Source organism: Myiozetetes cayanensis, unplaced genomic scaffold (assembly GCF_022539395.1).
Source record: "Myiozetetes cayanensis isolate MyiCay16 unplaced genomic scaffold, myiCay2020 scf21, whole genome shotgun sequence".
NCBI lineage: Eukaryota > Metazoa > Chordata > Aves > Passeriformes > Tyrannidae > Myiozetetes > Myiozetetes cayanensis.
In genome coordinates this window covers 14112323-14255615 of record NW_026087423.1, presented here as the reverse complement: position 1 = coordinate 14255615, position 143293 = coordinate 14112323, and the positions used below count along the sequence as shown (strand labels likewise).

General features: G+C 41.4%; 3 protein-coding genes and 1 long non-coding RNA gene across 8 annotated transcripts; all 4 read left to right on the top strand.

Moving 5' to 3' along the window:
* Positions 1 to 35856: 35856 nt before the first annotated feature.
* TOP3B (DNA topoisomerase III beta) lies at positions 35857 to 50598 on the top strand. Its single transcript, XM_050318774.1, has 17 exons — positions 35857 to 36068; positions 36761 to 36892; positions 37933 to 38039; positions 38872 to 38946; positions 39833 to 40029; positions 41052 to 41208; positions 42322 to 42435; positions 43320 to 43410; positions 44243 to 44397; positions 44580 to 44685; positions 45849 to 45995; positions 46716 to 46889; positions 47697 to 47825; positions 48051 to 48200; positions 48646 to 48746; positions 48988 to 49189; positions 50082 to 50598. The coding sequence occupies exons 1-17, from the start codon at positions 35999 to 36001 to the stop codon at positions 50561 to 50563; spliced, it is 2589 nt and encodes an 862-aa protein (XP_050174731.1). The 5' UTR covers positions 35857 to 35998; the 3' UTR covers positions 50564 to 50598.
* Positions 50599 to 52900: 2302 nt separating this feature from the next.
* PPM1F (protein phosphatase, Mg2+/Mn2+ dependent 1F) lies at positions 52901 to 81231 on the top strand. Of its 3 annotated transcripts, XM_050318419.1 has the most exons (8): positions 52901 to 53097; positions 63547 to 63680; positions 67645 to 67844; positions 69149 to 69337; positions 70436 to 70579; positions 71493 to 71586; positions 72686 to 72810; positions 80139 to 81231. In XM_050318419.1, the coding sequence occupies exons 1-8, from the start codon at positions 52922 to 52924 to the stop codon at positions 80139 to 80141; spliced, it is 1065 nt and encodes a 354-aa protein (XP_050174376.1). In that variant the 5' UTR covers positions 52901 to 52921; the 3' UTR covers positions 80142 to 81231. The 3 variants fall into 3 exon arrangements, with proteins under 3 accessions (XP_050174376.1, XP_050174375.1, XP_050174373.1); XM_050318418.1 differs by having other exon boundaries at positions 63550 to 63680; positions 72686 to 81231; XM_050318416.1 differs by having other exon boundaries at positions 72686 to 81231.
* Positions 81232 to 84072: 2841 nt separating this feature from the next.
* On the top strand, positions 84073 to 99778 carry LOC126641564 (uncharacterized). Its single transcript, XR_007629273.1, has 5 exons — positions 84073 to 84868; positions 85784 to 86131; positions 92321 to 92393; positions 93321 to 93466; positions 94880 to 99778. It is a non-coding gene; the product is annotated as an uncharacterized LOC126641564 (long non-coding RNA).
* A 2838-nt stretch (positions 99779 to 102616) lies between these two features.
* On the top strand, positions 102617 to 142773 carry MAPK1 (mitogen-activated protein kinase 1). Of its 3 annotated transcripts, none has more exons than XM_050318883.1 (9): positions 102617 to 102987; positions 118799 to 118981; positions 120660 to 120849; positions 126508 to 126624; positions 127751 to 127865; positions 128417 to 128548; positions 130503 to 130612; positions 131339 to 131462; positions 133741 to 142773. In XM_050318883.1, exons 1-8 carry the CDS (start codon positions 102845 to 102847, stop codon positions 131453 to 131455), a joined length of 1107 nt encoding a protein of 368 aa, XP_050174840.1. In that variant the 5' UTR covers positions 102617 to 102844; the 3' UTR covers positions 131456 to 131462; positions 133741 to 142773. The 3 variants fall into 3 exon arrangements, with proteins under 3 accessions (XP_050174840.1, XP_050174838.1, XP_050174839.1); XM_050318881.1 differs by having other exon boundaries at positions 131339 to 131466; XM_050318882.1 differs by having other exon boundaries at positions 131339 to 131472.
* Positions 142774 to 143293: the final 520 nt, after the last annotated feature.

Genomic DNA, 143293 nt, shown 5'->3' with positions numbered 1-143293 from the left:
TTAAGGTGTAAAAGACCCTTTAGAAAATTTTCAGTCAACGCTGCTGGCTCTTGAGCATGTTTATGTTTGCCTTTCATGTCAATAGGGGAAAAATAACAATGAAATTTTGGTGTTTATACACCTTGGAGCTGGGAAGTCCTGGTTAAACATACCAATCTGTAGCTGGGAACATTTATGCAAGAACGAGAGCTTCTTCGTGCTAATTGAAATCTGTACCTGGAAAATAATAACCCACAAAAAGAACTAGTTTTTCAATCGGAGCTCAAACCTGTGAGCTCAAAACGGGAGCCTGTGACCAAACCCAAGTCAAATTTTGATATAGTTCTCTATGAACACTCTCTCACAAAATAAGAGCTTTTTCTGTTAGTGAAGATGGAATTCAGATTGTAGAACTCATCTGTTAATATCAAACAGATAACAGTGTCTTTGCAAAATGTTTTAAAATATTCCTTATCCACAATGTTATTTTTGTGACTAAATGATTTTAGTAAATGTTTCAGGAAACATGACATTAGTTAACAGAGTGCAAAGGGTCCCTGTTTGCTTCAATCTTCTGAGTATTCCTTGTAGTGGACTGGGTTCACATTTAAAACATTCAAATGCTTTTCCCCAAATTACATCAAAGACTGTTTAAAACAATATTTGGATGGTCCGGGAGCAAATGTTTGAATTTGGGAAGGAAGGGGCAAATATAACCTGTGCATGGCCACTGTAGCACATCACACACGTTCTGAGGTGGGCAAAGGTTGTCACAGGGCAGAGCTGATGCAGGAAGGGGAAAAAAGGGCAGCAGATTCAAATAGTCAGAGGGTGTTGGAAGGATTTTTTGACTAGGCAGAAAAAAATTGGGAGGCATTAGCACTACATTCAAGGAAGGTTTGATTTTTGTACGGACAATATTAAAAGGGAACCAGAAATTCTGCAGGACAGAATCAGTTCACCAGTACTTCCATATACTTGGTTTAATGTCACCTGTAAAGAGGTGAGTTTGCAGAAACCAGAGACAACATCTTCTTTGGACCTAAGGTTAGAAGGAAACTAAAACTACCCTGATGCTGTGAACACCACTAGTATCTTTTAAAAGTCCAGAATTTAAGAGAGAATTTTCTCTGTTAAGACTTGACAGTGGAAACTTCTGTCATCATTATGTTTCAGCTCAGACAGTTTTTCTCTTTGCCATTTAAGATAATAAAGGTGTAGATCAGCTGTGATTAAAAAAAAAAAAAATGAACCACCAACAACAAAACCAAAAACCCACCACTATAGGAACACCTTGATACTATTTTAAAAGAGACTATTAAGGTTTCTTCCAAGTGTACATGTGTACTTTTCTCTGTACACACGTAAACTTTGTTCTAGGAGGGGTAGACTTTAGTTTGCTACTTTTACCTGGCTCTTGGCAGACCTACCTTGGCTTCAGTACAACTTTCAGAAGTCAATGGCATCCTAAATTTACTATTTATTAGCCTGCTGGAAAAAAAGTAACCTACTTTCTCTGCTGCTCATATAGAGGACGTGCACTCTTTCCTTTACTATTTCTCATTTGAATTAAACATTTCATTAAAAGATGTCATCAAAAGAAATCCCTAAAAACTTCGGGGTCATTATATGACAGGGTATTCATTTTTATTAAGAGTATGTTAAATTTCTCTGATCCAAATAACAATCAAGATAACATCTCTTTAAGCTACATTAATTCAGACTCTTAAATTCCAATATGTCTATGGCAAAGTGTGTAAGTTAATAGCTAAAGGATGTTGTGCACTTAAACCACACTTTGAAAAAACAGACCATTCCAAAGAGATCACATACTCTCTTCCCATTTATCTGAAATTAATCAAAATTAAACAAATTTTCAAAATGTCAGAAGTGATTGTAAAAAAACAATGCACTGCAAACCTCACCACCTAAACAGCCATTATGTTTAAAGGAAATCTGTGATCTGCAACTAATTAGGAGCAAAATGGTTGTAAAATATTTAATTTGTGAGTAGCATTTTAAATTCAGTAACAGCTATAACAAAATGGGTAAGTAAATGACATTAATCACCTCTGCTACTAAATTATCGCTATTTTGATTCTAGAACAGGACTCAGGCTGGGTGATGTTTTCTATTAGTTAAACATCCATAACCCAATGAAAGCCTAGGAGGCCATTTAGCTAACAGGGATTCCAGCATCCTTGTTGTTCCTTTATTTTGGGTACTTTTTAGAGTCGCATAACTTTTAAAGTCACTCCTTGATTTTTCAGCAGAGGTAGTCAGCATTATTTTCTCTATAAGAGCTATTTCAGATGGGTATAATGATATTTCCTGCAGTGAAGACTAAACACCTAGCTCAACTAAAATTATTTCAACAACTTCATAGGCTAAAGGAAAATACTGCTCCCCATCTTGCAATACCCTTTTTCTTCCTTTTTGGTTTTGTCTCAAAGAAGAATAATTTTTGGAGGTTGTACTAAATAAAACAAGTGGTTATTTTCCACACTGAAGTTACTGTTTCACTTAAAGTGTGGTATCTTGTTTGGTTTTAATAAATTACGGCGAGTGCAAGTGCTCAGCTCCTGCATTCCAAAACACTCCTGTGTGGTGTCTCTTGCATGATCTAACAGCCAGAGACATATGGTCTTGCTCTCACCTGTTTTCCAGTTTTTTATGCCCTCTGGCTGAGTATTCTCATTTCTCATTTTATGAATAGCAAAATTGTATTTGTATGTATTTTTTAAAAAGAAAATAGACTCATTTTAAAAGCCCTTTTTAATTCATGAACATCTCAGATTAGATTCAGCTTCTCAAGATGAATTATTTCCTGCTTTTCTTTCTTGTAAATATCTTCTGCCACCAACCACCTTCTGCAGATAAAACTTTACCAATTAGTCATTTACAGACATAAACTCACAAGGCAAAAAACAGCCTTTGCAGTTCTAGGCCCCTTTGATGATGATGATGATGTTTACAAATGCTTTCACTGCTGGGCTAGTAATGTGCACTTTGCCATTAGCTCTCTGAAACTGTTCAGCATACAAAATGTGCCTTTCAGCAAGGCAGATGGTAAGAAAGATTGTTCCTTTCATTATAAGCAGGACACTTATAAAATAAATAGTGGCTGGGGTGAATGTACCAATTTCTTCAGACTGAAAAAAGCTGTCTTATTGTTCAAAACGATTTCGCTGGTTGAACAGGTCACTCATAAATATCTATCCTGGTGAGATTCCCACTATTCCTGCACTGCCACTATGCCTCCCAGCAGTGGATGAGGAGGGGGGGTTTGCTGCCAGGTGCTTCACATTGTCATTGTAAGGCAACCCTTGTATATGAGATGTGACTGAAATCCTTTTTTTCTCCACTGTGGTTTCTTCAGTTCCTATGAAAATTTGCAGTTCCGTCCTTATTTAGATGTCAAGTGCATCAGGACATGTTGGTTCCAAACAACACTGTCATACACAACAGAACAAAAGTTCTACATTTGATGATGATACAAGAGCTGAAAAGCGTTGTCAGACAACAGAGATGTGAATAATCTGCACTGCCTGAACAGAAGCAGAAGTGGGCTCCTGAACTTTGTGGCTTGCAGGAAGGTTAAGTGAAAGAAATGTCAGAACCCAAACAACTTGCACTGATTGAGGACAGGAATATCTGTCTCAATAAAGGAGAGAGTGGGTAAAGTTTATCCTGGGCAAGCACCACTGGGTTTAGAGTCCTTTTATTGTGGCAGATAGCCTTGGCTGAACAGCTGAGTGTCTATTTGGAGTCAGGCAGAAGAGAACATGAGGTAGGGTTGGCTCAGCTCTTCTGTGAAACAGTGCACACTTTGCAGTCTAGTTTTCCTTCAGTTCTTGGCTGGGGCCAACCATTCCCATTCCTGTGACTGTTTTAAAACTCAGGCAAGGAATTTATCCCAACACCACCAGTTTTTGTTTTACAGATGACCAGGACAGCACATCAATAGCAGGCAGCATGTTTTGCTTCTCCTCTCAGTACCAGACACTTATAGAAATGTGGAGATTAGAAAGACAAATTGGCTACCCTCTCCTTTCGTTTCGCCACCATGCTCTCCAGTGGTCCACAGGATTACCTAAGCACCACTTCAGTTTCAAGTTTGCTTGAATAGCTACCAAAATATTTTAATAACTAACTTTTCTGTTTCAAGAAAGAGAAAGTAGCTAGAATGAGTGAAATTAAGTCTTTGACCCCATGGTGCAAAAGCCTCTCTGTTAGAGTTCTGATCAGTAAATTAAAATGAAAGTCAGAGATATAGTGATCAATTGTAAGACCAGAACTAAAACTAGGGGAGGTAAATAGAAGCAAACAAATTTTCAGGAAGGAGGAATGAGAGCATTTTTCAGACCAGCCTAAAAACTTTCATACAATGACATGGAAAATAAGGACTGCAGATGTCTCCACAGAAGGAAAGAGCAGGTTTTTAAAATTGTTCTCCTAAGAAAGCGAAAGAATTTGGGTACTCCTTGGAGAGAAGTTTTGTTTTCCTTTTCCTGTGCTGGACAGCCATCCCTGGCACCTTGGACCTGGCTAGAGAGGTTCTGAGGAGGATGTTTCCACATCTTTCCTCCTGTTCCTCGATCCATCTCCCCATGGTAGAACATCCCTCTTGTTAGATGAGTACATCTTGGTTGTGCATGTTCATGTGGATTTAGATGCAAGAAGGGAAAATGCTCAGAGTAATACCAGGCTCCTGTGGGTCTGTCACTAGGACACTCTTCCTTCTCAGAAGAAAAAGCCACAGACAAGTCTTCCCCTGATCTGTTTTGTACTTACATGTTCCTGGGAAAAGCAAACATCTCAATCCCTACTCCTCATGACCATGTCATCTGGTTAGCTGTGTGTGGGGTATACAACTCTCCACTCCAGAGAGAAAATGAGTGAGGGAGCTGAAGTTTTGATCATGAATCTTATAACTGTTTCTTGGTCAACAGAAAAATAAATGAGAGAATTCTCAGACATGGATCTGCTTAAATACCTGTTCTTGGCACTTAACATTGAGATTGCTAATGATCACAGTACTCTGATGCTTTCATAATCTGGCATGTCTGTGGTCCAGGCTTCTTGGTGTTCAGTTATATCCTTTTGTCTCATGTTTGCAGCCAATGCAGACCAGGAGTCCTGTGGCTGAATTCCCAGAGAAACTTATCACTAGAATTTGACTGAGACCTGTCTCCTGTAAAAGTGGAAAGTCAATGTGGGATTCTGGGTTCAGCCTAGGGTTGGACAAGAACATGGTCCAGTCTATTTACATAATTTCCAAAAACCTCATAGAAATTAAACAATAAAACAATAAAACATTTCATTGCGATGTAGAGTCTGATACTATCTCCACTGATGCACATCTGTCCAGTGGGACTCTGGATCAGCCCTGGAATGACACATATTTGCTACTCCTTGGGAGGATCCAAGGAAACTCCTACATGACTTCTGTGATATCTTGTTATCAGAGGAACATGGGCACGGCCATAGTACACCAAAAGATTGATCTACTTACTGTCCCAAAACAAAATACTGATCTAATTTGATGTACTCATAGAAACTAGGGATGTGGACTCTCTTAGTCCCTGTAGTCAAACTCCAGCTGTTACTGGGGCATCCTCTGCACTGAGAGGTGGTGATTGCTTTTCAGGAGTCTCTCAGCAACAGATGGGAATTCTGAATGGAAAATGAGGACTGCAGAAGCAAAGTTTCATTTCCCATACTCTGCATAGACTGTCAGTAAGGTCAGATCTGGGAGCTGACCAGATTTAGCAGTACTGCCAAATGTAAAGGAGTTTCTATTTTGCTGCCTGGGTACCAGCTCAGTGCTTTTCTGTACATGTTTGGTTTATACACTGTGTTTAAAATGGTTCATTTGTCATATTTTGAGAAGACACAGAGTATCACTCTTTCCAACTCTTTGAACATGGAAGGCTGATTAATTTCTATTTTGGACACTTAATTAAGATTAAGAGCTTGGAACAGTTTCCATCTAAAAGTAGTGAGACCTTTTCTGCTGGTTTTGAATGTAGGTAGAAATATGCTGTCAGTCTGCGTTGGTGTGGTATGACACGTGCACCAGAGTACTAAAGAAACACACTTTCTGCTAAAGTCCAGAACTGAGGTCTGGAGAGCTTCCAGTTCCTATCCAGCCAACAGTATCTCCTGTTGAAATCACTGGTGTGGATCAGTGTGAGGATTGAAAGTCTGCTTCTGGATGCAATGGTTTTCATCGTGGAGATTGCATGTGTGTCTCAAAGGAGAATATCAATTCAAGTCTCAGGACAATGTCCTCAGTGCTTGCTACAGGGCGATTCCTTTTTTTGTGGTAAGACAGAAGACCAAGATATTGGTATCCTATTACAGCTGGCCAGGGAAGGGCTCCCCAGGAAGGAAAACAAGGATAAAGAGAGTTAGAATATGCCTTGCCAACAGAAAGATGGCACTCACCAGCTGCAGACTATGGCCACATTTCAGAGCAGTGTCTTGCTGTTCCCTGTGCGCTCAAGCAGAGAAGAGATGCCTTCCTCCCATCCTCCTGCAGAAGATGTCCACTTTTTTTCTCTGCCATAGCTACCCCTTCAGGCCAGAAGTTATTTCAGTTGAGGGTTTTTTCAACTGGGAACAGTGAGGGAAACCCCTGTGCATTCATCATATGCACAGCTCACAGAATTCAGTGTGGGGAGGGGCCAGCAGTGGGGCAGCCAGGGCTGTGCTCAGGGAAGGGAGGAACTGAAGTGGCCCCTTGGCCCTGCCCTTACAGAGCTGCCTAGCCAAGCGGGAGCTTCCTATGGCAGAGACCATTAACACAGCCCAGCCCGGGAGCGAGTACATAAAGATCAAATAAATTGATTGGTCAGGGATTCCTTATATTGTCTCTTCTCTTTCCGGTAAACAATGTTGCACCCTATCTTGCCCATGCTTTAGGATCACCTGGTGTTTGTGAGCTACTCATTACAGCAGGCACTTAGCACTTATCCAGCTGCACTGAGGCTCCCATTATAGGGACTTCTTCCCAGAAAGCCCCGCTGTACGGGGGATAGATTTTAAATTTGTTAGTTCTAGGCCACTTTGCTTTATCCTGACTGTTCCTTGCTGCAGGTTCCTCTCTGCTTCTTGGTGAGTGAGTACTTTTAGCCTGTGTTATTTCCCTGTATTTCCTTTTACCTTTGTTAAAGGCAATGTTTAGCACTTCATAAGCTGTTGTGATCCAATGTTCTCAAAACACTCTGCAATAATACGTACTGCAGACACAATGTTGCTGAGAATAGCAGCTTGCAATTGTAAATTTCAAGGCATTTTATGAATGTGATTGTTATATCTGTTTTCCAAGTGTCATTCCTAAAGTAGAGAAGTGAAGTTGCCTGTCCTCGGACACACATCTCTGTGACAGAACAAAGATTCGAGAGTGCTGATCTTAATTGCACTTGCTTTGTTTGCTCCCTTGGCCTTATTGTTGTGCTTATGCTACACAGCACATGAGCAGTGTCCTTGGAGTGAGGTAGGATTTGCAAACACCCTGACACCTAGAGATGAAACTCGAGTTCCTTCTCTTTTAGAGTGTTGATGGGCACACAGTGCAGGTATCTTTGCAAGGAAATCCCTGTGTGTTAGTTTGTGGTAAGGAGTTTTGCTATTTTCTCTGCTTTCCTCAAGCATTCATTCTTGCAGCTCTTAACATCACCATAGACCTTATTGTTGCAATTGTTCTGCTTCTTCCATGTGTTGCTCTAAATTTAGTTTTTGGATGATGGTGTGTATTGGATAAATGAGGAATGGTTGTACATGTCCAAGGTTTTAAAATATCAGATGGAGTAATGGTAATGGTACCCAGCTGAAAACTAAAAGGACTTTATTGTGATTATTTGAGCATTTTCCTTTGAATGGAAGATTTGCTGAGCCCATCAACACTCATGAGCAGCAAGAGAAAATGGTCAAATGACAATGTATGCTCAGTAAAACAGCTGTTCTTGCTATAACCATGACGCGAAGTCTGTTTTACTGCAAAATTTTGTTGGAGTCAACTGGAATTTTACCTGAGTAAGGTGCTTGAGATTTTTCAAGTAACTCTACAGTTACTCAACATGGAGAATTGGGAATCATGTGACATTCCTGACACAATATTATGTTTCCATTCTTGCTGCATGAACATACTTATCTGAATATTAAGTAGATTTTGCACTTACAAAAGTGCGTACTTATGTCGAAGGCAGACAAAGACCTTGGAGCCGTTGTCCTATTGAAACTTCATTTATTTATTCAACTGTCCACCATGGCAGGAGTTTTTCTGTTAAATATGTAACACCCCACTTTTTTTTCTTAAACAAGAGAACCAGAGGGTGAAAGGGTTGAAGATTAAAATGTAAACAGCAAAATTTATTATAATTACAAGAGTGTTTCAAATTATTTCCTTAAACTGCAACATAATTTACCTCTAGTCAAGGTCTCTATTGGTGGTGAAAGAGGAAACTGCTTGACCTTGGGGCGACCTCTGGCCCCCAGGGGTCAGCGCCTGAGGAATGTGCAGATGTCACGGTTCATAAGCAAGGACAGAAACTCTCAGGTTTCCCAGGCAGAGAGGCGCCAGTTCGGGGATGGGGCCAACATGTGCACCTCCCTTTGAACCAGCCACTCATACCTGCAACTACATTGAAAGCAAGCATGAACTGGGCTGGAGCTGGGAAAGGTCCAGGGCTGCCCAGGATGGAGACTTGTGCCAGCAATGGGCAGAAGCAGCAGAATATAATGGAAGGAAACACAAAATTTCCCTAAAGAGGGTCAGCATCTGCACTACTTTTTAGTTGTACTCTAGGAATGCTGCAGGCAAGTGTGATCTGCAGTACAGATCCATGTGCAGTGCTTGGCAAAGAACATTCTGAGGAGTTTTGGCTGTAGCCAGCAGATACAGCTTGTCACTGTATCATTTGCAAAATCAAACTTTCTGGACTCTTTAAAATGCAAAGAAAGAGAGAGAAATGGAAGGATTTATTGCCCATACTGCATTAACAAAAAGGGCATGGGCTGAATTGATGCTGTGCAAATTGCTGCTGGGACTTTGGCAGTTCCAACAAAGATCCTCACTGTAATCCCTCACAAGTCAGTTGTGTGCTGTTGGATGCCTTCTCTCTGCCTCAGAGAAAGCCATTTACACTGCTAACCCATGTTCTTAGTGCAAAATCATGAAAAAAATAAACAATACTTTACATGGCTGAAAAACAAACAAAAAAAAACACAAAAAAACTCCACACAAACCAAACCAAACCAAAAAAAAAAACCAAACCAACAAGAAAAAACCCCACAAACAAAAAACCAAAGCAAAACCACAACACTTTTAGAAAACTGATCTTAATAAAGCAAATAAACAAGGAAAGTAGTTTTAAGCTGAAACAAATTTTGTGGTAAATATTAAGCTCAGGGAGAGAAAATTATACCAACAATAATATTCAATGAATAAATGGGTTGAGGAGGAAAACAAACACAAGATTAATTTTAATATTAAAAAAACCCTTATATATCAAAATAAAATTTATATTCAAGGAAATTGTGAACCCAAGGGTTCCTTTCAACTGTTTGCAGCCTACAAACCACAAGTTTTGCTAAGCATGATCAAAGTACTTCACAATTAGTTTGGGTTTAAATCACTATAATTGTCAGCCCAGGTTGTAATCAGAGAAACATTGTTTTGAAGCAGCAACAAACTTGCCCTGCTTGTAATCTGGGGAAAATCGGAGAAGAACCCTGGAATCTGGTCAGTTAGTGATAGCACAGTGCTCGGGACCAAGTTGTGTTAAAGATGTGAAACATCAGTGAGACTGTCCCAGGATCAGGAGCCATCCATCCTGTGTCCCTTGGTGCAAAGCCCTCTCTCACTGCTGCTGCTCCCTCACCTCCCTGCCTTGGCTTCTCTTTGGGGAAAAGTGGGCATGACATCAGAGAGTCTTTACAAAAGTACATTTCCTGAAGTGTTGTAAAATATGTGCGCTCAAGGTGATCCCAGGAGGTGCTTGGCGTGTTGTGGGGATGGCAAGAAGAGGTAGCTAGTGGAACTAGTGGTGCAGAACACTTGGATAGAGGAGGCTGCAGGAGTGCCAAGAATGACTGCAGTGCAAGTGCGAGCCTGCTTGAGCAGTGCTCTTTTAATAAAGCTGGCAGCGTATTATCTGGAAGCTGGGATGGGTTTCCTAATAGATTCCTTGAAAGTTTCGCGTTGGAGAACTCTTCCAGAGACTTTGCCAAGAACACAACAGAATAGAGCATGAGCTCAAATGCTTTTGTAATTAGGAAGAGAGTATATCTTGCAATTAAAAAGGTCTTTCAGCACTACAGGAAATAAAGCCTGTCCTTGGAGGAATCGTGCTTTCTAGACATTAAAAGGGCAAAGGTAGCTTTAATCTGGACTCTGCTGTGGAGAAACTGAAGGAAACCTCCCCACTGGAAGCCTTGAAGAGAGAATTTGCTCAGCACCACAAATGAATAAAACAACAAGGCTTTGTACTTGAGGATCTCAAAGCATTTTCTGCTCTGCACCAGGAAATGTAATACCTCCTGGGAACTGTGCTAAATTGGAAACAGGGACCTTCTCAAAGCTTGCTCAACTCTGCTCCAGCTGAGTACAGCCATGCTTCTACCAGCGCTGGTGGAAAAGACAAGTGATGTTTTGACAACTTCAGTCTTCAGTCGTGACTTTTCTACAGGGATACAGGAGATTAGAATGCAGTGTAGATTTAGCGAAGAAGCAGTTAGGAGAAGAGAATTAAATTTGCCATCTTGCATGCAACCAAGCCAGAGACTTTTCTTGACCTCAGAATGACAGAAAAATCATCACCTCAGGTTCTTCTTCACAGTGAATCTTAAGGCTTCTAAAAAAATGGGGGTAACATTGGGGTGGCAGTGAGGGAATAAACTGGTTGAGGAGGCTCTGCTTTGACTGGCATTTTCCCCAGCTCTATTTCAAAGAAAAATGCAGAACTGAAGGAAGTTCAACCCCCATTTAGTTTGCATGAATCATCCCCTCTGCTACTGTTCTCTTCTAGTCACCAAAGTGACTATTAGGGAAGTATTAGGGAAGAGAAGAATGGTAGGAAACGGGACTGTGAAAGTGAGGGCAATAATTAGTGGAAGAGATGTGGTTTGTAAGAAGCAGTTGGTACCTCGGCTCTTCCTTGGGGAAGGGAAACCATTTTCCAAGAACCCATTTGGCTTCAAGTGATGCTGGACGGAGAGAGCCCCAGAGGTGACTGCTGGGAAGGAGGTGATTGTAAAAAAAAAGAGGAGCCTATGTAGGAAGGTGTGTTGTGGTCCCCTAGTTGAATGGAAATGGATGTATCTGTCCTGTCTACTTGGCAAAATATCTTCCATGCTCGTGGTCCTGCTGGGACTGGTGACTTGTCATATTGGTTTTTTTATTTAATAGAAAAAAAAATTAGTAGCTGTGTGTAAATTTATTTCTGAGGGAGAGACAGATGTAACAGACTGTAGGATAATTTTCTGAGTGTATGGGAATAGGTATCCTCTCAGACAGAAAAATGGTCTGATATTCACCCTGCAGACACCATGTCTTTCCAATAACCATACTAGTCACTAATATTAAGATTATTGTTGCATCTGAACTAATCCAAGATATACCTGTGATGGGCCACAGGTGAAGACAAAAAGGTACAAATATGAAAGGAGAGATGTGATAGGGTCTCAGTTTAAGGTTGGCCATGGACTGTATATGACATTCTTGTAAGTAAACTGACAGTGTCCAGGTTTATAATAGCTAAACTCCTCAGTTTCCTTTACATAAACATTTCACTCTAATGGAACATTATACCCAGGACCATGCCTCAGCAGACATGCGTGTGTATGAATTGCATGAAGATAGACCAATACATAAATAGATATCTGGATTTAATAAACACTCACATTCTAACACTAATAGGCTGGTGAAATCTTACAGACAGGGAGAGAGAGACTGAAGCAAAATACAAAATACTGTTGAGAGTTTACAGACTTGCACAACTGGAAGCACTCAGCATCAAAAGAATGAGGGGAGGGAAAGGCCAAGATGGATCAGGCATATTCTATGCTTATTAATGTTTTCCCATCTTGTGGCAACGGATGGTGAATGAGTCAGTGGGGTGGGTGTCTGCTGTTTCTTCAGAGGTGAAATCATCATCAACCAAATGAAAGAGTTTAATTTGTGAACCATGGAAGGTTCAGATACATTTTTCCAAAGTCAGAGGATCTCCAGGAGTTTGTATTCCTTGAAAGTCAGGTGAGTGCCTTTGAAAATTTTATTTTTACTTCTCCTGGAGACAAAAATGCTTTTCCAGTAGGGACAGATTTCTTCTGATTGATCGTTTTCCTGTATGCACTTCTTGACATTTTCCCCACTATCTTTCACCAAAAAAGAAGAGGGTGGAAAAAAGTGCCAGACAAAATCCTCCATTCCCTATTCCCTTCCAAACAAATCTCTCTTCCAATTCTTGCTCTGGGAACCAAAATCCTATAACAATGGCAGCTCTCTACTAAACTTGTTGAAATTGTGCCACTTGACAGAATACGGTCCTGATGGCCAGCATGGAGACAGGAGGATTCTGCATCCGAGAGCCTGTGTGGGAGGGCTCAAAATAATCCCCTTCAGTTATTTCCCATGGCTTCAGGATTGAAAGTAACTAGGTGAGGAGTAGGAATAACTTTATCACAGTAAATGAGCAAAAAATCAAACAAAAAAATATTTACTTAAACTGCAAAAAATAATTTCTAAGATCTATCTCACCCACTCTGGTCTGTCTTTTAAATGAGTGTCATCTGTTACCCAAGTAAGGTCAACACAGTGTTGCCTCAGCCCAGATACCCTTTCCCCCTCGTTTTTACAGTGCCTGGGTTTATTTTATTTCCCTCTCTTTGGCTCTATGCCATTTCGTTGGCTAACATTCACCTTGGCTGGATATCCCAGAGAAGGGTTGTTCACTGCTCTCTCTGCGGTGTGCCCAGTGAAACCAGCTCTTCCCAAATGGCTGTTGATTCTTTGTACCAGCATGTCAGTGTTTTGGGGAGCCAATGATTCCAGAAACAAGCCCTCTTTTTAGCTGTTTTTAATTATTATTCTGAGTTAAAGTATTTTCCTTCTTTGCAAGGAAAAAGCCATAAAAAAAGGGGAGTTGCCCTGTGCAAGGCAGGCAGGAGAGGAGTACAAGTGGAGCTCCCACATGCACTGGCACCGTGTACTCTCCCACCAGGGATCTGGAAATCTTGCATGCATGAATTGCCTTGCAGCGGCCACTCGGTTGTCATTCTGTCAGCCCCATTTACAAATCACATAACTGCTTTAATTTTGAAATCTCTCTCTCTTCTCCTCCCCCCTCCTCTTATTTTTGCTGAAATGGATTTACAATGAAAGTATTTGAAAAGGAATAATTATCTATATGAGTAGCAGCAGCATAATGCCTGCAGCCCGCAGCAGTAGGGTGGGCTGCGATCAGAAGAAATGAGCCTTTAGTCTGAAATCTGCTTTTATACATGTGTACATACTTACAAAGTGCTAGGTATTTGTAAATACCTATAAAATATTCTATGGATATGATATGTTTTTAAATTCTGTGTGTATACACCAGACCTCTAAAGCCTGATTCCAGCTTTTGTTTTTGTTGTGCTAAACGCCACATTTTAAAATAAGTCTCCAACCATACCACTGTGTGCATTTTATATTTGAAGGGATATTCATCAAGAAATTGGTTACCAAAACCTTAGAAATGTTTTTCAGAGTATTCCAGCCCAATTTATATTTTTAAAAAGGCAGCCAGCTCACTCTCTGAAAGTGCCGGAGAGCCCATTTTATGCAGTAGTGGACATGAAGCTGAAGCTTTTTCTATAGTCTCTGTCCATTTCTCAGAGTGAATTGAATCCAGTCAAAGGTCAAACTGGCCAGAGGCACTTTTATTGTCATGGTAACCATGACTTAATCAAACAATCCTGAGATTCCAGGTTTGTGGGAACAGGCAAAGATCTGAAGAGACTGGAATGAATCAATCAAAGGGGGCAGGGAAGAAAATCCTAAGATATATGACTTATCCTTCCGAATCTATTACTCTGTCCTTAAATACACAAGAATTATGCCTTGGACAAAGCCTCTTTTCAGACCAAATACCTCTGATTTTTGTTTTCTTGTCCTTTGCATCAAATTTTCTAAAATACCCCTGTCCTACAGCAATCAAACCTCAGCCCAGATTTAACCAACGGAAGAAAAAGAGAGGAAACAACACTTTCAGAATGAGGAAGATTATTTTGTATAAAGCCACTTAAAGAAAAAAAAAAAAAAAAAAAAAGAGAGGAAAACCAAGGAAAAAATGCAATCAACTACCTTTGATTTGGAAACCTGTTTAGGTTTTTCAGCAGTGATCTAATGCGGATCTACAGGCAGTAATTGCATTTTTAAGCTTTTTTTGCTTTCTGGCCAACTGCTGTGTCTTCTGGGGATGCCAAGGCTGTGGGGCTTGCTCATGTCTCAAGCACTGGAGCCATTTAGTGTTCATTTAGCGAGTTCATGTGGCCTCTGCTCTTTGCTGAGAGCCCGGTATCTTAAGGACTGTGTTGAGGCATCTGGAGAGTGCTGAAGGTTGGCTACCCTGGGACTTGGCTGAGGCTAAGACTGCTCTGTTATAAGGCTGTTTTGTGCATCTTTGTTCTTATTTTATGTCTTAACTTCTGTGTATGCCTGTGAGTCTAATGGCTGCATTCCTTGGTTGAAGGAAGAGACAGACCTGTAATCTGTGCTCCACCACCTTGTTAATGGGGGGAGTGTCTTGTGAGTTTTTGGGACCACCTGACTGCAAGCTATGTCCACATACCATTAAACCTCCCCGGTAATTCTTGCTTTGGTTTCTATTAAAGTTAATGTCTTGCTTTGGCTTCCTCTGCCCTAAGAAGTCATAAATAAAATAGTAAAATCATGGGGATGTGAGAGCAGTAGGAAGGCTTTGATGAAGTATTGGTGATAGTAGGTTTGGCTTTTTCTACCTGGTTAAGCGGAGGTATCAGATGTTGTTTCTCAAGATTAGAGAAGAATTACCTAAGAACCTGAAATAAATTTGCCCTTGGAGACTTTGCTGAAATTGGGTGTCCAGGGGTGGGATTGTTTGTATAGTGTGCATGGTCAGTTACACACTCTGTGCTATGCAGTCATGGAAACATGGAAAAGCTGTTGGCTGCTGTGCCATACTGGAAGCCTGATTTTGTAATGGCATTTAGGGATGTTCACCTTCCCACCCTGCTCTCAGATGCAAGGCAGGCTGAGAAGCAGCTGCCTATTTCATGGTGACTACCCTGTCTGAGGGAGATTGCTGCTGAAATTTTGCTGTATTCATGTTAGATAAGGAATGCAGGTAATGGCCTCCAGACCTCAAACCTAACTATATGATTTCACAGCCTGAAACCAAATGATTGATTCTTGTTCTTAATGTAGAGGGATCCTTACGAGAAAATGTATCCTCTCAATGAGCTCAGCAAACAGATTCTGACAGGTGAATCATCTAGAAAACAAGCTCCTTTCTTGCTGCCCGATGAGTGGGCACCCGTAGAGATAGGCACTTGTAGGTAAAATATTCAAAAAACCACTGTGTAAGGGAGCTTGGCAGATGGTCAGAATTCCATGGACACTGGCAGGACAGACAAGAAATTACTGAAGCCTGAGCATCAGACAGGGAAAAGGGAAATGAGTAGTTGAGGAGGTCCAAATAGGAGGAACACAGACCTGTGTCCAGGGAGGATGAGATTTTCAAGTGTAAGAAGAGAAAGGAACCCTTTTGGCTTGGCTGTAAGGAGACCACTGGTACCTCTGGGTGTGCTTGTGGAAAGGAGACATATCAAGCTGCAGAGGGAATGGAAAAGGGATTCAACATGGAAAAACAACAAAGTTTAGAAAACAAGAGAAAAGTGGAGGCAGAAGGCTGATCATGTCTAGAGAGCTTTTTCCAAGGCCTGTATATATAGGAGCAAACAAAGGAAATAGAAAATAATAGTGGAGGTGATATGAGAGAAAAGGACAGGAAAAATCAAAAATGGGTATTAGGGGATTGGATGAGCAACTACATGAGCAGAGAGAAAGTCAGACATCTGACGCGGGCTTTCTTAACAGCAGCAGAAGAGAAAAGTTTAAGAGGAAAAAAGAGCTGTACAGGACCTCTGAGAATAAACAGGGGGTGCAGTTAGAGATATCAGGATCAACAAAATTCAGGAAAGTTTTGATGGTTTTTGATAGGGAAAGGCTTTTCTTCACTTCTTGTCCAGTGCCTCAAGTAACCTTTAAGACCAGGGCAAAGAGCAGCACTGATAAAGATGAATTGCTGCCTCCTGCAGCAGTGCTGAGCACCTTTCTTATCAGAATTACTGGGAGTAGCAGGCACTCAGCACCACTGGGAAAGAAGCCTTAAATCTTCTTTGCTCTTAATCTGTTGATCTCCTCAAGACAAGACTGAGGAAATTGGTGAGACAAGGGACCATGGGCAGGTTATCCATGGAGCCAGCACTGCACATGACCTATGCTGAAATGAAATGCAAGTCTGGGAGGTAAAAGGCCCTGTAAAACTCCTCCCCCTTGGCAAAAATACCCTCCAAGGTTAGCATTAACACTTAAGTACCATGGTTCCTGAATGCTACCTTTAAAGGTTAAAGCATTTAAAGTATAGGAACAGCCAGGGGCAAAAGGAGGCCTGTTTCAATTTGATATGTTGAGGTCCTGCAAAAAGCCAGACTGGGGGGTCTCTGAGCTCTTTGTCCTTTCCTTCCCTCCTGAACCTGAGATGGCCCTGAGGCCCAGGCTGGGCTGTATTTCACTATCCTTCTTTCTTTCCCTATGTTGTAGAAAATTAGCCATTTCCAAAGGGCTCAAGCAGGGGAGGAAATCCTCCAACCCTTGCATGCTGCACAGGGCTGCTTTGAGGAAGGAACTGATAATAGATCAGGAAAGACTGGTGCATGAACAGAAGAGCTGCTCTTCTCCCAAGGGTTCAAAACTTTGTGGAGAGAAGCAACATCCCTCTGCCATCATGGGCACTGTCAGGGATGGGTGAGATTGGTCCCAAGCAGCATCATTTTCTTCTCAGGGGAGCTCATCTGAGTTGCATGGTAGATGACAGGACACCTGGAGGAATCAGAATTTGTCCCAGCACACTGTGATTGACAAGCGCTTTTTCCCCCCCTATTTTCCAACCTTTATCTTTTCGCAGTTCTTTGGGGCAGGCACAGGCCTGACTCTTGCGGTTTTACACCGCATGTAGCAGGGTGAGCCCCATGCCCAGCAGTGTCCCTGCAGCACAAACCATGGGCCTGCCCTGGTGTGTGGGGACTGTTTGGCTTGCAGGGAGAGGAGAACACCCTGCAGACTTTACCCCACACTGTAATCCAGAGAGTACTCCTAGGTTTACGCTGGCCTAAGCCTTTCTGCAGGCTGCTACCTCATACTGTGTTATCTGGTGTGAGAGCCATGGTATCAATAGCAAGAACCTTCCCTGCAAAAAGCCAGTTGCAGCACCAGCATGGCTCCCGTTGTGCTCCTCAGCTGCATTGCTATCTCTCTGTGCAAGAAAACACTTCCAGGTTTACTCCAGGGGTTACAGCTAATGGAGATCACCATTCATTTATCCTGCATCAGCATAAACAGTTCTATCTGTAGGTGGTAGCTGCTGTGAGCTCCCACCCTTTAAAAGGATGCTAGAACTTCCTTGTACTCAGAGATGTGAGTGAAGGTCTCCAAACACTTTCTAATCAAAAGCAAGGCTGAATGTGACTGCTGGGGAACAGAAGTGTAAAATCTTTCTGGGAGCCCTGCCACGGAGAGGTCTTCTACCTCTAAAAGACGGTATTTCCCTCTTTTAAAGAGACGTCTTTGAAAACCTTTACAAGTACATAGAGAGACTTGCAAGTGATCACTTAAGGGATCAGTAAAGCCCAACTACTTGATAAAGTTCTTTCACCTTTAGTAAAACTTGTTGATACTGGAAAGCTGCCGTGTGCTCTCACAGGGTTGTCTTTACAATGAGATGTCTTAGAATAGCTGCTTTTCAGGAAAGAATAGCTGTGTCTGACCAGGAAAGTTTTCTGAGAATCTCTTCCAAGGCTTGCTTTTTACATGGGAGCAGATAAAGCTCCAAGAGTCAGTTCTCTGTTACCATAACGGAGCTCACTTCTACTGTTATAGCTGTGCTTAGCTGCATGGGCAGGCAGCAGTCCTGGGGAGAAGTCTGAATAATGCTGACTATTGAGTGCTTCATAACAGACTTTCTGGAATATATTTTTTGGGGGACAAATGCTACCTGCACCAAGCAAAGCCTGTAAACAGTGCGTGTACCATAAGAAACTTGTCCAAGTACTTGGAAAAGACCGCTCAGAGTCCTACCAGATGAAGTGGGACTCATCATATTCCCTAACAGATACTCATTATCTCTGTTCTGGCTCCAGTGCAGCTGGAGACTGCGGTTGTATGATGGAACTGTGAATTCCACAAGTTTCTGCTTCTCTTATCTCCAGTGTGACACTTTCTAATAGCATCATTCAGAACAAGATTATACTGAGGTATGTTCATTTCTTTGTCAGTCTTCATTTGATTTATAAAATAGTTCTACATCATCACAAGTTCTTATCTATAGCACTGAACTATCTCTCCAAGTAGATCCTATGAAAGTCTATAATAGACTTTTCATCAGGTGTATTAAGGCATAGAAGCAACATGCAAAGATAAAAACTTTGGCATGGAGTCTTTTTTTCCAAAAGGTGGGTGTGCAAAATCTTTTGTTATGAATCTTGAAGTCCATAAGAAAGGACTAAGTGGATATGGCCAAGATGTCTTGCTAATTGATGTAAGGAGAAAGCTCTAAAAATTAGTTGCAAAGCTTTTATGTGTGAAGGTTGGAGTGAGAAGAACCTGAACCACTTCAATTGGAGGAAAATTTCTTATGTCTAAATATCAATTACTCAAAAAAAAACCCCAAAACAAAAAAAAACCCACAACAAACAAACAAACAATAACATCCATTAATGTTTTAGAGAGAAACCTAATTCCCCATTCTGTCTCCCTGCAACTCAAACCCCTAGACTTCACACCCAAAAAACCAAAACCCAAAACCCCCACAACCCTTCCAAGCTCATGAAAATAAAATTGCACTTCTGTACAAAGCCTGTAGTCTTATTCTGACATCACTTTACAGCAGCACATGAATATGAATTTCAGTAGAAGTTGATGAATTTACACCCCTTAGTGTCCACTTGCAGCGTATGCAAGTCTCAAGCCAGAGCCCCAGCAGTGTTAGCCATGTAGGCTGCTTTTGAGGAAATCACACTTTTTGGATAAATATCAGTCAGCTGCAAACATTTTTCTCTCCAGAATGTGTGTGCTTTCCTAATGTTTAGAATAAAAATGTGGTGCTAGGAACTGGGAATATAGTTTTCACATATTTGGTTACTTCGACATTAAAGCAGCGCAATAATATTAGTGGTAGCTTTTAACATGGACTTTGTTCTGTAACTTCCAGGCTTCAAAAAATAATGAGGAGTAAAACTGGGGCAAGGGGAAGAGGGAAACTTTCGACAAGCTGGTCTTCAGCACCTTTTTAATGGATAACAGATTTGCCATCATCACACATCACTTGGAATATATTATGACAAGAAACACAGGCTAATATAATGCACTGTCTTTAACAGGCTACTACGTATTAGTGAATTTTTCTTTAACTTGATACAGGATTATTTGGATCCAGTTACAGAAGCTTGCAAATATATTTATTTGAAGAACCTAAACCCAGTGCAAATACACAATGTAACCAGACAGCATCAGATGCTTTGTTACAGAAGTTGCAAAATTATTTTTTTACTTCCATGAAATTTGGGAAAAGAAGCATGAGAAGTTTCTAACTTTTAGTGATTAGAAACAAGATTTCTGGAAACCCAAGACAGACAGGCAATCAGAAATGCTAGATTTTCATTGTACTGGGTTCCGTTCCCAGAGGTAGTGAGCTGGATGCACCCTAAGCCTGGCTCATTTTCATTTCCAATATTCAGATGTGAATCCTGGAAGGGTGTTTTCAAAACTTTCAGCTGCCTGACTGCTGGATGCTTGCTGCTGTCACAAGTTTGACGAGCAGGGGAGTGCATAGAAAGTGTAAAAGCATCTTATACCCATGAGTGATGAAAGAGATGTAAACTTCAAACTTGAAAAAAAATATATTTTGCTATTAAAAGATGAGTACATGCAATATTTTTTTATATAAAACAAAAGTTTGATCAACAGAGCAGCCCTGGCCACTGTGAGCACATGCCCTTCAAACTTCCCCAGGCAGGTGGATGGATAGTTGAAACTGGAATGACCCAAGAATATTGAGTCATTTGCTGATATTTTCCCCCCTCTCCACTTCTACAAACAATGGTTTGTTTTCTTTCTTCCTCTTGATTAGCTCTATAATACACTCAGGTTATAAAGTGAACTCTATCTTGTACCTCTTATATTATCTGTGGTGTCTCATTAGCTTTAGTACCATTATAACTCTTCTCTGAATCATCATTTGTATATGGATGTTGGACATATCAGCTGACTGTCCCTTTTTCTCTTTTCTTTCCCATCTCTTCTGAAAGCCAGTGAAGTTATTTCTGTTGATACTTAAATATCACAATTCCTCCCACTATCACTAATAGCATAATGGTATTATGAAGAACCTTACTGCAATGCATTTTTGTGTGACGTAATGCAAACAGGATGGAACTCAATGAAAACATCATTAAATGTTACCCTCTTAACATTCATGACCAAGGACTTTGTACCAAGCAAATGCTGTTTTTCAGGAACTAAGCATTGAACAAAGTGTTTCCAGGATAGCTTCAGTTAGGGCAAATTTGACATGGGAGAAGTCACCATCATGTTCATATGATCATAAAGTAGGTTCTAAGACACACAAAAAAATATCTATGTGCCACTGCAGAGCACTGTGTCATATAACTAGTCCTGTTTTCCCCATTCTCACAGAGTGAGGTGAGAATAATTTCTCCAGATATATGCTAAAATGTGATTCAGTGTCTCCTGCTTCTATGCATTGGACAGTCAAAGTAATGCTCCCTCATTTTTCCATGCAGGGATGTGGAAGCAGGTGGTAGACTTAAGGCTGTCCTTGTCCAAATGCAATAATTTTGTCTACGCATTCCCTGGCAAGTGGCTCACTGGGGAGATTTGTGTTCTTACTTGGATAATTAGACATTAAAATGTAAGTGTTACCTTGCACAGAAATTAGAAGGCTCCCTTTCCATCACTTGCTTTATTTTAGCTTTTGGAATGGGTGAGGGTTTGTTTTCCTCCCTGGAGTAGTCATTCTGTTATGATGGAGAAGCTGAAGAGCCCAACTACCCACCCTGTGATGTTGTTTGTAAAACAATTAGAACTGGCAGACTGTGATTAAAACCAAGAAGTTATCACTCTTTTCTTGAGGCAGGGAGGGGTGACTGTTTGCAGGTGAAAACGAACCAAAGAATTTCTTCCCCCAGTATGTGATCTCTACTCTTACTGGCTGTATGTCTACAGCTATATAGGTTTTTGTGCATGAATTAACACTTGCAGCTAATAGCAGTAAACTCACAAATGGACTATTACTTTTTATAGCCTTTAGCAGAGTCAGCCTAATGGAGCAAAATTGTTAACAAATTAAGGTACGTTTGACAGGAATTCAAGCAGGAATCATAACCCAGGAGTCACTGATTGGGACACAAATGCGAAGTTGTCTGTAGAAGTAGGCTGTATCTCAGCTGTTGTATGGTGGCAAATGCTAAACCACAAAATAACAGTTAAGACCGAGAGTCAATCTTGGTGAGATTTTCAGAGCAAGGTCTAGACTTCATTTAATGCTGTCACAACTGTAGTGCTGCAGAATATAAAATAAATCACAGTATACTGTCATAAGTCATATTTGTCTACTTATGGCACTGTATGTATTTTAGACATATGATGATTAGGCCACAGGAACATCTTATCTTCTGAGGGGAATTTCTTTGACCATGGACAGAATATATTTGGCAATGCAGATGCAGAGCTTGTGCTGTTGGTTGCTTGAACGTAATCCAGACTGGAGTAAGAATGGCTCTGAGAGCCATCAAGTCTGTTCAAAACAAGTCACCTTTTCCGGCAGACACCCTCCTATAGCCTAACAGGGTGTGGAGTTTCTGGAGGAGGTGTGTACCTTCAGTTCCATTGTTTTGCTTTTTTTTTCAAGTGAAGAGGTGGAGATGGCTGGACTGAGACTGTGTTTGCAGAGCACGTGGATGTGCACTGGCTCCTCTGGTGTGTGGGAGTTGTAGCTGCCCACCAGAGAGCTTTCTGCCTCTCCTTGTCTGTGGCTATCAACCCTGTCACTCTGCTTTTTATTAGAGATTTCACAAAGTATGTAATTTCTTTAACCTCATCAAATCCCATCTCAAAGACAATCTTTTAGTCAACTTCAACTTTTTCCTTATTTTGGAGCTAGCTGATGAGGCTCTTGCATCTGACATTGATTCCTTTCCTGCCTCATCCTCTAGAGCTCAACACTGCATTTGATAAGATAGAGATGTAGCATATGTCTTGAAGCCCCAGCCTAAGCTGTACCCTAATAAGGGCTCTTCTCCCATGCATTCATATTACTGGAGTTTGTTGACTCTATGCAGCATTGCCTCATGCACCTGTGTGTTCTCCTGTTGGGGAGTACAGGAGAGTTCAGTCTGTCACCAGCTCCCCAATGGCTATGCTTATTATTAATTCAAAGCCCAAACTTAGACACATTCAGGTTGATTTTATTCCTCTATCTTGAACCTTTGCTCCCCACTAGGCTTGCTAAAACTTCATTCAACATAACCTGAAGACTTTTCTCCTCTTAATACCTTGTGATATTCTGCTAAGAACATCCAGTGTTACAGTTCCAGCATAATTATATTTCCCCACAGGTGTAAAATGTGTCTGCATCAATTATTAAAAGAGTGTAATAAAAATGTTGACCCCACAATTCTGCAATTAATATAGCAATTCCAAGCCAAGAAAGCTCCCTGATCCTTCTTACATGCCTGCTGTAACATGGTACAAGACCAGAATACTGTAAACCAGTTTAATCCCCTCTTTTCACCCCCTAGCAATATACATTGGCCCAAGAGAGTAACATGAATGGAAAGTTTAATTTATTAATATGCAATACTGATAATGTCAAAAGAACAATATATAAACGCCACACAGAATAGGATTACACAGTACATAGGGGAAACCCTAGAGGTAATATTTAATATAGTAAAACACAGCCAAAAATAACTTTATCCAAAGAGTAAAAGAGGAAGAGTTCTGCAGGTGCTGGAGCAGAGGAGCTGTGAAAGCAGTCTCTGCCTTCAAGTGCACAGCTGGACCCAGCCAGCCTTCCTCTGGTTGAACTTCCTCTCTGCTGGGAACCCACAGAGATTGTGGCACTTTCCACAAGTGCCAACTGTTGGGCAGTGACTGAAGTTCCCAGCTACCACTTTGCCTACTTTAAAGTCTCTCACTGCTCCAGTTGAACAATGCACACAAGAATCAGAGCACCAACAAGCAACGTATGTGGAGAGCAAGCCACTGCAAAATGCAGCAAACAGGGAGTCTCACAGCTCAGAGCATTTTCATAAGCAAAACATGAAACCAACTGCTCACTTCGTCTAAACTGTTCTCTTAAGCTTGGATGAGTAAATTTTCACCGATAGCCAAAGTATCCTGCAGCCTTAGCAGAGATACAGCCTCATTACCATTTCACTGGGTTTACCATAAATGAGCATTTTGCCCGATAGTCTCAAAGTGTGAGTTTCAGCCTCCAAGGGACTGGCAGGTTTCAAACACTTCCTAGAGTTTGCTTCCCTACCCCTTCCTTAAAATGACCAGGGTATGAAAGGACAAAGGTGAAGGAATAAAACTCAGTACTTCCCTGGCATTACTGAGCATTTAATGTACAGGGAAGGACAGCAGGAGTACAAGCAGTGTTTAATGTACAGGCAGAACCCACTCCTAGAGGGCAAGTTGAGAGAGGAGTGAGATGGGAGGTGGATGCCAGACAGGACATGGCTGCCCTGCAGGTTTCCCACTCTGCCATGCATTTCTTGAGCAGTGAGCTGAGGTCCAAGCTGACCATCAACCTGCCTGGTGCTTGGCACTGTCACATCCCTGTACACACACCTAAGGAACTGCAACAGCGAATAAGTATATGGTCAAAATATGGGACATACTTGTCTCCATTGATTGAAGAGTCTGAGTCTGGCAGCTAGGGCTCTCTTAGCTGTTGTGTCTGTAGATTCATCCCCTGTCTGATTCTTCTTCCAGCCTTCCCAAGCTCTAATCTGCTTACTGTCCTTCCCCTTGCTGGAGTTGATTGCTCCCTTCATGGCATAGTCTGATTTAGAAGAGCCAGGTCAGCTCAGCAAAGCTCTGCTGCTCTACGCTAACTCCTCTCCTCTTGAATGCCACACACAAGATGCTCATCTCTCACAAAGCAATAATCTCTAAAAGTCAAGAGGAGAACTGTAGAGATGAGGAATGAGGGCAAACCAGGAGAGCTACCTCTCAGCTGAAACACGAGCAGCTGGGAGAGGGTGTGTGCCCACAGCCTGACTCTGCTGCACCTTGTGGATCAGAGTGCACAAGCACAGTAGAAGATTCAGATTGCCCTTCCAGCTCCTTTCCAAGGAGGGATAAAAGAGGATGTTTGTGACAGCCGTTCTTGTACAAGTTAGCAGTTTTTTCTAAAAATTCTTTTCCTGGAATTTCTCAAGTGCCAGAACCTGGGCAGACTAACACAGGTCACAGCTGCCCTGTGCAGCAGTGTCACATCATACTGCCTAGTTTTATACATGGGGCTCCTATGATTTATTTGCAGCTTCTTTCAAAAGCTTTACTTCTTTCTAGTTGGCTAAATGAATGTATTCGTAGTAGTTCAAAATGGGTGGCTAACTGCAGGCTGGGCCTGTGACTGAACAGAGGAGGGGTGTTTTCTCCCCTTCTGCCAGGAGAGAGGGGTTAGGAAGAGTCATGTCTCTGCCTGGCAACTGCAGCCTTTCAAGGCCTTTGTGGTATTCTTCTGCTTTCCTTCTGTGGTTGCCATTGCTCTTCAATTTCCTGTATTGTGGTCATTTATTTTGATACTCATTAAATCTGTGATTATATTTTGCTCTACTCAAAGCTTCATGTGCTGTGTGCTGGGGTTTTACCAGCAATAATTAGGTAGTTGGACTGGCACTTACCCAAGGGAAAATCAAGGCTGCAAAGAGGCAGTTTTGCCCAGAGGTTTGCATATCAGATGTGGGGCAAGTCCTAGGTCCCTGTACAGCTGTGGGCCAACACTGGACCAAGTCACTTTGGAAATATAGCTGTGAGTGTTTTGTTCATCGTTATACAGTGCATGGCAGGATGAGGGATCAGACAGCAGAGGTATGCCCAACATCAGAACTGTATGGAGTGAAAGTCAATAGATCCCTTGGCCTATGAGCTCAGGGCACTGCAAGGTGACATGCCTAATCCCCCTCCGTGGCTTCTGTGCTGGGTGAAGCAGTTTCTGGTCTGAAGACGGAGCAGTTGTACCTACTCCAGGGCCTCACTGACCAGAGGAACATGAGGCTTCAGCCTCATGACAGATAAGTGAGTCTCACTGGTAAAGTGAGTTTTACACCAGCTGGTTTCTGCTCTGTTGCTAGGTTAAGAAAAAAGTCAATCTGTTTTGCACAGTTTCTGCGGTTTTAAATATCCCATTGTATTGCATGAATTAGATGTGTGGACATAACAGATGGGGTGAAAAAGAAAAATGTGAGAAAGAAAATGAAGAAAAGTGCCATCCTGTTCAGTATAAATGATTCTGCCCTGGGCTGAAGAGGGCAGGAGAGAATGAGAGACAAATGCTCAATGAGAGTTGAAAGGCAAACCTGAACAAGAGCTGTGAGGAAATAGGAGAGAGTGATTCTGCAGTAAAGGAAAAAAAGATTGAGATCTGACCTAGATACAAAAACCATTCCTATCCTGCCCCCCATTTGCTAGGTCAGGAGAGGTAATGAGGAGAGCAAGACACCCCCAGGATTGCTACACGATTCCTCCAAGGTTTTGAGCCTCTGTAAGGAGACTCACCAGGAAACACAAGGTAGCTGTGCTTCACCATGTATGAGCTGGCAACTACCTGGGTACTGGGACCAAGATCAGGGAATATAATCTTGTTCACTGTGTGTCTCAGTTCTTCAGCTCCTCACAACAGCAGGTAGAAGCCTGCAGGTAGAGGACGGTGTGTGTGGAACAACAGGTGAGCATTATGTCAGCCTACAAGGGAGATGCTTTTACTCAGTGCTCGGTTTAACAGCAGCACCTCAGCTCCCAGTGTGTGCAGGATCTGACCTCCTCAATTCTTTTCATGTGCTTTCCCCCTGCCCTGGGAAGGGTCAGGCTCTTGCTGTTGCCCGTCTTAAAATAAGGGTGTATGGCTTAGCTGAAAAATGTCCTCTAATGACAAACTGCAGGGAGATGATGAGTTTAAAAATATCAAGAGATATGATGAGGAAGAGCAGAAGAATAGGAGTAATAAAATCAGGGTGACAAAGGAAGAGTCACCTGAAAAGTCTCCTGGGAGGTGTGCTATGCCAAGACATGGCCTCTTGGATAAATGTGAGCTTTCCTATGAAACTGTTCATAAATTATGTGAACTGTTTGCTTTTGAAAGCCTGGTAGCAGAGACAGCCATCCATATCAAGTCACCTGTTAAGTCTCAATTTTTCCAGCCTCTTTTCTCTGCCTGTTCCTAGTACTCTGGTTACAAGGCTTTCTAACACTGATGAGTTATCCTGTCTTATCTGGCCCAGCAAGGCTTGCTCTCTATGGAGCTTATCCACAAGAAATTAAAAAAAAATTTTTCTTGCTCAAAATTCAAGCTATTTTACTTGGCCTTTGCTATTATGTTTTATATCCTGACTTGAAGGAAAATTTAAAAGGGCTCCAAGGGACTGAAAAATTCTAGTTTCATTTTTAAAAGTTAATTGGGTACCTAATTAATGGAGAATTAAATCCATTCAAATTTGGGTCCATTTAAATTCTAGACAAAGTTTGGATCACATATACTTCCAGGCTTGGGTCCCTGTAAGACCACCCAGACCTTTGTACCTAAACTCTGTAGAGTGAAATGTGAAGGGAAAACATGCATGTAGACTCCGTTGCTAAAACCTTTGGGTACTTGTGTGTGATATATTTAAGTAATGTTAGGGTTTTTTCATGGAAAAACATATTTTACATTTGGGTTTCACTGGTCTTTAGAGACTGACAGTGAACACAAACCCCTCCACGTGTAACCTGAAAATAAATCTTCAATCTGCTGGCTTTTGTAAATATGACACACAATGCACTTTACCACTCCAGAATTAGAGAAAACATTAATTTAATCCATTTAGGTGATGAATGCTCACAAAACAAAACCTTTTCTTTTCTGGAATGACGACCTTGGGCAGATTAGAGCAGCTAGGTAAGAAATCCAGCAAGTATTTATCAAAGGCTTCTAAGACAGTGCAAAACTCTAGTGAGTTCAAAAGCAAGAGACTTTTAGTCTTCATACAACTGACAGGGTCATAACGTTTTAAGAATGCCAGGAATCCATGTGGCTGTTCCATTAAACACCCCTGATTAATGAACGTGCTGATAAACTTAGAGAGTCAGAGGTCAACACTTCGGAGCCAAAGGTACCCCAGGTATCTGAAAATGTCTCCAGAATTCAGTGCCTCTCGCCCAGTTAACCCCTTCCATCACTCCACCCATGGAGGCTTGGAAATGGAAAGAGAGTGTCTCGCACACAATATTTTCCAAACAATCCTGCAGATATGTTGAGTTATTCTGAAAACTACGGAAAAATTACCTCAGGCACCTCCCATGGAAATGTTTGTGACAGCCGGCTGCTCTTTGATTTTGAACACCTTGCACTGGTTTATCCAGCCTCTGTCCCCTCAGCTCCAGGTGATACCATGATGGCAGCAGGCTGTGCATTAAAATACCTCCAGAGCTATCAAATTGCTAACATGACTGTGGTTTCAAAACACTCAGGACCAACCCCAGCAACTCGTCACCACACAGAGCTCTCTGCTCTGTTGAAGTTTTGTTGCCAGAGCTACAGCTCTACTCCCGTCAAGTGCCTGTAGCAGGCAATTGGGAAATCTGTGAAAATATGGGCTGTGTGCCTGAGTATCGCTTTTTAGTTTAACTGCAGCACAATCAGGAGGGTCCTAGGAAGGCTGAATTATCCCAGTAGCTCCCTGAGGTGTCAGCCCATTTTTCAGGCAATTGCCCTAACTGGGCAATTGCCCTAACGTCCCCTTCAGGACGTTTCTTCTCCTGCAATCTCCCAGGCAGCAGCGCAGGCCACAGAGTTTGACTGATCCTGCAGTATATGGCTTTTCATTCCACACTCTGATTATGAGCTGCTGGAGGTACTGAGGATTCGTATCTGCTAAGGGCCACAGCATGACCCCATCAGTTTCTTTGAAAATCAATAGAAAAATGTTGGAGAATGCAAAGGAAGAAGGAACAGTCAAAGTAAAGGCAAGTGACGTCCTGTAATGGCTGTAATGATTCTGAAACACGCAAGGCCGCAGATAATCAGGAATCTAATTCTCCTCTGAAAGAATCTGTCAAGTTACTTCCCCTATCTCAAAAACAACTGCTGATTGATGTTATTTATGGGCTAACAAACTCATTGAAGGTAGTCTGAATGGATGTTGTACAGCCTTTACTATCCAGGTGGAGTTAGGTGGCCTCAGCTGTAGAAAACAAAAAAGCAGGTTTTCATTGTTGTAGTAAAATAGGCTTGATAGGACGTGTTTCACAAAGTGCCAACACTGCTGCAAGCCAGAGCTACAATGTAGCAGTTCTGTTAATCAAACCCTCAACAGTTCAAGTTACAGAGATCTCCTCATTTGGTCCCTTTGCTGTGCGGCAGTTGTTCAGAAGTGAAGTGAGGAGAAAAGGCACAGGAATGATGGAATTGCCTTGGGACCAGAAGCGTGCAGAGAGGTCAGGGCTGGCAGGGAGGCTGAGCAGGCACTCACATGAGCTTTACAGAAGGAACTAAAATTCAGAGTCTCTTTCAGGAGATGTTAAGCTTTGCAGGCTGCATCTGGTCGGATTTTGAAGCCAGTTTGTACAAATGGAGACTGCAATGTGCTGCTGAGAGCTGCAAAACAGGACAGTTAGTAGCTAACACTTCCTCTCTGCTACGTTTCTGCCAGCTGGTTTTGGACTTTGCTTCAAATTGTTAAGAGCAAGGGCAGTGCTGGTGTCTTGTAGCAGAGAAGTAAAAGGTTTTATAATAAGCAATTGAGTCAGCTGAGAAGAGGGGCTCTTTTCCCTAGACTCTGTGTGTACTTGCAGCTGGCAGTGAGGCAGCTACGGCATGGATCCAGATCCAAAGCAACTTCTAAAAAGCAGAGATGCAAGGCAGATTTGGACTTCAGCACAACTGTGGGTGTCAGCTCAAAATGTATAAGGCAAAATTGACTCACAGCTCAAAGGCCAGGGCCACAAGCAGGGAAAAAGCAAACACACAACTCAGAGATTTTGGGATTAAGCAGGATGATAAAGTGAGCCAGCAGAAGGAAGACTCTATATAAGCATCTCACGTAGGTATAATTTAAAATACACTGTAAATGTGAACTGCATTCTGAGAGGTTTCTTTTCATAAAGGGTCTTAGGGTTTGGGGTTTTTTTTAAAAGCTGATTCTTAATTTTTTTCACAGCTACTTCAACTTCACCAAGGTCCTCGACTTGAGGGGAGACAGGTGGTCCTTTCCAAAGAAAGAGCAGCATAGCTACAGTTGTTTGGATTGTTTTAACTTCAAAGATGCGGGATAAGGAAAGGCCATAAGAAAATGTGGTTGCAACAAGAAGGAGAGAACATACAAAAATATGTGATGAGTGAGATGTGAAACTCAAGTAAAGATGAGTTTTTGGCTGGCTTCACCTGGGTTCAGCTGGTAGAGTGCTCTCAACACTGAGGGTTCAATGCAATTCAAAGCAGAAATTCCAAGTTCCAAGCACAATAAAACCTGTTGTTCAAAACTGAGTTATTTCCGCAAAGTGACGGTCAAGAATTTACCTCACCTCTGATTTACACAACTTGGACATTTAGAAAGCAGAGACATGAATAATGAGGTAGACAGTAAACACTGAAATGCTGTCTAAACCTCCATGTATAGTTATGAATTACAAATTATATATTTTCTCACATCCAGGTATTATTTTTGACAATGAGGTTGTTTATGGCATGATATTTTGTTATCTAGTTTTGTATCACTTGAACAAGAACTTTGAAACTGCAAACATAGTCAGTACCCAGTGCAGGCACAGCATGGCCAGAGCACAGGAGTCTGTTCCAACAGAGCAGTGCTGACAGGACAACTGGAGTTGGAACTACAAGGTATTTGTGAGTCCTCCCAGAGAACACAGACCAGATGTGAGCAATTCTATTTGACCCAGCTCAGCTGGGCAGTTTTCAGCCTGGTCTCAGTGCCAGTCTTGCCTAAGCCAGTGTAAGGGAGGGTGGGCAGCAGGAGCTGGTCTTCAGGGTAGGAAATGAGAAGTTCCACAGGGCAGACCAGAACAAAGCCAGTCTTCTCAGGTGACAACCAACCATAGCTGGAGAGGCTTGTACAGGTTGGGGAGCCAGCTCAGCTCTTGGGAGATTTGCATATCAGTGTCCCTGTGCCAGAAATATCTGAAGACAGTGTTTCCTCCCCTGGGAGAATTGGGAGGATGAGCTCTCCCAGTGAAGCTGAGTTTGCTGATGGTTGATGATCTTAAGGCAAGCCCACACTGAAGTGGTGAGGTTGCAACTTATGTAGATCTTTGTACTCAGATAGGCTCCCATGAGGGCTGCACTACTAGGGTCTCAGCTATTTACTTGGAGGTTGGGACCTTGTGTGGCCACGACAAAGTTGCTGTTAATCTGCAGATGATCCCATGAAGGCCTCTGAGGTCTGTGCCTCCTCCAGCCATGTTCACAGGTCTGCAGTGCAGTTACAAACACATGGGATATGACTTTCAGATGGTCACCACAATCTTGGCTTTGGGTTTCTTTCTGTTTTTTATTTTTGCTATTGCAGACCGCACTGGGAGTGACTGTGTCAGCCTACCTGTCTTATTGATTATTGTCAATACCAAAACTAGGCTGGGTTATGCAACAGTTGGTACAAAATCAAACCTGAACATAAGCATGTGTTTTGTTTCTCCTGCTTTATCCCTGTGGATCAACTGCCATTTACAGATTCCTTCTACATCTCTTCTTCAGCTTAGGGTGACCTGTGTGAGAAGTAATGCTGCATATGAAAAATGGGTGCTTTGGTTATTGGTGAAGTTTTGCATTTTCCTTTGAACAAAAGGCTACTACTTCAGGGGAAAACAGTCAAGATTCAATGTCATGTGTTGCGTGTGCATGTCCCAGCAATACCCTGTTTCATCAGCATTCACTCTCTTCTCTCCCTTCTATTACTCAAAGACTTTTTAAAAAATTCTAATAAGGGACACAAGCATAACTTTCACTCCAGTACAAAACACTTCAGGTGCTGTTGTTGCTCTGTATGTGGTAGGCACTATCTTCTTCCCAGCACTGAAGTTTTTGGAGCCCAGATTTGTAGCCAAGAGTTTAGGCACATTTTTGTGGCCTCATAGTTCTTATTTAGTTTTTAAAACAAACAAACAAAAAAAATCCCACCTATTTTAATAATTTGACATGCATTGTCATAGTTTCTATTATCTGTGGCATCCTTCCGGATGTGTTTCTGTCTGCCTGACCCTCCTGCCAATACTTATTAATTTCATGGCAATCTTTTCAAGTGTGTTTGGAAACAAACAGGGAACAGTTACTCTGAGGTCAAGAATGAACCCAGGGAAGTAAAACAGAAATTATCTTGCTCTCTACAGTAGAGAGTAGGGTATTTTTGTAGCTTTTTCTATCTTGCACTTGAAGTGGGCTTTATGCATACAAATCTGTAAAGCAACCCTGAAGAGGGAAGTTGCTACTTGAGCCCTGGAGGAGGCACCAAGGCATAAGTTACCAAAATTAATCAGTGAGTCAGTGGCAGTACAAGGAGGTCCAGGGCTCTAATCCTTGCAGAAGATCTTCTAATGGAGAAGTGAAACATCATTGTCTCAATCAGGCTGAGGGATTTGACTACTTGAATAACCATCCACTGGAATAACCTGGGGGATAAATGGTGTTGAAAAACTTGTGACTCTATGGGCAGCAGGACCAGGGAGAAGGCTGATGTGTCCTCAGCGTGCAAAGTGCTTCCCCAGAACTGTAGCTTTCTTGATTTGATATGATTACCAAGTCGATGTAAACCAAACCTTTTCTAATTATTTATACCTAGAAACAAACTTGATTTTCTTTGTGAAAACCACAGGAGAGGCTGCTTGCTCAGGGGTTTTATTATTCTGTCCCATTTACAGAGCTGGAGAGCTGTGCTTATGGCCTTCAGCTCTTCAAAGGAAAAGTGAAGGAACACTAGCCAGAGCTGGGCAAAGTGAAGGGCGGGGTGTCAGTAGTTCTGGATGACAGGACTGTGAGCAACTGGTGTCTTGGGCAAGCACGGCCTCTTCTCCCTGGAGTTTCTCCTCCTGATTGGAATCAGAAGCCTCCCAGACCCAGGTGCTCGCTACAGGGGGGGTGAAGTCTGGCAAGATGATTTTTGGAGCCTCCTCAGTATGGTGAGAAGTGTTTCTAAAGACGGGGGCCAAGCCTGAGGTGGCCGTTCCACACAGTGAGAGAAGCCTCTGCGAGGAGGTGGCGCCCGGGCTGGTGCAGTGGGAGAGAGCCCCTTCCCGGGGAAAACGCGCTGCATCTCGTAGCGAAGTGAAGGGACAAGGCGCAGAGGCAGTGCTGCGCTGAGAGAGCGGCGGGAGCGATGAGAGCGATGGGAATGAGGAGCGCCGTGACCCACGTACCCGCGCGCCTCAGGGACTGCAGGCGGCTCCTGCGGCGGCAGCGCCCTCCAGCGCCCGCCCGCGCTGCTCTCCTGGTCCTGCTCCCGGTCCCTTCGGCACCGCTGCGACTGATGCAGCTGCACGCCGGAGAATTAGGCTGCAACCTCAGTAGGGTGAGGCTTTTCAGACTGTCAAGGTCTTTCCAAAGCACTTTCAAGCAGTTGTGACCCGCTGTCCCTTGCAGGATCCCCTCATCAGAGTGGGCTGGCGTAGGTGGGTTTCCAGCAGCGGGATCCCTTCGGGCCGGGAAAACCTCTGCTTTGTGGCCTCAAGGAACCAGCCACACACGCGTCTGTACCAGCGCAGGGGTACACGGGGACTCAGAGTGATCGGAGTCCCTCGGCCACGTATGGAAGAGATCTGTCTGCGTTTCCCTGGGTGAGCACGAGTTGGAATTTCATGTTACGTTGTGGATTCAAAGACAAAAGGAAGGTTGGATTTTGTATAGGGCTTTCACTAAAGGAAATTAAAAAATATGTATCTGACATATCTGAAGACTTGGTTTTAACTTGCATTCTGATTGTTCCAGATGTTGTCCAGATGTCAAAGGGAACCAGGCATGGAAACAGCAGAACACAATTGTTTTAAGATGTTCTAACTTCAGTATTGTCAAAGAATTAAAAGCCTTGGGTTTGCTTTAATTTTTCCTTTCACTAATAACTTCAATATCTATTAATTGTCTAGCAATCAAATTGAAGGTGAATTAGTTCCTTTTTATTCCAGACAGCACGAGGTTGATATAAATCCTGATTCTGGCTGCTTCCTAATCCCTTCTCTCTGGGTTTGTATGGTGCTGAGCAGCTCTGAGAAAAGTGCTATAAACATTGGCAGCAACAATTGATGCACCACCACAGGGGTAAAAATAGAGAGCTGAGCTCCTCCACAGTGCTTAGAAAATACATCAGCTTGGGGCTTCCCTCTTTAGCTCTTCCCTTGACAGAAAGATTTTAGGATGTGTGGAAGGGTTGAAGGCTGCAGAAGAGGTTAGAAACTGTTCCAGTCCAGTGAGCAAATCTCCTTAGCAAGGCTCAGCATTCCTGGGAAGTGACAGCCAGGGAACAGGGTCCCTTCAGGATTTGGGGAAAGGGGCTGCAGCCCCTGGAGCAGGACCTGGTTGGGGCAGTCCTCACCTCCTCCTAGGAAAAAGGTGGGCTGAGGGAAGGGTGTGCTTCTTCCCTTCCTCTTCCCCTTCCCCCTACCCTCCTCTCCCCTCGCCTTCCCACTGTCCTTTCCCTTCTTGCTCTTTCTGCCTGTGAGAAATCAACACTCAACTAAAATATAAAGTGGAAATAATTTTTTTTCGAGAATCATTCAAAAAATCAGTATTATTTCCATTAACTCATCTGAGTGCAAGGGTAGCAGGTGCTCCTAATACTTCAAGAGCAAATTCATTTTCGCTGAAAGAGATGCTGTCGGTGTCAGAGACTGTAGTGTTTCATGTGTATGGGAAGTGGAACCTGTGACTAACTCGGCACAGGTGCAACCGCTTAAACAAAACAGACACAATTTGTGTGCTTGTTCTCTTAGAGAAGTTTGACGATACGTGGTTTGCGCACCTGCATAGAAAAGGGAGGGGAGGCAGCTGAGCGCACCCGGCTGTAATATAATGGCCAGTCTTCGTGAGCGAAGATCTGGGGAAGGTCTTTACACCTTCCAGCCTGCGCATTGGATTTTTTAGGTGAGACACAGTGTGCGCAGAACTGAGCCCACCCTTTAATCCTAAGGTTCATCTGCCGGGGCCAAGCGAGCTTGGACGGTGGCAGCGAGGTCCTCAGGATGTAGATGGATTACCTTACAGGGCTAACGAGCTCCATCACCCGGCTGTACCGCGCGGAAAAAGCCCTTCCTGCTGCACAGCGCTGCGCGTGGGCTGTGGAAGTAAGGGGTGGCGGTGCGCTTCGCCCATGTTCTTGTGCCGGGTCCCGCATGTGACACCAGCTCTGGCCGTGCCCAGCTCCGGGCTCAGAGCGGACTGAGGGTCGCGCCCTCCATCTCCACCCCGCGCCGCCAGAGGGCGCTAGAGCCAGAGGGGGTTGTATGTGGAGGGAGAGGTGTGTGTGTATGGGAGGGGAGCGTATGGGGGAGAGGTGTATGTGTATGGGTGGGTGGGTGGGGGGTGGGGGTGTATGTGGGGGGAGTGTGTGTGTGTAGTGGGGGTGCGTGTGTGTATGTATCTGTCTGTATGTGTCTGTGTGTCTGTCTGCATATGTATCTCCGTGTGTGTATGTATGTCTATACGTGTCCGTGTGTCTGTCCGCATACGTATCTCCGTGTGTGTATGTATGTCTGTACGTGTCCGTGTGTCTGTCCGCATACGTATCTCCGTGTGTGTGTGTATGTCTGTACGTGTCCGTGTGTCTGTCCGCATACGTATCTCCGTGTGTGTATGTATGTCTGTACGTGTCCGTGTGTCTGTCCGCATACGTATCTCCGTGTGTGTATGTATGTCTGTACGTGTCCGTGTGTCTGTCCGCATACGTGTCTCCGTGTGTGTATGTATGTCTGTACGTGTCCGTGTGTCTGTCCGCATACGTGTCTCCGTGTGTGTATGTATGTCTGTACGTGTCCGTGTGTGTGTCCGCATACGTGTCTCCGTGTGTGTGTGTATGTCTGTACGTGTCCGTGTGTGTGTCCGCATACGTGTCTCCGTGTGTGTATGTATGTCTGTACGTGTCCGTGTGTCTGTCCGCATACGTATCTCCGTGTGTGTGTGTCTGTGCGTGCCCGCCCGCCCCGCCACGGACCCGCCCGCCCGCGCCTTCCGGCTCCGTGACCCGGCAGTGAAGCGGCCATGGCCACCCGCTGAAGCGCGGGGTGGGCCGGGCCCGGAGCGGAGCGCGGCGGGGCGGTGGCGGCTCCTCGGCCGCGCTCTGTTCTCAGAGTTCAGGTGGGAAAGGGTCCGGTCCCGCGAGTGCGGGTCTGTGGGTGCCCACCCGCCGCAGTGCCCGCGCTGATGCTCTGTGCCCTCGGGCTCGGGAGCTGCCGCGGCCCCGCGCCCCCGGCCCGGCCCCGCGGGTCACCCATCCCAAGATGAAGACCGTGCTGATGGTGGCGGAGAAGCCGTCCCTGGCGCAGTCCATCGCCAAGATCCTCTCGAGAGGTAGGACGGGTGCGGCTATGCCTGTTGCTGTGCCAGCGGCAGTGGGAGCGCTCCGGAGGCACAGCCCCGCCGGGAGAGGTGTGGGAGCCGCCGGGAGGCGTCTGCGGGGGTTCCCAGGTTTGCTGTCCTTGCAGCGAGGTTGAGAATTACCCTGCTCAGCGACTTCGTTGTCTCGGGGCAGATGCCACCTGGGTTAGGTTGCAGTTCATAAAAAAGCTGGGTGTCCCGTCATATTCTGTTTATTTTTATAGGCTGATGCCTGTTCAAGAATAAAGGAACGTGGTTTCAATATGTAGCTGTAGTGTGTGTTAGTGCATATGGTTTCTGGAAAGTGCCAATCGAGTAGCAAGTTACTGTTCTGAGATTTTTGAAGCAATAGTAAAAGGCTTGTAAACCCTGTGGAAAATAAAATTAGTTGATTATAACTATGCAGTGTAGGAAACTTCTGTATTTTTGTAAGGTTTCCTGGTGGGAGGGAAGGATGGAGGAGATAGTGTATAGTTTAACTTGAAAATGAAATATACTTTAAAAAAAGGCATAAAGTGGTAGTTAACTTAAATAAAAACTTGATCCATAAGTAGGATCTAAGGAACAATGATCTAAGAAAAGGGGAATGTAATTTCACACAAAATAACTTATTTCAACAGCTGCTTAATTTAATCTCATTGGTATTTATGGTCTCATTTTCACAGGTAACATGTCTTCTCGCAAGGGCCTGAATGGTGCCTGCTCTGTGCATGAATACACAGGATCCTTTATTGGACAGAGTGCCCATTTCAAGATGACATCTGTATGTGGTCACGTCATGACTTTGGATTTCATAGGTATTTGCTCATAAGATATTTTAACTTCTAATACTTTGTAGAGCTGTCAAGGATTCCTAATAGGAAAATACTGATTGTGGAAATAAATCAGAAAGGATTTTTGGGAGAGAAGTAGCAGAAAAAGGAGAACAAAAAGATTGCTTATGGTCAGCAGTTCTAGATTTTTGTTTCTAGTTCTCTTGCTGACTTTTTGCATGACCTCAGTCATGGCACTTGTCTTTTCTGTGCCTGAATTACATCCCTGGAAAATGAGGGGAGATAAGGCTAAATTTACTTATCTGGAAAAATGTTTTGGTACTTAGGATGGAAGATGAGTAAAGAATGCAGACCCCAAAAGGATATTTTCTTAAGCATTATAGTGTATTACTGCAAAACAGAGATCTGATAAGGATTATGCTCAAAGAATCCTGTCACCAACCTGCTCTGAAACGTTGGACTAGTCGTGTAACTGTTGTAGTTCTTCTAATTACTAATGTTGTAGTTCTTCTAATTAGTTCTTCTAATTCTACTTGCCTCAGAACTTTACTTACACAGTGTTTTAAAGAGGTTCAGTTTTGTGTAATTGCTGAGCAATATTGTTGACATTACTTGAGAGAAATGAAAATGAACAAATGCATTGATACGAGCAGATGGCACAGGGCACTTTAGGGCTGAGACATAACTAGCCATGTGATGAACAGTAAAACAGACTGCAGCAGTCATGTTATATGTATATATAAATGATATAAACAAGGAAACATAGCCATTCCCCTTGGCCTGATCAATTGATTGTACAAGAGAAGGTGTTTTAATAGCCCTTGATAAAATTTCTGAAAGGTGAACAGTATTTTTTTTCCTTCACATTTCATGTTTCTAAATGACAGATGCAATTCACAGAAAAAGCTAAGCGGTCCCTTGATGTGCAGTAAAGCAAGATTTGTTACAGTAGAAAATTTTCCATACAAATTTTGAAAGTCAATTATTTTGCAAAATAAAGTTGTTTGTTGTTTGGTTTTGGGGTTTTTTATATGTCTTTAGAGCCTTATACTTTTGCTTTACAGGAAAATATAACAGCTGGGACAAAGTGGATCCAGCAGAACTTTTTAGCAAAGCTCCCACAGAAAAGAAAGAAGCTAATCCCAAGCTGACCATGGTGAAGTTTTTGCAGGTATTCTTTCTTCTGAGTAGTATTTCAGATATATAATTTTCTATGCTCCTAAAGTAGGACTTTCTTCCCTGCAAGGAGCAGCTTTTTCTCACAGATCTTTTTTTTTTTTTTTTTTTTTCCTTGTTCTTATGCCGTCTGAAATCCTTGCCTTGTTAAATTCACTTTTTTCATTGCCTTCTGAGCTGTTGGACTGTTGATATCTTGCTTCTTAGAATTGGAGCATTAGATGAATGTTTAGTTTCTAACAGCAAGTGCAAGGCAGAGCTTATAAATGCTTCTTTAAAATAAGTGTGTTGGTTATTGTTCATACTTCACACGTCCTGCTGAGAGGAAAGCAGGATTTTGGTTGCTTTTACAAAATAATATGCTGTCTGAAGGGCAAGTGTATGTGGTGAAAAAATTATTTATGTCAGACAAATTTAGACTTAGCAGTGTCTTTATGAACTAGAAAAGTGTTTCTTGGGTTTGTTTGTGTGTTAGAGTTTTTTGGATTTTTTTTTTTTTTTTTTATATTTGGAAATTAAGGCCCAGAGAGGGAAGGGGCTATGCCTGAGGTTGTGCATGCAGACTGGAGCTGTTTTGGGAGACTTCCACTGCTATGGAACTATGCTGATTATTTTCAGAAAAGCATCTTATATGCAGTTTTCTGGCCCCATGGAGCACAGCTTGCTCCTCTCTTCAACCACTGTTTAGGTACCTGGAAACTTCTTGTCACTTCTGGTTTATTCTTCCAATCCTTTTAGCACCGAGTAAATTATCTCCAGTACTTAAAAAGAGAGAGGGGAGGTGGGCTGTTTTTGTTGCTGAAGAACTCTGCTAGTTTTCCTCACAGGTGGAGGGAAGAGGCTGTGATTGTATTGTCTTGTGGTTGGATTGTGATAAAGAAGGAGAAAACATCTGTTTTGAAGTAAGATTTCTCTTTTTAAGACATATAATACCATGATATATTTGTCTGTGACAATACTATCAATGCATTGGTTTATGAGTATACAGTAAAATTCAAACTAAAGTTCAATAAAGTTTTAAAGGCCTTGGTGGAAAAACTCATGTGCTTTGAGCTCTGTAAGATGTCAGTTAAAGAGTAAAAATCAATTTCAGAGATATTGCTCATCTTAGATAACATTCAAGTCTCCTAAATGTTAGAACATTTCAGTGCTTTCAGAGTTGGTCTGTATTACACAGCTGGAGTAGTTATTTTTCTGTCCTTGTAAAACTTCATCTCTGTTATCTGTTGTTTATTAAGCAATTAGATGCTTTACAACACCGAGACTACTTTTAAGCATAGGCCTTCTGCAAGAATTTGGTCTCCACACATAAAAACATAGAACTAAAACTTTCTTAAGATTTTTTTAAAAATCGTGCTATTTCCAGAAGTCTACATGAAGAGTATTTGTTTGGGCTTTTTTCTTTTGTTTAAAGAAGCACATTTTATCAAGTAATTGTTTTAAGTTCTTTACATACCACTTTATCATCGCTTGGCCCTAGCAATACTTAGAATAAACCCAGAGAGAAAGTGGTACATGTTCACCATAAAGCACTGCAGCTGCACTGTTGAATGTCTTTGTACTTGGCCAACAATAGTGATTTGCTTCCAGCGGTTGCTGAATGGTAAATAAATCCTTCAGTTTTGCTAGTTCTTAATGGACTTCCGAGTGGATGGAAAATACTTCTCTGGGTTATCTTGCTGAATTTAGTGTCATATAAGCAAATATTTTGTGGAGAGTGTTGTTTTTTTTTATTTATTTAGAGAGAAAACCTGACTGAAGCCTTTATCTTTCAAATACTTTCATTAGGTTCTTGATGCTGTTCTTCCTGTCATGAACAAACCTCGTGGCACAGAAAGGTCGATTTACAGAGCTAAATTCAGCTCCATCACTGACACAGACATCTGCAATGCCATGAATCACTTGGGAGAACCCAATCGCAACGAGGCTCTATCTGTGGATGCCCGCCAGGAGCTGGATCTGAGGATTGGCTGTGCATTCACAAGGTGACAGCACAGATCGCAGATGGTTTTATGGAAGGCTCAAGAATGGTTCTGTCCACTCATGGGTTAACCCCAGCTGGCAGCCAAGCCCCACACAGCCACTCACTGCTTCCACCCCAGTGGGGTGGTGGGAGAGAATCAGATAGGTAGAAGTGAGAAAACTCACGAGTAGAGAGTAAAAGTAGTTTAATAGGTAAGACAAAAGCTGCACACACAAGCAAAGCAAAATAAGGCATTAATTCACCACTACCCGTGGGCAGGCAGGTGTTCAACCATCCCCAGGACACCCGCAATGGAGACTTGGGAAGACAAACTCCATCACTGTGAACATTCCCCCCCTTCTTCCTTTGCCCAGCTTTATATGCTGAGCGTGGTGTCATATGGTCTGGAATATCCCTTTGGTCAGTTGGGATCAGATGTCCTGGCTGTGTCCTCTCCCAACTCGTTTTGCACCCCCAGTCTGCTCACTGGTTTGGTGGGGTGAGAGGTAGGAGAGGCCTTGACTCGGTGTGAGCCCTACTCAGCAACAGTGAAAACATCCCTGAATTATCAACACTGTTCTCAGCACAAATCCAAAGCACAGCCCTGTACCAGCCTCTGTGAAGATTAACTCTACCCCAGCCTAACCCAGGACACCACAGAATATGTCTCAGAACTCTAGGGGCTGATTCTGTTCAGCACCAAACCGAACAATTTTATGCACAGACAAATAAAAAAAAAGAAAAAGTTGTGTATGGACTTACCTGAACTAGGTAAAGTACTATTGGCCAATGTGGTATGATTTTATGCTCTAATGTTCTCTCACATTTCTTTGGGAATAAACAGGATTCACTGAGGCAAAATGATTGTGACTAAATTAGCTGTAAGAGATGGTGTTTCTCAGAATTCTTTTTTCCTAGTGCCTGAATGCTTTTAGAGATTACTCATGTTTGTGTGTGTATGTTAATGAAAAATTTTTCGTGGAAATGAAGATATTAATGTACTCGTTCCTAGTTTGTTGTTTTTTTTTTTCTCATCTCTCTTAGGTTTCAGACTAAATATTTTCAGGGGAAATATGGGAATTTAGACAGTTCCCTCATCTCCTTTGGGCCATGTCAGACCCCAACACTCGGATTCTGTGTTGAAAGGCATGACAAAATCCAGTCATTTAAGCCTGAGACTTACTGGGTGTTGCAAGCTAAAGTAAGTTTTACAGTACTTGTTTATATATGAGGACGTATATTTTTACCAAAAAAATGTATTTTCATTTCATTCATTCATAAATTTGTAGCTGCGGACAGGAATTCACGATGCCTATAGTTTACTCATATACTCTCATTCTGTTCACATGTGTGTCACCACTCTCAAGAACAGATTCCAGTATGTCAGTTTTGTATTAAAGTGGCTATTGTCTGCTACTTATAAGAATTCTTCGGTGCTGGTCATCTAAACTTAGATTCAGCCAAAAAGACTACTTAAAATGGTTTTCTTTTGTTCCCTGGGGTCCTTGGACTAACTGTTGTTAATTTGAATTCAGGAATTAATTAGGCTGCGAAAAAACATTGGCATTGCGGAGTGTTAGAATTTTAAAGCAAATAAAATACTCATTGTGTTAACTGGTGATTGAATCCTCGGAGTACTTTGGCCGCTTAGGGCAGTTTTACAGCCTTGCTGCTGTCCAAGCTCTGAGAGTAAACCAACAGGGTTTTACAGCTTATGATCACAGGGATTTTTTAAACAAATAAGGGATGCATGGTAAAAAGTTTCCATTTTTAGATTTTAAAGGTAAAAAAAAAAAAAAAATAGAATCGGGTGTCTACTGTCATTTCTTCTGATGTGTCTCATGTGTCATGCTAGGAAATACTTGGTGCCTGTTTTCAGAGAATTTTGTACTCTCTTATATTGGTTGCTTCATATTGATTTTTGTATATGGGACTTAAAACAAGACCTAGTTACAGTAAAATACAAATTATTGATTTCACTAAATGAAAATGGTAAACTTTGAATTCTACCCACTTCAGCCTTTACTGTTCCCTCTAAACAAGGACAGTATTTTAGTTCACTGCAGGAATAGTTACAGTCACTCCCCGGCCCCAAGAAATCCAAGTTCTCTACCTTTCTCAGAAACCCCTGTAAAAAGAAGCAGAACTGTGTGTTTGAATCACTTGTCCTAGTGTAAGTTTGTCCTAAATTTGTCCTAACAAATCTTATATGTCCTAGGATTTGCTTGCTGGATTATTGTTGGGAATACGCATTCTCACACTTCCAGAAGTAGAGTTGGTGGGAATGAATTTTTTTTTTTATTTTGTCCAACAGGTGAACCCTGAAAAAGAAAGTTCTCTCACTTTAGATTGGGATAGAGTGAGAGTGTTTGATCGTGAGGTTGCTCAAATGTTCCTGAATATAACAAAGATGTCAAAAGAAGCAAGGGTAAGAATATTTACTAAGTGTCAGTAGACCCATATTTCACATAAAGCAACCATTAATATTTCGTTTGCTGCATGTTGGGGGTTTTTGTTTGTTTTTGTTACAGAGTGCAGAATATATGTATATTGTTTTTTACTTCATTCAGCTTTGTGTAAATGAGAATAAAAAGCAAGAGATTTTTTATTGTAGTTCATGTACTGGTGTGGTCATCTCAGCAGAAGCCTCTTTTTAATATTGATTTTAGAAATGATCATCACTCCTGATAGGAACTCTTCATTACTAAACCTGCTAGGAAATACTGTTCAGATATTTCGAAGCAGACCTCTTATTTCCCATGAGACATTGTACAAATCAGAGTTCAATTATGTGTAGGGCAATATTCCTGCAGTTAAATTTTTAATCATGTGTATGGTCTTTATAGCAAATTAACTTCTAGCTCTGCTCTATTCAATATTTGTTTGACAGTGTGTTTGGATTTCAGAGCTTATAGACGTCAAGGTTCAAAGACTGCTTGAAGCTTTTAAAACTCTGGATCCTTATAGTTAGGGCCACGAGCACTAAGTCCTTGTAGTTCTGAAAGTATGTACTGCTGAGGTAAATGGGAAGACAGCAATAAGCTGCCTTGCTGCATTCCCAGTTATAGACCTGATCTAGTTAGTCTCTAGCACAAAGGATCTTTAGGACTTTAATTTTGGAACTTGGTAAAATTATCTCAAGTCAGATTTTCTAAAGTAAAAATATATTGGTGGCTTGTGTTTTAAGAAAATAGCACATACAACAAGAGTAGACAATGGTAGGTATGATACTTGTTTATAGGCATGATTGAAATCACACATTTACCAGTTAGGAAACTTCAGAACTTTTACTGGGAAAATGCTGTTTTCTAGGTAGAATCTGTGAGTAAAAAAGAGAAGGTGAAGCAGAGACCACTGGCTCTGAACACGGTAGAAATGCTACGAGTGGCCAGTGCTGCTTTAGGTATGTGCAAAAGTTCAGATTTTCACACTGTTTTAAAGCAAAATATTTTGACTTCACAAATGAAATAATCAAGGACATATCAAATATAGTTTGATACTTTCCTCTCCCTGTAATAGATCATTTAGATCATTACAGATCATTATATTGCTATTATAGATCAGTTCTGGGAAGGATATTAAGGTGCTGAAGCAGGTCCAGAGAAGAGCAATTAGGCTGGTGAAGGGACTGTACACAAGTCCTATGAGGAGAGGCTGAGGGAGCTGGGGTTGTTGAGGCTGGAGAAGAGGAGGCTCAGGGGAGACCTCAGCATCCTCTACAACTACCTGAAAGGAGGTTGTAGCCAGGTGGGGGTTGGTCTCTTCTCCCAGGCAGCTCTCAGTAATACAAGAGGGCATGGTCTTAAGCTCTGCCTGGGGAGGTTTAGGTTAGATATTAGGAAGAAATTCTTTACAGAGAGAATAATCAGGCATTGGAATGGGCTGCCCGGGGAAGTGGTGGATTCTCCATCCCTGGTGGTTTTTAAGATGAGACTGAATGTGGCACTCAGTGCCATGGTCTGGTAACCATGGCAGTGTTGGATCAAGGATTGGACTTGATGATCTCAGAGTTCCTTTCCAACCCAGCTGATTCTATGATTCTATGATTTTGGGAGAAGGATCAAGTTTAGAAAGCTTGTCAAAAGTGAAATGTTTAGGAAGATCAAGGTGACAGAATACATAAAGGACAAACTGTGTTTTATTTGGGTGCTTGGATAAGATATTTTTTCAGATGCAGCAAACCATAATCACAGTGAATGTGTAGATGATTTTTGTTTTGTCCTATCCCGTCTTAGGAATGGGTCCACAACATGCCATGCAAATAGCAGAGCGTCTTTATACTCAGGGTTATATTAGCTACCCTCGAACAGAAACTACTCATTACCCAGAAAACTTTGACTTGAAAGGATGTCTGAGACAGCAAGCCAGTAATCCTTACTGGGCAGAAACTGTGAGTACATGAAGCAAAACTTGTACTAGCATCATTTGCTAGTGTGTGTTTAGAATAGATCTTATTTGGTGTATTAACACCTCTAGGCCTTTGGAAATGATAAATATCTCTAGTTGCTTTTGTTTATGGATGTTGTATTGTTATGGATTGGATCAGAGTAAGCAATTTCTTTCTTCACCCAGGTAAATATATTGCTATCAGAAGGCATTAATCGTCCAAGGAAAGGCCATGATGCAGGAGACCATCCTCCCATCACCCCAATGAGAGCTGCAACAGAAGCAGAATTAGGTACAGGCAAATTCAGTAGTGTTGGGACACTGTGTGAAGAAATTAGTTCCTTGAGGTGTAGGTGCCAGTTTGAAAATCACCGAGTTTCAACAGAAAATACAACTCTTTGAATGGCAGAAATGAAGAGAGCAAACTTGATCCTCTGCGAAACTTCCGGTGACAGTGAAGTTCAGAGCTGCTCTGCATTTTAGTAATTGATCCTCAGGACTATAGTATTGCTAAGAAAAAAACAACTTAATGCCTACTTTTCTAGGAGAAATTTGCCCCAGAATAGTAGCTTCCAAGTACTGAAATATTACTATATTTTTGTGCTTGTAAGCCAAACTTCAACTGCATTTTAATTTAGTCTGTATGGTTTGTAGGTTTTATATTAAAATACAATATTTGACTTTTTGTACACTGTGCTCCCTCAAAAGAGGATTTTAAGGTTCTAAGGGAGTGTAGTGAATGAATTGTATTGTTTATTCAGAATAGCTGAGATTGTTGTAGAAAACAAATACCTATGGTGAAATTATCTGTGTTAAAAAATAAATGCTTTAAAATTTTGGTTAATTGTATGGGCTACTGAGTGGCCATTTTTCTTTATACACAGCAAAACAAAATATGCAAAGCATGGGACTAAGAACTGGGAGCTGTTCATAGCAGTGTAACCTTTCAAATATTCCATTCCTATACAGAGATTGTGAATAATGAAACTTTGTTTTGCAAATTAATGTGCATTAGTGTTAATAAGTATTATTTTAGAGTGATCTCTTTAAGTTGCCCAGAGTGGCAGTTGCCACCAGGATCACATTTTATGATTTAGATTAGAATGTGGTATCCAGGGGCACTAAGCAGTAGATAATTTTGGTTTTGTTCATATGTCTTTATTTTAGCAAAAATAGAAAAGTTTTTCTTACTTTGCCCTCTCATTCAAACACATCGCAAAACTGGGAGAGGACTGGCTAAATTGGCAGTTCTTCTGCAAGTGCATCTGCAGCTCCTGTCTGTGACATAGGCATGAAATTTTAAAGGGGAACTGGACAGACTTTTGAATGTTACTTTCTTTTAGGTACTGTTTTTTCCTGTGATACCAGTGGGAAACTAGTACTTTTTATTTAGAGTAGATTTTACAGAAATCTGCAGGACTGGAGTTCCATGGCTGAGGTGTTGTTAATCCCCAGGTGGAGATGGGTGGCGACTCTATGAGTACATAACTCGGCACTTCATTGCCACTGTCAGCGCTGACTGCAAGTACCTGCAAACCACCATTTCCTTCAGTATTGGCCCTGAACGATTCACCTGTGTTGGAAAGGTGGTAACTTCACCAGGTAAAACTAGTCAGGAGTAAGTAGTTGGCTACAGATGTAATTTTTTTTCCATTAATATGCTGAAAGTATAGAAGAGTGAAGCATTGGGAACAAGTGCAATTTGGAAGACATTTTTTGATCTGTCAAAACCAGAGACAAAATCTTGTCTTTGTTTCCATACTGCAATTATGATAGGAAGAGTCTTATTTTTTATGTAGTAGTCTTAAAGATTTAATGCCAAGATTTACCAGTGTGAAGACCAGTCTTTTTGCAGATAGTAAATGCCTTGTGGGAGATAAATTAGACAAAAGCAGATTTTTTTTCTTGGGCCTCTGTAAAAAGAATGTAGCACTAGTACTGAGATTTTTATGGTAAACTGGCCTAATAGTACTTATTGCATTATTATGACTTCCTATTTGAGTTTCTTTTTAAGAAACTCTGCCCATCATTCTGGCACTGTGCTTTCGTTCATAGAAAGTGTTTGCTTTTTTCAGTCATCAGACTGATTCAAGTCATGCAAAAATTATATCTTATGTGATGTAGTGAGAGATACTGTCTTGAGATTCTGTATTTCCTCAGCATTCCTGGCCTCATGTATTTTCTGCCTGATATGGCAGACATGTCTTAACTTTGATCTGTAAAATGCAGCCCATGTTAAAACTAGAAACATATACCTTGACCTTCTAAAAGCTGTAGAGATAAGCTCTCATTGCTTTTGTTTGTTTCTTTCTTTCCCCCCAGGGTTCACAGAAATTATGCCATGGCACAGCATCCCATTGGAAGAGAGCCTTCCCCGCTGTGAGAAAGGAGATCTTTTTCCAATTGGTGAAATAAAGTTGCTGGAAAAGCAAACCAGTCCCCCTGATTACCTGACAGAAGCAGAACTGATCACTCTGATGGAAAAGCATGGCATTGGTAGGAACTTGTTAGACTTACATATCCTGTAATACATCCACCAAGAGTGCAAAGAGTCTGAATCGCTCCTCTGCACGCTCTCTGTCAGTAATGACCCCTCAGCATGCATTTGGGTAGGTGCAGTGATAATCTCTTCCCCTTCAAACCACAGCTGCCTGTAGCTCCTCTCAACAGATGATAGATTGTTTCTTTCCCCACACTCCTTTTTCTTTTCTTATCCTTATTTTCAGTAGTTTCTGGCCAAAGCAGTATCCTTTCATAACAAATCCTTGTCACTTCTGTGTCAGAAAGAGCTGATGTTTGGAAGGAAGCACCTCCTCATTCTTAGGAATGATTTCTTGTCTTTATAGCTTGCTTCAGCTTTGCTGAATTCAGTAATCCTTCTATATCTTATTATACAATTTACCACAATGCTACTTTTCATTATCAATCTGACTTGTTTCCTTTGAGGTATTTTTATAAAGTTCATCCAGTTAGAGCAAACATAGCCTCTTACTCCAACATGTTTTTCCAGAATAAATGATTGTAAGAATAAGTGTCTTCCCAATGGTAATTCCTTGGAAGAAATGAAAGGATTAAGGTTAAGACATGTGTTTCAGACTTCTAAGAACTGCAAAGGAACATCAGAGTTACTGGAGAGAGAGTAGCTACGCACTGGAAGTTGGGTAACAGTAAGAAGGTATCTGAATTTTAAGCTGTCGTAGGAGCCCTACAGTTTGACATTAAACTGGAGAAGTCAGAAGTGAGTAATTTGATGACAACTCTGTTTTGTTCAAGATGGATCTGTTGTTTTCCTTTGTGTGCCAGGAACTGATGCCAGTATTCCAGTCCACATTAACAACATTTGCCAGAGAAACTATGTCACAGTGGAGAGTGGTCGGAGACTAAAGCCTACAAACCTTGGCATTGTTCTGGTTCATGGTTATTACAAAATAGGTCAGTTAAATGCTCTTCCCTTTCCATCCTCTTGCCTTCTTTTCCCTTCACTATCTCAAGGGCTGTTGTCATTGTGTAAGCAGCATTTCTGTCTCAAAATGATGTCTCTAGGAAAGTATTATTAACCGAAGACTATAATAATTAAAACTTGTGTCTTTATTTTGATGACAGTTTCCTACCTCCATTTTTGACCTTGCATTGCTGCTGTCTCTGGTTTTCTGTTAGATGCAGAATTGGTTCTGCCTACGATCCGCAGTGCTGTAGAGAAGCAACTCAACTTAATAGCTCTGGGTAAAGCAAATTATCATCAGGTCCTGGAGCACACCCTTGACATTTTCAAAAGGAAATTTCACTATTTTGTGGATTCTATTGCAGGTAAAACTTTTTACATGCAGAGTTCCCTACAATTATTTAATTGTTGCATAGAAAATACGTATTATAAATTAGAAATTGTTGCATAGAAAATATGTATTAGGTTCCTTTTAGAGTTTTAGGCTTTCTGAAAAGTCATACCAGGACTGGAAGTTTCAAAGTAAGTTGCCCTCCAAAGGGAAATGGACTGAATCCTGTCTCCAAAACTCTACTGCAAATTTATTTCGCTTCTGTGTAGTGGTGAGTTTTTGAAAACTTGAGACTAACTGAACCTAGTGTTTGTGCATGCTCAGTGCAAAACACTGTGTGTTTAAAATGTCTTCATAAACAAGGAAGGGCATTGTGAATAAAATAATTCTGACTTCTTGACAGGTCTTGTAGATGATTTTGTTCAGGTTTCCTCTTAAGAACTAGAATTCTAACATAAATGTGATTATTTCTTTTGCAGGTATGGATGAACTGATGGAAGTTTCTTTTTCGCCCTTGGCTGCCACGGGAAAACCCCTTTCCCGCTGTGGTAAATGCCATCGTTTCATGAAGTATATTCAGGTAAATTTACTTCATACTTTGAATTTCACTTGCTGGCGGGGGGGGGGCATTGAGTAGAAACTCCTTTTCTATTACTGAATTTGGGTTAAAATGTTGTTCTCAAAGTGCATTTCTGAAACAAAGTACCTGATGGAGTTTTTCCATGGGAAACAAGTTGGAAAGCAGGTCCAGCTGGATGCACTGCAAGTTGTAAACACTATTGACTCTGCAGTTGTTCAGGAGACTTGTGTTCTATTTCCAGGCCAAGCCGAGTCGCCTGCACTGCTCCCACTGTGATGACACCTACAGTCTCCCACAGAATGGTACCATTAAACTCTATAAAGAGCTGCGTTGTCCCCTAGATGACTTTGAGCTGGTGCTGTGGTCATCTGGATCCAGAGGAAAGAGCTATCCACTGTGTCCATATTGTTACAACCATCCTCCTTTCAGGGACATGAAAAAAGGTAGGAATTCTGTAAACATGCAGGTATCACTCTCTGTAAACATGCAGGTATCACTCTCACTTTAAATAAATTAAGTACAGTCCCTGCAATGTGCTTTTTAGGAATTCTGAAACCAGTGTTGTTTCATAAAGAAGTGCTGTTCAAATTAGATTCTAGATACCTAAAATTCACATCAAACTCACCAAAATTTACCAGTTAATTTTTTACAAATTTTTCTTTATAAAAGAAGTAAGAAATTAATTTACCTACATACACTGTAGGTGACCTTCAGAACACTCAGCATGCAGTGAAAGACACTGAGATTCTGACACCTTGCAAATTGGAGTAGGCTTGGGTAGGACTTTAGATGAAGACCTGGTCTCGAGAATGTTATGATGCTGAGATAAATGGTGTGTCAAAAGCTGTTGAAGGATATAAGAAGAGGTAAAAGTTGCAGCTACTTTGGTAGCTGTGAGACGAAAAGTTACTTAAAGTAGTGCATTGAAGCTATGAGTAACAGGAGCTTTTTGGCATATTTTTTATTATCATCTTTTAATTAAAAATGTCTTGGACTAACAGTGAGTAGTTCAAATATAAAGTGGCTGTTAGCTAGGAGCCATGTGTTTAATTGAAAATGTAACTAGGTTTCACTGATTTCATCACTCGTGTCTAAACTGGCTGTATTGTACGGTGGCAGTATCTGGCAACTCTGAAAGCCTAGAGAAATTTTTGAAAAAGGGATTATTCTGAATGTGTGAAGAGGCAAGTTGCTATTTTGGGAGCAGTTTCATTCTTTAGTGATTTTGAAAACATATAATATACTAAGTTTTTCTGTGTCATACTTCCTCCAAACTCTGTAGTGTGAGTAGTGCAATGGGTTCCTTGTGGTATGGTTTTACTCTTTTCCTGCCAGGAATGGGCTGTAATGAATGCACCCACCCCACATGCCAGCATTCCCTTAGCATGCTTGGAATTGGGCAGTGCGTTGAGTGTGAGAATGGGGTCCTGGTGCTGGACTCGACGTCAGGGCCGAAGTGGAAGATGGCCTGCAACAAGTGCAACGTCATTGTGCACTTCTTCGAGAACGCCCACAAGGTGCGGGTGTCGCCGGAGACTTGCGACCTGTGCGAGGCCGCGCTCGTGGATGTGGATTTTAACAAAGCCAAATCTCCTCTACCTGGTGATGAGACCCAGCACTCCGGCTGTGTGTTCTGTGACCCTGTGTTCCAAGATCTGGTGGAGCTGAAACATGCAGCCATGAGACACCCCATGCACCGAGGGGGACAAGGGAAAAGGCAAGGGCGGGGAAGGGGCAAAGGCCGGAGGCCTGGAGGAAGAGTCAACCCAAAGAAACCCAAGGACAAAATGGCAGCTCTGGCTGCTTACTTTGTGTAATGGCCACACAACACTAAATAAACTTCATACAAAAATTTGTTTCCCTTGGAGTTCATTTTTAAGTGTTTTTGATCTTCACTGCTTTCCTGTTCTTAGAACAGTTAAAACACCATAAGTGTTCTATGCCTTGATTTAATTCATAAAACAAATTTTTCTGGGTGATCCATTAGTAACTGAGTAAACCTTTAAGCTTTTGATTGGGATTCATTGATACAAGGAGAGCTCACAAACAATAGGGACACTCAAGGAGTCTAACTGGACTGTTACCTGTGGCTGATAGAAAAGAAATGAAATTTCTCTCTTTTGTCATTTCTGGGGCCTTTGTCAGCAATACAAGTGCCAGGAATATAAGACCTGATTAAGATCAGTGTTATGCTGCTGTAGTCTTTAAGTGTGGCACGAGGGTTGCTTCATCTGACTTTGAGTCTTCAAAAATAATAAATGACTAGTAGTTGTCAGATTTTTAAATTACGTCTTCAATAGCAAGAGCACGTCTTCAAATCTGTCACTCTGCTTCATAAGTGAATAATGCCAAGAGACATACAAAATGGAAATTATAAATGTGAAGGTGAATATCTGCCTTGAGCAGTGATTCCCAAATTACGACCTGTGCAGCCAAGTTTGTGTCTTTTGGTCCATGGGGCCCAGTTAAATGAGACCTCCTGCTGCTGGAGGACAGATTGAGTACCCCTGCACTTCTTTTCCGCTGTAGTCACACAGCAGATCATATGTAATGAAATACAGCTTGTACTGTCTGTTCCCCAAATTGTCATTTCAGTGTTGTCTAGTTCTGTTATCAAAAGGAGGGTATCCTGGTTTTGTGTGGAGCAGCTGTATCTAACCACTGGGACACTGGGTACAACATTGCAAAATCTAATTGTACAAATATATAATTCTCCTTTCCATCCATGTGTACATGGCTGAGCATGTCTGGTTGTCTGGTCAAGTACAGTTTGTGTCATCTATACCCCCAAAACAGTGCCAGCATTAGTTGTGTTTGGATGGGAGTGCAGAGGCTGCTGCATTTGAACACAGAATGTGCAGAGCAACCTGACATGGGATTCACTGGCGACAGAGGAAAGACAAGTCTCCACAAAGTAATCTACAACTCTACTGTGTGTGCTTTAACTGAACCAGAGAACACGGCCCAAACTCCACAGCCCCAAGCCTGTTCCTCTGATCAAATGTTTATGCAGTTACAGCTCAAACATGAACTGTGTTTTAGTAGTGTTGCTTAAAAGATCCAGCCATAGGTAAAAGTTTTTTCAGTAGTGGGTTGGTTTTTTTTTTTCTTCTTTTTGGTGGATTTTTAAGGTTTTTTTTCTGGTAAAAACAGTCTTTCCATGTCCTTTAGGCTGGAGCAAGGAGCTTCTTTTCAGAAAGAACCATGCCTGTTTTAAAAATCATCTTCCTGTAGTGCCTTAGAGTCACAGGTCTTGGACTAAACTATAACGGCTTTCAGGCTCTTGTACTGATTCAGTTCAAGTCCTCTTATTTCCTGTAGCCTGCTCTGGTACACCAGGATACTGCTCTGAATGTCCCTGTGTGCCCAGGTTGCTGCTGCTGCTGCTGGAGCTGTCTGTCAACTGGGATTTCTGGAGATGGTCCTGGAAGTGTGGGGAACCTGTCATTAGTCATTCTTCATGGCTTCTGAGCTGAGTGGGAATGCTTTCCTCTTCCTCCAAGCATGGCTTTTATTTTAGCTATTTGCAGACAAACTTTGGCTCACAAAAATCTCTGCTTAGTGTTATTCCTAGTGGAAATAAAGTGCTGGGAATTTCAAGTGCTTAGGATGAGCCGTTCACAGGATCGGGCAGATTGCAGACCCAAGGGAATGTCATGAAGCTGAGTCAAGGGAAGTTTAGTTTGGATATCAAAAATTGTTTCTTCCCCTGAAGTGTGGTAGTGCACTGGAACAGGTTCCCCAAGGCAGTGGTCACAGCACCAGGCCTGTCTGAGTTCAAGAAGCGTTTGGACAACGCTCTCAGGCACATGGTATGATTCTTGGGGTGTCCTGCAGAGGGCCAGGACTTGGAGTGGATGATCCTGATGGGTCCCTTCCAACTCAGAATAATCTGTAAGCACTGAGCATCAGGAGAGCTCGAGGAAGAGGCGTCCCTGCGAAACACCTTTCTGCTCCCTTCTGCTGCTTTCAGCCCTTCTCTGATGGCAGATGGTGAGGGGAAGAGGGGCACCAGAAGCTGGCCTCAGAGAAATCTCCCATCCGTCCGTGCCGCGCTCCATCCCCACATTCCAGACGAGGTTTCTGGCCCCGCCCCGGAGACCCCGCCCCGGGCGGCCCTGAGGGCCGTCAGCGCTGCCCGTCGGTCCCGCCCCGCCGCCTCAGCGGGCGCCGCCATGGCGCGGGCACCGGAGTTGTCCGCCGCTCCCCTCGACTCCTTCCTCAGGGACTTCCCGGCCCCGCTGGGCCCGGGCGAGCCGCTGCCCTGGAGCTCCGCGGGGAGCGGCGCCCTGAGCAGGGCCGAGGTTCCCGGCGCGCTGGCGGAGCGGGCGAGGAGCCTTTTGGGCGGCAGGTGAGGGGGCGGCGGTGCTGGCGGGAGGTTCCGGCCGTGCTCCCCTGGGGCGCAGCGCCGGCAGCGGGCGGGAGGCAGCGGGGCCGACCCACCGCAGCAGGTGCAGGAGCGGGCGGCGCTTCCTTCTGATGCGGGGCTCGCCTGGGGTTGGGGAGAGCCCCCGGCGTCTCACAGGGAATGTTACCTTTGGGGACTTATTTGTTTATTTATTACTGCCCTCCTTGTTTGCTTTTTGTGACTTTTAACAGCGTGCTTCTGTCACAGGCCTGCCACCCTGGCCCTGTGCCTTTATAACGTTATTTGTGTATGCACTTCAAAACTATTCCTCTCCCGGTGCAGGAGGGATTCAATTTACAAGCCTGCAATTAGCGCGATGGAGCGATTCTTGTAATGGAAGTACCAATAGCTGGAATTCAAGCCCCTAAGGGCACCTGTGTGGGGCTGCTTGAAAGTCTGGGAGGGAGTCTGTGAGCTGCAACCTCGCAGAGCTGTCAAGGGTAAGAAGCAAAGCAGCTGCAAGGCTGTTAAGCTCCCCGGCCCTCCTGAGTCCTGCGGAGTAGGATGTGCTTGTGTGGGTTTCTCGAGTTGATGTTTTCTCAGAACTTCAGATGTGTAGTCATACCACTGCTGGAACAGTCATCTGCTCATCAGTAGTGTCTCTGTTATCCCGTAACTTCAGGAGACACCTCTTATAACCTTCACCCTGAATGGTTTACACTTTACTAGGAATTTGGATGTGACTTACTTTTGGCAAGTTAGTGCTTCATCGAGAACAAGTTGTCTCGCTCCAATCTCGTCTGCTTATACTCTTTACTCTTTCTGAAGCACTTGAGCAGTAGGACCTGTGTATTCCAGGTTTTATAAAGTTCCTACCACAGTCTGCTCCATTAAACTGTTTGTAAGGGTCAATAACGGATTGTGGATGGTCTAAAAGAATCTTAGTGGTGTGGTAATGGAGGTGTGAAGTCAGGGAGCGAAGGGAGACTGGTTTTGGTTAGGTATATGCGAATGTTACCTGGTTACTAGTGGAATTTGATAGATAGAAAACACGGTTTGAATTACTTGTCTCTCTAACTACCACTTGGTGAGTTTATAAACACCATCTGTTATATCAAAATAGATTTGTGTTGTGGAAAGTGTATAGGTGATTTTTAAGTGTTTAAATTGCCTTAATCGAGTTACTCCTTTTCTTTATATTACAGAGATGCTTCTGAACATAATATCACTCAGTTAAATGGTATGCCTAATCCTGGAGATAAGAAATGCATACAAAATATGATTTTTTTAAGCTGTAGTTTAAAAAGACACAGATGATATTGCATTAGTTAGTTGTGCTTTGACTAAATTGCTCTTGAACAAAACACAGCTGTTGCATTCCCCAGTGAAACTGCAAATTCACTGCATGTACTGAATCTTGGAACTCTGTGGAGCAGGAGTAGTTCTGGGTGAGTGTTTTAAAGAACAGGGTAATGCCATCTTGAACAAATACTTATCACATGGCAACCCCTCTGCCACGTGGGCCAGGCTAATGTTTTCTACAGTTCTTTATGAGAGGAGGGTATGAAGCTGTAGAGTTATGGGATATGTTATTCAAACATATGTAGTGATTTAAAAATCAGTATTTCTGAGTTACCTATCTGTTAACATTCTGTTGTTCTCTTAGTGGGCACAGCAACAAGGGGAAACACAAGAGGAGAGCTGGTTTTGCAGTGCTTTCACCTTGCCTCTCACTCCCGGTGTTTACACAGCAGAGCCTGCTAGTGTCAGAAGCTGCATTTTTCACATACCTACCCTGCAGCCAGTTCAGGTTACACAGCCTGTTTTGTGGAGCTGCCCAAGTCCTGAGCTGGCAAAAAAAAAAAGGGAAGGGAAAGATAGCTAAAGAAAGTAAAGCAGGATATAAATTCAGCAATCTTCTTACTTATCATTCTTTTCACAAAATGTATTACAAACAAGAAATAGATATGGAAAGTGGTTTTAGGAATTCTCATGGCTGACTACAGGCAGCTCTGTGTTTGAAGCCATGTGTTTGGGTATAGTGTAGCATACTTGAAGTGTCAAATATAGGGATCCCCACAGAATTATAGCTCAGTTTTGGACTCCTGTGACAAAGAGAAACCCCATTTTGCAGATGCAGAAAGGCTGCATTTTCCTGTTGGGTAGGCTAAATTCTTGTGTGTGCAGCAAAAGACTGGTGCAGCCTAAGGCCAAGACAGAAATCCGGTGTTTTGAAATTGCCAGCCTTCTTCTCATAAACTGTGTAATTAGGAACTAAAACTGAAGTCTGATTGTGTGAGAAATTGCCAAACATTACATTTTCTTTCCCGTGTTCGCTACTGTGGATTAACTGAAAATGCAGTTTTGAAAGTCTATTTAACTTTTTGGTTGATGTGAATCCCCCAAATTCTCAATAAAATAGATGAAGGAATAGTAAGGAAATAAGAGAAAGAAGGATGTTGAAGGTTTTAAGAAATGGGAAAATTAGGGAAGGGATGACACTTAGAAGACATTTAAATGTCTGTATAAAGTTGTTGAAGATGCAGAAGTGGTGCCAGATTAGTGACCTCATGAGAGGTCACTGTAGTTTAGATCCAGTGATCTGCTGTTGCAGCCTGTGACAACAGCATCCCAAACACATGGGTGGCAGCTCACTGGAAAATACCTTCAAATATCACAGTGTCAATCTAAGCAAGTTTAACGCTATGAAGATGTTATTGAATATTCCTCACTAACTGCTGGCATTGATGCTTGTCCTGTATTTCCTCAGTGTATTTCCTTAATTTCTCTAATGCTCCAGCGTCACAGAATGTATTTGACGTGGTGATTAGCAAGGATGAAGGATTTCTCTGTAGATCAAAGTGTTATTGGGAATCAAGTTTAACACACAGTTTTGCTGTTCTGCTTTTCATTTCTGTGTTGTGAAGTACTTCATTCACATGTGCACAGATGTGTGGGTCATGCCTTGAAGGGCCTGAGGCAATATCCTTGGCTCATGAGATAACATATGGTGATGTTTAGCTTGTTCTTCCAGTTCCTTGAAGGCACAAACCTCTGTGTCTTTGCAATGAGGAACATTGTTCCTCCGCTATTGCTCAGGATTGCTGTTGAGAAGAGAATGGGCAAAGGAATAACATCAATGAGATCCAACAAGGAGTTCTGAATGCTGTTGCTTCTCTAAGGCTACACACATCTCTTTACATGGAAGCAGTTGGATACCTCAGACTAACCCTCCTGAATGCCTGTCCTAATCTAAAATTAATTATTTTAACAAACTTCTCCAAACTCAGCTACCATAGCCAAACACCAGCTAATAGAGCAAACCTCTTTTGCTCCCTCGCAGGCCTTGTGCTTAAATCACTAATCTGGTGAAGCTTTGCAGTATTCTACTTTGAATAATTCATTTAAATCAATGGAACTGCCTGCTCCTAACTGCAGTACTTAAATTCTGAAGAATCAGGGCAGGTTTAGTGATCTCGTTTTGCAGAATTTTAATTAACATACACTTTTGGGCAAGAGCTGTGTGTTCCAACAGTCTGTGGAAACAGAGCGATGTGAATGAATAGTCCATTAGTTACTTACAAAGCTTTAGAAATCAACCTGAAACATTCCTGACTTACACTGGAACAGAACATGAGGTAAAATCAGACCCCCAAATATAGAAATTTCTTCTTCCCCTTGACATGACCTGAAACTTGTATGGCCATCCTGTCACATATCCAAGGAACAATGTAAAACTCCTGCAGCCTTCCTGTTTGAGGAGCTTTGCTACAATAACAAACAGTTGGGAAACGAGCTTCCGGTTCTACCCTCTCCCAAAGGATCTGCTGTGTTGCCTCAGCATCCTGTTTTGTGTCAGTTTTACACTGTAGTACTCACACCCAAGGTGTGGTCCTAGCATCTATTTTCAGCATTTCCCTTCTTTTAGAGTAGTTAATTCAGCAATTCTGATATTTTGATGTTTGTATATGATGTAGGCATGAGGAGGGAGAAAAGAAAATCTTGTCTTGCTTCTTATTTACCCAATCTCTTCTTAAAACTCTCTTTAGTCCTTTTGTCTGTGAAAACTACTAATCCCCTGTCTACTGTGACCCCTGCTTTTAATAAATACTTCCTTATTCCTAATTTGTACTATTTAGTGTAGTGTATTAATACTTCTTATTGCTGGGAACATGTTTGCAGTGTCACCGTTCAGTTCAGACAAGACAGTGAATGTCAGGTGTGATTACCTGCAAACAAACTTTCTAGTTTCCATGGAACCAGTTGTGCTCCGTAGCAGAACCAAATGTGGGCTTATCAGAAACAACCTGCTTTGGAACACCAGCACTCTCACTGTTTTGTGATTAACAATGTTAAAGTTTTTTTCTAGCTTTGATAAAGTTAATGTGTAAGAGGAATGTGGCACTTCTACTGTTTATTAGTTAATTGGGCAAATGGTTAACAAACTGACTCTAGTAATTTTGGGTGGTGACCAAAACTAGCTTGTGTTCTGTTGTGTGTGGTTTGTTCACTGCTGCTGCTGAAGCTGATGGCAGGATCATACATAGCTTAGGAGAAATGATGTGAGCTCACATTGTACACGTGTCTCGATAGTAAAGATTTTGGAAGCTCTCTCCTGTCTTTGACAGTACATAGAGGGTGGATAAACTGTTAATTTTGTGATTAATGTGTGTTTCTTAATTCAAAATGCTCAGGGAGCTTTCCCAGTTACAAGATGCTCCCAATAGTAATTTTGTGAAAGAATGACTTTACCTTTAAAAAGAAAGCATGTGTGTAGGGACACCTGCAATACAAGAAAGAAAAGACTTGATGAAATGCTGGGGAAAAAAAAACAAAGATCAAATTTATAACAGTGAGAAAACTTTCAGGGTTGGCTTGCTGGTGTTTAAATCAGTTCCTTTGGTTCTACTGGGAAAACTGAAATTGTCTTCCAAAGCTTTCATATTTTACTCTCATAACATATGTGAAACACCCTTTCTGTTGTTGTTTAAATTGGGCATCAAAATAAGAAATACTCAATTTTGAAAAAATGTTTTTAGGGCTTAATTGAAAAGTGGCTTTTGTGGAATTAAACCTCTCCAGTTCCGCTATGTGGTTTTTCTTCCTGCTGAGAATGAAATGGAAGTAGCAGGTGACTCTGTTGCACATTTTCTATAAAAACTGTCCAGTGATAACTGAAGGGCCTGAACAGATGGATTCTGGATTCTAAAGCTGCTGCTTCTCATAGTTGCATAAGAAAAGCTGGAAAACCCCTGCTTCATGTAAACATAAGAGGTGGAAATTCTCTGTGTGGCATTGTTTATGTATTTGTTTTGATTCCATCTTGTTCATCTCCTTTAAAGACCTAATGTCATTAACACAAGAAACAACCTCCTGTGCATTTTAGGATGTCAGATGTTCTCTCCTCGATGGAGATATATATATATGTGTGTGTGTGTGTATATGTGCATATATATATATATATATATATTTGTACTTTCCTAGTCACCATCACCCTGGGAACTGTGAGTGCTACTCTAATAAATACTAATGCTGCTTAAGTGGAAACATTCTGTAGTTGATTATAAGAATAAAAAGAGAGAGGGAAATAAAAGTAGCAGATTGGGAAGAAAATAGTGAATACAAGCAGCTTTTGTTTATGAGAAACCTTCTGACCTGCTATTATTTTGGCAGTATGAGAGGATCTTTCACTTGCTAGAGAACTGCTGGCATTTGCAGATCTACTGTAAACCCACTGCTGGTAGAGCTGTAACATGCTAGAAACATGCACTGAGTCCAGAGTGACAGACTTTGCTTTACTGGCAAAGTTGTGCCATGTGTGATCTTATGGTGATAGAGTCCCTGTAGCAAATAAGTGCACAAATGTATCATCCTTCAAATATACAGCAGCTGCAGCTGACTTATGTGACAAGCTTGTGCCAGCAGATATAGCACGTCTTTTTCCCCAACATATGCATATATATTTATATGCACACTCTGAGAGGAGCAGATGATCATACAGTGGTGTTCTGGCCTGCAGTACCACTGCTGCCTTGTTACCATGACTTTGGTAATAATATCTAGAAACATCATCATGTAGGTTTTTTTTTTTTTTTTTTTGTAATTTGAAAGGTGACAAGTGGTCAATACTTGGCCAATACAGTTGATAATCTCCTGTGCTTCTCTTTCTATAAACAGATTTCATGACAGTACTGTGGGAGAATGTGTCTGTTTGGGGTGGGAGGATCTAAATTCTTTTCCTTCCCCCCCAAAAAAAAATATGCAGAAGGCTTTCTATAAACACAAGGTGTTTGGCCTGTCCTGGAGAGGCTTGTGCCACCCTCTACCAGGTGACACAGAGCTCAGGTCTCTCCTCCCAGTGCTGAGGAGCAGCTGTTTGGAATCTACCATCTGCTACACTGCTCTGTGTCCTCAAAGCTGCCGCGAGCTTCCAGCAGGGAGCACAGCAGGAGGTCTGTTAACTCTTCTCAAGCCTTTGTAAAAAGTCTAGTTGTAGTTGAGGCTCTGGCCTAGGTGTGGTGGCCTGACTTTTGATGCTCTGGGTGCTTCTACCTTACCCGCAAAACTGTTTTTGCTAGAGGCTTCTGAGTATACCCTCTTAAATTTGAGGGGAAGAAGAGGTGGGAGTACCTTTGAACTGGTGACTTGTTTGCAACACTCACTGCAGGTGTATGGGGGATTGAATGACCCAAATAAAATCAAATGAGAAGTGTTCTTCTTGGGTTTCTGCTTCCCAGAGGAACGTGTTTAAATTCTGTTTTTTCTTTCTCAAGACTGGTATGTAATGGGTCATTAACGGTAACAGTCTTATTATTGACTTGACATACGTGATTACACTGTGGCTGTGATGGCATGACAGCTGGTCTTTTGAAGTGAAATAAAATCGAGAGCTGAATTGTATTGCAGAGGAGAAACAAGGTGAACAAGAAGAGAAGTAAGTTCTGTTCTGTAACTCATGCCCAATATAAAGTATGCAAAATACAGTAATTGCTTTCTACTTCCATATGTAACTTAATTTTGGCCCAAAGGTACGTAAATCAACAGAGCTCTGCATGCTCCTTTTACCAGTACTATGTGTGTCCAGTAGTCTGGAATCTTTGAAAGAGAAGCATGACATATAAGTTTGTGCCCTTTATTAGCATAAAAGCATAAAGCTTTACTCTTTAACTTAGCACTTTTATCTGTATTTGGATTTTTGAAATGAGGCTTGTGTTTTACCGTGAGTGGCTGGAGGATATGAACTCCATGCTCCAGCCCCTGCCTATCTGGCTTCAGCTGCTGGTGAAACTACCATGCCTCATCTGCACTGTTACAACGTGCTTTAATTATTTTTTAATATTTTTTTATTGTGGTCAAAACACACCCTTTTTGGTAGCAAAGAAATCGCCCGTGGCAAAGAAATTCAAAGTCTGTTAACTACTAGCCTGTGCTGGGGCTGGGTAATTAGTGTTGTATGTGCCATAGAAAGGGGGCTGACACATGCTTCTTCTAAGACTCTCTTAAGGTAACATCCTTTGCACATACCAGCTGCCCTCTTCTTCCTAACACAGTTGCCTTCCCACTTAGGAAACAGCTACAGTATTCCTTCTGAATCATGAAGATTAAATTACGCTTGGTTCAGCTCGTCACCAAGGTGTCTTGGGCTTCTTTGAAAGGAAGATTTTAACAATAGGTGACATTCTTTTTTGCTTACAGAAAACGTTTGAAGTCTGTTATGGTAGTTGCAGTGGGCTTCTTCTTTTGCCCTCATTGCCATAGGTACTGTGGCTGCTTCCAGATACTCTCCAACCAAGGGAGACCTAGTAAGTCTCAACTAAAGCAGCAGTTCTTACTCTTTTTTAATCACATACTTTATTAACTCTTGAAGTCTCTGACTTAGAGGATGAAATCAGAACTGGTAAACATTGAACCTGAATGAAAGATGCCATTCCTTGGAGCTCCATTTACCTGAGCTGGAGTAAAAACCAGTCTTACCAACATGGTCATCATGGCTAGGCTTCGAGAACGAAGATTTGAGAAGGGCTCTCCCCACGCTTGCTACAGGCACGCTGATGGCTAAAAAGGCCAATGCGAGATAGACAAGTGAACCAATATGGTAGTGCTGTAATAAAAAGCTTACAAAAAGATCACAAATATGTTTTGTTCAGAATTGAGATTGACAAAAGATAAAAGTCTGAAAAATGGCCCTACCTATTTAGTTCAGTGTGTCAGAATCAACTGTTCCATGTTGTTGCTGACTGCATGGCCAAATCCCAATAAACAAGCATTTTCTTATAGATTTGCAGAACTATGGAGGAGGAGGAAATGCACAGGAAGCAAAGCTGAATGGAGTGTATCAGTACTGACGAATCTCTGAATTTCCTTTTTAGGAACTGGGTGGCAACTGGAAAAAGTTGAAGGATGTGACATAATAACTTGTAAACTTTTTCTTTGTTACAGGCATCCTGTAAACAGAGGTTTATACAGGACTTGTGAATTATAGCACTTAGGAGACTGCCTTTTGTTTAAGCTGCTTTTTATGGACCCGGTTCTACAAATCAGGACTCTGGAAAGCAGAAATCTATGAAGTTTAAAATCAAAATATTAAGCCCTCTTCAGATGCCGAACTGAAAACCCAGACTAGATTTGATTTTGTCAGCTCCAACATAGCAGAGAAATCCTGAAAATGACTGAAGCTGTGGCTCTCACTGTGCATTTACATTCACAGCTGCTTCACTTAATGTTTTTTGTCCATGCTCTTGGAGCTGAAACCTGCTTTGACTAAAGCTTCTGACTTTCAGCAGCGTCAGCTACACATCTGACATTGTTTGTGGCGTTAATTTTTTCATATTCCTTTCTTTTCCCCCTATACAAACAAAAACAGGAAGCAGGATTTTGGGGGAGGGGGGGAGTTGACATATCCTTTTTGGATGTATTTCTTGCCTGACCTTTTAAAAGATTGTCTCTCAGTGTCTGTGGTTATAAGCAGGCATTGTTACTTTAACTAGGCTAGGAAAGGAACTGACTCCCCTACACTTATTAGCGTTTAAAAAGAAATAAAAAGCCACTTTCTGTTTTCCCTTGATGTGACATAACTGCAACCAGCGCTGAAAGGGCTGCAAACACATTGCCATCTATTTGAAGTACTGAAATAACTCATTAAAGGGGGTCGTCAGTGCCACAGAATGGAGCATAAAGCAAGGCTGTGTTAGCAGCCTGCTGACTAACACAATCCTTTCTGTTTGCTGCCACGGGAGGTACAGGGCTGGGAGGATGTGACAAGGCCTCTCTTTCAGAAACACAATGGCAAAATGCGTTTCAGCTTGTCACTGGGGTCTAAAGCCTCGCAGTCTTCCCCTCTCTGCCCTGCTGTACACACACAAACCAGTCTTCGCTGTGCAACATCTGCACACACCAGTTGCTTCCTCCATTTCATCCTCTGCAGCAAAACGGTTTTATGCAGGACTTTCTAACTGTTTCCTGGCAAAACAATATCTTGTCCTTGACTTGCTGCAGGTGCCTTAATGTGATATTTGCTTTGGTTGTATAATTTGATATTTTGTGGGAATCAAACACTTCATGAACAATGGATAAAATGCTTTTTATGGACATTCATTGTGCTCATAGAAAATGGGTGGAATGTGTGTTATGTACCATAGTTGTTAGTGCTTACCATGGGAATATAGTGAATATAAGAGGGTTGTTTTCTAGTAGCCCTCTTTTAAAGTTGGATGGGACTTACTTGTTTACAACTTCAAAGGCATTATAGCAATTGTGTGCTTCCTATAGAACTTGAATAAAGCATTCAGTAAGCAGGAGAGGGTGAGTAGATTGTGTAACATTATTGTCTTCTAGATGCTAACCTAAAAGCTTCATCTGACTCATAAGCCTTGGAGTCTCTTGTCCTGGTCCCTGGTGCTTACTCTTTGCACCTTCCTCCTGGGTGATTTCTTTGGAGAACTTCAGGGAGGAGAGACTGAACAATGAGGGCTGTAGTTTAGGTTAGCACTAAGCAAGACTTCTCTTGTGGAGTCCTGAGTAACCTTTTTGGAGATTTAAATGTACCACAATGCAGAGATCTTGATACTGTGGGACTGCAAACAAGAAATGCCATGTAGTGAGTAAAAATAAAGTGTGTTCAGAGGCTGGAATTGAAGGTAGCAGTTCCCACCTGAGAGCTCAGGAGAAGGAGGTACCATCTGTGACTGGAGTGTGAGGCAACAGTTTGAAAACATGATTCATACACTTCTTCCTCTTTGCATTCTTGAGAAAGCAGTTGCCTAAGTGAGGATCTTACTGAAGATTTGTATGCATAAATATTGAACATATGGTTTCCTCTGCTAGTTTACTAATGAAGTTGGAATTACTATGTGTAACATTCTCTAATTTCTGAAGTCACCAGCCATACACAGTGAGGTTGTAGCTCAGTTTAAACTAATGCACTCTTTTACTTTCCCTTCCTTTTCTTACCAGCAGAGGTGTTTCACCACTTCTTGCAGCATCATTGATCCATGCTGCAGTTGATGAAGTTCTCCAAACAGACTTGACTGAGTTTAAGCTGCAAAATGTGGAAACAGAGGGAGAAAGAGATGAGGAAAGGTTCACCTGTAAGTATACTGTTTCCGTCTGTGGTTTTCCCAGAGGCTGTCTGTCAGAAGACCTCAGTGTTTTGAAATGTTTCTGAGATTATTTGGTTAGGCTGCCTGGTAAGCAGCAGTGAGCAGAACTTTATTTGCTTCTGCTGGGTATCTGAGGGATGAAAGGAAGCTGTGCTAGTTTTGTGGGCAACATGCAAACACGATGTCTGGAGCCCTGGACTGATTGTGTGGGTTCGCTTTCTGGAAAAGGAAGAGTGCCCTTTTCTCATTGGTAGGCTGACTTTAACTAAGACTCCTGTGTTTTGACAGTGGCATCTTCACAGTTGCAGATATGCAGCCACATCAACACCTTAAATTCATCCATGTAAACCATCTTGCTTTTCTCTTGGGAACCAGATTTTGGGACCTCTGACCCCTCCACACCTTGAACATCCTAAAACTTCAGATTTTTCTCTTGGCAAGTTTCTCAGTAGTCACTGTCCTTATTGATGATTTCTTCTCTTGCCACCCTCCCTATAAAGATGGGATGCTGAGGGAAGAAGAACCTGTGTGTTCTACCTGATGCCTGGATTTTCTTCTGTGTGAACTAGAGAGAAAACAGACATCAGTGACTGAGTACTGGGTTTGTGCCTCACGTAACAGATGGTCTTCCTGAATTTACATGCTGAAGTGTTTAACGTTAGACTTCTCCAAACCTTCAGTTCCAGTGCCAAGAATTTAAATGGAGCAGGATGCAGGTAGAGCCAAAACAGAAATGGAGGAGAGATGCCTTAGACAAACTAGTCTGTCCTGAAAGGGGAAATACTGGCCCTTCCATTTCCCTGGAATGGCTTGAAAGGCAGTTCAGTGTACCCCAGAGGATGCTCCAAGCAAAGTGCTGCAATGGCCAGGATACAACACTTTCCAGAGCCTGTTTCAGCATCCATGTCCAAGTCCGAAATGGCAGGAGGGGGAGCACAGTTAAGCAAGCCGTGCTGCACCCTGACTATGCCATCCCTTGCCTTAGTGCTTTTGGTTTTTATGTGCCTGGAGAGACTCAGGATGTTTCCAGCACTTTGCATAGCAAGAGTTGGCTTCTCATCAGGTTGTCTGGGGTCTAAACAGCACACCCTGGCTTTCCTCCTTGGTGTGGGACTGTAAGGGTCCAGGGCTGGAAGGGTTCCCCTGAGCCTGCAAAGGAGAGCTGGCAAATACGAGTTCAGTGTGACCAGATCACTGCAACAGTACAATAATAAAGAAATGCAGGTAGCAGTGCCAGAGCATGGCTTTGTGCAGGGGAGACTGGAGGGGATCAAGGTACTGATCTTCCATAACCAGAAGCTCTATATTATGTTTGTAGCAATGTCCCTAAGCCATGTGGTAAGATACAGCATTGCCAAGAGTGATAGAAAGCACCTACTTACGTCCAAGAGAACTGTATCTTGCTGAGATGTGACTTCATGCTCCAGTAGTGCATCTTTGCTTCCTATTGCTCAACCTCTATAGGAAAATCAGAAACAGCCTATTGTAACCCACATATGATAATCATGCAGGTTTTCACAAAGCAGTTGGAAACTGGTCATCGAAGCATCCTGCAAGTCACTCTGCTGTGGATTCTCTGTTGGCTCCTATGTAATTTTCTTTGAGGTGAACTGTAGCAGTTAAATGACATGAACTGCTACACATTTGTGAGTCTAGGATTGTAATTTCTGAATCTGGATCTTACAAAAATCTTGGGTCTGCAAACCCAAGTGAACCTCATCTGAATGGCAGAGAAATTATAATGTTTAAAAACTGAGTAATTATGAACTTGACAGGACAGGGACATTTTCTCAGTCACAAGCATCTAATGTCTCTGGAATCCTGTATGGTCACCATATACTGGGGACATTAGTAGAATAGTCATGCTGCTCTTTTACTCTGAAGGCCATAAAGATATAGGATTAGAATCTACTCTTAAGATAGCACAGGCAAAGTCAGAAAATCCTTGGCTGAGTTCCATATTCAGCTAGTTCAGGTTCTCTCTCACTATTCATTGTTGACAAATGCCTCAGAACCTTACTTATTCTGATGGTTGAAACCGTCTTTAATTTCCATTTTATGTATTCCTGTCTATTTTATGTTTATTTGTTCCTGTGTCACTATTGCCGTTTAGATCAAATATCTATTCAGCATTCCCCTATTGAACAGGATGGAAATCTGCTCACCGTTTAGGTACTTGCCTAATTCCTCAGCAAGGAACAGCTTCTTTGAAGGTGTTCATGTGTTCATTTCTCTGCATACTTGGACTGTACTTGTTTTCCCTATCCTGTAATTGCTTACATCAGTTTAACTGTACAACTAGGAAGAAAGATGTTCTATGTGCTACACCACAGTATGAGCTCCCTCTTCCTGCACTGCAGTAATAAGTCTGGCAAAAATAGCATTCTTGGAATGAAAGAGAAGTAATTACGTAAAAGGAAGGGGGGGTGTGTGTGGGGGTGGGGGTGTGTGTGTGTGTGTTCTTTTATGGGTACCACTGCTTTTGGTATATTGCAGAAGCATTTCTGCTGTTAAGGTACTAAATTCTTTGTCAGATTTCACAAGCTTAACATTTAAACACTTAAATACTTCTGGTCATTATTAGTCTAGACATTTACAAATAAGCAAACTAATAGCTGTAGACAAGGCTGTCTAAGATGCTGTCCTATTTAGTTATGTTGTGTATGGCATGATTTAATATTTACAAGTTTTAATAACTTACCCATTCACACCTGCATATTAAGCTAATCAAAAGTAATTTTGGTGAATATACAGTGATTGCTAATCAAAAATCTGTGTTAAATTTAAAGCTTTCAGTTCTCCAAGCCCAGAGAGGCACCTGAAGCTGGCCAGCCAGTGTTGCTGAGAAAAAGAAATGCTTGAGAACCAAAAGTAATAAAAGGAATTCTGAGGAAGCTTTAATGCTGACAGGATTAGCAGGAATCAAAGCAACATAGAAATAGGAAAGATAGTTCAGAAACTGCAGTTCTTTAGGAAACACACTAGCGACCAGCAAATTATTTTTGCTCTATAGATGTTCCTTACAATGTATTTTGCAGTTTGTTGATTTAGCACTGAGTCAGGATTCCTACTCAGATAACAAAACTTTAAATTATTACCTGTTTCAAGAGAGACTGCATTGCAAATCTAGACACAATGCAAAACACCAAACCATTCAGTCTGATGAACAATAAGTTTGGAATAGTTGATCTTTGAGATCTATCCAGAATAAGACTTGAGTGTCTGGCTGGAGCTTTTCATGCTGTGCCTACTGAGTGTGTACAGTTCTGCTCTGCAATGACAAAGCTGGAAAGTAGCAGAAGTGTTCTGTCCCTCCAGCTCCTGCAACCATGAGTATTTAAAAATCTAAAGATAACAGCTTAAAATTCTAGTTGTTCAGCTCAACTATGAGTTGAGCTACTGACCTCAGCAAAACATTCTCAGACTTCCGTGTTGTTTCAGTGGAAGTGGTTCAGTAGGAGATAAACCAACCCAAAGCTAGGCTAACGCTTTTTCAACCCTTGTGTCCAAGACAACAGCAATATCATCTTTAAGGCTTTTCTGACCACTTGATTATTTCTTTTTTTTTTTTTTTTTTCCTAAGTAGGGAGGAACTCCTACCACTATATCTTATTAATTTTACTTACATAATGATAATATTTATGTCTAATATACCAGATTGACTTTTGGGTCTCTTTACAATTTTTGTAATGTAATCACCTACTTGATAATCCTCTGTTTTGAAAGAGAACCAGCAAGTAAAGAAGCTGCTATTATCCATGATGTTATACTGGTTTCCATTGCAACTTCCTCTCAGGACCCCATTTTAATTCTTGCAGAGCCTGTACAGGCAGAGTGCTGTATGTGTGTATGTAGCTGTAAGAAAAGAAACTTTAAGGAAAGACAGGCCAAAAGATGGGGTAATGTAGGAACACAGGGCACAGCACTGACTGTTTTGTCTTTGTGCTCTCAGTGCTAGATGGGGAGTCACTGCAGCGCTGCTTCTTTAACAAGCTTTGGGATGTTTGCTCTGAGTGGCAGAAGCAGTTGCCACCACTGAGACCCCTTGAGCGGTTCCTACTTGTTTCCATCCACGCCATTCGTAACACTCGACGGAAAATGGAGGATCGCCATGTTCTGCTCCCAGAGTTCAACCAGCTGTTTGGTTTATCAGTAAGTCTGGACACGGCTGGGGAGGCCAGTTGGGTGGCTTTTCAACATTGCTATAAACACAATGACCTAGTGATGGATGGCCTGTGAAATGGCAAAGATTTGTTGCCACAAGTTACTTATCATGTCTGTCCTGGAGCAGGGACTTAATGACTCACATTGCTGGGGGACAACTACTGCCTTGGTAAAGAAGTGATACAGGGAGGATCTTGTGACTTTGGGTTTCATGTCATAAGTGATACAGGGAGATGGGAAATTCACCTAGTGTTATGTTGCTGGAGTTAAAATGTTCTTGTGACTGACACAACTTATATATTTATTGAGAGCAGCCCTGGGGAGAAGGACCTGGGGATGTTTGATGAGAAGCTCAGTGTGACCCAGTACCTGCAGCTCATAAAGCCAAATGTACCCTGGGCTGCATCCAAAGCAGCATGAGCAGAAGGTCAAGCGAGGGGATTCTACCCCTCTGCTCTGTCTTTGTGACACCCCACCTGAAGTGCTGCATCCAACTCTGGGACCCACAACAAAAAAATTAGATGGACCCACTGGAGTGAGTCCAGAGGAGGCCACAAAGATGATGAGAGTGCAGGAGCACCTCTGCTGTGAAGACAGGTTAAGACAGCTGGAGTTGGTCAGCCTGGAGAAGAGAAGGTTCTGGGGAGACCTTTGAGCACCTTCCAGGGTCTAAAGGGTTATGGGAGAGGGGCTTTTTTTACAAGGCATGTAGTGACAAGAAAAAGGGGAATGGTTTTAAACTGAAAGAGTGCATATTTACTTGAGATGTTAAGAAGAAATTCTTTACTGTGAGGGTGACGAGATTCTGGCACAGGTTGCCCAGAGAAGCTGTGGCTGCCCCATCCCTGGAAGTGTCCAAGGCCAGGTTGGATGGGGCTTAAAGCAACCTGGTCTAGTGGTAGGTGTCCCTGTCCATGGCAGAGGGGCTGGAATGAGACTGTATGGCCCCTTCCAACCCAAACCATTCAATGACATTAAGAACAGAAGAGGGGAAAATAAGTACGATAAGTACCAATTACTGAAACTGCTGTAGGACTACATAACCAGCCATCTGCTCTTTCAATTCCAAGTTATGTTCAAGGACATTAAGTGACTAACAGTAAACTAAGAAAAGTAATTCTCTTGCAAAGTACCCATTTTATCCATTTTGTACATGTGTAAATGGATTTAAATTGCTATTTGTGTGAAAGAAAGCTCAGAATAAAGAATCTTTGCTTGGTGGTACCAGTCTATGAGCTGTATTGTTTTTGAACATGAATGTGTCGCGTCTTCTCTCTTCCTCCCTGCAAAAGGATGATGTTGACCGCGCTTACTTTGCGGTGTTTGATGGCCATGGTGGAGTGGATGCTGCTAATTACTCAGCAACTCATTTACATGTAAACGTTGGGTTACATGAAGAGATTGTTAAGAATCCAGCTGAGGCCTTGAAATGCTCTTTCCAGAAAACAGATGAAATGTTTCTTTTCAAAGCCAAAAGAGAGGTGAGTGGATTAATTCAATTGTATTTAAATAACACTGAGAACTGTTGGACAACATGGTATTATCCAGAAAATTCTGGCCATACAGTGTCTTTGAATCACTGGCTTCTTTATGAAATTATGCTACATATAAAGGGTTTTTTTGATCAAATTATTTCTTATTTTGAGGAAAATCAAAATGACAGTGCTTGAAAGTTCAAGATGAGTAACTGAAAAGAGGTGTTAAAGTGGTTTAAATGTTTCTGACATACCAATTATTTGAAAGAACACTGCTGCCTCTTTGCCTAAATTGGGCAGCCTCTATATGTTCTATTTTTCTACCTCTTACCTAGAAAAGATATTTCTCTCTTCCTTATAATATGGTCACTATCTTCCTCTTTCCTGTGCCACCATTAGTGTCACAGGTGGTTGTAAGTGAAAAAGAGTTCTATTATTTAAATCAAACTCTTCAGTTCATTAAACTTATTGATCAACTTTGAATCAAGTTGGTATGATAAACGTTCTCTCTTCAAATCTATATAATGGAAGGATGGTTTATTATACAGTTTGAGAACTCTTTTATTATGGCAGTATAGGGAAGTATTCGTGGTTAATCTGTCAATTAGGTATAAAAGAGGGACCAACATCTTTGTAAGGTCTGAATCACTTATCCAGGACAGTTAATTCTTTCCTTTGTTGACATTCTTATGAGCAAGGTGTCTGTGGTTTCTAGTGTTAGAGTGGAAGATGTGAAAGGGATTGGAGAGATCTGTGTGTGTTTGTGAAATGTTCATAATACTGAAATTCAGATCCTCTTGCTTTTCTGTGTCTGTGTTTTAAACAAGAGAGCTCTTATTCTCCTAGATCACTTTTGGAATTAATAGCAGAGAAGGAAGAACATAATGGAGGCCGTATTAACCACCTGCGTGCTAGAAAATATGTGTATAAATAATTTATTTCAACTCTGTCTACTATCTTGTACCTTTTTTTCATGTAACTGAATTAAGAATGGCAGGTCTACTCTGTTACGTTTAGTGTGATTAAACCTAAGTTTACAATATTGCCATATATTGTAGTAGGGCATGTTGAATGTTCACCAGACATCCCTGTTACCTTCTGCAGAAGCTGCGGAGCGGCACAACAGGTGTATCTGCGTTGATTGTAGGGAACAAGCTGCACATAGCATGGCTGGGGGACTCACAGGTGATGCTGGTGCAGCAAGGGAAAGCTGTGACACTAATGGAACCCCACAAACCAGAAAGAGAAGTAAGTCTGACTGGTTAATTTTTCTCCTAAGTGTGTGTTGTCACAATCTCTTGTGAAACCTTTTGGAATCAAGCTTTCTTAAGTGTTTGGTGCTTTACATAATTACATATATTGTATGGTACAATCTGGAGAATCAACAATTTTTTTTTTTGCATACACTCCTGTGTCTTGACAGGGTGATTCCTACACCTTGCCTGCTTGAAAGTACTGATGGTACTGGTAGTCCTGACTTCAGTTCCTACTTAGACTGTCTGTTCAAAATTTGTAGTAATAAAAGACTTTTACAGGATTTTTGTGTGTTTGTGTATGCGAATTTAAATCTGCCTATTTCAAAATAATTTACTATTTTGAGATTAATTGCTATTTAAAATGTTATCATAATGCAAGTCTTTCGTAGTATGCAGTACTGTCAATGAAAAGCAAATGCTAATCTACTGGCCTAACTGGCTTAAAGTGTATTGCATTTCCTATCTGTTTTAAATAGCCAGATATTTTATTATATGAAATTGGATGGGAACCTTGCAAGTTTAGCTGGCATTGCATGACCTTTTGCCCTCATTGCATAAATCTTTGTAATAACTGAGTAGTTAAAGAAGTATCAAGGCAAATGCTATTGTTACTTTGCCTAGTTATCTTGTATTTCATTCCAAATATATTTACCCAGTTGCTGTATGGGATGGCAAGAAATGGCAGGAGAGAGTATTCATCCATGGGGGAAAGATCATGACAATACAGAAAATTAAGAATTCTGCTTTTTTGTGGCCAAACTTAGAATAGTTGGGAAGAAGTAGTTTGTTTCCAGTAACCCTAAGTGCATGTTTCTGCAGTAGATTCTGCTTTGTGTGCTTACTATATTCACAGTAGAAATACAGAAGCTGAAACAGCATAAAAAATGTATTCCACTGTTTTTCAGGATGAGAGAGCACGGATTGGTGCTCTGGGTGGCTGTGTAACCTACATGGACTGCTGGCGGGTTAATGGTACCTTGGCTGTTTCCAGAGCAATTGGTAAGATAAACCATCAGAATTAGTAAATGTCAGATTATATTTGATTGAAATACACCACCTGAGATTGCAAATGGTATTTTGCTCAGCATCAACCACATAATAAACAACTCTTACTGTCTTTCCAATAAGGCAAACTGTAGGACTTACATGGCCTGCAGATACATCATGTTATTGGTTTTACCGTAAGCATAGGATATTCTTTTATTTTACATACTAGCCATGATAATCCTAATTCTTTTCTACTTCTGAGTTTTTTGCTTCTTATAAATGCCTTTGATACTGTGGTGTTTTACAGTAGTTTAACAAATGTGTAGCGTTTAATTTGTAAAAGTGGATGAAGCAATAAATGTTTATCTATTCTTCTTTGTGTGCCCGAATATCTGCTTTTTGGGGGATTTTGTTCACTTTAATATGAATGTATCTTTCTCCTTGACTGTGGATCTTTCTCTTTCAAATCACACACACCCAGCAATTTAGGATATTTTAATTTTAGTATTCCAAAATCTTATTAAATAAGCTTACTTTGCTATTAACCGATTAGGACAAAAAGAGAAAAAAACCCTGGGCAATACAGTAGATAACTATGATGTATGAGTGAAAGCAAATTAGTATAAAATTGCATTAATACTATTTGGATAGGTAGCAACCCATATTTACTAAGTATGTCCATATAAAACTGAAGAACTACACACAGATTCTAATGTCATTGTGCTGTATATCTGTATAGCTAAGAAAAATCTTATTTCATAGCATGCTGAAGACTGTACAAGAGGCATACCTGCAAAATGAAGGCCTGACCATCTCCTTGTACAAATATATTTCTGAGAGAAAAAACTTAGTAATAATTTCTTTAGTTTCCCTGCAAAATTAGGAAAGCATAAATTAAAGCAACCCACTGGATTTAGGTAGGTTCCAAGTGTTCTTAAAGAATCAAAGGTCTTCCATGCTTATTCTATAGCTTTTGACTACTCTTATTTGCATCAGGTACCTCTGGAATATGATCTGGCTGTCCTTGAGGACAGTAAAAGCAATTGATGGGTGAAGAAGTACCTGTTTACATTTGAAGTAATAAAGCCTTTATTTTGATCAATTGTCTCAGGTGACATATGCCAGAAGCCCTATATCTCTGGGGATGCAGATGGAGATTCCTTTGAGCTGACTGGTTCAGAAGATTACTTGCTCCTGGCCTGCGATGGATTCTTTGATGCTATCAAGCCCTATGAGGTTGTAGACTTGGTCCTGGACCATTTAATGCAGACCAAAGGAGAGGGGCTCAAAGCAGCAGAAAGACTGGTGGCTGCTGCCAAGGAGAAGGGATCCAGTGACAACATCACTGTTCTAGTGGTGTTCTTGAGGCATCCTCAGGACATCTTGGCAGACTGCCTCAGAGACCTGAAGAGTGTTGGGGCTGATGATGATGCTCAGAGCTCACCCTTTAATTTCCTTGGCTGTGAGGCAGCAGCCACACAGTGACAGAGTCTGTTTAGTCCAGAATGTTCAGATAAATTCACATTAAGGAATTACTTTCCACTGAAGAAGCCTCTAATATAGTAGGCAAAATGTATCAGGAAAAAATAACAAATGGACAAACATGGAACAGAAAGGCAAGGCCCTTTTTACTATGTTCCCATTTGTCTTTTCCTTCCTTCCTTCCTTATTTCCTTCCTTCCCCCTCCCTTCAGAAAACACTGAGCAGATGTGGCAGTTTGTATAGTTATTTCATCTCTGGGAGCAGACACTAAAGTGAGTCCCAGGGCTGCTGGTCATATCCCTCTACCCTGGAAGTGGTAAGAAACCATATTATGTATAAGCTAATGGGTAAGAATACCTGCTTATGAGTTCTGAGTGAAAATTTAAATTAGTGCTTAGAAAGAACACCGTTATGTTGTATTTAATTGTGATGTTACTTTGGAGGTGTGAAGGGAGAAGCCGTTCCCATCATAGAAAACTTCTTCCTGTGTGTGTTCTGTAGGAACAGGCTTGTGTGAGGGACGGGTGACCAGAGTGCTGTGTAAGGTGCTTTTGGTTTGTACCAAAGACGATATTACAAGAATGGTGCAGCCTCTTTATTCAACCAGAAACATTTAATTTTTGTGTGTACAGGGAGCAGAAAATGAAAACTGGATGCTCCTGAAAAAGAACAGTAAAACTAACTAGAAATATCCCAGGGAAAATGATAGAAAATAACTGCTTTCTGCGATGCTCTGGTTTATAAACTGGAATTTGATATTTAACTGTAGTGGATTATTCTCCCTAAAGAAACGTGCTTTATTGGCTATTTGGCAACCTGAAAAGAAAGGACCCCTCGTGTTGTATTTGAGAAAGATCTTTGCAGTATGTGTGCGCAAGCAGGTAAATGTGCTCTTCCTGCCACTATTTTGTGTACTATTACAAAGGAGAATTTTAGTTTTATTGTAAGTGATTTTGTTAATTTTCTGAACTTTACAGTTGGAGGACTGTTTTGCAGTGTTACTTTATTTTGTTGTGGTTTTTATTTAAACTGGAATTTTGAAGTGGCTCTGTCTTTATTATCTGGTATAAAAAACTGACTACCGTTCAGTGCCTTAAATGTTTCACCCAAGGATTGCTGGCTGCCTATCACATGATAAGCCAGCTTTTACTGTTTTTAAAATGTGACTTTTTTATTTCATTAGTGCACTTAAATGTTTCAGCTTTGTGAATTACTGTAGTGGTAACTAGGTTTCAAGAAAATATGTCTTTCACTGTTGCCAAATGTTGTGGCTTGCAGTAAAAGCTTCACTTGAATTACTCCCTGCCCAGTGCAAAAAGCTATTGTGAGTTAATCATAAAGTAACAATCTGAGTCACCATGGCTTTCATTTAAAAACAAGTAACTTCTGACCTTCACAAGAAAATTCAGTAACGCAAACTGGAAATTGTTTAGTTTTTATTAATACTTGGTTAGTTTGGCCTTCCTTACTTCCTGATCCTTTGGAGTCTAGGTAACTTTCTAAGGAACTGTGAAGCTCAGAGGATGAAAGTGTCGTAATGAGTGTGGAAGGTGTTGCACAGCTGTTCCATTCATTCCATCCTAGAGCCTCTGGTTGTGTTTTGTCTTGCCTGGCTTGCAGGACTCAGCAAGATCTGAAGGCTCAATGGTAGATTTGTTATTAATTTCAGTGTCTAAACAGAAAGTGCTTTGCATCTAGCAGCAAGTTTGTAAGCCTAACTTAGAAGCACATCATTGCAACACGTCAGTCCTGTTGATTAAAATATGTTGAACAATAATGTTGCTTAGGGAGGAAATTTAAGTAGAAGGGATGGCTCAGGGGAAGAACAGAGCAGCGCTGGTTGTATCCCCAGTGTCTCTAGATCATTGACTGGTGTGGAACAATGCAGTGACCTGAGTGAGCTGAGGTTTTTGCTGGAATACTACAAATGATCTTATGGTTTGATGTTGGAACTGCTCAGTGAGCTACTCTCTTGTGACACAGCAGCTGAGAGAATGACTGCCTTGTTTTGCTATGCAACAACAGGAGCTTTTCCTCTGAAAAGAATGTAAGCAGTTTTCCATCCTACATTTTGGTGTCCTCAAATATGTGCGATGGCAGCCTAGGAGGGTTGGTATCAGTTTTTGTAGTGAACCTACTTCAGTTAAGAAAGCTCTTTGCAGTAATCCCTTTGGATTTATCATCTCATCTTTCTTTGATTTCTAGCCCAGATATTCAACGTCATGCTAAGTTCTGATGACCACTAGTGCCTCTTGGTGTCTTGGAAATAGTTCTCAGTATTAATATAGTAAGAATCACACAGAATTGTTTGATTTCATTGCTATCTGAGGTTTATCAGAAGAGAGGGAAGCTATTGTATTCATGAAGGGAGGTGTGAAATGTTGGTAAGTTCATGGTATGGTTTAGCAGTTTCTGAAATTTGCCAGTATTCCTCAAAGGTGGAGGGGGCTGAACAAGCCAAATTCTTTGTGGTGATCCTTTTATTTCAACCTCTCCTGGGCAGATTTGCATTACAGAGGAAACAAAGTCTTGAGTGGATGGATACTTACAGATTTGTGGGATTATCCTTGGCTGTTTCAAATTTGATAATTTTTGTTTTATGGGGAGCTAAGTGAAATGGGCCTTTAGAAAGCTGTCTGTAGCAATCAAAAAATCCAATTCTCAAGCTATACCCTAGGGAAGAAATTCTGCATTCTATGAAGCTATTCCTTTATATAGGTGTGTTCATTCTGAATGACTTAATGCCTCATTTCTTTGAGATGTCTTTGGGAACTCATACAGATTGCAGTGTGGATTAAAAGTATTTAATTTTCAGAGACTTCTTACTAGCTTTAAAAAGTCTGGTCAGGTCTGCAGGTGTTGTAATGGGTCAAAAATCCTATCGGTGGAATAAATAAGTCTTTAAGTGTAATTTACAAGAAAATCCCAAATACAGTTTTGGGGGAAATAGATTTTGGTGATGCCTTATCTATTCTTGACAGCCTGATCAAAACCTATGGAAACTTGTTAGGTTTTTTTTTTGTTCTGTTTTAAACAAAAACAAAAAAAAAATCAATTTGATGTTGAAAGTATGACAAGTATGGATGACAAGATGCAAGTATGGATTTTGGAAGTGCACTTCTAAAATGATCATCAGGATGGTCTTATCCTTGGGATGGCAACAATACAAGAAATCCATTTTGGTTTCACTTTTCATTTTGGTATCACTTGTAGAAGCCACAATCTCTAATGCACAATGCTGTTACAAGGAAAACCACTAGTATGGGTGGTGAGGAGAGAGGGGAAGGAGCTCTAGCAGAAGGTATGAAATTAAACTAAATAGTTCAAGATATGGAATGATCCTATGTGTTGAATTTACAGTACTAATCTGCTACGTTAGCTTTTCTTATCTTTTCTCTTGAAACTTCTTGGATTTTTGGTGTTGACTGTTCTGTTTTCCTTTCCTCCTTTAGTTAAAAATAATATCTAATTTTGATGAGAGAATGCTCTGGCCTCTGTGGGCCTTCCCAGTGTCATCTACAATATATTAATACTTGTCCACCAGTGTCAGATCAACTAATGACAAATTGACTAGTTTGTGTGTTTTCATGTTGTCTTTCTGATGGGCCTTCAACAAAAGCAGTTCTTGAGTTTAGCCAAAACCTTTGAGGCTGCAGAATTTAGCTGAAGGATTCAAGACCAATGTTCAATGAAAAATGAAAGTATTTTCATGTCTTGCTAAGCTCAAAATGAACATCTGCTGCTGCATTCTAGCACTCAGCATAAGAAAAATCACTCTTCAAAGGAGCCTGCATTTGTAAAACCAAGCACACTTAAATTCTTATGTTGTTTGATTGGAAACTGGCTTTGTCATTTTTTTTTAGTGGGTATCCAATATCTCTTTAGCTTATGGGTAATTCGTACTTCTACCTTCCCTTCCTTGCCTCGTCTTCTACAAAGACACATACCTAAGGCAGTGAAATATTCTGGCTCTGACATAGACCAGATTAAAATTTTACAAATTACATTTGTTGGGGGGGTTCATTTTGGCTTTTTTTTTTTTCCCTGAGAATATATATGATAGAAATGCAGGCAGATTTTTAGAACAGAGGGAGATTAAGTAAAATCCGCCCTCTGAGTGATGGAGGAGTGAAAGAGAGAGACAGGAATGCATTTAAGTATTATTAATGCCTATTTTAAAAAGGAAGTGGGCTGGAAAATGGAGCTGTCAGTTTTTTAAAGCAAAATACCAGTGCTTGAAAGAATTAGAAACACACCTATTAAAAAGGCAGAACTCAGCTAAGGCAACTCTGTCTTCAAACGGCCAAGGGAGGAATCACACTGAATGTGTCCAAGGTGACTTACTGTGACCCTTCAGCACTGCCTTGGAAGCAAATGCTACTAAATGGATTTTTCCAAGCATCCTCCCATGTGAAGTGATGCTGAGAGGGAGCATCCAGGGTCTGCAGTTCCTGGTCGCTGTGCAAGTGCTGCTGTGAGGAAACACCCTGGGGTGTGTCCATGAGCTTTGGAGGATGAGTAATTGGGCACGGAGTGGTTACAGGAGAGTTGGCAGTTGAGTAGTGTTAATCACAGTGATGACTTTAATAGCATTTAATAGACACTTATTTGAATTTGAAGTCAGATGTAATACTGCTCTTTTAAAAATCACTTCCAATGCCATTAACTTTCTGTCATGAAGAGCCACTAAAATTTCCATTTTTCAGTTGAATGTTGGGAAAAGTGCTTCTCTTGCTTTCTCAGTTCTGGAGATAAGTTGGCTGCCTGCACTGGAAAACCCATTTTCAGTTGGTAGCTTAAAGCAGCTGTTTAGGGTTGAAGATTCCCTCCTGGGCAATCCCTTAAAAACTAACAAAAAGGTGTTTCTGAAAGAGGTGGCTGAGGAACACAGATATTTGTAAATGGCGGTGCACAAAAGGTAACGAGCAAATACCCTCAATCTATAAAGGACATAATCAGTAAAGTCTAAATTAATATTTCAGCTTCACTCTTTGTGTAAGTTTGTCTTCTGTTGGGTGAATTACTCATGTTCTTGTGGATGCAGGTACTGAATGCACAATACCAGCCAGGGTCTATTTCTAGTCTTATAGTACTGAAGTATCAAGCAAATGCTTTAGGGAGAAGGTAGGGGGATGTTAGCCACAACAGAGCAGATTGCAGATGATTCATGGATAATTTAGCTATAGTTAACCCTGAATTAAATTTCCCGGCTTAGTTCTATTACTGTCCCTTTTGCAATTCGGCCTTCAGACAAAATCCTACTAGGAAGAAGTGGTCGATTCCCCTTTTTGAGGAGCAAACCTTCCTCATGAACAAAATGCCATCCAGGAAGGGCTGGAGAAGGAGAAAAATGAGCTTTTAAATGTGTACAAACCTTCCCAATCTACATGAAGTCATGTATTCTGCCTAAACACAAGTTTATAGCAGGTCTGGTTACATTTGAATAGTGCTGAAAAGCAGTGGGGTTTCTGCCAAGCTCATCATAACCTTTCAAACAGCACCAAAACCAAGAGGCTGGTCCTCTCCATGTTAGTAAGTTGAACCTCTAAACCAGCAGCACTGTGGAGTATTTGTTTTGCACCGTTGACAGCTCTGCACTAAGCCATATACTTTCTGCATGTGTTTTGATTGATTTTAATGTATTTCTTGGGTTTTATTTTATCTGAAGCTATTTTTATTGTTATCAGTCATGTCAGCTGAAAAGTAATCAAATGGAAACATGAAAGAGCGACTGGACCTCTGAACACCTGTCTGTCATAGACACTTATTAAAATACTGCCTTAAAATGAGCTGGTAGGTTCTTGTGATAGGTAACCTTATCTCCGCATGGAACAGGAAACCAAAATCTTACAGAGAATCACTTAAGCCTTCATTTTGGTGTGACCCCTCAGAGCCTGAACACTCACAAGTTGTTCAGTGTTCCTGATTTAATGTGTTTTCCAAGTTGCTGCTGGTGCACACAAAAATAAATAAGAGGCAGCTGTGTTGGCCACATAGAAAATTTAGTCAGATGCAACTTTTGTTAAAAAGGACAAAATCAATAGGAAAAGAGATGTTTTCAAGCTTCTTCGAATGCAAACAATGGAATAAAAAAAAGCAGCCTTGAAGAGCTGGCAGTGCACTGTCTGCTGAAAACCCTTGTTTTAAGCAAATTAATTTGGCTGCTTTGTAATGTCTGCTTTATTTTGATAACAAACTCCTCTCAGAGTTTTATGTCTTATTGTGTGATTTTAGTCTGAAGAGAGAAGATACGTTCAACTCCTTAGGAAGTTGAATATATCTGTGCTTTGTGACTAGTTAGATTATGATTATTGATTACTAATTGCCAGGGGACATTAATATATCAAATACTGAACTTGCTAATGATTAAATGGTTCTGAATTTCCATGCACAGGAACTTCATTGGTCCTTCCTGATCTATCGGGTCGCTCCTTAAAGTTAATTATCATTTTTGAGGCAATACATTAGGCATACAGAAGGTTTGGGTTTTTTTTGGCAAATGGAGCTGGAAGGTGTGACCATAGTTCCCTCTAGGAACTATTTATCCTTTTATCTAAGCAATGATGGTTCTTTTTGGATGTCCAGTGATAAAGAGATAACAGCTAGGATATTAGACTGATCCTATGGAGAGCTTTTCAGGGCAATAAAATACTATGATTTCTTTTTTTTCATGCTGCCCTTTTGAACTTTGTTACAAGGCATTCTACTGAATATTGGATGATTAATGCTGCTTTTTTTTAACCTTTTTTTTTTGCTTCACCTTGTTTAATAATAGCAAGATATTTGTTTTACTGGGGGTTAAAACTTTACACTGGCCTCTTTTTTGTCAGTATAAAGTTTTAACTCTTAAGTCCTTTTAACGTAATGACTAACTACTTCCAACTTCCTCTTCTGAAAGTCAGTTCTGCTCTGTCTCCTCCTTATTCTCTCCCAATTGTCCCTCTTCTATCTTTTATGTCCTTTTACATTGTCATACCACACCTCCTCTCCCCAAAATGGTGCTTCTTAGACTGTAAATTCTGTTAGCTGTTAAGTTAGTTTAGTTGCCATTTTATAATTTTAATTTCATCTGTGTCCATAGTGAATGTGGTCCAATCTTTGGAGGCCTGCAACACCAAGAGTGTAAAAAGTGCCATGTCAGCTAGGAAGATGAGACTACAATAGCTGTTGTGTCTTTGGCATGGACCAGTATTGGATGTCTAAGAAGAAAATCCTGTTATTTGCATGTTATTCCATAGGAATACTTTAGCTTATTTCAGGTAACAGTAGCTCTCATCCTGATTACAAGACTTGAGAAACATTCTTGTCTCTGTAGTTCCTTGTTCCTGCAGATTGTTTTCAAACATTTGCACTGTTTAGAGTGGGGGAAAAGCTTTCTGATTTCCTTCACCTCCTCAGCTCTCTCTCTCTCACCCCAGCTGGCCAAGCAGACAGGCTGGTAACGGAGCACATCCTACGGCTCATCGGCCCTTCAGTCAGTGTCATTCTTCAGGGTCTGCTCTGTAAGGTAATGTCAGTCCTGTGCTTATGTAGTGGTAAGTTAGACCTCTGTGACTACTCCTGCTGACTTAAAAAATATGTGTTCTTATCAGTATTAAAATAGTACAAGAGCAGAGCTGTTGCTTTAGGCACATTTCTTGCCACTGTGTTGGCTATTGAACCTTGAATGAAAATAAGAGGGCCAGTGACTCTGAAATAGGAGCTGTTAGCCAAGTGTTGTAGAATCACAGTCCTTATTTATTTTGTATGCTAATCTGCACTTGTGACCATGAGCAGAAAAGCTACAGTACAGCAGGTTTTATAAACTGTGGCTTAACCAGTTATCTAGTCTCTTAAAAGTTATTTAAACTGACTGGTTTTATGCACAGGTCAAAACCCTGTTGTCATTGATCATTAAATGCTATGCATATTGTACTTTCATTTACGTGGATTGTTCTAATAGTGCTCGTGTGTATTATGCTACATTGCCGTATTTTTTTATATATGTATGTATTGCATGAGGTTTAATTGGGGTTTTTTGTATTGTCACTTTTGTATTCACACAGTGCCTCATGTATCTATTTACATATTGCAGGAAATTGTTTCAAAGCAGTGATTGGAAACAGGTGGGGATAAGAACTCACCACTGTAGGATCTGATGTATCTGAAGTATTAATAAAGTATAGTGATTTAAAGCACTGTTTGTTTCTTTCCTTAAATATATTTTTCATTTTAATACTGCAAGTAGCTGGATCCACGATGCTCTTGTTGCACATCTTTGAGTGGTTACCCTGACATCACATCTTACCTTCTTCCATAGGGCTTTTCTGGGAAAAGAGACCAGTGGAAGCACTACAAGCGTGCTTGCTTGAAAAGATGAATGTCACTAAATCTTGTATTGTTTACCTCCAATTCATGGATTTGATCAGTTTTCTTTTGTTCCTTTTACCAGCTGGCCACAGTAACAAAGCAGGTTAAATTGAGCGTACTGTCTATGTCTTACAGTAGTGGGATAATGATCTGAAAGACCATGTTGCAGCAGAGGTTATGACAGTTTTTATTCACTTGCATACTAGTTAAGGAAGTGGACTTTAACTGCTGAAGTGGAAGGATGGAGGATGAATTCTTAGAGTATGTTAGGGCTGACTTACTACAGAACATAGAGGAGGTTCTAAGAAGGATGGTAACTATCAAAATATAAGTATGACTTGGAAGCTAAGCTAATGTGGGATTGTTTCTGAAGTGCAGGTGTTCATGTCCTCAGGAAGACATGTCAGGAAGAGCAGGACAGAGGTGGGAGACTTGACAGAAGGCAACTTTTAACAGTCTTAGCAATCTGCGAGATGCAGTCTTTCAGGCAGTTTGTCTAAATGCTTATTTATTTATTTCAGTGAAGAAGAAAATAAAAGTGTACTAAGAACCCAGGAGGCTGCGTCAAAGGGAAGCAGCTATAGTATTTCTTGAAATTCAAAAGTAAGTATAGCCATAGTGAGTCATCAGGTAGATTCTGGTCAAGATGCTGTGGGCATGCTTGATCGTACTTCAGATCAAACGCCAAATCTCTTGAAAATATCTTTCATTTCATGGTTCTAAATGTTTTGTGGGTTTGTTTTTATTTTTTTAACAGAATTTCAGGGGTGAAAATTCACTTGTAATAATCTGTAAAAAAAGCAGCAAATTCTCAGAAAAGTGTAGTGTGGGGATTTGCTTGACTGGGGTTAGCAGCAGTTTCTGAGCCTGTGATTCACTGAGCTCACCAGGGAGCATAAGCAGCAGCTGCCTGCCAGTGTTCTTTTGTGGTTTTGTAAGGCAGCAATGGGAATCCATCATCTAGGTAACTCCACAGTCCAAAGGCATCTACAGCTAATTTTTGCCAATGACAATACAGAGCTGAACAAAGTCAATCCCATGTCTCATAGGCATCCCGTGCACTTCCTAACAGAGGGTGCTGCCTTTCCATAGCTCTGAGCCCATTCCAGATAAGTTGAGAACAGGACTGGACATCACTATTGTTTCTCCTTTCTGATATCCAACATTGGCTTTAGTGTCTCCTTTTGAATAGTAGAAGGTGAAATCCAGGCACTGGCGATTCTTGGCTGTGCTGTCTTACTCTGACTGTTTTCTTTCTCATCTAGCAGATCTCGAACAGCCCACGTGTTCAACATGGGGCTCAGAGCCAATCCTCTGCTCCTGTTCCCAGTCATGGCAGACTCTGTTGCTGGTGGGTCTGAGCAAGAAGCAATCAATAAGCTTATGGAAGTGAATGTAAACCTTTGATTTAAAGCTATGCAAAGCTAAACTTAGCTGTCATTGACGGGGTTCATGACACAAAAGTATTATCCACCTTGATTGTTTGAGCAAGGAATAACAAATCTTCATGTCCTGTTCAACTACTCTAATTGGATATATGTTTCTTTGTGGAAAATGTGCTGTAAAATCTGTTGCCTCTCATTTCCTAGACTGTAGGAAATACTGAAATAACTGTGGTGATGAGGCACATGTTTCTGTTTCAGCCTGAATTAGTGACTGAGGCAACACAAATGAGGGCTGTTTCATTCTTCTGGAGCTGCTCAGTTTACCTTGACCAGTATTTGCTGATTTCATCCATGCTCTCTACAAACTTTACTGGGGGTTGCTATGCAGAAATAAATTCTTTAGCTTGTCATGGTTTGATCCCAGCTGGCAACTAAGTACTACGCAGCTGCTCCCTCCCTCTTCCCTGCCCAACCCCCAAGCAGGAGGAGAATGGGGGGAAAAATTTATAACTTCTGGGTTGGGATAAGAACAGTTTAATAATTGAAACAAAAGGAAAGATAATAAAAAATATAATCATAATAATTAAAATAGTTTTAATTAAAAGTTAAGAGAGAGAGGAGCATAACCCATGTGAAACAAGTGACGCACAACACAATTGCTCAGCACCCACTGACTGATGCCTGTCTCTGGGCAGAGATCCACCACTCCTGGCCAGCTCCCCTCAGTTTATACACTGGGAGTGATGTTCTGGGGTATGGAACAGCCCTTTGGCCAGTTTGGATCAGCTGTCATGGCCATGCTTCCTCCCAGCTTCTTGTGCACTTCCTCGCTGGCAGAGCCCCAGAGACTGATACAGAGTAAGCACTGCTTAGCAACAACTATAACATCAGTGAGATATCAACAGTATTTTCACACTGAATCCAAAACACACAGCACTGTACCAGCTTCTACAAAAAGAATTAACTCTCCCAGCTGAAACCAGGGCACAGCTCTACCAACAGCCTGTCCTTTCCACCTGGGAAATGGAGTGAGCAAAAGTGTTTCTTCAAGGACTAGGAAAACTTTTAGAAATATGGACTCTCCTCCAGTAATGCAGATTTCACATGTCTCTGCTCTTTGGTGAGGGCCAGTTAAAACACTTTCTGCATCTAGATCAGGTTTGCTATTCAGATAGCACTAATGTAGATTACAGGCTTTCATCTTACTGTCTCAGATTTTTTGGGTTTTTTTGTTTGTTTTTTTTTAAAGAAATCAAGCCTAACCTTGAATGTCATGCAGAAAGTTGCTTGTAAGTGACTGTAATGTGTATTTACCTGTTTCACCAAACTGATAATGCAGTTTTGCACATGTAACTGTGCATGTGTCTTACAGTCAATATCCCTTATATAAACAAACAAACACAAACAAACTGATTTTTTCCGAAGTGTTAACTGTTCTTGCACTTTTCTGGTTTGGATATCTAACAAAATCTGTTGCCTGTTGTGTTACAGCAAATTCTTAATATCTTGTTAGATGCTTTTTGATACTTGTGTTTTGCTTTGTTGGGGGTTTATTTTACTGGAGTCAAAATGTTTTGAAGTTTGGGTTTGCCAATTCTCCTGTTATGTTGAGCTGTTTGGAAAGAATCTTAAGTTCTCATTAGAATGAGAAAATATTTAAATGTTTAAATGCTGCAGCTGTTATCTAGCCTTCAAATAGAAGTAGCTTTTGGAAAGAGCTATTTTGAACATGCCTTGACAAGGATAAGCCTGCTCATTTTATACAAGAGTTCACTGTGTGCTTGAGGCATACAGTAAGGCAAAACCAAGTCTTTTGCATAGACTAAAAGAAAAAATTCTAGCTATCTTGTGCTGAGCCAGAGTAGCTCCAGCACTTCAGTCTGATGATGTTCTGTTTTCCCTGGAAAAGGCTGCATGAGCATGAGAAGAGACTTCCCACATCATATTCCGAGCTGTGGAGTAGGCACTTCCAGGAAAAGCCTGTGATTTCCTTGTACCCAGCCTGATTTTCTGCGTAGACCTTCTGTTCCTGAGCCCTTGTACATGCCAGGTGCCAGGACACTGCATCTGTCTCAAGGTAAGGCAGGAGGGACTCGGCATGGAAAAGGCAAACGTTTTTGCAGGTGCCGAAATGTTCCTCCGGGGCTCCGTGTGCCACCCCTAGAGGGCTCCCTCCTTCCTTTGGCCAAAGGAGAGAACCAAAAAGCTATGGGGAAGGGTTGGGGGTTTTGGCCATGGCCACAGACTCCGCAGAAGAGCCTTCTGCATATTGTGTCATTCCCTTAATATTTTCATCTCACGAGTGGGCACTGGAAAGCTGAGTGGGGAACGTTTCTTTGCATGATAATACCTTCCTTCTTCCCCATGTTTTTTAAGAAGTTGCAGTGTTTCTGGCACTCATTCTGTGGTTTGCTTTTTACTGGTTAAAATTCAAGTAGCTGGTTCAGGCTGGGGCCCAGCTGCTCAATATCGGATCTCTGATAACGGACAGCAGCAGTAATCTGGGGAGAGTGCAAAAAGCCTTTTAAGTGGGAGGCAAGAAATAAATCATTCATGTAAAGAGTGGGACTAAGCAAGTATAGGTTAGAATAATATTCTTTTTAGCATCTCTTAGTTGAGATTAAAAAACTCTGAAGCCTTGTTTCTCTTTATATAAGACATAAAAGGTAGTTCTCTATGTGTTTTTCAGGCTACAAGAGATACCTTTCTTTCAGTTGACAGCAGAGTTCCTTTATGAAACCAAGTTCTGGTAGCAGTGTGGGGAAAGGACAAAAACATTTAACAGTGGATAAGAAGACACTTCAGGCTTTCTGTATAATTAATTATAGTCATTTAAAATCTTGACCAAAGCCTGTGTTTGGAGAAGTTCTAAGTTATAATTAAGCCAAGCTGGTAACGATGGATCTAATTGTTGGGTTACAGGTGGGCACAGGTAACACGAGTTGGGCCACTGGCATCAGATATTTCACTCAGTTGTTTTCTATTGATGCAGCTGATTCCACACAATTGTTCCAGCAGCTGAAATGACCAGCATGGGTTGAAGTGTGGATGCATGTCAAGAGTTTTCCCTGACAGACTTAACTGGCTGAAGGTCATTGGCCTTTAAAGGTACCATGTCCTTAGTGTTGGCTCTCAAAAGATGCCCTGGAGCTGTTCCAGCCCAGCCCTGCTATGAGGAACTTGAGATGGGAGAATGAATCAGGCACTGAAATGGCTTTGCCAATTCCTCTTTTCTATCATATCAGTCACCCAAAGCCTCATATCTTTCAGAAGAACTGGGATGTTGCTGTTGAGACAAAGATCAAATTCAACAGTGCCGGCAGGCTTTGGTGTTGCCCTGGTGAGTCTGCTTTTAAAAACAGAGTCATTCTGCCCTTCTCTCTTCCTACACTCCAATGGATTTCCATCTCTTCAAAATGTTAGAAGTATCAAATCATACATGGACAAACCTTCCTCTTACTACAGATCAAACACTGGTTGCCTGTACAATTTTTAGTGTCCCAATGGATCAGGACACTAAAATGAAGATCAAACCCCCCAGTATTAATGTTACATTCAAAGTCTAAATACAATGTGTTTAGAAATTATCAGCTGAACCACTGGAACAGTGTTCCTGCTGCACAGTGCAGTGATACTAACCAGGAAATTATAAGGAAAGCATTTCAAGTGCTCAGTTTTGTGCTGATGCTAAATCTTTGAAAAATAGTTTAATCTTCCCCACCACTATCTCCCCAGTATGTTTTTCCTCCTGGAAAAATTTATGAGGCTGTTTTTTGCCTTAATTGTAGCATTTCAATTTTTGCCTTGGTTTTGCTTGCTTTCTAAGGTAAAGAGATTATAGATCTGTGTTCTCAGTCTTAACCCCTTTGTAACTGGTGGCTTTTACTTTTTTATTTCTTTGGTAACGCTGGCAAAAGATTGGCATCTGCAGGCTTTTCCGCAGGGTAAAATAGACATCGTGGGGATCCAAGCAACATAGTGGGGGTTTTTTTCAGGTAGTTTAAGGAAAAGTTAATGAAAAAACCCTAATACAAATACTAATGAAAACTGTTGGTTTCTTCGCCCTAATAATAACATAATAGCTAATAACCTTTTGTAATGGGAAGACACATTGCATGCCCCTACCATGAGAAAATTGTCTTCTAATATTTTCTTGTTAATGAAATTTCAAGTCAGTGAGCTATTTTCAATAGCAGTTGGCCAGGCCAGGATGTGCATTAGCAGACTAATGGCAGGAGGCCTGCTGTGCTGAAGGCCATGGCTCATGGCAATCCTCTGGAGTTGACTGCATCCCTTGGAGCACTTAATATTGGCTCTGCTAAAGCACTTTTTGTGCTCCTATCACCTCCTTCGGGAGGCCTCTCCATTGACTAATGGATCTCACTGTCAGGAAGTCTTCCCTCTTCTTCAGTCATAGTGATCTCAGTTCCAAAATATATAACTGTAGCTTCTTTGACAACTCTTTAATGAAAAATTAGGAAAAGAAAGGCAAAAAGTCATCATGCTTGTATTAAAAAGAAAAAAAAATTAAAAATTGAAATTAACCTGTTTTTCAGTCTTCATTGTAAAACTTGGGGGTTTAGTTAAATGCTGCCTGCATACATTTTTAGCTGATGGTGGCAGGATCTGGAAGTTGGCTAGCATAAATCCACTCATAAATAAAACTACTGCGACTTTGGGTCTGTCAGGGGCCGTCGTTTGTGCCTGTGACATGTACAAAAGCTGGCAGCTCATGAAAGCCGTGCTGAGCTGCTCAGGGCTCAAGGGAAGTTTGTGAGGTTACACAATGCACTAGTTAAGATATCACAGGAAAGCTGAGGGCTGGGGTTGTGGAGGGAGGACCACCATTCTGCATTTTGCTAGAAAAAGGGTGTCAGCACAACAGCGGCCTGCAAAGCTCCCATACTGGGGCAGTGGGAGCTGCTTGCAGCCATCGCCAGCTGTGGAGAGGGGCTGGTGTGCAGGAAGTACCCAGAGAGAGGTTTTCACAAGGACCTGTTATTTGGTTGTTCAGATTATATCAGTATTCTGGCTACTGAGAGGGATTTTGCCTATGGGTTTTGCTTTCAGCTTTATTTATTTTTGCCTGTTCTCAATTCTTTTTGTGAATACCAATATTCTGAGTCACCCAGAATGATTTCTGCCTTCATTAAAGATTCTTTCCAGCTCCCCTTGAACTGCCTGTAGGCTGGTGCCTGCCCCTGCCTCCCCCTTTGCACTTTGCTGTGCGAATTTAGCTTTCAGTATTCCACCACTCCTCAAGTCCTGCAGCTCTGGGACTTGAGTACCTTCAACTATATTTGAAGTACCTTTGGTTCTTTGCACAACTTTTGTTCTTCACCTGACCTTCTGCGCTGTCTGCTACTTTGGAAACATGTTTCCAAGCATTTGAGATATAGTGTGAGGCCACAGATTATCCCAGTGCTGCAGCAGCTCTGCTAAGAGCTGATCAAATGAAATAGATAAACAGGGAAACAGGACTTCCAGACCCGTTTGGCTATTTCTGTTACACAGTGTGTGTCATCCTGGGTAAATCCATTTACCTCTTTGTTTCTTTGGTGTTTAAATTGTCTGTGGTATCTATACCAAACAGGGCTACATTTCTAGAAAAGCAAAATTAAAAGATGCATTACAAAAAAGAAGTAATTGTATTTCTTTAATGGGTGTTCCTACATTAATTGCTGAGCTCTGTCACACTCCAAAGCTCATGTGTGAGAAATTCTACAAATCAATAAGGAAAATAACCTGGGAAGGAGGTTGGGTATCTTATTACAGCTCAGTCTCAATACTGTAGATGTCTTAATGCTCATTAATGACTGTTGTTAGTGGTATTCAAACAATGTGCATTTCCTTTAGCTTTTTTCAAAGTCCAGAAGAGCTGCTCAGAGCTCTCTTAATGATGCAAATTATTTAATGCTTATTTGTATGCAGAATGCTCCTGCTTTGAAAGTACTTCACAGAATTGGAGCCAAATTCAGCCCTGCAGCTCCACTGAAGTCAGTACTTGTCTATGCGTCTGTTGGTCCTTTTCTTTTTAGTTTTGCTTGAAGAGTTAACTTCTTGTTATGCTGATTACATTTTTTTTTTAGAGGTAATATCTGCAAAGGCTTTTTCATCACCCTTCTTGTCTCCCAAAAAAGCAACTCTAAGTACAGAAACAGTTCTGCTGATTTTCACATCTCCCTCTTAACCCCTGCAAAAGGAGGACAGGCCAAGCAGAATACAATATTTTGCGTTCTTTTCTTTCCTCTACTTTGCACCTCCTAAGCACAGTTTCAGTGATATCTGACACTTCTCCTGAAGATCATCCTGCAAAGAATCTCTGCCATCTGATGTATGCAAAATACTCTCTTGTGGCCCATTTCTGATTTAACACCACATGAATTGATGGAGGCCCAAATCTTGCACAACTCTGCAGGTTAGTTGGGCTCCATAAAACAATGTCAGGTTGCACTTTTTCATAGTTGAGAGCAATATGGCATGGGAGCCTACCTGATATTTGTAATTAAAAGTAGCTGCCGAAAGGTGGAACAGACATTCTTGGTTCAGGCATATACTCATTTTTCAGTGTTATGACTCCATAACCACAGTATTCTTGAATGTAATTTTTAACTCATCCCAGCTATATTTTTAACACAAAAATTGAAAGAAAATAAAAAATCTTCTGCAATAATATCATTCACTCCCTCTAGGTAATTAATAGGGGCATGATTTTCAGCTTTACATCACAGACCCACAACCATCTATTGCCTGCATGGACAAAGTGGGAGTAATGGAAAGGCATCCTTTCTAGTTGTACATGTCACTAGAATGGGCAGAGATGTTTCTTGTCAGGTGTTAGAGATTTGCTGGCAGCAAAGGGATGAGTGTAGAGAGGTGGGAATAATGGGTTCATTTCCTAGCTACGCAGTGGATAAATCTAGATGCCCTGTTGCCCTCTTTTATATAATATATAATATTGTATTTAATTATATAATATCGTTGCAGTGTATGACTTCTTCCCCACTCCCTTTCCTGCAGCACTGCCCTCCAGTTCCTGCCAATGCTCATTTGGAGGTTCTCTGTAGCTCACTCCTTCCCCTGCTCCCCTCAGCTCCTCCCTTCCCACTGCTTGCCCATCCCTTTAGGCCTGCATCTCTCTTCTCTCTCCCCTGCTGGGGATGGATGTAATCCCTGGAGGAATGTGGCCCACAGGCCCCTGCAGGACTGGGGCATGTGACTCTGGAGAGCCTCTGATGGTGAATACAAAGCAGGAAGAGTGAATCTCCCATCACCTTGCAGCACAGTGAGGGAAGAGCTGGATGTCTGTGGGGTGGTCAGTGTGCCTGGATGTCGAGCCAGCTTATCAGATGAAAAATAGACAATAGACTTCTCAGCTGCACGTGCTGTTTCCTTATTCATTGTGGCTGGGTGGTGTATTCTCTGCCTGCGGTTTGATTAAATGTCTTGCATAGCTACCTTTTGCTTCAGTCCCCTTTGGATAGCTCTTTCCAACTCAGCTGCATCAGTGTGCTGAAGATTTTGATTCCAAGTGTGTGGAACAGAGGGAAGAAGAGACAGAACTTCATGCAGAGCATGCATCTAAGAAAGCTTTAACTTCAATCATATCTGTAAAAGCTTCAACAAGCTAAAACAAGCTTCAACTGAAGTGCAAGTTGCATGAAGCTCTCTCACTTAATCATATTAACTCTTCTTCTCTGTCCTCTTTGTGTTTATATGTCCATAGAACATTCAGAAGTGTTTGCAAAGAGAATCCCAAGCTACTGCTAGGACCAAAATTTGGGATGGTTTTTAATAAGGCTTTGCATTTGGAATGTTGCTGTGTTTTAGAGAGTATCCTGGAAAAGTCGACAGGGATGTAATGTAAGAAAAGAAATATAAAGATCACAGTTCTGTCTGGGGAAACTGAGTTTTGTCTTATGTAGTAAGCACCCATCTTAATCCTGCTAGAGCAGAACAAACCCCCTTCTGTAGCAGAAACCAGAGTTTGTTGTTAATTAACGTCTTGCTGAAAACTAAGTCTTTACCATCTGTTCCACTACCTCACTACGAATGCCAATCTCATGTTGATTATGTAAGTAAAAATGAAAATATATTTTGGTAGAGTGCTGCACGGCACTGTGCTGATTCTTCTCCTGTTCCTATTTACCATTCCCTGCCCCCATCCCAGAAGGAAAGGAAAAGGCGACATTTGTTTGACTCCTTGGCAGCTTTATCCTGAAGCTGCCGTTATGGCTGCCAAGCCCTGTGTGTTGTGGGAGCAGCCACCTCATCCCTGCTGTGTTTGAGCTGGGAGCCCTTTGCAAACCCTGGTTATTAGGCTCATGAAAAATCCGTGTCAGGAAGACGCCCCTTAAACTGCAGCTGCTCTAAATTCTTGTGAGGGTTAACTTGAAATCCAGAAGAAAATTGAAAAGAATGAGGCTGGGTTACTCCATAAGTGATAGCATGACCTCAGAGAGCAGCCGGCTGCTCCTGTTACAAGCATGGCCTCTGTCTGTCTAAGGGTGGAGGAAGAGAGAAAGAGGAGGGGTAGTTTTCCTGTAAGTGGGTTAGAGCAATTACTGAGGTCTCTTACAGCAAATGAAGTTGTCAGCGTGAGTCACATTCCCTTTTTTCTCTCACTACCAAGTTTTAGGCAGTAACCAGACAGAAGGGAGGAAAAAAAAAGGATAAGCAACAATAGGGAAAAGTTGAACTGAAACAACCCTTCATTCGGGGTATTGTTTGACGTTTCAGCTCTGATTGTATGTAGAGATAAAGGATCTATAAATATCCTGCCTGCTGAAATTCCTTATCACAACATCGCCTGTCAGCTGAACAAATAGGTTAGGTTCTCCAAATAATACATAATTACATATGTAAATACAAAACTACTGATTAAATCCCTGCACCACATGCAATGAAGCTTCATCACCAGGGAGGACATTAACCTCTTGTGGTGTTCTGAGAGGTGCCACAGTCCCAGCACAGCAAGTGGCACATGCAGCTGGTACTGGTGAAGCGGCACAAGCTCGGAGACAAGACTTGAATAAGCAGGGAGATATTTATCTGCCTGACTAGACAAGATGAAAGCATCTTCTGACACTTTTTGAAAGTATCTGAGCATTTAGTTCTGTTTAGCAAACGGCTGGAAGCTTTTCTACTCTGCTTTAGAGCTTTTAATGAAGCATTGTGATTCCCATTGTGGTCAATTGTTTGACACTTTTTTTATTACTGGTATGCAGAGCGTTTTTTAATGTTTGATGGCTGGAGAAAGAAGTATTTTGTGCATTCAAAGTTCTAGCACAAAGCTGCTGTTTTCCATTCTGCCTTTGTCTTTTATTCTGGCTGATGCAAATAAATGAAAGACAGAACTGATTAAATTACATTTGTTTACTTCTTCCTTGATGATAATAAGACACAGCCTGCCTCCTATAAAAGACAGAAATAGAGGATGTGACTGTTTCTACAGTATTTCTAGAAAGGCTTTTTTTTTTTTCTTACAATATAAAGGCATTTATTTGTTTCTATTGTCTTGATTTACCAGATAATGTGCACTTCCTAATGTGTGTGGAACAAGAATAGAACAATGAATGACGGTTAGCAATGGATTCCATTTGGTAAGCTTCTATCTTGCTATTTTTATTAATTCAGCAGTATAAATGATCAGACCACATCGCAAAACAAACACAGCAAGATACTTCTGTCCTTCACAGCAGGATGGCTCCTGATCATTGCACAAAGCAGAGTTTTCCATTGTAGGGCTGGGTTTGTACACCCACAGTCCTGACTGGGTTCTGCCTTCAGGGCACTGGTGCTATTGAAGTGCTGAGGGGCAGAAATAGGATCCCCAGGATTGTTCTGGTGAGTAATGCGCATGTCTTGGTGATTGTGTAATACTTTTTTTTTTTTTTTGAACACTTGTCCTGAGAAAGGAGGCCTGCATTTGTAAGATGGTAGGACAAAACCACCAGGAGCAGAGAGAATTACAGCAGAGAGACTTTAGGGTCAATGGCAGAAAAAGGAGAGACAGAGGACGAGCAGAAAGGAGGTGGTGAGGAAGTCACTATAAAACTGCCAACATGATTGCTTTTTCCTGCATTTTTCAAGAACCAAGAAAAGTGCAGCAAAGCATGGCAAAGGCAAGAGAAGTGTCTGAAGGCTTCTCGGCAGTGCAGTCAAACCTCCGTGTTTTACAGCTGAAACTTGTCTTATGGAGTGATATCACCCGGCAGCTGAGCCAAATCCAAAAGACTGCTGGTATCAAAATGATGCTTCTGCTTCCAGCCCTGCCGCTTTCTTTGTACAGGTCTGGTGCTTGTCTGGCTCTTTAATGAGCTCATGCAGCTCAGTAAACTGCAAGAAAATAAATTCAGTAAAAAATATACCAGCCCAGGAAAGGAGAAGAATTGGACACTGTGAGAGTGGAGACTGGAACTGCAATGAGTGAGAGAAGAATGAACATCAAATTTTTTGCTGAAGATTTGGGGTGTTTGGGGGGATGCCTCACTGCTATTTGATGCCTAATCTCCCACCTCACCTCCTAGGTGGGGCTTCCCTCAAAAGGGCACAGGATGAACACAGCCTGACCAGGGAGGGTGACAGGGGAAGGAAGGTCACCCAGCAGCATCAGCCCATACAGCAGAGAAAGGACTGAATGGAACTGCAGGAGCCCTGGAGGATGTTGGCATGGGTAAGAGTCCTGAAGGAGGAATCAGAGAGGAAAGAGGACATGTGCAGAGTAACCACAGAAGGTTGCTGCAACAAGCACTGGAAAAATACTTGAATACAAGATGATGGTCCCATCCTAGCTCTTAAAGGGTTTATGTATCCATGTGGCTGTCCCTGAAGGTGGGATCTTGCTTATGTCCCTTATTTAGACATACATTTCTATAAACTGGGATTTGATAAAAGGACAGCTGCTGCACTTTATTATCTGTGATAAGCAGCAGTAAAAGCTGTTCAGAGTTCATGATGGAAATGTATCCATATATTGGCATTTATCCAACTGCACTTCACAAAGGTAAATGGGACATGAGAGTGGTGCACAGCCCCCTTTTAATCCATTTTCTCTAGATTGGGGTACTTTGCCTCTCTGCAGGAAAGGCCAGCACAGCTCCTGTGCTAATAAACACTCATTTCTCAGTGCAGCATATGCGCTTCCCAGACTCAGAAATCCAAGCAACTTGTAGTTGAATAACAATTAAATATCCACATGCATTTCCATACCACACTCTGGTGCACAAGGCATAGGCTAAGTGGCTGCACATCTGTTGTCTGCTCCCCCACACATACTGTTTGGCAGAGAATAATCACTTAATCTTACTCTGCTGCCGTTAATGGTACATGTAAAATTGGATGCAGAGCATCATCCTGCAGATATTTTGCCATACCCTCCCAAAAGAATGGTTCTCTCTTTTTCTTTTTTTTTTAAACAGTAGGATTTCCAGGCCAGGGATTCAGTTTGGCTGTTAACATAAGTGGGAAATGAGACATCATATTGAAAAGTTAATTGAGATGCAGGATGCTGTTGGATCTCAAAACAATTTTCTGTCACTTGTACAAAACCCAGAGACTCAGTAATGCAGTTAAGATAAATGTAGTGCCTGATTACAATGGATGTGTTGCACTTACAAAAGGCATCTCTTATCATGAGGCTTGTCTTATCTGCTATAATAACCACCATATGTCAGGTAAGACAAAGATAATGTGAGCCAGATAATTTTCCAATTGTTAAAACTTTAAAAATCCAAAAAGCTACAAACGTCTTTATTATTAATTCAGTTTTGCTAGATCTAGTGCTGGTAGTTGGAGGGAACGTTTTTCTGAGGTTCAGTCTTTCCCCTGGTCTAACTGATAACAGTCTGTGTGGCAGAGTTTTAAATGTTATAGTGATTTAAAGGAGTAAGAATTGTTCGTAGTCACTACCTATCTTGAATTTCCGTGCAGCAGGATTTTACCACATGAAACTGCAGTTCAGATGTTTCCATCTTGAACAGACAGGCCTTGTAGTTTGCTCTGAACTTGACAAGCCTCCTACAGTGGTGAAGCTGTAAGAGGCACAAGCCTGTCTTGTGTCTCATTGTACAGCACTGTTTTTGTACAGGTACCTGATAATGACCAGTCTTCGCGAGCGAAGATCCAGGGAAGGTCTTTACACCTTCCAGCCTGCGCATTGGATTTTTTAGGTGAGACACAGTGTGCGCGGAACTGAGCCCACCCTTTAATCCTAAGGTTCATCTGCCGGGGCCAAGCGAGCTTGGACGGTGGCAGCGAGGTCCTTAGGACGTAGGTGGGTTGCCTTTAAGGGCTAACGAGCCCCACCTGCCCGGGAGTGGCCCTGACCGGGAATCGAACCAGGGTCTCCGCGGTGACAGCGCCACGCCTTTACCACTAGACCACCAGGGGCTCCACAGGTACCTACCAAAATGTTTATTACCTGGAGAAGGCAGAAATCTTGAATTCCCTCCCCGACCCCCACCCTGTCAGCTGCAGACCAAGTCCCAGCCACGATCACAAGAACATCCTGAATCAGTGACAATAATTTGCATTTCCTTGCCAAAGATTTTATCTTCTGGGTGTGCAAAGTGCAACACCGAGGCTGCTGGTGTTTAAAAATCTGCCCCCTTTTGCTCCCCAGCTCTACCTTTTCCAGCAAGGTTAATTTATCCAGAAAAATTAATGGAGGCAACAAAGCTGTCAAGTGAGAAAGGCTACACATTGAGACAGGACCACTGTGAACATCTGCACAATTTGTATGTTTGATTGGGTACCTCAGCACTGGCAGATTATTGTTGTTAGAAGCAAATCTTACTCTCGTCATTCTCATACAAGACTCTGTGCTGCAATTCTGCATATGTTCGTTCTCTGTGTCCCCACATTGTTTAAAAAAATGACACATGATGATAGTAAAAATTACATTTGCTCATTCGAACATCTTACTGTTTACATATAAGAAGCGTCATGTGCTGAGGTAGAATGACCTAATGTGAGATGTGGCCTTCAGGAGGAGGTGGATGGGGCCCTCAGAATCTGCGTCTCTCGCACAAATAGTCCCCTGATATATAAAATGAAAACCTTCTTTTGTTTGTAATGACAGATGCCAGGGGGGTTGAATATTTGGAAATTATTTTTTCTCTAGGAGTGTTTATTAACAAATGCTTGAAAGTTTTATGATGTGGTGAAAATTGTATCTCTTGTGATAAACAGGAAGTGCTCAGAGGTATTGCATTACCCTGTAATGCAACACAGATTCCAACAGCTTGGCTCTTTTTTTCAAAATATGGTGACACCACTTCCTTCAGGAAATCGCTCTCCTCTGTACTGCTTTTATCTGCTATAGATATGCAAAAGTGCAAAAGAAATGTTTGTTTTAAAGAATGATGATTCATCAGTTTTGGACTGTAGTAATGGATGTCTGTAATATTTATACTATCTATTAAAAATAAGCAGCACAGACTCTATGGGCTATCAGGTCAGTGGATTGAACAAAGTGCAAGGAAAAGAGACTGATACCTCACACAGGACAGGTGCAGCTTAGAGAGCAAACATCCAGATTTCCCTGCAGGTGCCCTGAAGTATGTCTCAGCCATAAATCTGGAGGTGCCTCTTCTGCAGTTCCATGTCAGCAAGTCCAGGACCTGTCCAGCAGAGGAGAAGAGGGAATCTGCTTCCATGTGATCTGCCAGGAAAACTCAGTAGGACAGTTTATTTTGCGTGTGGAACCTTATATTCACAATCATTGTGCTACAGCCTCCAATCTGCTCCTAAAGGCTGCCACACAGTTGTCGTATGATGTTGTATCAATACTGGCTGAATTTTAAACCCTGGTGACTTTTAGGTGAAAATCTCAGAATGCCATTAGTGCACTGTCCCTTATCACTTGTTTCTGTTCAGCCACTGCCCATTGTTTATACTAAATCTAATCATAGCAGACAGGTAGGACATACGTATGCCATCACAGTCATTAGTCAGCATCACAGTGTACTTGTGATGGATGTCACCCCAGCAGACGACAATGATGTCAGGGAAAGCAAGTCTTGGTGAGCTCTTTTTAGAAGGCCTGGCATCATTCCCCAAACCAGTTCTCCATGAAGGGACTTGTGTGTCTGCCAAGGGCTTCACATACACAAAGCTGGATGCAGTGGGGTCTGAATGTCACCCCTCCAACTATGACCCTTCTACTCCCATTGCTCAGTCCCACTACCTGTTGATTTTAATTTACATTCTTCCCTCCCCATTCCCTTTTACTCTTTCTTGCATCACTGTTTCTTCCCTGTCCTCACATCAGCCAACCTCTTCATCACAAGTGCTCCCTAAATTTTTTAGCTATGAGCAAGAAGTATTAAAAATGGAGCTACTGCAATATCTGAACAACTTAAAACCCTAATAATCCTGTTTCTACATGCTTTGACTTCTGCCTCTGCTGGAGGCATCACTTGTCCTGCCTTACAGCTGAACAGAGAACAAGTGGTGGAAACAGGATGCATGTTTTAGTATTTGTAAATTATTATACTTCTGAGGCTTTGTAACAATTTTATCTCTTTTTTTTTAATTATTTTTTATTTTCCTAGCAATCAATTATACCAGAAATACGGAGATCAGAAGACTGATATTATGCACTAGCTAAATCTTTTTGTAAGAACTTAATAGTCTTTCAGTGCATAAAGCTTCAGCACAAGAAAACAAGGGTCATATGCCAGGACCTCAGTGACGACTCACAAGTCACTGCAACATTCTGTATAAATACTGACTTATATGTATGGTTTGTTTCTTCAGTCCTGTAAAATAACTCTTCATCCGGTGATTCAATTCTCTTATCATCCCCGGCTTGTTTACTGAATTTTAAGTCTTGTGCAAGATGAAGCAAGCTCATGAGGAGTAGCTGGTTTTCAAAAGATACAAGCTTCAGATAACTGAGGACAAGTAAAGCACACACAACAACATTGAAATCACCCAGAGTTTTGTTGCAGCTGACTGAGACAGAGTGTGCTTTGAGGCTGGGAAATTTCCATTACTGAACTGCAGGACAGTGCCTGGATGCTGCTGCTACTGCAGACGAAAACTTAATTTTACACAGCAACAAAATGTCGGTATGTTAATTAAAATTGTTAGAATTATATAATAAGCTTTTAAGGTTGCTGTAAAATGGATCCCTTTTAAGATATTTAAAGTATAATTGTAAACTACATGTTCAAAACTAAGGAACGTAAAAATGACTTAAAATTGCAACTGTGTTTTCAAATTATATTTGTTAAGAGCAAACCTACCCAGAGTATGATAGATAATACAAGACATCTCCTGCAACAGTGACAGGTTCTGACAGTGACAGGGTGATGCCCAGTGCAGGACCAAGGCTGTTACTGACAGCATCATTCTGCAATTAATAATCTTTTGTGCTCCCCTTGGCATGCACAGAACAACAACAGCAAACTGTTTACTAGTTTTAACTTCGTGGTGTCTAAGCCACCATAAGCTCCCTGCAAACTCCATCAGAACGTTGAATGGAGAAGAAAGGAAATACTGGGGGGAAAACTAAATTTGTTCTGGTGTCAAGTGTACAGCAATTTGGGTGAGAGACTGTTTTTAACTTCTCAACAGTGTGCGATTACAGTGAGACCCTCCTTTTCTTTGAGGTCACTTTACCTGTCAGAGCAGTAGTTGACATTCAAATGAAGATCTCTAGGGATTTCAGCTCTGTGTCACCCATTCAATCCAGTCCAGGTCGGTACTGACTGGAAGTTATTAGCATCTGATGCTCTTTCTGAATCTTAGAATAGTTCCCTGTGATCAGAGCTCATATCTGAGCAATTTCAGGAACCATCACCATGGTTCCTGAGTGCCTTAGAAGTTAAAGTATATCTTTATAAAACATATTAACGTGTCTTATTTCTCTCTCTTGTCACCCCCACACAAAGGCTTGAGGTATTTTTAAATAATGCTGGGAAAACTGTATATACTTAATGCCTGTGTTCTACTGGGATGATGGGGAGGTTCAGGGTCATGCTGATTTATTCTGAAAGCAAGTGCCATACTCCTACAGCAGCTACCAAGAAAGCCGTGGCTTCGATGTCCCAGACAAATAATAAAACAAATTGATGATGATTTGGGGACGTGTGGCCTCAGTTTTGAATCAGCACAAAAACCTAAAATCCCTCCCACCCCCACTGAAGAGTGGCACTGTAGATCAGCTCTGTGGTGTTTGTCCTTGGCCCCAGCCCAACAGTGCTGATCCCAGGGCTCACAGGACCTTCATGGAATGATGTTCACTTTTCAAGAGGCCTATTTACAGAACACAAATTAACAGTTAAAGTAGATACATGTAGTACAGGGAATTTCTAGACCCTCATTGTAGGATGAGCTCATCCATGTGACTCCTGAGCATCATACGAAGATAGAGACAATCCAAACTATGGCATGTTTACACAGACTGATTATATGGCTTAGTTGTTTCCTAATATACCTATTAAACTGCAGAGACTGTGTTTCTGCTTTGACAAACTCTTCTTAAAGGTGCTTTGATTTCTGTTTGAAATAAGGGGTTTTTTTCCCTCCTGCTTCTCATTATCTGCCATCATTTTTAGTAAGTATCATCTCTTCTCCCCCGACACAGGCCTTTACTTTAGGCATGGAACTAATAATTTTCTTAAAACACATTTATGTTCTTTCCAGAATTCAGGCTTTAGTGTCACCTTGTTAAGGCAAAAGACTCAGTATTAAGTGCAGGTACTGGCAGTGTGTTTAAGTAGGTTGAAAAGCAACTGATACTACTCCTGTCTGCTCTCAGCAACGGCAGAGCTTCACTGAAATACGTGCACTGAGTTCTGTCATGGGAGGGGTTTTTGGGAAAGCATTCCATAGGTTCTGACTGCTAATTTGGGTTTAATTGGATTAGACATATATTTGAACACAGCACTCAAAGGAGCTGACAGTCTTTACACAATTTCCTGGCCTGCCTGGTTGGTTTCCTTTTTGATCAGGTACATCCCAGTGAAGGTAGAAAATAAGCTAGATACGCACCAGTTTTTAATTAAATTTGCTGTGACAGGCTGTGTTTAAGCTAGATTCTCTACAATAATTTGTTTTGCATTTGCTGATGACAGATTTATTTATGTATGTAATCAGAACTGTAAGCACAATTTCACTTTTAGAGTTAAGAGAACCTTTAAAATAATATTTTACTTGGTTTCAGAAAAATTAAACACTCGTATTTACTGCTGTCTATAATATCTGAGAAAAAACCCACTTTTTCTAAAGTGAAGGGGAACACATCATAAAAAGGAAAACATAAACAAGTAAAAATAAATACATCAGAAGCATTATCCCACTCAAATACACAAAACCATGAGCTGTAGAATTGAATATCTGTTAAATACAGAGAGGAGTTTATTAGATTATGTTGCTCTTCCCTGAGAGCTTTCTTTCCGTCAGCCAAGACTGGGTGGCACCTGGAGGCCTAAGGGAGAGGCCTCAGGGACACCTGGGTGTGCATCCAAAAACAGTGACCTCCCTCATGAGTCCTGGTCAGAAGCCAGCCTGGTGTTCTGGGGAGGGGAGCAAGTGGCAATGAGGGGATTGTGCAGTTAGAAGCAGCTGTGGAAAAACGCGATTGTTCAACCGATGGCAAAGGAAGCTGGATTGGAGAAAGGAGGGACAGCAGAAGGTGGGATGCCAGAAATGACCCTATGAGAGTTGGGAGAAGTAGGATATGGGCACAGACATCAGCAGGGACACTTGCAAGGCAAAGACAAACTTGAAGTAGCAGAGTAGCCAGAAGACATGTCAGTAGTGAAAAACATTAATAGAAAGATGCAGATCTGAGAGAAATGTTAAGGAATAGGGCAAAGGATAACTGGGGAGAACCTGAGAGCAACTGGATAGTCATGGATAGTCAAGTGCTCAGCTTCTGGCTGAGCACTGTTACACCGGAATTAATAATTTAAAAATTAATAACTACTTAAAAGAAAAAAGCCTGGTGGTCTAGGGGTGATGGCTGATCGCAGTGTGCTCTGCTGACAGACTGGGAAGGGTGTGAATGTGGAGACATGGGCACTGCCAGATGTGTGAGACATGTACCTGAACACAGATCCTGCACACCTCGAACAGCCCAGGCAGGGCTGCAGTAGGGGCTCAGATCTGAGTTTAGTGCTTTTTGACAGGATCGTTAGAGAATTGCAGGGAAAAAAAAAAAGAAGCGGCGTTAAGGTCCTTGTGTGTAACTTTTGCAAACAAGAAAAAGCTATTTTAGGAGAACGGAACCTTGAAGGGAAACAGAAAAGATATGTCACCGTGGCAAGGAGTGACCAAGGCATCAGACAAACCATCAACTGCGCTTTCACCTCCGCTGCAGGGTTTATTTACATTTGTACTGGAAGCAGCCAACAGGAAAATGAAGCACCATGTAAAAGCAACGTGTAAAAAGAGGTTACGAGCTCGGGAAATGTCAGAACTAAACTCGCCCTTATCACAGTCACTCGGCTTTCGCGCGAGGAGCCTGTGCTGGGGGACAACAGCGGGTGTGACCTGCGTGCCGAACTCCGTGAGCCCCGTCCTTCCCTCAGCCGGGGCACAGGAGAGAACTGGGATGGCGCGATACCACAGGCAGTGGGTTGGGATGGGCAGTACGCTGGCATGGGCACTGAGATGGCATGGGCAGTGTGGTGAGATGGGCAGTATGCTGGGATGGGCAGTGTGGTGACATGGGCAGTGTGGTGGCATGGGCAGTACGCTGGGATGGGCAGTGTGGTGACATGGGCAGTGTGGTGGCATGGGCAGGCAGTACGCTGGGATGGGCAGTGTGGTGACATGGGCAGTGTGGTGGCATGGGCAGTGTGGTGACATGGGCAGGCAGTACGCTGGGATGGGCAGTGTGGTGACATGGGCAGTGTGGTGGCATGGGCAGTGTGGTGGCATGGGCAGTACGCTGGGATGGGCAGTGTGGTGGCATGGGCAGTGTGGTGACATGGATGGGCAGTGTGGTGGCATGGGCAGTACGCTGGGATGGGCAGTGTGGTGACATGGGCAGTGTGGTGGCATGGGCAGTGTGGTGACATGGGCAGTACGCTGGGATGGGCAGTGTGGTGGCATGGGCAGGCAGTACGCTGGGATGGGCAGTGTGGTGACATGGGCAGTGTGGTGGCATGGGCAGTACGCTGGGATGGGCAGTGTGGTGGCATGGGCAGTGTGGTGACATGGGCAGGCAGTACGCTGGGATGGGCAGTGTGGTGGCATGGGCAGTACGCTGGGATGGGCAGTGTGGTGGCATGGGCAGTGTGGTGACATGGATGGGCAGTGTGGTGGCATGGGCAGTACACTGGGATGGGCAGTGTGGTGACATGGATGGGCAGTGTGGTGGCATGGGCAGTGTGGTGACATGGGCAGGCAGTACGCTGGGATGGGCAGTGTGGTGGCATGGGCAGGCAGTACGCTGGGATGGGCAGTGTGGTGGCATGGGCAGTGTGGTGACATGGGTAGGCAGTACGCTGGGATGGGCAGTGTGGTGGCATGGGCAGTGTGGTGGCATGGGCAGTACGCTGGGATGGGCAGTGTGGTGGCATGGGCAGTACGCTGGGATGGGCACTGGGTGCACTCCCTGCCCGCCTCCATTTCCCGCCATCACCTGACGCCTCTAATGGCGCCGGGCGGTCGCGCACCCGCCCCACGTGATCCGCCGCGCCCCCCACGTGACCAGCGGCGGCCGCGCCCCCTCCCCAGCGGCTGCGGTACCGCAGTCCCGGCCCCGCCCCCGCCGCGCGCGGCTCCGCCCCCGCTGCGCGCGCGGCCCCGCCCCGCGCCGCTCCCTGCGCGCGCCCCGCCCTCCCCTCACCACCCCCCCGGCCCGGGCGATGCGCGCGCGCGCGGCCGGCGGCGCCTCCTTAGTGCGGCCGCGGCGGGATCGGCGCTGACGGGGCGGACGGGCCAGCACAGGCGGAGCGGCCGCGGCTCCCGAGCGGGCGGCTCCTCTTTCTCCCTCCTTCTCCTCCTCCCTTCTCCCTCCTCCCTCCCGCATCCTCCTCGCCCGCTTCCGCCCCTCCCCCCGCACGCAGGCACCGCGGTTCCCGGCACGGACAACATGGCGGCGGTGTCGGGGGCCGGGGCGGCGGGCGGCTCCGCCAGCGCCGGCGGCCCGGAGATGGTGCGAGGACAAGTGTTCGACGTGGGCCCGCGCTACACCAACCTCTCCTACATCGGCGAGGGGGCCTACGGCATGGTGTGGTGAGTGCGGCCGCCGGGGCAGCGCCCTTGCCCCGGACGCCTCCCTCCTTCCCTCCTCCCTCCCGCCGCCCTGCCCGGCTCCGGGCCCTGCCCGCCCTTGCCCTCAGGGAGGGGGAGCAGCTTGGCCTCGCTCTCCTCAGCTCTGCCTCTCCCTCCGTGTTCCCGAGGTTGTCCCTCCGGCATCACCCTTCCTTCCCCTCCCTCCCTGTACACCGCCCCCCCCGCCCCATCCTTTCTTCGGTGGGTGCAGCCCAGCGGCTCGTTTGGTTTCACTCGCGCGTTTATTTTCCGTAATATTTTTTTTCCTCTGGAATGGGCCGCTCTCCTTGCTTCCTCTCGTCTCCGTAGTGCCATTGCGGGCGTTCAGGAAGGCAGGGGAGGTGGTGAGATCCCACGGCTCTCCCCGTGCCCTGCCAGGGCTCACCTGGCTGCAGCAGCCACAGGTCGCAGGGGGGTAGAAAAAGTGAATCTGAGCAGTACGAGTGCCTGCCCCTGGCTGGCTTTGCTCAGGACGTGCTGTCTGTGCTGCAGAGCCGGCCAGATTAGTGCCTGCATTAACGTGTGTGGAGGTGAAAGTTCTCTGCAGCCGTGCTAGCTCTAAGATTATTTTGTGTTATGAAGACTTAATACTAAGTCCCACTAAAAACGATCGTATGTGTTTGCTTTGGGTAGCATCAGTCTTAAAGAGCGAGGTGAACGAACTTCAAAAAGCGTGAACTACTGAAGACGTGAACTAACCGGATTAAGAGTGTGAGGTGGATTTTTTTAGCGATCTAAATGAGTTGCGGTGATGCTATGTGACGGTGTATCTAGTGACTGGGTTAGAAACCTGACATGCTCAGTGACCTTAATAATAAAAGAGGTTTAAAAAACCCCTTACTCCTGAAATAACTTACGGGATGCAGATGAAAAACACTTTTTTTAAATCGTTTTGTCAACTTTCTTCCAACACTGTCTCCGTTTCTTCATTATGGTTTTTGACCAGAGGTACTAAATGAGATTTACAGGCTATGACTTCATGAAAGCTTTATCAGCATTAATTTCTCTCTTTGATCTTCTGTGAACTAGTGCATTTCTCGACAAGGGCTCCTCACAGCCTTCAGCTGTACGTTATAGATTTTTATAGCTGAAGGTTTTTGCACATAGTCATTGAATTGTGCTGGCCTGTCAAGATGAAGTCATCCTATGTTTCAGGGTGGGAGCTTTCATCTAGGCCTGAGCTTAGTTGGGAGATGAACCTCTCTCACAGAGTTTTGTGTTGTGGCCTTCACTTTTTTTTGCTGTGGGAAGAACTTTCAAAATGTAAATCAGAAATCTCGTTTACAGTGTCAAAATATCCTTGTTACTGTTTTAATGTTAGAAATCACTGCAGTATATCCAGTCCAAAACTTGTTGATGTAGCTTCTGGAACGGGCTGTATTTTATTATGGTTATTTTGTCATCTGAGCCAGTGCAAGGAAATGGGCGCAGATAACCTTGATTCTGGCTGCACTGGTTTGCACTTGCAGTCTGATTTGGGAAGGTACTTGGAAATAGTGCTTCCAAGGTGTGTGCTGTGCACAGCCTGGCTCTCGTCAGTGGAATGTTAAATTGCGTTTCACAGACAGCGTGAAAAGCTAGAATATTTCACCATAGATCAGGGATTGCAAGAAGCAGCACGATGGCAGTTGATGCCCTTTTTTGGCATCACTGTGCCAGTGAGCAGATACAGGGGAAACAGGTCCACTTCTGCTGCTCCAAATGGTGTGTTGTAAAGTTCTGCACTGAAACTGTTTCCCCTTCAAATCCAAAAGGTTGTCTTTTATTTAAAAATTTGTTCTAATACTTTTTATCTACTGTGAACGCTACACAAAATTACTAACAAAAATTCCAAATCTCCAGTTCAGTTGAAATATACACTTGGCTCTGGTGTGTTCTAAAATTATTAATGTAAAATCCTAGATTATGTATTTTGTGCTCTTAATTATTGTTCTTCTGCCTTGGGTGTGAAATGAGAGGGAACAAAGTCTCGGTTTGTACCATGTCCTTGATAAGGGAAGTGTTTGATGCACTTGCTGTAGTTAAATGCCATAGCAACTGTACTTTATTGTAGTGACTGATTAAATGCGATTCCTTATCCGTTACAGACGTCCAGGTTACGCAGTTTAGTACTGTGTGTCTTGTGTTTTGCTCTGGTTGCTAATGCAGTGAGGATCTGCAGAAGCCTGTCCCTCGGGGGTGGGGCAGAGGGCAAGCTGTGAGTGTGGAGATGGAGATGTTTCCTGCAAATGCAAAATCCATTTAAATTTGAACACTTTAATAAAGGAAAGCAAAGCAGGGCGTGATGGTTTTGTCTGGGACATCGTTGGAAATTATGGTTATTTACAAATGCATTGTGCCATAAGGCTTGTTATATGGAAACCAAGTATTTTTCACTCCTAAAATCCTTCACTCTTTTTCTTGTTTTTATCCTAATTCTTATGTTTCTGGATTATTGGATTAAGGACTTGAAAAAAAATGCTTTTGATTATATTAATAAAAAGGCAAATTAAGTATTCTTTGCATAGGGCTGTTACTGTCAGTCTTCCATTTTGATTTTGCAGCAAAGAGAATCATGTTTGAGAAATATTGATCAGAACATAAAATAACAGCATGGGAAATAGAGGAAGATGTTGGCTGAATAGACTGTACCCAGCTGTTCTCTCATCTGGATTTGAAAACCCTTAAAGGCTTTTAACTATTTCCCTAGTGCAGCAAATTTTTTACATAATCAGGTTTTGAGTAAAAATAAATTCAGCAGAGTAGTATATTTACTGCTGTGTTGTGGTTGTGCTTTCTCAGCTTCCTAAGCAGAAAAGGCACCTTATCAGGCAAACCCCCATCTTGATGTCCTCCAGCTAAACTGCTGAAAATGTCCGTCCTGTAACACAGGATTGCTCTTACTCAGAAATTTTGTTGCAGAGTGTGAAGTGGGTAGCAAGTGGATCCCTGTCAGTGTCCCTTTCTAACCTATTTTTGTTTCAACAGTTTTGCATGTGAAATTAGGGGATGAGCAGAGAGCAAAGTTTGAGCCAAGATCCTCAGCATTTCCTATGACTGCAGGACATTCTTTGAGCAATTATTTAGTCATACAGTCACATTTGTTACTCTGAATTAATTTATCCAAATAAATTTCTTCCCCTCCACTTTTACTTAAGAGCTGTTAGTTGTTTTGAGGGGTTCTGGTGTAAAGTTTTTTGTGTGACTTTTCCTTTCTTTCAGTGATAGGGGGTTATCAACCTCAGAGTCAGTGGGATCCGCTTCTAGACCAAGTCTGAAAGTTTCAGAAATATCTTTCAGACACAACAAACTGTGGAAGGTTTTTGAGATTGCTTCCTCCTCCCCTAATGTGGGATTGTTTTTTTTAATTATTATTTTTTGCAACAACCTGTTATCAGACCATACTTTAAACATGCTGAAACAGCAATAAAACCATGATAGAGCTGAGCTTTAAATTTCCAGTGGGACTTGTTCTTCATCCAGTTGGTCAGTGGTAATTTGGCAAGGATAATAATTTGACAGTATAAAACAAGTAATTGTTTTGGAAAGAAATGGGGAATGGGAATATGACGGGGATGTTCTGGTTTATATCCTAGTTTTTGGGAGCCTTTTTTGTCATCAGGCTTATGTGAATGTGAAGTAATTCAGTGCTGCAAATAACTGCTTATAAAGAGGCAGCTGAATGCAGATGAATGTAGTTGGAAAACAATCTTGAGGTTCAGATCTTGCATTTCTTGGTCTGATTTTGACTGTGTTATTACGAGGAGATCTTTGTGTTATTGATGTGCAGTGTAAGGGTGATACTGGAAGTTAAGGTAGTCAACAGCTAAATGTTAAAGTAATACTGAAAAGAGTATTTAAAACATTTCGCAGTAGGTTTTCCAAAGTTCTACTTCTCTCTACTGTCTTATGGAAGAACCCTACTTCTGGAGCATAGGAATCCGAGAAGTATATTCATAAAGAAACTAAAACCAGAAGGAAGTCAGGAATAGAGTGATCTGCAAGGCATGGATATTTATATTAAAATATGAAAAGTTGAATGGGATTGATGGTTGTGTAATACTTTCTTTTGAGTTACATGAAAAGGTAGGGTTTGCATCCTCTGTGAGGGTCAGACTGGTGGTCTGGGGTGGACTGCTCAGTGGCAAGGACCAGAAATAGCCTGTGATGTTTTTTGGTTAACTATTGCCTTGATCCAGAGAGAGAGAGAACCCTTTAATGGTAGAGTGAGTGCAGGAATTTTTGTCCCTGTTCGTGTGTGCTTGTAGGCAGCACAGGTAGCTGGTAATTAGCATGTTCTGTCTGTGTGATAAGGAGAACAGGGAGCTGATACAAGTTAGCCAACCCTTCTCTGTTCGAGGATCAGAGGAGGGAATTACGGAGTGTAATTGGTGGCTAGTTACCAGCTTCTTCCCTCTGGGGAGAACACCATGGTGAGCGCTTCGCTTCAGTCACTCAAACTTTTAACCCTTGCCTAACTTGACCTGGGAACTCAGAGGGTCAATTAGAGCTGCTTTTCCTGCTCTCCCCGGTGAGGGACAGATGGTCCGTGGGCAAGCTGTGCAGGAGGGATGGGCAGCAGCCACTGGCTCTGTTTTTGTCAGAGCTCTCTTTAAGGTTTATGGAAGATGAGAAGGAGCAACTTTTCCTGTCAACCCAAAGCAATGGGATACTTGCTTCATGGCTGAAGAGTGCAGCTGATGGACACTTGCATTTTATAAATACACATTTTCTTAACACAGCATGAATCTAGCCCATGGAAACAGGCAGAGATAACTTGTGGGTCTTCTTTTAAGCATGCTTTATTAAGGGAATAAAGCTTTTATGATTGCAGCATCTGGATGAGGTTTCATCTCCTGTAGTCTTATATTTGATTCTTGTATTTGTTGCCTGTCTTCCATCAAATTGGACAGATGGTACAAGTCTTAAAGAAACTTTCTAAAGGAAAGGTTTTCTGCAAGTTCCATAAAAATAAGTATTTTATCTATGTGCTACTCCACTGAGGAAGAAAGTGCATCAGGGGGTCACATATGAGAAATCAGGCTTCCCTGAAGAGATGTGACATGCCCCAGTTTCACAGATGGATTTATTGATTTATGGTACTTTTGAGACCAGAAATGTGTAATTGTAGGACACCAGGCTCTGTTAGTTCAGAGGCTCCTTGTTCAGGGGTGGGAATCTACAGCCCACGGATGAGTTGGTGCTTTACCAACTGAGTAGGTGAGGAGCTCAGCTTGTGTTAAAAACTAGTACTTCACTAGCATAGTAATTTTTTTAATGCTTCTTCTGTTAATGCTTTGTCATGTCTTTCAGCTGTGATCTAGAAATGAAAATAATTGGTGGATTTGATACTTAATCAAAATACTTTATGACATCTTGCTGTGGAATATTTCACAGCATGATGTAAGTTGAAAGTGATGTCCTGAGGTGATGTAGTCCAACCTCCTACTCAAAGCAGGACCGATGTCAAAATTAGACCAAGTTGCTCAATGTGTCCACTCAGTACTTCCAAAATCTCCAGGGCTGGAGATTCCACAACATCTATGGGCAACTTCTGGTTGTAGTGTTAAACCAATTGCCCAGTGAAACTCTTGCCCTTAAAAACATGGGAGTTTCCTTTGCAGTGACTTGCAACTGTCGCCTCGGGTCGCTTTTCTCTGGGATCCCCCTTTATGAAACTTAAAAGAACAGTTGGATCTTTTACACCACCACCCCTTTTTTCCCTCCTAGCCTGTTCAAACCCAGTTTCCTCAGATTTTTTTAATGTCATGTCCTTCAGGCCCCTGTGCATCCTAATGGTTTTCTGCTGGATTTGGTCCAGTACTGGGAGAGAGGAAAACTGGATGCAGTATTCCAGATGTGCCCTCCCAGCAGTAATCATTTCCCTTGACCTGCTGGCCACACACGTAACGCAACCCAGTCCATGGTCAGCCTTCCTTGCTAGGAACCGACGCCGATAATGGATGAAGTTGGATGTTGTTCTGGTAATTTGGAGAGTACTTTCACTTAAAGTGATGTATTTCAGGAACTTTTCAAATAATGTCTGAACAAAACCCCAAACCCTGCAACATGTTATTAAGCAATTTCAATTGTATTTGATTTTGATTTCTGGATCACTCAGATGAAACATGTGGAGCTATAAGCATTATTTTTTTATATAACTTTTATTTTACTGTGTTCAGCAGTGTAGTTTGTTTCAGGTGTTTTATCTGTATAAAATCTACATTCTGTTAATTGCTAGGACAGTTATTAAAGGTGATAGTTAACTTGTGGATAAATTCTCTTTTCAGAAGGGAGTGTATTTTTCTTCGCTCTAATACAACATTTGTGAGTGTAAAGAAGCAATTCTCAAACTCATCTTTTTGCAGGGTACATGAAAAGCCAAATACACTTAATGTCATTGTCAGCTTTGACCAGGTAGATTAATAAGATCCAAGCAGTAAAAAATGTCACTAATTCATATGGGGCTATTTGATGAGCTATTGGTAGATACTTTGGCAAGGTTTCTTGCGCTCCATGGGTGTGCAATGGTTGGTTTCTGTTTCAGAAACATTCCTGTCCCCACCCGTTTCCGCTGAGAAGAGCCAGCACAGGGGCAGCTTCGAGTCCCCTCAGCTCTCTCTGTATCCTGGTCTCCCAGGAGGCTCCTGGTGCTCTGGCTCCCTGCATGTTGCCAAGAGGTTGTGCTGTGCCTCCCCAGTCCAGCTGCCTCTCAGAGGTGGTTTAAATACTGATTTGTACCTAATAGAACGATTAGATTTGGGCAGAATCTTCATGGCAATCAGTTTTAGCAGAGCTGTGCACGTGTTTTTACTATCTTGTTTAGCAGTACCTAAAATTATAACCACCTAGGTTCTGTGAAGGGAAAATCTCTTCGAAGGTCTCCTTTTGTGTTTCAAAAGAATTTTCATAAAATACTGAAATACTCTGTGGTGGGTAGAATGCAAATGAGAGTTTTTGTTACATGGTGGAAAGTAATTCGTCTATGTTGTGGGTATGTTTTAAGTACCAGCAGCTCACAGTTAGGCTTCCAGTTTATAATGTGCAAATACTTCATTTTGCAATTTCTCTTAAAATTAGCAGCTGCCACTGCAGTACCTCACTTCTTGCTTGTTTGGAAGGAAGGCACCAAGTATTGCTGATGTGTCCTGAGTAAAGGTGCAGGTCATTTGAGCACCGCAAATCAATGCTCGCCAAATTGCCTCAGTCTGGAATTTGCCCAATTTTACTGGGATTTGAATGTTGCAAAGTACCCCAAATGACATTCAGGCTGACTTTTATATTGGATTTTTTTCTGAGTGTTTCATAATTGTGAAATAGCTTTCTTTTAGCTACACTAGCCAACATGTCATAACGCTAACACCCCATCTGAACAAAACACCAAACAGTTAGTATGCTGAGGGTTTACTGCTGGCATGTTGTTATTAAAAAGATGGAAAAAACATTCAGAACTTGCCTTATAAGCTGATACTGAAAGGAAGGAACTTCCGATACGGTGAGATGCACACTTGGTGCTGGCAGTTTGGCTGTTTTGTTTTGGTTTGCAAGTGCAATACTGAACTAACCATGGCAGGGTGAACAGTAGCAGTGACCTTGCTTTCATCGGTGTTTTAGGAGAGTTTTCATTTTGCACTGAGGTTTCTGTGGGTTTAGGAAAATCTCTGCTTCTAAGGATGCATGGATGATTTTGTTCTATTTTCTGTTGGAATGAAATACTGTGAACTATCTCTTTTGAAGATTTATATAGTGTGGAATCAATTAAATAAGCTAATTACTAAAAAACAGAGTAATTGTCCGGATCTTGTGTATTTTCCTTTTTCTAAAGCTGATTTTAGGAGGAGTATTTGGGATATAAGGCAGATTAGAATGTTACTAGACAAAAGACTAAACCACACTGAGGGATTCGTTAATACCGTCACTGCTCAGCTCTCTGGTAGTGCTCTCCCTTCTCTCTAGGACAGGGGAAATGTTTCCTGCACAAATTTATGGTGCCTGCTTTGCTGCTGGGAAGGGTGGTGGTTGTTTTCCAGGCTCTGGAGTAACAGTGGTGACATAACTGACCTGCCATCACTGTTTTGGTGGCTTTTTGCTGCCTCTTGAGAAGGCATAAACACAGGAGAAGGAAGTTGGCACTTGACTACCTCGTTTGGAGGCTGAGCTTTCCTGGCCCAGACACCTGAGCTGTGGTTTCCATGACTGACTTGTGCTGATCTCGGGCTGTGCTGCTACTGGAGGGGCAGCCTTTTCCCTCCATGCCTCTGGTCTGTCATTCCTTCTCTGCTCTTGTGCCAGTGCCTACACAGCTGGAGAGTTTGCTGTGTGGGAAAACTGGTTTAGCTGAACAGTTACTTCATAAAAAATAAAATTTAAGGGTGATAAGTTGAAGTGATGGACACAAAGCCCTGTGAGTGCTGGTGCTGACACAATAAGGGAAAGGCTTCTTTGCTGGTCCTGCTTCGACTCTGAGCTGGCACAAAGGAAGGCACTGCTCCAACCAAAGAAGTGAGAAAGGGCAGGGATGTGAGGCACAAAAATGAGAGTGAACCACAACCACTCCTTTTAATTCCCCGAGCCCTTGGGTTGTCTCGGATGTTGTTGAGCTCTTAAAATTTTAGCCTGAAATTCATTCCCACAGGAATTACATTTATATAGGGAGAAGAAAGATAGTGATATTTAATATCACATTTTATCAAAAGCAATGGGTGCCTTTGAAATGAGGAGTTTATTTCACAGATAGCCAAAGAGCCTTTAAGCGTAGCAGTGAAGTTATTTAAATTTGGCACAGATGCTATCAAAGGAAATATTGGCAGTGGAGAATCAGTAAACCTTGAAAATGGGGAGGGTAAGTGGGAAGGGAAGAAGTAGATAAAATAAGTGTAAGAGTTTTCTATTTTTTGATGACCAACTTGAAGTGGCATAAAAAAAAGTGGGCATATATGGTGGTTTGAAGTCACAGTGCTTCACAACTAAAGGTATGGAAATTAAAATACACATTAGAACAGATTGAGAGAAGTGATCTTTTTTTTCAAACAACTAAGATTGATCAAAACACCATAAAGTTAAATAACATCTTTAGCCAGACAATACAGAATCTTGTGTGAAATAGCCAATATTTTTCTAATGCCGGTGTTAAGGTGTAGTTCTAAAATTGTTCCTCTTCATAGGTCTGCTTTGTAGGTGACACAAATAATTTTATCTGCCTCACCCAGGATTATGAATTGACTGAGCTTCTGGCAAAAGTAATTTATTTAACAGACTCCATATTGCATGACTAACTATTTGTTTTCAAAATACCAGGAGTGATCTAAGGAATTAAACTATTAAGTAATTATTATGTGCATAGTAAATAGCTTAAAATTGTATTCTTTACAAGGATCCCTCAGTTTCTACTTTTCAGATTCTGAAAAATAAAATTGTGCCTTTGTAACCCATTGGAATCATAGTCATAGAAGGGACTTTAAAGGTCAACTAGGTCCACTCCCGCACCATGGGCAGGGACACCTTCCACTAGCCCAGCTTGCTCCAAGCCCCATCCAACCTGGCCTTGGACACTTCCAGGGATGGGGCAGCCACAGCTTCTCTGCCAGTGCTTTACCAGTCTCAATTAGAATTATTTGAGCAGATACATGGAAGCAAATCTCCTATAGAAGGTTTTCAAAAGTGCCTTAAGACTGGCGTGAAGGGCAATAACCTGTAGTAGATCAGAAGATGTGAGTAAAATCACTTCAGAGTAAATATTCACCTTTGTCATGGGAGGAAGGAGTTGGCATAATTGTAGCAGAAAGCCTTATTGTTAGGATTGATTTTGATTGTTTTGTGAAAGGTGACTGAAAAAGTAGGTAGTAAAGGTGAAAGGAATGCTGTTGCAGTTTGACCCAGTAAGCTTCAGAGGTTAACCAAAAGCACAGTAGAGCAGTTCTGAGGTCATTCCATGGGCACCTTGCTATGGACTTGTAAAATAAAGAGCACTGATTTAGAAATTACAGTTCTCTTTCCCCTTGTTAGAAAAGAAAAAAAATCAACTTTATAAGAAACACAAAACAAAAATAGTTTATTTAGGTAACTTCTATAATAAAAACCAAACCAAAGCCAAAGCAGTGATCATTTGATGATGAGCAACAGAAAAAAAGGGTTAGGAATATGGAGATATATATATAGAGAGAGAGATAGACAGATATAGTTATAGATACAGAGATATAAAATAAGGAACATGAGGAGTTTGGAAGTATGATAGTTGCTTTGCAGAGGGCCCATGATAAACAATTTAGAAACAGGGATTCGTATTTTCTCAAGCCCAAAGCATGATCTATCCTTTGATACTAGAATCCTGACAAAAACTCCTTGAAAAATCCCAAACTAACCCCAAGATTTTCAAATAGCATGCAATTAGGAGTTCTCAGGTAAGGCCAGATTATCACTACTGCAAATTGTATCATGTCTCCTGTATAGTTATTTTAGTGTTTCCTTGTTGCTCAGTCATCCCCTGCTGCCATTTTTGTATCAAGCAAGTGGGGACCAGGGTTCACTGTGTTTCAGTGTGTGCAGGGAGCTGTATGTCACTTACTCTGAAGTATCTCAATTTTGAATTCATGTTTATTGGCCTCTTTCTTTATAAGTTGTCAGTGCTTATGCATGTTTCCGAAAGACTAAGAACACAATACATACTTTTAATGAACAGTGGAGAGTGTCTGTAACATACCAATAGATGATTCAAGAGTGCTGAATTACAGCTTATTTGACTTTTGCCCTCAGAGTAGGATGAAAAAGTACATGGTGCTCCTGTTATAATCTTTCCAGTTCTTGAAAAGCAACTAGTGCTTCAAGGCTGAGAGTTTTTTGTTTGTTTGTTGTTTTTTAAAGTATCTCATAGGTAGCTCTCAATTTTCATGGGTTATTGTCTTTTCTACATGGTAGGAATTAGTCTGTAAAGCTAAATCTTTAATGGAGAAAAATAGAAGTGTATAAAGATCTTTGCTTCCTGAATTCGCAGCTGATAAGCCTGGGAGATGCTTTGTTATTGAACTAAGAAATCAAAATGAAAACTGAGCAAGACATGGGTTGTTTGTTCATAAACTGAGGTCTGTTGAAACAAGGCAAATATATCCTAATACGAATAGACATTTACTCCTTTGAAAACCAGGTGCTGCTTCTGTAAGTTGAGCTAATAAAAAAAGTCTAATGAATAATATACTTACTTATCTCAAAAATATGATAAATAAATGAAGGAAAGTAGCAAATATTTATGGTAAACATAGATGTTTACAATTGGTTACAAAAAATAAATTCAGCAGTATAAAAATGATGCATTACTCGATGTCCTCAAATTGGAAACTGTCTTTGACTACTATTACCCTTTTTTCAATCTTTTCTCTTTGTTAAAAGAATCATAAGCTGTATGTTGTAGCTGTTCTCTGTATTTTAATCATTTAGAATAAGAAACTAATTATTCTGAAGGATCTGGAAGAGTTAACATCTGATTATAAAAAACAAGCCCCAAGCAAACAAAAAACTCCAGTTACGCCTGTAAATCTGCACTCCTACCAGCCCCTCCCCAGCCCCCCACACCAAAGTTGTAGGGAACAGTCTGTTATGGTACTGCTGGTTATTACTATGTCATAATACTGTGTTATTTACAGCAGTCTTAGAAATAAGTCTAAGCTATGTGCATTGTAACTTGATAAATGTCAGCATGTTGTGGAAATGTCCATGATTGAGCTAAATGTAGACTGAATGAAAAGACTGAAGATCTCCATAGATCACCTTGCTTGCTGGGAATTATTTTTGCCTTTCCTGTTTTGAGTGCAAGCAGAATTATTGAATATTTCAGAAAGATTCTTATCTTTATTCCCTTGGAATCCTGTTTCCACAGCAACAGAAGGCTACTGATAAAAAAATCCCTTTAAAACTTCAAATCAGTCTTTTATTTAGAGTTGTAATTAGGATGTTCGCCTGTAGCATTGTGTATTTTATGTGTATTTCTGCATATGCTGAAAGCAGCCTGTAAAAGAGCCATGAGGTGGTTAATAATCCTGGGAGTGTTGGAAGAATATCCCGTGATGGGGTAAGCCTGCAGGCAGCGTGGCTCGGGAGTGCTCTGGGGATGGGGGTGCGATGGAGGTTGTTTTGCAGTGGCTGTGTGAAGAACCGGCGCTGTGTGGGATGCAGGGATTGCAGGGAGCTGGCTCCTTCTCCCCCGGCAGCTGCAGCGTGCTCTCACTTGTTCCACGTCTTCTGCGAGTGAAACATGCGGGGAATAGGAATGGATGGAAGGACATGCAGCAGTCGCCACGGGTGGAAGGAGCTGAGCTTTGGCGCTTGTCCAGATGTGCCTGCTGAAAAGCTCTCCTTCCCGGGAAGGAGTTAACGGGAGAGGGGCACATGGCACTGGTGGAGCAGTCCCTGCTGTGTGCTGGGCTGCTTCGAGCTGAGGGGCCTTTCTGGTTACTGCTTTGGGAAGCAGCCCCGCCCTGGACTTCTGGTTAAAAAGGAAGTTAGTACTAGAGCAGTACAGGGCTAAAAACTGGCTTTAAAAGTTGTATGGTGCAACTTCTTGGGTTATAAATGCTCATTTGTTTATTTTGTGCATCTGTACATGATGTTTTACTTAGTTAAAAACATATAACATTTGTTATATATTTACAAGATACTTAAAATTAGGAACAATAAACTGTACTGCGAAGGCTTGTATTAATTTTCACAGGGTGTTGCAAAAGTATCTAAATAATGGAACTCTTGCAGGTTGTCATGGGATAGTAACAACAGCTTGAAACAGGATTAATGTGGCTACTTGAGTAGTTGCAAAATCTATGTTTAAATTTATCAAATTACAGATAAATAGCACTCACAGCTGAATGGTTGCTTCAGCTTGTGAAGCTGCACATGGCTGGGGTGGAAATAAATTCTCTGAGTATTTAGAGTGTTGGTGACTAAATTCATCATAATATGAATAACACAAAGGGACAATTATGTAGGCATTGGTGTGCACTTGTCAATTAGAAACTAGAAGCTATAAACTAGCATTCTAAAAGTTGTTAGTATGTGAATTGTTTTTCCCACTTTACAGATTTTTATCTTCTTTGTCAAGATAAAATAAGGTTAGTGCCTTTAGAAGGTGTCCCAATTAACTGATTCAGTGCAAATGTAAACAATTGTGAGGTTTAGTAGAAGCTGACAGCCCAGACAAGTGGGTTGCACTGTGCACACTGGAACTGCACTCCCAGAATGCAAATAATCTCAATTTAGGGTATGCAGGGAGGTGGATGGGATGTGTATGTGGAGCTGTCTCTGGTTGGACTGCAGGGGGAGCACAGGTGATTATTAGTCATAAAATTAGATCTTTAATTCCAGCTGCGGCTGAGTGAGATGTACCCTAATAATAAGTGATAAGCTGGTACATGGACTGCAGCGGGATGACAGAGAGGACTTGGATTCTCACTTTTATAGTGGTTTCATTTGCAAACACTACTAGTGCATACTATGAGCAGCGTACTTTTTCGGCAGAGTTCTGGAGGGGAGTGTGTAAATCTGGTGTTGGTGGCAGGTTGGAGAGAGATTGTGAGAAACAAGGAAAGCTTTGGGAAATGGCTCAGTCTGGCCTACAGAGGACCCAATTTTGATAGTTTATGGTGTTTCCTGGGTAATGAAGTAGTTATTGCTATATGGCTTCATAGGCCAAATAGGGGTCTAGTAGTAGCACGACTCTTCAGTTGAAGATTGAAGTTCATTCTAATGTGTTGTTTTCACAAATTTTTATAGTACGTGTCAAATCAAAAATGCGCTTTTGTAAAGGGTCACAGAGTTTACTTAAAGCCATATTTGCTTTGAAGGCTGTGGAATGTGAAATATTAACTAGATAATACAGATTCTCAGTGTACCTGTATTATGCATGACATTTAAGGTGCATGGGCAAGTGTACCTAATTGCTTATATGATTAGCTTCTTGCTCATAGGAATTGAGGTAATCCTTCATATGTTTAATCAAGTTACAGAAAGGCTCATCTTTCAAAGAGTGTGACAACAAAAATAAATCCAATGTCCCTTTTAATGTTTCAGTAAGGCAGTATTTCAGTTTTGCTCCCCTTAGCTGAGGCAGTGCATGCTTAGCTGTGTTAATGTGGGGAGATCTCCTGATACAAACAGAAAAATGACTGTATGGAAAAGGTACCCTGGAGAGGAATTTCATTGCATCTCTACTGCAAATACTCAGCTTTTTTTCCACACTGAATTGTTTATTGTTGAACCATCTGAAAGCAAAATTACCCATCCTTTTCTAAAAAACAGCATAAACTGCTTGCTAAGAAAATGCTTCAGGAACTATAAGTGAAACAGCTACAAGAGAGGAAATCTTGGTGTATTTAATTGATGAATTCAGGTGCTTTTAATCTGTACAAGGAAAGATGCATATTTTTCATCAGTAATCAACCTCTGCTTGAGAAGCAGTAACTGAGAAACTTATCAACTATTGTAAGAGATTAGGAGCTTTTATTTATGCAGCATCAATTGGTAAATACTGGCATTTTGCCTTTTTTCTGCTCTTCATAGCTGCTACTGTCCAGTCCTTTCAGAGGAAGTAAGATTTTGCATTTTGGGAGAAAAAATTGCTTAGGCCAATACAAAGGAGGATGCAGGAGGTTTGTGTATAATGATGAAGTGGTTCCTAGAATTCCTTCATTTCTTTCCCTGCTCCAGGTTTTTCGTGTTTCAGAATTACTTCTGGTTTTGTTTTCTGCTTGTGCCCTGCCTTACAGGTACATTGTAAACCCTGCAGATGATAAGCTCAGAAATCACTGTAGCCAAAGTGCTCTGAAGGGGTGGCAAGTTCCACTTATGGCACTTGGTTATGATCTATTTTGGGACTTAGGAACTGCTAATTTGTTATCTATACATATGCAACAGCAGCAGTTGTAATGAATACTTGCTCAGCATGTGGCATTTCAAAGCACCGGTGGAGCATCTGAGTTCAGGTTTTCTAGAGGCAAATAAGTGGTGCAGTCTGTGGGTACCGAACAGAGTTTAGGGATACAGGCAGGTCGAAGGGATCTGTGGAGAAACCATGCAAAAAGGATGTTATGTATGCATGAGCTGTGTGAAGCTCTTACTGACAACACAAATTATATGTCAGTTTTAATAATGAATGTGAGCTATGTTGAACACTCTTGCATCTAGTGGTGACAATAGTGTCTCAAAAACTCCTTGTTGCTCTGTTAGTGGTAAAAGAGCCTTGATGTGGTCAGGCATTTGAATTCCTTTTAGGTCTCCTTTTCTAATTGGATTTTTGTATTTTATTCTACTTTGCCTAGTCACCAGTTATCTGGTCATCTCAGCAGAGTAAGGCCAATTAAGAGAGTTTCAAAGAATGGTCTGGGACTAGATTATAGAAAATCGGTGGAATGTAAAGCCTCTCGGGCTAGTATGTTAATTTTTTGTATGAAATGGTTGAGATTAACAGAAAGATATGGAATTTGTTATTTTTTTAATTTCCAAACAATGCAGTACTGAGCAAAAGGAAATTTGAAAGGAACAAGAATCATATACACACATTTAAATTCTTCTGTCCAGGATCCCAAGAATCAGCAGACTCCAAGTCAGTTGGGAAACCCAGTGGCTGTTGAGACCCATATTTTTGTCTGTTCTCTGAACTAAAATACATGTGTCGCTGTCATCTCTCTTCATTTGATAAAAATAAATGTAAACCAAGTGCATCACCCCTACATTCAATTGAATTCACATTTTTGCTTTCTGAAGTGAATGAATTTAATATTCCTTATAATTGATATTATTGATTCTCCTCTAGTTCTGCTTACGATAACGTCAACAAAGTTCGAGTTGCTATAAAGAAAATCAGTCCTTTTGAGCATCAGACGTACTGCCAGAGAACTCTGAGGGAGATCAAGATCCTACTGCGCTTCAGGCATGAGAATATTATTGGAATAAATGACATTATCAGAGCTCCAACTATTGAACAAATGAAAGATGTGTATCCTTTCCAAGTGTTAAGTCGTTCTGCATTGTTAGTGATGGTTGCCTCCTTCTCTGTTTTGATTGTTTCTTCCTCTTCATCCTCTTCCTTACTAAATTTTAATAAAAAGTGGCTTCTATTGTTGTAAATTGAAAAGGAAATTAATAGTATTTGGTCAGTGTATAGATAAATAGATAAATTTGATATGTAGATGAACACTAGTTTTGTTCTTTCTTTTCCAGGAAAAGAGAAAAATGTTAATTTCTGTCTTCCAAGGCAAAGAACTCTATATTGTAGAAAAGATTTAGCTTAGTCACTTAATCCTAAAATTATATTTGTTCTTAATAGTGCTGCTGTTAAAACAGATTGATTTGAGGAGAAATTAAAATGGCTAGACTCTGCTATAATTCTTGAAAATTTTCTTAAAGAATAAAATTGATACCTCTTAGGGGAAAAGAATTAAAATAAAGTAAAACACAACCACCAGTCTTGCAGTGCTTCCTGCATTTGTGAAAAGTCTGAAACTGCACATGGGCAGGTAATTGCCTGATTAACACATGCAGATCTCTCCTTTTTGTTACACTGATCTTCCTTTCAGGGGAAGCTGGGTCTGTGTAGCCATGACTTCATGTGCGTGTCTGGGTTTGTCTGGGAAGGCTGTACGTGGGATACAAGGCCTGGCTTAGAGTCACCCAGCTGAATTTCCCCCAGTCCACTTGCATTTGTCCATGTTGGATTTGTGGGTCTTCGCAGGTGTCTGCCCAATACAAACCCCGAGTATGTGTGGGCAGAAATTGGATTGGGTCCAGGTCAAATTTCTGCACTTCACACTATATTATTTGAGTTCAGCCTTATGTGGGGTCCTGATGTTGCATTTCTGTGGCCCTTTTGACTAATGGAAGTGCATGGTGCCTGTAAAAAGGTGCCCTGATTGAGTGGTCCAGTATAAATACCCAGAGGAGAGGATAGGAATGCCCAACTGTGGAATGGCAGCAGTGGTGTGTTTTCACAAAATCCTGGTTTCAGTGAAAAGTGATCGTGGAACTACACCACAAGGTTTTTGCAGCCAGATTGAATAATGGGGGAAGAAGATTTTGCTTAACTCATTGCTGCCAAAACAGATAAAAAATTCCCTTTTTTAATGTTCATTGCAATCTTAGAAAATCATCTGACTGAAAATACTGGGGATTTAAGTTTAGTAAGAGAGGAACTGTTGTGTTCAATGTAGCATAAATATATATATAGTAGAGAAGAACAGCTGAATTTTTGAAGTGGGGAGATGGAAAACTGATAACGGTCAGATCTTTTACCTTTCATGCTGCTATGCAACTGCAAGCAAGTATCTTGGAAGCTTATTACTCATTAACCTAAAACCTGCCTTTGTTTCTTGCCAAGCAGGATAGGAACCAGATGAAATTAAGATTCCAATAAAAGTCAAGCTCTAATATAAAGAATTAGGTTTATGATGATTAATTGGAGAGGACCACATGCTGGTACCTCTTAGTTCTATAAAGAGATGAATCATATAACAGGATTGATTGGATTCCAAACTTCTAAAGCAAGAAGTTTATTTCATAATTGTCATGAAACAGATAAATAAGAGAAAGATTGTTCTAGAAGTTCTGCTGAGTACTGTGTGTTGATATTTAGCACAACACCACATTTTTTTTGCTGCCTTACATCTAATGCCTTACAGATACATTGTGCAAGATCTTATGGAGACAGATCTTTACAAGCTCTTAAAGACTCAACACCTCAGCAACGACCACATTTGTTATTTCCTTTACCAGATTCTGAGAGGGTTAAAATATATCCATTCAGCCAATGTGCTTCATCGTGACCTCAAACCTTCAAATCTGCTGCTTAACACCACGTGTGATCTCAAGGTGAGTCGAAATGTCTTACAAATTTTCCTACCATGGTCTTCATAAACTACCTGCTATGACCATGAATGTGGGTTATTTACTGGGGATTAATGTGACTTTCATCCTTGAGAGATTGCCAAGACATTATCTGGTTTGATAAAATAATTATCAAGATTAGAGTGACTAAGAATCTCTGTTGGGCTGCTGTAATGAGTGCATCACTGTTTCCATCTGGAGGTTGACTTGGAAACAGCCTCTTAGAAAGCTGTATGAAAATACTGATCTGAAGCAGAATCATGTTTACCTCAAAAGTTAACTGAGAACTGGGCATATTTCAAGTTTTGGGTTCTCTGTTTACACTGTTGGTGTTTCATTGTTCATATTTGTGGGCAACTGAAGTGGCATGTGAGATTCAGCGCTCATTAAATGCACAGCAATTACTTGGAGAGAGAACATTCCTAATTTGCATTTCCAGTGATAGGCACTGTACTCGCTAGTACTACAGAAGGATGAGCTTAGAGCTGTTATGATTCTTGGAAAATGTCAGCTCCATGTTTAGTGGCATTCAGTAAAGCAAACCAAGTGTGGAGAATTAGAACAGAAATAGAGAATAAAACAGAAAACATGCTCTTCTGTACCTTTCAGTTGGTTGTGAGTCTTCAGTTTGGTGTGATCAGAGTTATCACACAGAGTTATCACCCTATGATATCTTTGAAAGTGAGGAGACCAGGATTTCAAAGTACTGCTCTCCATATCAGGAAGAGCTGTTTAGCCCAGGTCTCCTTTGCTGGAAGATATTGCATGAGGAAAAGAGAGAATACAATAGAATTTGATAACATTGTTAGTGGCATAGGGAGGGTAAATAGAGATCACTTTTTAACTGTCCTTACCTATGAGAAAGGCGGGGGGGGATGGGGAGGGGTGGAAGGAGCAGGTGCCACTCGCTTGCAGCATTGTTAGTCTGTGGAATTTCTTACCACAGAGCACTGTAGATATTGCAGTTTGAAAAAAAACCACCACCAAGCAAGTCTGCAGGGAAAAAGAAGCTATTGAGAGCTACCTCTGGTTTAGAGTCCCATGGTGGCAAATTCATGGAAGATGAGAGAGGCATTGGAGTATATTCCCTGTTTTGCTGTACATCATGTATTTGCTGCTGGTCACTGATGGAGTGAGCTTATGGAGTTTACAGGACTTGATTTGATGTGGTACAACTGTGTTTGATGCATACTGTGTTGCTCCTAATTACCCTCTGTTTTTTAGTGTAGCTCTAACTGTCTCAATAAACAAACAAACTTCAAGCAAAACAAAAATATCCTCTTCGAAGTGTGAACCAGTTGCAGGCTGTTACAATTCCAAGAGAAGTCCTTGCTCTTCGGATGCTGGTCCATTCTAAATACTGGCTACGTAATTGCTTTGCTTCACATTCCCACTGCTGCTTGTCAGCTTTTCCTAATGCACTGCTGGGCTGGTCGCCTCTGACTCCTGCTGTGGGATTTCAGCAGCTGTTATTACATCAGATCCCTTCAAAGGCATTAACCCCTTCATGGAAGAAATTAAGTTAAATCTACAACTATGTGATAGAAGCAGGAAAGAACAGTTTGGGTGTAGCTCTGTGCTATGTGTAGTTTAAGGAAATAAAGTAATAAAAGGCAATGTTTTTACACAAAGAAGTTGGTCATGAAAAAGAAGGTAAACTCACTGTACAGCAAAATAATACAATATGACCTTAGTGTACTCTGTTACAATTCCTTTATCAGATTTTCAAGCAACCTGCCACTGCAATATGTGCTCACTGGTGCAGAGTATAAGAGTCTACATGACAGAGCATTTGCTTTTTCATCACCTAAAGGAAGCTCTGGTGCCGTACAAATACCACATCTAAAGTCTGAACAACAGAATTGGAAATCAGTACATGTTGGGTCTCGTCTATGAATGCTGAACTTGTATTAACCTGTTCCTTTCAGGGCCATTGTGCAAGTCTGCGTGTCAGCTCTGCACAGGGGTGGCACAAAGTTGGTACATCAACTCAAAACAACGTACAGTGAAACAACTTAAAATCACACTTCTGAAAGAAGGAAAATAGAAAGTTTGTTCATCTTGAGTGGTAATGCTGTGAGCTTCCTTCTTGCATGGTGTTTATGAGAGCTCTCTTCTGGAGCTCAGAGTTCTACAGGTTGTAACAAGAGCTCCTTCGTTCTTCACCCTTAAGCATGATCTTGATCTCTGGATTATAGATTTCATTTCCAGGAAAAAGATATATGAGTCTCTATTGACCAAATGTATATGTGAATCCTGTGGCTTGTCCTGAGCAGCTGAAAGGCTCCAGACAGGAGTGCAGAGCTAAAGCGCTTTCTGTTTCTTTAGGCCAAGCTACAGACTTAAATGTCTGAGACCTTAAAGAGGACTTATCATATGGTGAATGAAAGCTGGTGAAAGTACATCATTTGACTTAAGTACTGTCTCTTGTTACATATTTGCAGCAAAAGATTAGATTTGAGATTCCTTGAAAACTAACTATCTTGGAATCTTTCTCAGTGAGAGTCCTGTGCAATAAAAATACTGGTCTCTTTTGCAGCCTGGCGTCTTTCCCACAAATGAGATTAATGTGTACTGACGTGCCACTAACAGGCTGGAATAGGCTCTAAATAGTAGTTAACATTTTTACAAGTATTTTCACATGATTTCATGATTCTCTGCATCCAAAAATTTGACCTGTTTTGTAGTTCTGTAAATGAAGTAAGTTACATAAAAACTCTCAGGGCCATAGAAAATTCCTGGGCAAGTGGCATTAATATTTCAGAAAATGAGATCAAAGTTATTTTAAACAGATTCTCAACTAATATGTTGCAGTGTCTTCGGTGTCCCGCGTTACTCCAGGTGAGAAACTACTCCTTTGACTTAGTTAAAACAGAAACACATAGCGATATTATAAGCTGTGCTTTTCCACCTACAAAGTGAAAAGTCCCAAGTGTTAAACGACCAAGAATTGTTACATACTGCAACAGGCTTGAAAGGAAGGCAATGAGAGATGGATTTTGAAGGAAAAAAATGTTATTTGCTTCAGGATTTTACCAATAACTGTAGAGGTGCAGCTGTTTCAACTACCATCTTATTAATAACAACTAAACTTAATGGAGGTCTCTCTATTTCCTTTTATACAAATACACACGGGCACAGGCTACTCAGCAATACAACTGCAGATACTTCAGTATGTTAGTAGTACTGTTGGGTGTCATTTCATTTGCTTAGTAAATGGTCATATGTACATGATCCTCCTAAATCTTCCCATCTGCTTGATAGCTTCACCCAGTTTTAAGCCATCTCTGTTTCTTAAAAAAAAAAAAAACAACCAACCACCCCTGATACTGATTGCAAGAACACTGTTTTCAAGAAGTGGAAGCTAAATATATGAATAGGATGCTGGAATCTTATTTATTTATTTATTTATTTGTTTGTTTGTTTTTTTGTTTAGTGGGGAAGTAATTTCTTCTGTCTCAGCAGCATCTGTTCTCTCTCCGAGGCATGAAGCACTGACTGGCATACCTGGGTCTTTCATTATGCAGGAACTGTGTGCCTTCACCTGTGCAGCCAGCGCTGGGCTTGTCCCTCACACCCAGGACTGCAGAGCAGGGCAGAACTCTGGCCTCTCCAGCTGTTCTTGTCCCTTGCACTGGCACTGCAGGCAGAGCTCTGGATCTTCAGCTTCTTTTTACTCTGCTCTGCTGTAACACTTTTGTCAGCTCTGCAGCCAAAACGCTCTTCCTTGCATCTGCATGCAACCTTGAAGCCTTTCTCACTAATGGTGTTTCCTCATTTCTGCTTAACCTGTTCCTGCTCCAGTCAGCAGGGGCTTTTTGTCATTTTAATGAGCTCTGTGTCCATCCCATGTGCATTTTTCAACTTGAGAGATTGACAGACACCTTCTGTAATTCAGTTCTTGCTCCTCACTGGGAACCAGAGAGTGTCTTCTTTTGTTTTAATAGTAACAAACCCTACCACTTTACTTATGTGTAATACTAAAATTCTGCACAAGTCTCCTTGCCTGTCATCTTATCTAGCTTTCTTCTGAGGTTAGGAGGAAGAGATTACAACAGTTTTGCCTGCCTGCATAATTATTTTCTGAACTCTCTAAGATGTCCTTTACAATTTCTTTGCTTCTGTCTTTAGAGGAGACTCTTCTGATTATTTGTACTGAATCTCTTTATGTAAGCTGCTAATTGTACACAAGGCAGCTGCTCTGGTCTTGTAGCCTGGGAAAACCTTGACATGTTTAAAAGGGTTCCTTCTGGGTTTGTTTTTTAAGGATTCAGGGGTTTGGGTTTATTATTTTATTATGTAGCTAAAGCCATGTCATGCAGCCTAGCTTATGACATTCATCATTACCTTTTCTTCAGACCCTGTGTGTGACAGTCAGCTGCTGAATTTTCTCTTTTAGAGGTGGCTTTTAGTCAGCTGAATCACTTCTTCCCTAACTGATCCATAAGTTGTCTCACAGACAGGTTGTCCCTCCAGGAAAATTTAGGAGTAGCTGCCAGGGTACAGTGAGGTTTCTGTGGCTATGATGGGATTATCCATTACTGACATTGTTGAGTACAACATATTGTTACTTCACATTTTGAATATAATCAATGTACACAATCACTATAAAAGAGTAAATATTATAAAACATGCAGAGGAACCTCCCAACTGTTTGCCACTCCTGCATTTGATGCCTTGTTTTCGTGAGAGTACGTATTTTTTCATGCAAATACACTCTGTGTGGAAACCATAAGCTGGTATTTGCTTGGGGGATAGCAGAACCATAGGAACATGTCTAATGTGCTGCTCAACAACCTTGCCATTGACCTTTGGGAAGGTAAGAAAGGAACAGCTGCTCTGCTATAGAACACTGTCTGTCTCCACATTTTCAATTTTTTTTTTAATTTCTCTCTAAAGAGAGGGCTCCCTAAATAGCTCTGAAAACCATGGAGCCTCCTTGACAGAATATAGCTAAAACAACCTTTTCCGTTTTGCTGAACTTGCTAGTCTAAATCAGAGTTTATTTTTCTTTTCTTTGTTAGATAAAACTATTTACCTGATACAGTGTTCACAAATATATTTTTTTTTGCGTGTGTTTAGTTTTGGGGGGATTTTTTTTTATTTTAAGCTCATGCTTCCTTCAACAACCTGTAATCTCTCCAGTCTACCTTTATCTCATGCTTGGATAGGTTGTGTCTCATGCAAAGATGCAGTAATGGTGGTAACTTCTGTAAGAATGGGTGTTGAACTTGGTTACAAATGTGTTGGTTGCTAATTTTGTTTTCTGGAAAGCTTAATTGCTTTCTCTTTTTGTTTTCTGGTGAATTGCTAAGAGTTTGGAGCAGTGTATCTTGCCAGCTGTCTGGCAGAGGTGCTGTTCAGTAAGCCCATAGTGGAATGTAAATTGTGTACCAGGAACATCTTTTTTCCCCCAAGTGTTTATTCTTCCTGGCCCCTGAATGGTGGCTGGATACTCTTTCTAGTTGATCCAAAACATTTTTCTTGAACTTTGTACATTAATTTTTTTCTAAAAACATAGGTTGCCATCACTGTTTTGGACGTGTTCCATCATTGGTTGGGGAATGATGAATTAGTAATGTTATAATATTGGAATATGTATGTCTAATGTGCCCTTTTTCCTGTTTATTTCTCTAAACCCAGATTTGTGACTTTGGATTGGCTCGCGTTGCAGATCCTGATCATGATCACACAGGATTCTTGACAGAGTATGTGGCCACACGTTGGTACAGGGCTCCTGAAATTATGCTGAATTCTAAGGTGAGAGACAGAGTGTGCTGCTGTGGTGCTTCTGGGGCTGGTTATTCCTTTGTGAGTACCAGCTGTGCTTCCACCTCTCTGTGTTTTTAGGGTCAGAATACGTGCATAGTCTTGGGGAAAAGTGATAATGGATTTGCAGTACAACTACTGGCTGGCAGTAAATTTGTGATTCCAGAATCAATTATTGGATGCTGCAGCTGAGTAATCTTGTGCAGGACTTCCCACGTCTCCAGTTCCTTGGCAGTCACGGGACTGCTTCCATAACTGCTCTGCCACTGAGGAGGACAGAAGGGTTAGGAATGAGCATTCCACTGCTGCCTTCGTCAAGGCTGCAAATGCTGCCTTAATGTTATCTTGACATCTTAATTTAGTTTTAGAATGTATAATGAGAGCGAATCTCATTCTGAATGAAGGCACGTGATCTTTGTTATGTGCCAGTCTTAATTGCATTCCCATAGTCTCCATGAAATCATTCCTTTGGGTTTTATATACTTGGAATTACTGTTGTGTTCTTCTGTGGCCATTTTAAGGTGTGTGCAGGCCCTGTGTGCTGTGGGTTATGGGTGTCTTTCAGAACCCCTGCGTGGGCTCCCACAGCAAAACACCTGGGTGACACCTGAGGTTGTACTGGATATTTTGGGAAGACTCTGTTGTTTCTGTAGGATATGCAGCGTTGGGTGGGTTTGGTTGGTTGAGGCAATAGTGTGTCTAAGGTGCTTTTAGGAAACAGACATCTGACCAATCCAGGGCTCCATGCATGTTTAGGGCGCTGTCAGGAGCTGTGGAATTAAGAATACTTGGTTTCCAAAATTTGTTAGTTTAAATTTGCAATAAAATCAGGGAGTCTTGAAAATTTGCAGTTGGTAACAGATTAGCTAAAACTTCGAGAATCCTTTTGGAAGAGCATGTCTTGGATACTTCAGTTCTTGCTACCCCTTCAAAGTAGTGTTTTGATAGAGGATTCTTAATTATTTCATTCTTTACAGAAAAAAAGAAACAGCATGAACAAGCATGACTCATCTAAAAAAAAAAAGATTATTTGTGTGCACTTCCACAATTTACTAACATAACATGTTGCTGCAGTTATGCAAAAATTTGAGAAAAATGTGTTTCTGCTTCCCTGCAGGGTTACACCAAGTCTATTGACATCTGGTCAGTGGGCTGCATTCTGGCAGAGATGCTCTCCAACAGACCTATCTTTCCAGGAAAACACTACCTTGACCAACTTAACCATATCCTTGGTAAGTTTTACAGAAAAGCAGCATTTCCACATCCATCTGTCTCTCTCCGTCTTTTCTACCAGTTGGGCTGGTCTTTCTCCTGGGGGTCAGTGTGTAAGGTACGGATCTGTAGGTGTATTAGCTGCTCCCTGTAGTTATTGCTGCAGGGATTTCTAAATCTAATCATTGGTTTGGGGACAACTAGAGGATACTTACCAATGTGTTTACTACATCAGCAGAGATGTTTTTAAAGCAAAATTAAAAAAAAAAATACTTAAAAAGCTCATATATTATTAGATTCAGGTCAAATTTTAAAAAATTTCTATGAATAAACAACTTACATAAATCTTTTTAACAAGTTACTGGTCATTAGAAAACTCAAATGCATTTGTTTATTAAAAAATGTTTTTAGTAAAGGTTTCTAAAAAACTTCTGAGATATTCTGTGGTCTTAAAACATTAAGTCTGAAATCCTCTTCCCCAGCAGTTTTAATACTGAGTTTTACCAGATAGATACAACTGTATTAATATGCTTTTCACAGAATGCACTGTTGTTTGTATTAATTTTTTTAGGTATACTTGGATCCCCTTCCCAAGAAGATTTGAATTGTATAATAAATTTAAAGGCCAGAAACTACTTGCTTTCCCTACCACACAAAAATAAGGTACCATGGAACAGGCTGTTTCCAAATGCTGACCCCAAAGGTATTGTATGCTTTATTACATTGTGTCAAAATAATGACGGGATGGGAGTTTTTAAAACCATCCTAAATAGAACATGCAGGTCCTTTAAAACAGCACTATAAAATCACAAACCAATGTGAAATCCTCATAGTGGCTTATCTTTTTAAATTTGAATTTTTGGTAACTCTAAGATTACATATTGTGGTGTTTGATCTTTAACTCACATGTAAAATCCAAACCTCTGTCACTGTGCTGAACATCAGAGTTGGATTTTGACATCAGCATGGAACAAGTCCTGAACTTTGTTTCTGACAGCAGACAGCAAACAGCAGCTTGTTGCTGCACTGAGTAGGGTTTGCACAGACTGGGTGTCAGTTCTAGATCAGACAGGGTCATGTCAGTCAAAGAAGGGGTCCTTAGGCACTGTGAAAGATTAAAATTTAATGGGTTAAAGAATTCAGTTATAAATTGAGCAAACGTTTTAAAAGCAAGGGACGTAATAATTGTTGCCTTTCTTAACAAGGCTTTAGTAAAGGGTAAATTTGATTTTGTTTTGCTAAATAGCAATTAATTTGCCATTTAAACTCTACTTCTTACAGTTTAAGGGTTGTTTTGTTCACAGTACAGTGCTCTGACACAATTCGTAAGTCACTCCTTTTTAACTGATATGATACTTTAAGTGGTACTAAGTACCATGTAGAAGCTAATTTCTGCAGATGGAACTATGTCAAACTGATTATCCTTGTCATTGAGAGAAACAGCAGTGATCGATTCTGCTTTTATAACAGTGCTTGTCAGTGTGAGAATTGTTACCAAGGGCTTTGACAGCTCAGATTGCAAATGCTGGTGCCTGAGCTGAAAGGGAATGTGCCGTTTGCTGACTTGTGCAGCTCCTTCTCATCGACATCCTCAGAGCAGCTTTTACAGGGCAGCTTTTCCAAGAGCTGGTTGTCAGTCACTCCAGGAGCAGAACCGTGCACAACATGCTCCAGCACAGAGTGAGCACGTGAGCTGCCAGCAGTGGGAAAACTGCAGCAAAATACCGGCTGTTAACTGTGGGGCAAGTTTGAAGCTCTTGGAGCTGCCTCTGAATGCAGTGCTGGGTGTGCACCTCATCCCAGGGCAAAGCTGCAACTGCTGTGCTGCAGCCAGAAACCTCTGTTAACATTCTGGTTCACAAGTCATGTGGTGAGGAGAAGAAATGTGATGGAATTTAGGATACTGCAGATATCTTTGGGCTTCTTGCTCCTACAGTCACTCTGTTTTCTTTTCTTGCACTGATGTTTGTCCAGAGTTTCATCAGACCTCACTCTCTGTCTTACTGGATCTTCAGGTTCCCTATGGATTCTTTACAAATTGTCTTCAACAGATTTGAATATAAATATATTTCCATCTTCTCCGGAGAGTGTCTTCTGGGCTGGTGGTTGTGCTCAAATAGTTCACTGGGATGACCTAGAACTCCTAATAACTCCGGATAACATTTTTGTGCATAAACAGCAAAGTTTTCTTTTCACAATAAGAACATACTCTTAATTATCTATTCCAGAAAAGCTCTAGCTTGGTTTGGGTTTTGGCACAAAAATCCAAAGCATTTTTCTGACAGAAGAAAAAGTCTCATCTATTTAATTTCTGCTGCAGTTAAAACTAGATCGTTCCATAGGATTCTATGCATTTGTTCTCTTGACATCTGTTCTGAGGCTGAAGGGCCTGTGGAAGGGTGACACCTCTGTTAGACAGATCATGCCAAAGGCAGCTGTAGCCCAAGAATGGCAATGGATAGGCAGGCAGAGATCTCTGCCCAGGTTACAGCTCACAGTCTTCTGCTTCTGTCACTGCTGCTCTGGCCAGGGAACTCCAGATGTACACTGACATTGGCACAGAACTCGGGGTGCTGGGGGTTCTCTGTGTAATATCTGTGTTTGTAACACTTTTGTGGAGTGTGTATTAAACTCTTGCTCACTTTTTTCCCTCTTAGCACTTGATTTGTTGGATAAAATGTTGACCTTTAATCCTCATAAGCGGATTGAAGTGGAGCAAGCTTTAGCCCATCCATATCTGGAGCAGTATTATGATCCAAGCGATGAGGTAAAGACATTGTTAAAATGTAAACATTGATTAAATTGCACAGCAGGTTATTTCCTACTTTAATTTAAGGGTGGTGTTTCTACTGATGTAATGGAGTTGAAGAAGGAATTCCATCAATTTACCAAAATTTTTTATTTCTCATTGTAGCACAGCATTTTTGAGACACCACACACTAAATAGATGCTAAGGTGTCCCCTCCAGGAAATGGAGATTCTCAGCTCATGTGGCCTTGTTTCATAATGTCTGAGAAAAAGGAGGAGAATGACTGAATTTGCCATTGGATTATGCTTTAAAAACCCTGAATTAGTACTTGCTGTAGTTCAGCGTACAGTTCTGAGGAGATTTTCTGGTTACTTTTGGTGAAGAACTAAGGGAGGAGGAAATAAACTAGTTTTCCCTTAAGGGACAAATACGTTTATTCCAAGAAATACAATGTTTAGGATAATTTTTTCTGCAGGTAGATACTGAGTTATGAGCCTGTAACAAATATTTTAACTTGAGGTTTAGATTTGAGTAGCTCCTTACTGTGATTTGATTTAAAATTTGGTAAACTAATATGTGTAAAGCATACACAGGACTAATAGAAGGAGTTCTGCCCTGAAGGCTGCAGTGTTGGATATTTTTGTAAAGGGCATTTTCAGGATTTTTTCCCCATCTGTACAAGGACTGCATGAAATTCAGCTGAAGAGTAATACTAAAGTAATAATATTTCTTTGCATTATCAAGCCTGTAGCTGAAGCACCCTTCAAGTTTGATATGGAGTTGGATGACTTGCCGAAGGAAAAGCTGAAAGAACTGATTTTTGAGGAAACTGCTAGATTCCAGCCAGGATACCGATCTTAAATTGTGTGTAGGTAAAGGTAAAGTCACAGCAGTGTGGAACCACTTGGGCAGGGGGGAACAATTTGGGACTTAGTTGCCACTAGTGAAATGTAGGACTTGCCTTTTCCAGTGCCCTAGTAACTCCTTGTCCAAGGACCTGACCTCAGTCCCGTTCTGTTATTGAAGAAACAGTTTCTGTTTGTCCACGGCTTTGAAAAGCCTGTATGGAATCCAGGCAACTGTCCCAGATGTTTACCTAGTTTGTAGATTACCTTTAAGAAATTAGAATTACATTTCAGTAGCTCTGCTTGGAAAGAAAGTGATGGTAATGCTTTGAAATGCAAATTTTAAACATTTTAAGGGGCAATGTCCTTCATATATTACAGATTATTCTGTCATATGGCTCCAAACAGTTTAAAAAAAACCCCTCCTCCTAAATGTACTGTACAGAGAAGAAATGTCTTAAATTATTTAAGAGGAAAACATACATGGAGCTTCAGTATGAATTATCTTCAGTTTTAAGTAACTCTGAAATAGTGTGAGTAAATAAGAACAGGTATCTAAGTATTCATAAATTAGTTGCAATTAGTCTTCCTAGTATTTTGAAGAGCTAAAATTTTAATTTAAAATGTAATGTACTGATATTCACCGACTCTTTTATTTTTTTTGACTGGTCTTCCTATACCAGAAGGCTTGCACATCTCAGGAGTGTGCAATTTTTTTTCATACAAAATTGGTCAAATGCTGACTTGAATAATTTTTATAATACTTGTGAAACTTCTATGATGCTAATAGGTTAAAGTACCAAAGTTTTATGACTGGAAAAGAAAAACAAACCAAAGAGAGGAGCCTGTTGTGGGCTGCCTGGTTCATGCTCTCTGTGCTGTCCTCCATCCAGCAGCATTCCACAATCACCGGTTTGTGTGGGCAGTTCCAGCAGGAAGTTTTGAGCCAGGGAACTTCCTCACTGCCAGAAATCCCCAGCTCTGCTGGCAGTGTGTAGGAGCTTTGTGGCTTTCCTTTAAGCAATAATTCTTCTGCACTAAAAATTGGATTTCAGTTTCTGCATTGCATATACCCCCAGGTTTTTATTTAACGATGAATTCATAGGAAAGGAAGAAAAAAAGGTGGGGGGGAGCTTTGGAAAATACAATTTTTACTTAAATAGGGTAACTGATATTGCCTCTATCTTGAATATTCAGACGTATAGAAGCTCACAAATGAAGTGAATTTGATTTTTACAAATACTGCATTCTGTTTATTTAAGCTTGCTAGCTGACATTGAAACTATTATAATAATGGTATGTTAGAGAAATCTGAGATTCACACAGCTGGCTCTTAATAGTTGGGCATTGCCAGTAGGAACAGACCTGGGACATAGTGCCGTGACTGGTGCTCCCTTCCTATCCACGTTTTCTGAAGCAGATTCTGTACAAGAGCACAAGCTGTGCATGTACACACTGGGGAAGAGAATTAGATAAGTTTTTAGGAGCAAGATGAAACCTGTTGCTAATAGGCCATAGTGCCAGGGAAGGGACAGCAAGTAGCTACTGCTGGTAAATCATAGCTTGTGATCTCTCCTGCTTGCCTCTTTGTCTACACCATACCTAGTTTGTATTAGAGATTAAGGGCTAAAGGGATTAGGGATAAAGGTACCAGTGATCTGGTGTGAGTGGAAATTTCTGGTTTACTTAAAATGGTACCTTCAAATGCCACTATGCAGAGTTGGTTTGGCCAACACGATGCTGAAATTGAAATATTGTACTGAGCTTGATAAGGATATGCTGGTAATTTGTCCATGTCATTTGTGGTTACAATTGCCAGCAGTGCCATAGCACAACAGCTGACATCCTAGTTGGGGCCAGTCCCCAGGAGTTGGCTTAAAATGGACAGAAACAGTCTCCTCCTGGGCACTCCTGCTCCCCTACACTCCCCCCAGGTTTTACCAGCCAGCTCTTCTCTCTGGGCTGTTTCTCAAGATTCAAAGTGTCTCCCTGGGTTGTAGTTTTTGGACTTGATAAGCAATGTGAAAATAACAGATTTTTGGTTCAGACAACCAAATCATGTACTTCTTAATTGATTAGTTATGTTTATTCTTTCTAATCTTTTGAAGATTGAAAATTCTAGTTTAAAATGGAATGCCCTGATATGCACTGTCTCTGACTTATTTTTTAACTTATATTGGTCCTGCTGTCTGACTCACGGTAAACATACTGTGTACAGAGCACAGAAATACGGAAAGTGCTTGTTTTAAAAGGCAGTGTGAAACTTCCTTCACTGAAATATGTCTCTGCTCTCTTTTGCAGGACAAGGACTTAAAGGACTGGGCATGCTCAAACGTTGCTGTTCCTCTTCCCAGTTCTTTATTGTTGGTCATGTCTTGTGGCCTCTCTCAGCTTATCCACTAACTCCTTTGAGCCATTCAGGAGGGCGGTTCCTGGTAGTTTCGACTTTTCATGCTTTCAATGAATCTTTAAGGCTGAAGAATTGTAATTGACACTCCTCTGCGTAATGCCCATTGTTGACCTGTTGCAGTACTGTACTGTACGTGCACCTACTGCTGCCCGTGTTTTAACTGCTTGCTTTCTGGTTTGAAAGATGCAGTGGTTCCTTTCACTCCTGGATCAATATCCAAGAAGATAATTCGTTAACCTGTAAGACGTTTACACCATGAACTATGTTTTTCTGACTTTACTGAAGTCGCTGGCATCTTTTTTTTTTTTTTTTTTTTTTTTTTTAGAAAAGCTATTATTCAGGGCACTTTAGTCAGTGACATCCCAGATTTTTTTTGCACGTCCTTTTTAACTAGAAATGGTTGGTTGGCATCCAGCGGAGTGTGTACCATTGTGCTATGGATTGCAGCATAAGTCATGTTCATGTTAATCTTGCTTATGCACTTGTTTGGGTGTCCTGTGCTGTACATGCAGGTATTCTATACAGTGCAAGAGCCACATAGGAACCCAACTTAACTGAATTCACCTAAGAAACATTTTTCCATGTGTTGACAAAATTTGTACCTTTTTTTCCCCTGCTTTTTCTAAAAGAGATCATCTAAAGTTTAACCATGTTGGAGACATAGTACTCCCGAAGTTCATCCCGTGTAGTGGTGTTTATATGGAGCAGCGTGGCATCACCAGCCTCTGTTTGTTCCCCTGAGGTGGAAGGTTAGGAATTCCACAATGGTGTGATGACCCCATGGCCAGTGCTGTTCTCTGGGGAAGGCAGCCCTATCTGGTGGCAAGCAAGAAACCAAAATATGGTGTTAATAAACTCAGTCTACATCCTGCATACCAATGAAGTGCTTCAAATGAGGATTGATATTTTTTACATTTGAATCTAATCACTGACATTCAGAATTCTTGCAGAGAGGAACGAACACTGCATCTTTAAATGAGAAAGTTTGATTTTACTTTTGCTCCTACAGCATGTCAGCATCTCAAGTTCATTTCTTGCAACCTACACTATGGTGATTTGTAATCAAGCCTCCATGAGCTCGTGACATGAAGTACTGTTCTGTTGTCAAGTACTATCAAACTTTTCTGATAATGCTGAGTTAGGACAACCAAACAAAGCTAGCACTAAATAACGTTTAAAATTGTATATCTTTTAATGATCTTTTCAAGTATTTGTTACTGAAATTGTATAATGTGGAGTTTACTAGGTGTTATGTTCCAGTGCAGTGCCTCCTTTTCTTTCCCCACTGCTCTCTGTGGTGAGAAATTTGCCTTGTTTAAAATAATTACTGTGCCCTCGCATGACTGTTAAAGCTTTCTGTGCAAAGATGATTGTCTAAGTGCCACATGCCTATGATTGAGAAAAAAAAAAAAAAATCTATTGTTACCTCTGAGTTGTGTTCAACTGAAATGCTATTCAACAAATAACTTAGGAAAAATAGTTCTATTTTTAGCTTTTCATATCTCTGCTGTCTTTTTCTCATTTTATTTTGGCAGCAGTGAAGAATGGATTGTATAAAGACTGCTTGCTAATATTAACAAAATGCACTTGTAATTCCTGGAAATAAATTTAAATCTTATATCTTCACATTAACATTAAGAATTAGTTTTTGGTTTCCTCTTGGGTAATGTCTTTGAATGGAAATCAGATTCAATTGCTACTGTAGTATATAAGGATGCTGGCTGGGTAATAACTCCAGGCTTCCTCATACCATTTAGTCTGCTCTTCACAGAAATTAGAAAGCCATTAATTTAGATTTCAGTAGGTAAGGGTGCTTACAAGATTCCATTTCAAAATTTTCTTTTTCCTCTAGTTTAAGTGTTAGTCTGCCAAAACTAATTTTTAATCAGCAAGGGTTCATCATTAAAGGGCATTTTCTATTAGGAAATTCCTGTGGTACGTAAATCTCTGTTGCGGGGAACAAACTTGGAGCATTGTCAGGACACTACACAAGTGACCATTGGATCGTGGTGTGGAACCTATGCTAAAAACATTTCTGTAGAAGAAATATGCACTTGACTGTTGATACTAGTGTAGAAATTTCTCTTGACCTTTCTACACATCTTTACCAAAATGCTTTTCTCACTCAGTTGTGAAAAGTTGGAATATTTCTAGATTCTCTCTACTTGTATGATCATCATTACAACAGGAATAATTTTTGGCATGGTTGGAAAGATGACTGTTACTGAAATTAGTTTGTAACACCTCAGTTTTAATTTATTAAGGAAGAACTTTGGCAGCTTACTTCACCCTTCTCTTTCCCAATTCTTTTTTTAAATACTTTCTTTCATTTTGGATGTTTGGGGAGGTGTAGACTTACCCTTGCATCCTGTCTCTCTGAGTGAGAAGCTGAGGGTTTCCTTTACCTAATGTCTGGTGCTTTCGGGCTTTGTTCCTTAGCTACTCTTGCTGAATCCCATTAGCATCCATCAGGATCCGTAACCACATCCATCGATCTTTTACTGAATTCAATAAACATTGGTGGGTTGAATTTGTTGATGTGTCACATGCCGAAGCATGGTTTTATTTTTTTTTTTGGTCAGATTCTGAAAATAGTTTAAAAGAAGGTGCCTCTAACAACACTGTGTTAGGTCAGTTATTTCACCATTTTACGTTGGGTTTTTTTCTTTATGCATTTTTTATATTTTAGAGCGGAGAACAGCAACTCTTTAATCAAAGTAGCATGCATACTTCACGGTAAAGATGCTTTGGGAGTAAGGAGTGTAAACAGTTCACAAAAACATTCCAACCTTGCAGCTGAAGAAAAATATGCAAACCCAAAATTCTCATGGATGCTTTGGCAAATAAGTGTCTGGCTCTGCTGTCCTGCCTGTCGCCAGCCTCTTCCTCACCCCTGTGACACGACACCAGAGCCTGGTTTGCACCAGAGCTTGGGAGCAGCACTGGTGACATAACTTGGCAGTGGCCAAACCTGAGGAGCTGAGCAGGGCTTTTCTTGTGGAATGAGAGAAACTAAAACCTGTTGTTGCTGCCCACTGTAATATGCTATGATATATTTATACCATGTCAAAGTTGTTTGCTGAGCAACTGTACTATAGATTTAAACTTTATTAATATATATTTGCTTATGTTAGTGTAGTTTATATAGTCCTTGGTTATTGATAAATTTATTGTGTTGTTACAGCACAGTGATATGGTATAAATATAGGTCTCTACATACGCACCATATACTTATAAATTTGGTCCCTTGCATAGTACTTTTATATTTGTACAGCAATGTCTTCAAGCAATCCCAGATTTTAGGGGAAATATTTTTGTAAATGCAGTGGTTTAAATGAAAAGGTCCAAACAATCCTTTCACTAAGTTTTAAATACATTTGTGGTTCAAAATGGTTTAGTTAACAATTGAAATCAAGACACTAAATTAGTGAAAAGTGCACATTAGTAAAGTGAAGCTTACAGTGGTTTTTGTAGCATGTGCTGTGATCAAACCAAGTGACACAACGGTGGAAATGTAAAAGTTGGACTACTTGTGTAAATCCAGAACAAACTTCTACAGGTTGCAGCTGGTTTACTTACTATTGTTGCCTTTTCTCGTGTTGTATCAGCGTAGAGCACTCTTAAAATACTCAAACTGCTTTGTCTTTGCTTTGTACTGTTGGTGCCTTCTTAGTCATGTACCCCACAAGTCCTGCATAGCTAATTTAGTTAATGGTAAGTTTAAAATAAAAAAGCAAAGGAAGATTTTATAAAAAAAATTAAATCATTTTCTGTATGTTCTTCTTCATTGTAACAATTAAACATTTATATTGTGACAGATTTGTGATTTGGTTAATCTGTATAGATCAATTGTAAGTAGCAAAGGTTTATATTTCGTCTTATTCTTTTGATGTTGTAAACGTTTGTGATTTTCTTTTTTAAATCAGGTAACTTAATGTTCTGTTTTGTTTTTGGCATCTGAATCGTGTAAAAACAAATGCAAAGAAAATCATTAAATTGTGTCCCTGTATTACCAAACCAGCATAGTTCTGTGCATATATAGAGCGACTGGGACTTTGCTTTGCCCTGAGCTGCTGGTCCAAAGGCTGGTGTGGATCATATTGGCTTATCCAAAAATGACCCTTCCTGCAGTCAGTGTTTGTAAATACTTGAGTGTGTGTGTCCCACTATAGAACTGTACCAACTTGTAATTAAATTAGGGAAGCCATCCAAAAAAAACACAGGTGAAGTTTCTTTATAGACAGGAAGAAATGTTTTATCTTTAAGTTATGAAATCATCAGCATTTTGACCTGTAGAGCACACAATCAATGCAAATCGATTCCAGTGTATCGGATGATTCACATGCTTTTTTGACACTCTTTATATGGATATTGCACTGTTCCCATGAAATCTTGAAAATTGTGACTTGCACAACCCTTAGAGACCACGTTTTCATCACTTCAGTATGAAAATGTTCTTGAAATGGGCTTGAAATGTGGGATTTCTGGGAGCAGTTCAAGTAAGTTACATCACTGGCACAGGCTTTTAATTAATTTTTTTGAATTTTTTTTAGCCTAAAATCAGACTGTGCCAAAGAACTGAACTCTTAAAAGGTGTAGCTGGATAATGGCAGCTAGAAATGTCTCTAATTAATATGAAACCACAGAAAATGTGACCTGAAACTAAACTAACTGTAACTGACAGCTCTGTAACAGCTCTGAGAATTGGCTTGTCAGAATACATCTCTCCATCCCCTCTTTGGCTTTCACTGCAGCGTACAGAATTTTTTCCCAAAACACTACAGAATGTGATTCTCGACATAGATGGGTTTATGTGTGTTCTTACTTTTTGTTGGCTGGGGCTGTTCCCCTGGCAGAATGTGTGTTCACCATAGTATGTTCTTCAAGATACAACTGCACTGCAGCTTGGCTCCGTGGAGGTTTTGACAAGATCCTGATTGACTTCATGTTGTTGTGTTGTTTCAGTCAGGTTAGTTTGAAATACCACGCAGATTTCCTGTATTTCACCAGAACTGGAGGCTGATCCTCTCCATCTGTAAATCTTCAAGTGTAGTGGGCACTCTTGGACTGTGGGAGCCCAAGTTGGGTGCATGGATTGGGCGGGGACTGGTGGTTCCAGGGAGAGCCCCTGGGTTCTGGAAGCTGAGCTGCCTGTGCTGGGGCACGTAGTGCACTCGAATACTCGGGAAGGCTGGCAAGGAGCTACTGAGTACAAGCCCTACTTATTGGAAGAGATACTAATGTAGTATAGGTGGCATCAAGCTTTGTAGAGCTCTGACCCAGGTATTTCTCTGCAGACCAAAGATGCTTCTGTGTTGTGCATGTCATCTTCAGTTGTTTTTTCTACTAAACTGCACATATGTTACTCTTGACAAGCTTAAAAAAAATTGAGCTGTGTAGAAGACCTATAAATGTCATTGCATCCGTTGATGGTTTTCTTGCTCTGATGTGTCTTTGCACCACATGTGACTCTCCAGGTTTCAGAGAAGTTCTAGAGCCTCAGCTCCGGTTCCGAAGGCAACTTTGGTGAGTCTGCAAACAGCCCCCTGGTGCTGTGCAAGGTGCCAGAGGTGGCGAGTGTTCACATCCCTGGCACGGCCCCACTCATGGTGGTTCGTGTGAGGACTGATCTTGGGAGTTATATGTGAGAATTGTTCTGTAACCCCTCTGTCTTTCCCCTTTATAAATTATACGGACAACTTTATTTCAGGTGTTTTCCAGAACTCTGCCTGTTTTTTCAGTATATCTTGCTACTGGCAATTTATTTTTCCCTTGTGTTCAAACTCAGTCTGAACAAGTTCCAGTTATTCCAAAAAGTGTTTCTTCTACAGGATTTGTGAGCTTCCTGATGACAAACAACAGGTTATTGATCAGGTTACTTAAACTGATGTAAATCCAGGGAAGAGGTAGGCAAGAAAGCTGGAAGATCTCCTGAGACTCTTCTTGTGGAAACAAAGCATGTGATCTGGTAACTGTATTTGGATTTCTGGGAAGGCAATACACAAATGGAGATAAGGATCAGGAAGGAACAATGCATTTGGCTAACAGGGGCCATGAAACCCAGTTCCACTGGGTTGGTTTTTGGGAACTTTTGCCTGAAGTCCAACAGTCCCTGGTTCAAGCTTTTCTCTTTTTGACTAAATCTTTGAATACCATGTGGACATTGAAAACTTCCTGCTACTTCCCCAGAGTTGCCTCTCATCTTCGTCTTAGCACACACAGAGAGCCCATTTTTCCTGAAGTTCCTTCTCTTTCCGTCTAATTAATTAGTGTGGTAGAGAGATGTGTGATCCTTCTGGCTTTTCATTGTGCTTATGTTCATGCATGAAGGCTGAAAAGAGGAGCCCAGAGGTATTCCATTCCTGATTTCCCTGAAAAGAGCAAGAAATACCTTAACAGGGTGTTGCAGCATTTTCTCATCAAAAAGACAGTGTTAAAAAACCTTTCATTTATCTTCCCAGTCTGAGTTCATGTGCACTCAGCTGCTGACTGAAATCCTGCTCTTCCCTTTCTCCTTCCCTTCCTGCTTGGACTGGGCTGACCTTTGAGCTCCTGAGTTCTCTTGCAGTGACACCGCTCTTCCTCAGGGGTTTACAGTTTCCATGTTGGTTCTCCACAGTCCCTTCTCTGCTATGACTGACTCAATGACTTCACTCCTTTGTTCTTACTTTTCCTTACCCTGCACACTTGGAGATTCCTACAGTCTCACAGTTTGGCTTTTGCTTTTTAATTTGTTTTCCAGTAAAGCTGAGCTAAGGACACAGTTATGCTTCACAGAGCTGGGCCTGGGTACAGGCAGCTGACCCCAGGGCCCTGGTTAAGCTGCTGGCTCTGGGGAGAAAGTGTGGATAGTACAAAGCAGTTCTGGTGCCGGGTCAGTCCTGCCGTGCCTGGGATTGGCACCGGTGTTGGCAGTGCAGAGATCTGTTATTCCAACTCCCAAGTTTAATGCTGACCTTGAACACACAACCTAGAAATAACAGTGGAAAACTGTAGTCTCTCTACTCATGATGTGTGTGTGCTCCAGCATGTCTGAAAATTCAGGATTTTTAGCAAAAACTAATGAATCAAAAGCGGTAGAGGAATACCAGACAAATCTTTTAAACTTGTTATTACTAAAAGACTTGAGATGCACCTTTTTGGGGGTTTTGGTTGCTTGCTTGATTGGTTGTGGGTTTTTTGTAACGTCCAAGACTAAATGGCTTGTTGAGAAGATGTTTTTCTGCCTTAAAACTACAAATGCAAAAATGCTGAATATTTTGAATTTTGGCTTGAGACTGAACTGAGGATATCACAAGAGAGCTGGAAGGTTTTTTAGTCAAGCCTTTCTCCTAGGTCACCTTTGATTTCAATAGCTAGTACTTAAAGGGAAATTTTAAGTAAAAAAACTTTCCTATGTTCCTGGAAGTCATAAGACTCACAGATATTCTAACTTGCAGTTGAGGCATCAGACTCAAGACTTTTTCATGTATTCTGTGTTTTTGAAAAGTTTTTTGGTAGTTTTTGTACACGTGTACTTTTGCAGGCTTTCTGACCAGATGTGCCACAGGTGTGAAGGGAACCCAAACTTGTAGGCCAGTTTGCACACTCAGAAGCACTTCAGTGGATGTTGTTGCTGTCACTGAAGCTCCGTGTTTTGATTCTGTGTTTGCTCTCATGCAGCACAAGTGCAGCACTCCAAACTAAAGTGGGGATTAAGAAAAAAACCTGGTAATTTCTTACTCGTTCTGTTGTAGCTAAACTTAATTTATAAACTTGTTTTTGAGAGTACGTTTAGTATTTTGGAGGAACAAATTTGTTTTTACAGCTGATTTGTTGACATTTCTGTAAGTAAAATATGCTTGTTGCAGCATGGCAAAGGTCTTCATAATTCATGTGTGCTCAACTTAATCACTGGTTTTCTTCTTGTGACAATAAATGGCATTGTACCAAAAGCAATATATCCTGTGTGCAGTTAATAGTGGAAATAATTATTACTGTGCAGCTTGTATTCTCATTGTCTTTGCAGCCTCTAGCATGGATTGTGTGCATTGACAGTAGCTCCAGGCTATTAAAGATGTCTGGGGGGAAAAACAGCTCCTGGATAACACTTGTTTGCTTTCTGGAAGCTGCTGCTTTGAAGCAGAAAAGGGTCACACCTGATGCTGCTTTAAGCTTATTTTCTTGTGAGTCTTATCATCAGAATACATCCAGGTCGGGAGTGTTTCTCTAGATTTGCTCCTCCACATTTTTCCTCTTGAGAAAGGCCCAGGCTCAACACCAGCATCATTAGAGCCAAGGATTTTAACAGAGTGGAAGGGCTTTTTTCTCTGCTTGATTCTGGGGTTCTGCTAAGCTGTGCCTTAGAGCACAGCACTGTAAAAAGACTTGTGGAGTGCTGCAACTGATTTTGCTCACCAACTACTTAACTCGAGACCAGATAAGACCTTGCAGGCAATTTGCAAAACTTGGGAACTCTCTAGTCCTAAATTCTGTTCCCTCCTGCCTCCCAGTACCAATTCTGCACTACTGGTTCTGCAAGTAAACAAACCCTTGATGACTCCCTTCAGAGGGAAGCTTTGGTTTTCATTTCTGGGTGCTCAAAAGGGCAAGATATTAAGACAGTTCTCTCCCATCACTGGTATTTGACTGCTAGTGTAGTAGTCATAATACTGAGTTGTCACTGTACTCATGCTGTAGAAATAACAGGGCTGAAGAACTTGCTCTTCTCAATATGTATATTCCTCCTCGCTTTCAAAGTCTGTAGAAAAATACCTACTTTCAGTTACGGCTAAATAGCTTTCCTGCATTCTCTGTGCATATTTTTCTCTGCTGCCTCCTACTCTTCTTAAATGTGACTTATTTTACTGCTAGTGGTGTTATAAAAACTGTAGTACTGCAGGTGTCATGTGGTAACTTGTAAATAAAATTACTGTAAACACACAGTCAAGTTCTTTGTGGTGCTGCTCTGTATGTGTGACCCTACCTCAGCTGTCAGTGCTCACTGTGCTTCCCTGGAGGACTTGTGCACGACACTTGATTATAAAGCCCGTGCCTTTTAAAACGAGCCTTTTGCTGGCCAGCCTCAACAGCAGTCTGGTCCTACTAACAAGTCCCAGGTGACTCCAGCATTGACAGGATTCTAGGCAGGAACTTTGCCGTGTCATTTGCCAACTGACAGCAAAGTAGCCCTTCTGTCAGACTGATAGTCAGTGGAGCAATAATAGAGTTTTATATAAATACCTCTAACCATTTGTATAGCAAGTACAGAACCCAAGATTATGGTTGGAAGCTGGTGAGGAAGCTGTTGCTGGGGTGGTGTTTTGTCCTTGGAGCCTGTTGGTGCTAGCCAAGGACTGACTGTTTCCTATTCAAGTGAGATGGCAAAAGAGTGGAAGAGGTCTGACCTGTGCAGAGAACACCAAGTGCAGTGTTTTAGTTAAGAAAATAGGCTGCTCTGCTGTG

Bases quoted from the DNA above. Each gene is read 5' to 3' on its own strand.
- TOP3B (XM_050318774.1), top strand. From the start codon at position 35,999: ATGAAGACCGTGCTGATGGTGGCGGAGAAGCCGTCCCTGGCGCAGTCC. The intron at 42,436-43,319 runs GTAAGAATATTT...GCTGTTTTCTAG, and splicing joins AGATGTCAAAAGAAGCAAGG to GTAGAATCTGTGAGTAAAAA. The intron at 45,996-46,715 runs GTAAAACTAGTC...CTTTCCCCCCAG, and splicing joins AAAGGTGGTAACTTCACCAG to GGTTCACAGAAATTATGCCA.
- PPM1F (XM_050318416.1), top strand. From the start codon at position 52,922: ATGGCGCGGGCACCGGAGTTGTCCGCCGCTCCCCTCGACTCCTTCCTC. The intron at 63,681-67,644 runs GTAAGTATACTG...TTGTGCTCTCAG, and splicing joins AGATGAGGAAAGGTTCACCT to TGCTAGATGGGGAGTCACTG. The intron at 71,587-72,685 runs GTAAGATAAACC...CAATTGTCTCAG, and splicing joins GGCTGTTTCCAGAGCAATTG to GTGACATATGCCAGAAGCCC.
- MAPK1 (XM_050318883.1), top strand. From the start codon at position 102,845: ATGGCGGCGGTGTCGGGGGCCGGGGCGGCGGGCGGCTCCGCCAGCGCC. The intron at 102,988-118,798 runs GTGAGTGCGGCC...ATTCTCCTCTAG, and splicing joins GGGGCCTACGGCATGGTGTG to TTCTGCTTACGATAACGTCA. The intron at 130,613-131,338 runs GTAAAGACATTG...TGCATTATCAAG, and splicing joins ATTATGATCCAAGCGATGAG to CCTGTAGCTGAAGCACCCTT.